The following is a 144,179-nucleotide window of genomic DNA, read 5'->3' on the forward strand; positions in this document are numbered from 1 at the left end:
CTGTAATTTTATTTGAGTAACAATGCGTTTCATTTGGTCTAGACACCGTTCACGCATCTCCGGTCCCTGTCTTCCATGCTGCAAATCACATCTGTCGGTCTCAGAGGCTGTATTCAGTCCCAGTCTGGTGTTCAGCTGTGTTCACTGGGAAGCCGGTCAACTGAGCTTCACTAGTTACATCAGGTGTGCTTGAGATAGAACACCTCAAATACCTGGACTGTTGACGGTGACGTTTCATTGCATGTTAGAAATATGGCTAAGTCAAGAGAATTGTCCAAAACTTTCAGAGAAGAGATCACTGCCTTGCACAAACAAGGAAAAGGATACAAAAAGATAGCAAAGGCACTGAATGTTCCTAGAGATACAGTTGGAAGCATAGTTTGCAAGTTTAAAGTTAAAGGAACAGTGGCTACACTACCTGGACGTGGCAGAAAGAGGAAGCTATCAACGGCTGCCACCAGAGTCCTGAGGAGGCAGGTGGTCAAAAACCCTCGACTGACTGCAAAAGACCTGCAGCAAGAGTTGGTGGCAGCAGGCACTGAGGTTTCAGTTTCCACAGTAAGGCGCATACTAAACACTGAAGGGCTCCATGCCCGAACTCCAAGATGTACACCACTACTGACCCAAAAGCACAAGAAAAGTCTGCTCCAATTTGCTCAAAACTATATAAATAAGCCAAAGAGGTTTTGGGATTCTGTTCTGTGGAGCGATGAAACAAAACTGGCACTTTTCGGGACTATGAATCAGCGGTATGTCTGGAGGAGGAAGAATGAAGCATACGCTGAAAAGAACACACTGCCTACACTGAGGCATGGCGGTGGCTCAGTGATGCTCTGGGGCTGCTTTGCTTCCTCTGGCACTGGAAACCTGCAGCGTGTCGAGGGCAAGATGGATTCAATCAAGTATCAGGAAATCCTGGGAGAAAATGTCATGCCATCTGTGAGGAAGCTGAAGTTTGGGCGTCATTGGACCTTCCAACAGGACAATGATTCCAAGCATACCTCAAAGTCCACCAAGGCTTGGTTTCAGAAGAAATCCTGGAAGATACTAGAGTGGCCATCACAGTTGCCTGACTTGAACCCCATTGAAAATCTCTGGTGGGATTTGAAAAAGGCGGTTGCAATAAACCTTATTTGCAGTGGGGGTTGAATAATTTTGATTGCAACTGTAACTCCAAGGCTTACTGAGCTGCTTGCTTACAGCATTTAGTCACTATAGCCAAACATAGCTAGTTCAGTGTAGTAAGCAGCAGTAAGTGTTTTTGCTGCCCCCTATAGTTTTTGGATCTACCTTCGAATTCTGGGCCATTTCTTACAAATTACACCTATTAAGTCTTTTCTGTGTCTTAGCCACATGTGGGAAACAATCTCAGTCCTGCATTTTACAAACCCACAAACAATCCTGACCACCTCTCTTTAACTTCTACGTAGTACAAGAATGTAGCACCCTGTGGGCAGAAAAAACACAGCCAGTGATCATATTCCATGCTGCAATTATGTTTCCTCTAAAAGCTATTAGTCAAAACCATGTGGTATATAAACATCATTTCAGTAGATGGGGTTTAACTGTGACCCAAAGCAACTTTTTAGGCTTCAAATCTATTTTTTATCCACTTATGTGCGTAAGTACATAATTATGTACAAGGCTGTGAGCTCTGCCAAAACACTTGAGAGTTCACATCAGTACTGTGGCTGAGGAGCAGGACTGAAGCAGCTGCTGCTGCCGCTGTACACAAAGTACATCACATCCTCCAGAATGCTGTTCTATACATTACAGATGTGGAAGAAGGCATCAACACATTTCTTGTATAGTCAGCCATCTGTATATCATTGAATATAAAGAGGGATATAATGATACTGGCTTCCTGCCAGCTTTAACACCTGAGTAACTCTTCTCATGTGTGCAGGCTGCTTACATGATTTGAGAATTCAAAATATGATGATGCCATATTCCCACATCTGTAATGCTGACTCGGCAGGCCTTTATCTTTTCAGATCTTTCAGTAAGAAGGTTTTCTAGCTGTCAAACAGCCTGATGTTTATGGAGGGGAGAAGTAATCTGTCACAGAGGAGATAACAAAACCATATGTGCATATTTTAAAAAAACGGGGGCGAAAAATACTATTTATGAGCTGAGAAAGAAAACATGTGTATGATGTATCATTGATGCCCTATGGTGCCAATATAATCATCCTGCTGGTTATTAAAGTCCCAGCAATATTGAACCATTTATAATGAAGGAAACTTGGGGAACCAGTGATAAATAAAGAATGTATGCAAATGTTTTGGATTTATAGTCTTCATTCTGTTTCCTGCTGTCCGTTGTGTGGTGCTGAAACATTGCACAAAACATTTGCATACTCACTTATGTCACAACAGCAGATAAGTCCAACAGGAATCAACTTAGTCAAACATGTTTCTGTCTCAACAATGATAGAATTAATGTAAATTAGATGTTACGTGAGATATAATAAGGCATAGTAAACTGCACAGAAGAATGGAGCGGCATGGGTCCAACTCTTCAATGCCGATAATACAATTTTATAAATGAAATGAAAAAGAAAGGCAGGCACATGTGCAGCACATTTTCATCATTCACTTTGACTTCCCGCACCAGAAAAGAAAATGTTGGTCTCACAATGACCCAGTAAAAAAAAAAAACAAGAATGAGATTCATCATTTTCAAATGGAAATGGAGTAAAATCTACATTTATCTGGATGTGATCATTGAGAGTCCCTTTTGATGCTTAGTGATACAACATTTAGGCTACATGTATTTTTTCATTCAATAGACATGATGAGTTAGATGTTCCACACATTAAAAAGTTACCAAAAAGATATGTTAGGCGTATGAAATAGTTGAAGTTCATCAGGTAAGTTAAAAGAACCCACAGGCGTATGCAGGACACAAACAGCTGCCTGCTGAGTGAAAGTGCTTGTTCCCAACCCCATACTTCTCCTTGTGCAGGCTTTGTCGCTCTTTTACTACATTAACTTATTTCCTCCTTTGCTCCCCTCATAATGACTGGCCACTGGCAACTACAGGTCTCCACTATTTTTTTTAATGGAATATTAAAGATATAATACGCCAGAATTCTGAATTTGAATGTTTTAAAAAAAACTACTAGACATGGGTTTTATCTTTTGTCTAGTTGTGTACTTACAGTATCAAAATGTTTCCAACAAGTTTACCAGGTTAACAGTGCATTTAATTTGGTCGCCTCTAAGTTGCTTTAAGTTTAAAACATTAGCTCTTTGGTGAGCATTTGTGCATATTGGACATTGGTTTTTGCAATGGTGGTTGTTTAAAGATGTGTCCAGCACCAGCTAAATGTTTGACCACAGGACTCATTTGTTTATATTCAACTTACTCATATGAGTGTTTATTTGCTCCCCAAAAAGCAGATTATTTTACTGTACATTAGTCGTAAGCTAACAAGCAGCAACACACCCCCAAGTTGTGTGAATGTCTATGTGTTGGGATTCAGTGAGCCTCTCACTTAGCTCAGCACTCAGCAGAGACTCTGGTTCTCTCTCTTCTTTTTCCCCTCTCCTCTCTGTAACATTACGTCATGTTGTAAAGTACATTTCCCCTCCAGCTCCAGTCAAAAGTCAACATTACAGAACATAAACACCCGACAATGGAGGTCACCTCTGCAGATCACTGCCGCAGTCAGGTTGATAAACAGGAGTGAAGATTAATACACTTCTTAATCCCCAAAGTTAAAAAGTAATCTCTGAGCTCTCCTCCCATCCGTAAGAGGCTCCAGATCAGAGCAGTACCTGATGTGACTCTGGGTGTTTATTCCTCCAGAAGGTCTGGCTCTGCACCAGCTCTCTCCTCCTGAGCTGGAGGCTCTGAGGGGCTAAGCATTGGCTCTGCCGCCTTGCTCTACCTGGCCCTCACGACACATCAGTTGACTTGTGATTTTTGTTTTGATCGAGACTGTTTATTACTATTTTTAAGGGGGCAAAAATGGGATTCTGAAAAGTAATGGAGACATGTAACCCATGTCCTGAGTGGAAATCAGGCCCTTGATCTCAACATTGATGCTTTCACTGTCAGTAAAACTGTGTTTACTTGACTGCAAATCAGCCCATAAATCAGTCAGCAGAACAGTTTAGGTATCCTTGGTGCTCAAAGCAGAAACCTCAGCCTTGATATGGTCACAGAGACTCGTGATTTATTTAAAGCTGCAATCCATAACTTTTCCATGTTCAAAACACTGCAGAGATGATGAAGCATCGAGTCACATTGTGTGTTGCACTCTTCCTCTTGCACCAACTTTTTCACAAACCAAGAAGCATACTTCATTGACCTAACAGAGCCTTCTCAGCAGCCAAACCGTATGTAAAAAAAAAAAAAGGTACTCATTGTGGATAATAAATTTACACACACTACAAATATCTACAGAGAATATCAATACAGGCTTAAATAGAAGTTAGACAGCAAATATTTGGCACGCTGCTGAATGCTTCCCCCCAGGAAAATCAAGCAGCTTGTTGCCTCCGGTTGTTCGACAGCTTTACACCAGGAAGTCGATGCTGAGAGCTGTAATCTAAATTGTTGACCATTTAGTTTTGGGAATTATCCCAGTTGGCATCACTCAAGTATTATTTCTGCAGCGAAACCCCAGATATCTCCGGCTCTGATCAATGCCTACTGTGCATTCAATCATAAGCATGCGTCCATTCCACTCACGGCACAAAGCAATTACAAATGGCTGCAAGTGAATTGAAAGAGGGAAGAGCTGTAGTGGCGGCTGTTGCAAATGGATTCACTTTTAAGCTCAAATTAATGGACCCCGTGGCTCAATAGAAATTATGTTTTGGAATGTATTTTCATAATAACCTCCCATGAGCTGAATACAGAGATGTCGTTTTTTGGCAGGAATTGCTGGTAGCCTATAGGCCTTTAAGACCAGAGGGATAATACAAAGGAAGTTAAGGATCAAAATTTCTGAAGCACCACAGTCAGACTGACAAGTAGGAATGGGAGGAGTACAGAATTATGCTGAATAGAGCTGAAAGAAGTTGTATTTTTGAATAATTTTAGTGAATTTGGTGTAAAAGAAAACTTTCAAGAAATAGTCTTTTGTTTGATGGCATGACCAGTTGAATATATTTTTCTTTCAAGATAGTAATGTGTTCTTGTGATCTTGGCAATCGTAGACAATTTAAAGGGGCAATACATAAGACATGGGCAGGATCTTAGTTTAAAACATTCAAAAAATGAATTAAAAGTGATAGTCTGATAGCCCTCGCAGTTTCAGCTGTGAGATGTAAAAGCAGCCAGTTCACTACTTAGTCTAATAAGTCAGCAAAATAAATTCACAAAATGTCAAGAGAGGAGATATTTATAGACCTATTTTCCTACTAGGGTTAGGGTTAGCCTACCCCTGAGCTAAAACAAGCTTAACTGCCTTGTTAACTCATTGTAAAATATACTTAAGACGAGACACACATTTCTCTCTTTCTCCTCTGCTGCTTCATGCTTCTCCTTCCCCGCCTGCTGTGTCTTCAGAACCCCCGGAGTCATAGCCCTGGTCAGTCCCAGGCTGGTGTCCAGCCGTGCTCACTGGGGGGCAGCTGAGCCCTGTTGACTGTGGAGACTCCTCCCATCATCCGAGGGTGCAGTGCAGGCCGACTCCCGTCAGCTAATAGAGACACTTAGCTCATAGCTAACTGAGCTACTTGCTAACATCAGTTATTGGTTTAGCGATAAATATAAAAAAAAGAGGAGATTTTTACTGTATAAAAGTATTTTCTGACATGTGTACGGCATTGTTTTAGCAGAAAAAATGTATAATTAAAACATTAAAATCCTCAAAAATGGCACCCACTGGCACTATTTTTGATTTCACAAGTTTAATTGTTGGACACACTTGTGAATACTGGACCAGGATTGGCTTTCATACTATCTGTGATGTCACAAATCATGCTCATAGACCTACAGTGATGAACAAAAGGCAGCCAGCTGTCGGCTATTGACAAAATATTAAAACATAAGTGTCCTTACTTATCAATCACTGATTGTGTAGTGGGGAAGCACTTAATCTGAGCTGACAAGCTGACTCATTCACTGCTGAAAGGTCATTTGCTGTCACTTGGATCAGATCCTGTCACAGAGGCATTAGGGACTTAGGGTAGAAGGTGAGTGGGCTCAGTGCGCTCTGAGGCTGGGGACAGACATCTGTGTAGTCTCATCAGTGTAGAGATTGGGCACACCTCAAAAGAACCAGCCAGCTTTGAGAACCCATTTTCTTTATGGTGCCTTCCTTTGAAAGAAAACTCTCCCCTTTTCTAATACCGAAGCTGAGGTTATCTCATTATCACTGCAATGCTTGGCCTAACTGTAGCCTATACCATGCAATATATTTGGTATAATAATGCTTATGGTTTTTTTGTGGGTACAGGCTGTTCGTGAACACAGGAGAACTGATAGGAAAGGTCAATATCTGTCATAAACACTGAATCATTAAAGTAATCGCTCTGTAATGGTCAGTTGTACCAAATACAACATACAAACCACATACCACATACAAACATAAACATAAACCAATGATACAGACTTCAATAATTCGATGAACCACAAAGCGCGTGCTATGGTCATCACTTTTTAATGTCTTCTGGAAACCTCCCTGTCCCTTTTGTCCTTTCTGTATTTGGTTGAATTCCTGTTTTTACAACATATTTTCTGAATGCTGCCCATGTGTTGTCAAAAAGATATTTTCTGGATTTGTTTCATCCATTTGCATGTGTTTTCTTAAGTTGCAGCGTGACAACTCTCAGGGCAACCATGGAAAAGAGACTAGAACATAATGAATACAAAGTATCTAGTGCAGAGGAAGGATGAGGCTGACGATTGAATAGGCTGAGAAGAGAGTCACGGCCAGTTACTGTGAACCTGTTCCTCTCTGGGGAAGAATATTAAAATACAGCAGGACAAATATTAATATACAGAAGTCTAAAATATGAATACACTGCATCGCAAATATGAATAAATAACAATCTAAATATTAATATACCGATCCCAGATGGGCTTTGAAGGGCAGACTGTATTCCTTTTTGAGCTCGATTTTTGTTCCAAAATAAATTCCTCTGTGTAATTATATGAAATTGTTTTAGAGCAACATATCTCTCTATTTTGGCTCTATATTTCTACATTTATCGCATGCAGGAAATTCAGACCTGGCACTGACATCTGATCTGAGTGATCCGATCACAAGTAGACAAATTCTACTGTCACTTCACATCCGGCATTAACATGCATCTGAGTGACCACTTGTGATTGGATATCACTTCCCCGTTCAACAAGCGAATAAACGTGTACATCACTTAGACAAATGCACATAATGTTTTTCACACAAAGAAAGAAAAAATGTTATGTCTAAATTTGCCGAATAAACAGGAAGACCCAAATAATTAAGAAACAGTGTTTCACAATATTTATATAGTTCAACAACTCACTAAATTAAGTGATTTTTTTAGGGAGTCTGGGGACTTTTCTTAGTGTGGCTGTGTTGTGTGTTTTTGTGCTTTTCTGTTCTCAGAGGTGCTCTGCAGAGGCTGGGCGTGGCTTCCTGCTGGCTGGAGCTCCCCACTCTCACACACCTGCAGCGCATCTGATCATCAGCGCCAGTTTAAATACCCTGATCTTCTCTCTGTAGTAGCAAAATTTGTCATTTGCATTTAACCACGGATATTGTTGTTACCTTGCATTAACTTGGGCTGTTTCATTTCACGTATTGACCTATGACCTCGAGGTTTATTACACCTTTTAGCACTGTGAATTATGACCTGGAATTATGAAGTGTGAACTGTTTGACTTACTTTTGAACAGTGACCTCGCTGATTTATGGGAAAGTGTTCGTGCACAATAGTACTTTGTGTTTGTCGGGCATTTTGGGTACATCCAAGGCCGTCTGGCCATCTGGATATTGTTTGAGAAATCACCCTTTCTCAAGGTATCTCTGAGTGTGCTATAAACTGTAACTTTGTCTGTGACTCTTGGTCAGTCTCTGCCAGGGTTTGCTTGGTGGATGAGGCTGGCCTTTCAGCAGAAATTGGTTAACTATGTTTACTTTTTGCTTGTACCATTTTATTAAATTACACAAAGACAGCCTTGTGTGAATCATCTATTATTTGTTCACTTCTAAATAAGAATTTCCACCACAAACTTGGCGACGAGGGTGGGATTGGATGTGTGACCCGGACTCCGTCGAATGGCAGAGGTCGACCTACAAAGAGATTCCTCCCTGCGGGTGAGAGGCTGTCCTTGTACAGAGCCCTGGTTTCTGCTCCAATCCTGGATTTGGGAAAAAGAACTTACACGGTGAGAAGTGAATATATAATTGTCAGATAAGGTATTTCAAGGAGTTTGCAGAGTTCATCGGAGTATTCTTTGCAGTGGCATGTGTCTGAGGAGTTGTGGTGGATCCGCCCTAACAAGTGGACCACGATTTCTGTGTGATACAAGAAAGACAGGTAATTAGAGAAATGGGTAAAAGTCAGAGAAAAGTTGCATCTGATGCAGGCGCAGGTCCAAAAATCCTTCCGCCATTATTAAAATTTACGACAAAGATCCAACATGTATGACACAATTTGATGAGTGGGTAAACTTGGGGTTCCCAGCAGTGGGAAGTTTTAGCAAGTTTTAATCAACTGGACCAGCTGAAGACATGTTTAAAAGTAAAAGAACAGATGAGTGCAAAGCAGCATGCAGCCATGTCCAGAAAACTAGGAAAAAAATTTGAACCTTTAAGGCTGACTTGAGAGCATACAGTACGTGGAGAGAAGAAGTAGAGTTGAGAGAGAGAAAAAGAGTGAGGTTAGAAAATCAAGCTCGGGAAAAGGAAAATAAGAAACAAATTGAAGAATTACAAAATAAGGAAAAGAACAGGGATAGTCAGACACAAAATATACAAAATACACAAGAAAAAACTAACACATTGTGTCCCTCTTTCACCGAGGTACGCAAATCACGGAACTCATTCTGGCTGGACCCTGATCTGGCTCCGGTCCTCCTCCTCCACATGCTCCTGTCCACCCTGATCATGAAGGAACAGCAGCACAGGCAGAAGACCGGACCGCTGATGGAAGCTCACCACCACCACCACCATCGATACCTGATGTCAGACCAAAATAAAACCCAAGCAGCCCTCAAAGACCTTGCATGCCTCACAGCAGCATTTGATCTCAACTGTGGTCTGGTTTGGGAAAACATGGCAGCCTTTTGAAATTGCAGGACATTTCCAGACATTGCTGCCAGTGAGAGAAGAAGCTGTATTACATGGAAAAAAGCATTCCTACAGACTATACTTGAGTATGCTGAACATGCAGAGGATCAAGTAACTGATCAGGATAGAGGCGGTAACAACAGCAGAGGACGCAGCAGAGAAAGAGGTCAAGGCAGAAGTGCTCCAGGTGGTCCAAGACTGAGAGCAGGAAGTGCTCTAGTTCGGAAAACAGTTGAGCTCATTCTTATGTTGGAAGTTTCACACACCATGGTGAGTCAACAAGTGGCTGTTGACCTGGCTGTCTTGTCTGAGGTGCCGCCTGAATTATGGTCACAACGTAAATATGATGTTGGCCTGATGAAAGACACACCTCTGATCACACCTCTGATAATCCACCCAAAGTCTGATTTCCGTCCATTTATGAGACAATACCTGCTTAAGAGAGAAGCAGGTCAAAGGTATTCAACAGATTTTTGAATCACTGCTGCAGGCTGAAGTCATCAATCGGTCCTCAGTCATCAATGTGTTCTTTTCTGTTCCAGTACACAAAGACAGCCAGTACTGGTTCGCGTTTCAATATAACAGAAAAGGATACACTTGGACTCGCTGCCCACAAGTCTATTGTGAGTCTCCAGGTGTATTCCACAGCGGGTTGTGAGACAATTTGCAAAATTTACATCTCCCGAGTGGCTCAGTGTTGTTACAATACGTGGATGACCTTTTGATCTGCGGCCCGTCACGAGAAGCATGCAAATCTGACACCATCGTGTTGCTAAAAAATGTAGCTCACAATGAACACAAAGCTAGCTTATCTAAACTGCATTTTGCTCAAACACGTGTAACATATCTGGGACATGCGATCACAGCAGAAGGCAAATCCCTCTCCCCCAAATGCATACAGGCCATACAGTCTGTTTCAAAACCTACCACTAAGAAACAAATTATGGGTTTTTCAGGAATGACGTCATATTGCAGCTGTGGCTCAGGGGTAGAGCCAGCGTCTTGTTATCGGAAGGTCGCTGATTCGAATCCCCTGGTCTGCATGTCGAAGTGTCCTTGGGCAAGATACTGAACCCCAAACTGCTCCTGATGTGCTGATTGGCACCTTGCATGGCAGCCATCGCCATCAGTGTATGAATTACTGAAAGTCGCTTTGGACAAAAGCGTCTGCTAAATGCCCTAAATATAAATGTATATATAATGTTTACTAGACAAATTAGTCATTCTTACACATATATTCACTTATACCTGGAGTTGTCTACTGAAACTGCTACACATAACGGTGATATGTTGTGGTTTCTTTCTTGTGACAAATGTACTTATTGTAAGTCGCTTTGGACAAAAGCATCTGCTAAATGCCCTAAATGTAAATGTTAAATATTGCAGACAATGGATCCCAAATTATTCAGAAAGAGAGGCACCCCTCTCTTCCATGATTCATGGTAAAAATCTCTGTGCACATCACAGACTGAACTGGACTGACGGGACAGAGACAGCCTTTACTGACTTAAAGGGCTCTCTGCAGACTGCTCCCACTTTTGGACAGCCAAAACCTGAGTTTGTTGATCAAAAAGACCACACTCTTTACTCGCTGCCAGATTATTTTGTCCCTCAGATGTGGTACACGGCCTCCTCGTTTATGCTTTCCTCAGTGAAACTCATCTCTTTGTGCTGCTGTTTGTTACCTTGTTAACTTTGTCGCTCCTCGATCTCTCCGGTGATCGACTAGCTACCAGCTTCCAGCTTCCTGGCTGCCCTACCACCCAGCCTCCAGCACCTCCGCAACCTGCCTGCACTCAACTGCGGATCCTCAGTGTTATGACCTCCTGAGCCTCTACTTCTACCTCACACCACTGTGGGTCTCCACCGCCTCATCAACCGAGCAACCAGCATTTCCACTAGCCCAAGCCTCAATGTTTCATCTGCCAGAGCCTGAGCCTCAGCGTTTCAACCTGCCAGAGCCCGAGTCTCACCATGCCAGCCGAGCCACCTGATCCCGAGCCAGAGCATCTTCCACTACCTGCCTACTCAGCTTTGACAATAAATTCCTTTAACTACCTCCCTGTCTTGGTGTCCGCTTTTGGGTCCAATAAAATTATCTGGTTCAAACCATAACAAATGTTTTACTGTAATTGTAAAATTCATAAATTGAGTGTAAATGGTGAAATCAGTTGAAGCAGTGTGTTCAAACAGCTGCTACATGTTGGCAGGTAAGACGTGCTTTAGACACTCTTTAAAAGGAAACAATTTAATGCAGAATTTGTATGTAGCTGTTTTGCAAAGTTTTTTCAAGTTTCTCAATACTGCCAGATTTGTGCGTACACACTGCTAAAAGAATGTGGTCACTCACATGCAGCCCAGACAACCTCTGAATGTGGCCTGAGTGGTTGGATCTCAAATGTGTCCTCAATACATCTTGGGAGTGTTCACACGTGTACTTAGAGCTGTCCACTACTCACGCTTGTTGATACCAACCCTTAATAATGCTGTTACTACACTGAGAAGCAACTGTATTTGTCAAACAGAGAGCTCATTCTTTAATAACCTTACTTTCAGGACAGAGTATATTGTTTTGATTTCTAAAAGTACTTACTCTCTCCATAATGCATCATCTTTCGTATTCTTATGAAATTTTCCCCTGTAGCTCCACACATGAAGCTATGAATGTGGTGATTAAAAAAAGAAGAGCCAATATGTCATTGTCCTTTTGACACATTACAAAACACCCAGATTAAGTTGCTGCATGGGAACACAAAAACAGAGTGGTTCAGTGATTCTTTCAAAACAACATGTGCCACCCCAACCTTTTTCCTCCGTGACAGTGAAAAACAAAAACCTACGCAGTGATAGATCCAGCTCCAGCAGGAACAATATGCCAAGTTCTTTTCCTTGAGATGACTTCCAGACTTGTCAGCTAAGTCAACACAGGGTGTCTTTAATTATCTCACCATGAAGAAAACACCTCAAAGTTCACATTCAGACTTGGATTGATCTTGGCATTCATCTGCCAGAATAGTGAGATACAGACTACACCTGCAGTAACACCTTGATCTTCTGAATTAGTCATCAAACTTCACCCACTCGCTCTGTATTCTACCCTTATTTGTAGCACTAAGTGAGAACTCCTTCAGCCAAGGCTTCACTGGCAGCAGAGCTGAAGGATCAGTCAGTTTAATTTCTGACCATACAAAACTTTGATTTTTTTGAAAACTAATGACGGAATTTTATTTAACTTTCTCTAGATGTTCAAAGCCTCCACAAAATAAATGCTCCTGTTTCAAGTGGTTCCCTTAGTTTTTCTTCGCCTTCACCATCTAGTTGCTGTGATATGTGCTTGACACATTAATGCTCCACAGAAGATGAACCTTTTCCTTTTTGAGCACTCAGAGATAGACAAGATGTCTGCATACAACATAAATTATTAATAAAGGCAGTTTGACATGAAATTTGCTGCATGTTCCAAGGGGGATTTTTATTGACCCCATCAACTTTCCACAAGCAACAACTTCCGGACAAATTAGACATTTTTAGATCCTCATCAGAAAAAACGACCATATAGGTCAACTGTGAAAGCAGCTTGTTAGGAGCAATACGTATATTTCTTGTTAGAAAAATGGGCATAGTCATTAATATGGCAGCACAGGAGGAAGTGAGAGCAAGAAAGTCTGTATGGGGAGGAGATCAAGACGATTGAGTCAAACAAGCACAAGACTTTCATCCAGGGGATTGCTGTTCATGTCCAGAAACTATAGTAAATGGTGAGGGTGCAATATGTAATAATTCATACTCAAAACATTGTAATATAGGGAGCAGCATATAACCAGAGTAACCACTAACTGCTATCTGTAGCTGCTGTTAGCTAGTTAGCACAGTTAGCCATGTTGCTAGCAGTCTGGACTTTGAGCCTGGAGCACCAGCAGAGTGTTGGTGTTCAGGTGTTGAGGTTGTTTTGGGAGTCACAGGCAATCGACCTATTCAGTCATTTAGGTATGAGGATGTGTTGGTTCAACATAAGCAGACAACATCAGTATACCGAGTAAACAGTAATGTGTCATAGTTTTTCCTTTATCTAAAAAGATTAGCAGGTTGAGGACAGTAAAATGTGATAATCATAATAGGAAATGTTGAGCAAGACCTGAAGAAAGTATTCACTTTATGTCAATGATTTTACCATATAAAAAAAAATACCTAAAAAGAAAACCTTGTTCAACCTTATTCAAATATTCAACTTTCCTTGAACCTTAGTTATAATGGAAGTCAATTAGAAATCCCTTCAAACCCACTAATTTTCAAACTCTTCCCTGTGACAAACATTCACATAGAAACTCCATTACAACCTTGGAACATTGACAAAGATTACATTCAGACTTTTAACACTGTCACAGTTCAAAAATGTATCATTTTTTAGCCATTTTCACATTGTTGTATTGGTGTGTGTATGGGTCAGAATGTTAACAGCCAGAGTGGAGAGAAGCTCCAAAAAAATCTGAAAACCTTGTATTCAAACCACTCCCATTCCCACAATGTTCATTCCACCTACATAATTTAAACATCAGCTTGTAGGAAAATTTATGCTGGTCGCAGCCATGTGGGTCTGGAAGCAACCAACACCAACACTTTTGGCTTGGTGGGCTGAGCAGTGACAGGAGTGTCAACCAACTGCTGCATTAAGTGCCATTAAACTGAAAGGAAAAATATCCTCTCACTATTCTATCCCATCAGCTGCTTTTTGGCACAAATTCAAGCCAGCATTGTAGTATGGCTCATAGCTTATAGTTTATGTTGAATCCTTCATTCTCACCCAAATATTATGACTCTTAATACCCATCAGACAGAACTGCAAATAAATTAAAAACACCAATTCAGTTTGGAGTTAGCGTTGTCAACAAACCTTAAAATATTCCACATTTTTTCATATATACTTGGCATTATTTAAAGGTTTTACAGCCAGCAATGCACATTTGGCATCAGCTTTGTATGTTCTTGCCTTCTCTAGCATCAACATAATATTTAATTCATCCACATTTCTTTTTCATTTATTTAACCTTTGTTTAACTATGAAGTCCTCTAACAATGAAATATCGTAACAATGCAATGCAGCACTCAAAAGGAAAACGCTTTTCAAAATTACATTGACTTACTTTTTTGATCAACTAAATTAATCAAATAACTACTACTACTGGGCTACTGTAGAAACAGGACAGAGGAGGACCTGCTCCTCATTCTTGGGTAACAAACGCAAGGATTTTACGTTTTAGGTGATCATACACTAATGCAAACATAATTATGACTATTATATGACACATCTTCCCTTATATTCTACACACTGGACCTTTAATACAGAAAACACTGCAGTGACTACAAGGAGACATGCAGTGATTCCCTAATTGACATTTAACTAACACCACAATTGTTAAAGCAACATTAACATGTAACGTCTAAGGACAGAGAATGTCGTTCACTGTACAGATTGTAAAGCCCACTGAGGCAATGTGATTGTGATTTTGGGCTATATAAATAAAATTGATTTGATTTGAATTGATTTGAACGTGAAACTTTTAATAACAGCTTCTTGCCTGATCCCAGTCCCCTGTGTCAAAGTTCTGCACTTTATATCGCAATTACGTTTCCCATCACAGCATAATTGAAGAAACACATTTGTACTTAATAGACAAGTTTGAAGTGACATGGTTGCCAAATTGACATTCCTTTTGCCATAACCTGCTGACAAAGTGACATAAAAGGAAAAACAACAATGACATACTCAAAAGGCAGATTACAGAAAGCATGGTCAAAACTGTACCAGCAAGTTGAGATATATGCTGAGATTTAACTTCTATCAGTGATAGACACGTCATCGATGGCAATAAGAAAATAGTTTGAACTTATGTTTGATTATTCATTAATGCAAACCAACTTGATAGCACATAGCGATTACACCCTGGCTTATAAACAGTAATCATAGTTAATCATATCTCTTCAAAGTGGAGCGTGCTACCAGTGACACACAAACAGCCAGTCACTGACAGTGTTAGGGGTAACACGTTACAAAGTAATCTGGTGGAGTACTCAAATTACTTCTTTGTTGTAACGAGTAACGTACAGATGCAGGCTGCCTCAATTTTCCCCTCCAAACCAAAGGCCTTTTAGCTGCCACCCGACTGCCGGCTGGTTCCCAGTCAATTGCTAACCACTGCAAGTCCCCCCCTCCTCCTGGGGGTTTGCCTAGATTCCACTGTAAACACGCCCATTCATTTAATTGCAGAAATCAAAATTTTCAATATTTTTCAACTCATACAATGTGGGAAATACACTCAATTTTTTTTTCTTTTTATAACTTAAATTTTATTGAGTTTTCACATGCAAATCGGCAAAACAATACAAAACAAAATACTGATTAAAGTAACAGTAGTGATAATAATAACGCTAACAGACTGTCTGGAGATGTTCTGCCATTCGGTCCACTGTTCCATTTAGCATTTGTTCAGTTGGTGTCATGTCTCATATAAATGTTCCATTTTTCCCAGTTCTTTTCAAATACATTCTCTTTGAGTCTCAACAGATATGTCAATTTTTCCATAGCAAGGATTTCCTGGACAATTTCCAACCACTGTTCCTGTTTTGGAGCATTTATATTAAGCCAGTTTCTTGTGACCGCTTTCTTACTTGCTGCAAGTAATACTTTAGTCAGGTACAGATCTTCTTTCATTACTGCCTTGTCAATATTCCCAAGATACATCACTAGACAGGTATTGGGGATTTTGTATCCCAGGACATTTTTTACAACAGAGTTAACATTTTGCCAATATATCCTCATTTTTGTACAGTTCCAGAAGATATGTGCATGATCTGCCTCCACACTCCCACATAGTCTCCAACAGTCTTGTTGTATAGCGAGTTGCCTAGATTTTATCTTTGGTGATTTTTAGTTCTGCTTCCCATTTTGCTTTTATATAAAGTGTTGATTCCCCCCTGCTCTCACCCAAAGTTCGATAGAAAGCAGAGATGGGCCGAAACCCCTTCTGTTTATATGAATCCATAATAACTCCAATCACCTTATTTATAGTTTCATTTGACCTTATCTCTTTTGTGAAGTAATCTCGCAACTGCATGTATCTATAGAAGTCTTTGTTTTCGAGGCCGTACTTTATCTTTAGATCATGGAAACTTAGAAATTCTCCGCCCTCTGAAACTGTACATATTGCTGTCTCACCTTTTAGTACCCATTCTTTGAATGCTGGATCAGATGTCCATGGCTTAAACTTTGAGTCATATGCGAACCACCTCAAAGTGCATAGATCCCTCTTAAGTTTATATTTTCTTACTACAGCGCTCCATATTTCTAGTGTGAATGCTACTATTGTGTTCATAGCGTGTCTCAAAGCATCTGTCAGGTGTTTATCCCCCACCAATATCTGGGTTTGATAGCCCTGTACTTCCCTTTCCATTTTTTTTCCATTTAGATTTATAGTCAGGTCTACACCAACAGGCCAGATGTCTAAGTTGAGCTGCATAGAAATATTCTGTAAGATTAGGCAAAGCCATCCCCCCCTTGCTTTTAGGCAGTTGAAGTGTCGTAAATTTTATTCTTGGTTTTTTACTGTTAATGAATCTAGAAATCATCTTGTCCCAGGCTATACATTTATTTTGGGGGATATTAATTGGAAGAGCTTGGAATAAGTATAACAATTTTGGTAGAATATTCATTTTGATTGTCTCTATTCTAGCACTAAAGTCCAACGGAAGGGTAGACCACCTTTCAATATCTTTTTGGATGCTTTTTTCAATTTCACTATAATTGTTTACAAACAAGTCAGGAAGTGTTTTACTCAGAGTTACACCAAGATACTTCATTGTTTTAGAGTTCCATTTCAGATTATATGCATCTCTTATTTGTCGAGATGGAGAATAATTTAAGGAGAGAATTTGTGTTTTTGATATATTCAGTTTATACCCTGAATAGTATTCATACGTTTCCAGGAGAGACATTAGATGTGGGAAACATATATCTGGTTGTTCAAGAAAAATAATGACATCATCCGCGAAAAGGCCAATGATATGTTCTGTCCCCCCTACATTGACACCCTGCAGTTCCTCACTCTGCCTTATTGCCTGTGCTAAAGGCTCGACATATAAAGCAAAAAGGGTGGGAGACAGACAACAACCTTGTCTTGTCCCCCTCTTCAACTGAATCGTATTGGACAAGCTTCCGTTTACTCTGATCTTGGCTGTGGGCTCTTGATAAATAGTTTTAATACATTGGATTACCTTTTCATTGAAGCCATATCACTTTAGTGCCTCATACAAGAATAACCAACTAACACTATCGAATGCCTTTTCGGCATCCAGACTAACCAGAATTGTACTTGTACCACTTTTTTGAACGTTGTCTAGAATATGGAGGGTTCTTCTAATATTATCATGTGTTTGGCGTCCTTTAATAAAACCGGTTTGATCTTCATCAATCAAGTCTGGTATGAGGACCTCAAGTCTTTTGCAAATAATTGATGTAAATAGTTTATAGTCTACATTTAAAAGTGAAATCGGCCTATAATGTTTACAGTCTTCTTTATCTTTGCCTTCTTTAGGTAAAACAGTAATAATTACTTCCTTCCACGATGGGGGGCCCCACCCTCGTTAAGAGTCCAGTTAAAACAGGGCAGAAGCAAAGGTGTTAGCTCCTTCTGGAAGGCCTTGTACCATTCCCAAGGATACCCATTGCTACCTGGTGATTTACTATCCTTTAACCTACTAATTGCAATTTCTAGCTCCTTAACTGTAAATTGCGACATAATATTGTCATTCTGTGTCTCACCAATAGATGGCAGGTCAACTGTTTCAAGAAATCTTCTTATTGTTTCTTTATCAGCTGATAATGGTTTAGAATAAAGTTTCTTGTAGTATTCTTCAAAAATTATTTCTATTTCCTCTGGTTTGTGTGATAATTGATTGGTTTGAGGGTTCCTTATTTTGTGAATTGTGTTAATAGCCTGCTGTTTCCGCAGGCGTCTAGCTAAGAGTCTTGTTGCTTTTGGGCCTGATTCATAGTAGGTCTGCTTTACAAGTCTTGCCCTCTTTTCTATATCTGTCCTGAGTATCTCGTTTATCTCTTCCCTTACCTTCTTTATTTGTTGTAATATTGACTGATTTTCTGTATTTTATGTTTCTTTTCCAACTCTTGCAGTTTTTCTACTTTGTGTTTATATATAGCTAGCTGAGCCTTTTTTTGTGATGTTGTCAAAGCGATTAGTTTCCCCCGAATAACTGCCTTCATACCGTCCCACAGTATTGCAGGGTTTACTTCCCCATTATCATTCTCTTCTTTATACCTTTTTATTTCTTCTCTTATCTGTTCCACATTTGCCTTATTATTCAAGATGCCCACATTTAGCCTCCATACAGTATTTATTTTCCTATTATTCAGGTGTATTGTCAAGCTGATCCCACTGTGATTTGAAATATCTGCCGCCCCGATTTTACACTCTGTGACCCTGTGAATTTCACTTGTATTAATTAGAAATTAGTCAATTCTGGAGTAGACAGAATGAGGTACTGAATAGTATGTATAGTCCCTTTCTAGTGGGTGAAGTTCTCTCCACACATCGATTAGTCCCATTTCCCGGACTGATGTATTAATAAACTTGGTTAGATGCTTCTTGCTTCTTTTTGGGTTTGTTGTATCCAGGTTACAGTTCATGACCACATTATAGTCTCCTCCACATATCAAAATACCTTCAGTTTCTATAGCAATAGTATCAAACAGAGTTTTGAAAAAACATTTAGTACTCTCTGGGGGGGCGTATACATTGATCATTGTCACCATTCTGTTTTCTAGCTTTCCTTTAATTAATACAAATCTCCCTTCATTGTCCCTAACTTCTTTAAGACATTCAAATTGAACTGCATTTGTGATAAGGATAGCCACTCCCCTCTTTTTGCTAGGTTTGTAAGTACTGTAGAATGTATTCCTGAAACCAAAGCGTTTTAGCTTTTCATGTTCTTGTTGGGGCAGGTGGGTTTCTTGTAAAAAAAGTACTTGAGCCTTTCTCACAGCTGGTTTCATTAAGGGGCCAAGAAAATTTCACATACCGTGACAAAGTAAAGAATAAAAATTAGTTGGGGGGAATCCGCTTGAACTCCTGTAGTCTTTCCTTCGCGTGGCGCGCAATGTCTTCTGTGCTCCTCTCTCCGGCTCGTTGCCAAGTCGGGGCCCGAATAAGCTGCTCAATCTCCTGGTTCGGATCGACGGCGTTGCTGCCTGGTATCTCCACTGAGTGACCTCTCTTCCTCAGCTCCTGAGCTGCGTCTTGTGCGCTCTCGTAGGTACGTGTTCCCGAGTCCCAGTGAATGCGCATCTTGTCCAGCAGAGTCTGGAAACAAATTCCTTTCTCTTTCAGGAGCCTCTTTATCCCTGTGTAAGCCTTGCGCTTCCAAATGACCTCTGTGGCATAGTCATGGTCAAACGACAGGCGTCGCCCTTCAATCATTATTTTCTTTCCCCAGGCTTTTTTCAGTACTGCTTCTTTGCTATTAAACTCCAGAAAATGTACCACTATAGACCTGGGTAGCTCATTCCGCTCTGGTTTATGGGCTAAACCTCTGTAGGCACGCTGAATCTGCAAGCCAGTGTCCGATGTCAGTGCAAGTTCATTTTTCAGAAGTTGCTCCACAAAGTCAGGCACCGAGTTGCCTTCTTTCCCTTCGGGTACGCCATAAATGCGAATGTTATTCCGCCTTGACCGTCCCTCCATATCTGTCAACTTTTCCTGCATAGTTTCCTGTCTTTCCATAGACTTAATGAGTGCCTCCTTCAAAGCCATGTTAGCCGACTCGGTCTCGTTGATCCGTGCTTCTGCTTCATTCAGCCTGGTTTCGTGGGCCTGGATCCGAGCAGAGTTAGCAGAAAGTTTTAGGTAGATTTCCTGTTTGAGATCTTTGAGTTCATTTTTCATATCTTCCTTAAGTTCTTTTTTGAGAGTGTGTAGGTCCGCTTTATGCTCAGTCCTGAAGTCACGTATTTCCTTACTGATGCTTTGAAGCACTGAGCACATGTTTTCCACAGAGTTGTCGTTGGCGTGCTGAGCGTCGTCCATCTCCGGTGTATTCTTCCTTTCTTGTGTGTCACGTTTCGTTCGACTTCTAGTTGTTACTCCCCTATTCATTCCAAAGTAAAATTGCTATGAATTGCTCGACAGTTGATGAATTTAGGGGGGCTAATTCTAATTTGCTATCGGGAGCTCAAGCTCATGTAGTCATCTTGTCGTCTTGCTCCACCGGAAGTCCAATCTACACTCAAATTTTTAATATTTTTCAACTCATAATGTGGGAAATACACTCAAAATTTTTAATATTTTTCAACTCATATAATGTGGGAAATACACTCAAAATGTTCAATATTCTTCAACTCATAATCTGGGGGACATGCACTCAAAATTAATTCTAAACTGAAACACTGATGTCGGCCCACTATACAATTATAATCAGCTAATAATGTTAGAAAACATGAAAGTGACACCACAGTGACAATTTAACATTTTTTTTTATTCAACACAATGTGCTTTTTAAAAAACATGAATCAAAAGGAGCTCAGTCAAAACAAAGTGCTTGTCATAAATTAAAGCAAAAGGAAAAGGAAACGACTCCAGCAAAACAGAATGTGTTTTAAAGTACATTAAGTGTTAATAGTTCCATATTCTGATAGTGGTCATTGCTACAGAGGGTAGATTCAGTATTTTGGGTCTCCATCTCACATTATTCAGTAAACATTATGATAAAGACTCACAAAGGATTCATGATAAAATTCAATAAGATTCTAAGTATTATCCATCCTCAACAGCATTGACAACTATTAGAATGTGGAGCCATTTAACACTGTTTAAAAACGTTTTGGCACTTACTGTACCTTGAAGGCTGCAACTCACTTTTTTAAAATAAAACATTCAAATAAAGTACTGGTTTCTACTGTGCCGTACTTCAACTGGCAACATCAAGGTAGTGCATCAAGGTAGGCATTAGGCAACAGAACATTAAACATGCATAGTGCATTAATTGAACAGTCGTTTTCCAGAAGTTATTCAGTGCATAAACTTGGGCTAGGCAATATGTCAATGTTGTGATATTTATGTATTAGCAATCAATGTATTAAATCTCAGGTAGAAGAGGCAAACAGTGTCACATCTTGAATCTGAGGTAGAAGAGGCAAATGATTGCATTTGTAAAGAGGGGGAAAAAAACAAAAAACGTCCTCGATACTCAGCTCAACAAATAGTCCATTCTGAGTGATTCACTCATTGAACAAATCTTTCTTCAGCGTCAGTAGACGCCCTTTCAGTGGTTTGTTGTCCTCAAGACACATCACGACTTTTTGGATAAATGTGAATGTAAGCTCGAGATTCTTTGGGTACTGTAGGTCTAGTGCATATACGTACCCAAAGAGCAGGAGAAATGAGTCAGCCAGATTTGTGGGACCACTCACAAGTATTTCATCCTCCACGACAATACAGATGCTCTCAGGGCTGAAGAGGGCCGCATCAGTAGTGTCATCCGTGACGACTGTCAGGAGAGCCACCGGAGTGTCAGTGAGGTCTGGACCATCTGCTGACTACAAAACACAAATAATACAATAATGTGTTCAGCCCCTCAAGGATACAAATCATGCTAATGATGTCTAGACATTACTGTCACTTAGCACTTTGTACTTAGACTGCAACTAAGCTACATGTTTAAACTATTTTCTTTACATATGCTTATATCTTATGTTAGTTTCACACCTATCTGTTAGCATACTTTTTGTTTAGTGGAATGCTTTATACTTACCTTTTCATTTATGTAATTTCTACATGTCAGTTTGCAGAATAACAACTCAAGTAAACTTCATAAACAGGTCCTGGGGGGTATTCCAGAAAGGAGGTTCAACAAACTCTGAGCCTAACCCTGAACTCTGAGTTGACTTACCCTGTGAAGTGAAACTCTGAATTTTCAGTTCCAGAACAGCTGATCTGAGTTAGGTAAGTCGACTCTGAGTATGTTAACTCTGAGTTGAGCTCGTGCCTGACGACTAGTAAAAAGCCACCATCAATGGAGCCCCGTTACTGTGATTCACCATGGCAACAGGGGAGAAAACAGGAAGCAGCAGGACCATTGTTCATGTTTGCTCATCGTCGCCTTGTTTTACAGTTTTTAGCCTCCGTTTTCAAGGTACATAAACAAAATGGTGAGGACTTCCAGTTCACAGCATGTTAAGGGATGAATAAGAAGTTTAGTAACAGATTCTTGCTTTTTGTGTTATCAGCACAGCCAGGTTTAGACAGTTTGATCGGAGTTTAGAGAGCACGCAGCGGCTCTGCCTCTTGAGATCTGTCTGTGCTCTTTGTGTCTGTGGACGCACGCTGACAAAATGTAGAACAGAAATCTGTGTTGATTCAACAGCCCTGCAGCTGCCAGATGAGTGTGGGGGGCTGGGAGACCTGTTGGGATGGCCAGTGCCCATTAAGCAAGAACAAAAAGATGCACTGTAATGCTAATTTTGTGTTTGGCCTCTCTCACCTCCCAAGATATGCAGATGATGTTTGTCAACACATTGTTATAAACTAATTGCATCTCTTTTATCATCCGTCACTGCGTGAGGAAAAAATTAAACAGCGCAATGACAATCGTTTCTGCTGAAGATGTGTTTAAAATAACTGTAACACACCTGTCACCTGAGCGTAATAGTTCAAGCGTCTTATAACCACCCACACCCAGTGAAATATTCAAACCAAATACTTTAAACACAAATATGATCATGGACCGATATTTAAAGATTGTGTACCATATCATGAGGTCATCAATATTATGCTTCAACTTTTTGTTTTTCAACAGTACTGCATGGAAGTGAATGTAATATGGCCTGGGAATTAATGATTTAACAGGGAGAAGAAAACTGCGTGTACTGAACTTATCTTCAGTGGTACCGGGAAAAACTATTAGTAGTATATATATATAGTATAAGAGTCGAAAAAGTTTTTTTTTTTTCTTGTTTGTTATTGCAGTTGTAAGAACAAACAAGAGAAATGCAATTTCTGATGCTGTTAGATTACTGTTAGATCACACCGTCAGGTGCGTGCGGAAATCCCAGAGCAAATTGTTTTGTGCCACAGTGAAAATGTCTTTTGTGGAAGGCTAAATGCCCGAAAATATGAATCGAAGCAGAATATTTCGTACAACTTTTGGACTTTTCAACACTCTGAAGTTACTTCACCTGAGGTTTGCAGATATCTAGTAGCCTACCTAAATCTTTTTCAGTAGTTATGTTAGTTATAACAACCTTGAGCTAGCTAAGCATTTGTGTGTTTATATGTGCTGTATTTATTCTTTTTTGGAAATCCCACGATCTCTGGAGCATTCAAGGCGGACTCAACAGGGACGAGATATCATCATCGCTTCACCGGAAATTGCTCTAAGATGCCGTCAATATTTGCGGAATAATGGAAAAATGTGCAAATGTTTTTGTCTTTATTTTTATTTGCATAAGATTGCTTCTGACTCGTGTAATCCGAACTTTTCTAATAATTTCAGAGCACTTGAAAAGTCCAAAAGTCAAAATATATTGAAAAAAGATCGAAATAATAATTTCCAAAATCCACAACATGTTTTTACCTAATGAAATATTCTGCTTGTTGGCGTTCTGCCTTTCAAAAATACAAACACATACATACTGTACATACAAAACAAAGTGTCCAGAGTTCAACACAATACCACCTTTTAGGAATTTAGCAGGAAATAACCAAAATAGAAGCTCAGTGTCAGGGTGAGGTTGTATTTTAGGACCCAAATGCAGACACACACGCAGGAGGCAGGATAAGGGGAAACAAAGGGCAAGCTTTAATTAACAAAGCTGAATACAAATAATGAGGAAAACAGAACTAAAATGCGTCACGAGGACAAAAACAAAGTAGCAACCAAAAGCTAAAACAAAGTGTAAACAAAAGCAAAGTACAAATCAAAAGAGAAACTAAACACCAAAACTACAAACATACCAAAACGGGAGACATGAGGAATCACTGGAGGAAACACTGGGGAAGTAGCTGGTGGAGAACACAGGGTGACATCACGGGGAAACACGGATGAATACAGAGGAAGACGGACACAGACGGACACAGGCTAACACACGCTAACACGGAGAAAGTCGGGAATGGGAAATCACAGCACATCACGGAGGGAAAACAAAACAAACTCACGAAGACAAGAGGGAGGACAAAGACTAAATAGCGACAACACTAATGAGGGGATGAGAAACAGGTGGAGTGAGGAAGGACACGGACAGGTGAGGGAATTAACAGAAAAACACACAGGAGGAACTGACAAGCAGGATGCGACACACAAGGGTAAAACTTCAAAGTAAAACAGGAAACAGAAACAAACAGACACTGAACCATGACATTCAGTCAGTTCAGTTTAGTTTAGCTTCCAGCTCTCACTCCGAGTAAGACATCTTCACAAACAAATGCATGAACAATCTCTGGCAATGTGTCGGATTGGTTCTCTTTTCTTCCACCCGAGTAAACCACTGTCCCAAAAAGTATGATGCTGTTGGACTTAAAACTCCAGTGCCGGGTCTGGCCACGGCAGTTTGTCTTCGTGCACACAGGTAGCTCTGGTGATCTGATCTGGTCCTGCCAAGGTCCGAGGTTGTGAGGAGACCTGAACGGCCGATTAGATGTAGCTCTGGTATTTTCTCCTACCGTCTGCGGACTGAAGACTGGGCCAGGGATAGGCCACGGACACTGTTGGACCGACTCAGCCTCTTCCACAGTGATACGGTATGTTGCCATTTTGTTTCTGGTTGTCACCATTTTTAAAGGAAGTGACAGATTACTCCGCCGGATTCACAATCTCATTGGCAGAACTAGGGAGGTGCAAATTAAATGTTTATATTCATGGTAAAACAATTTTTATGGCAGATCGCCACAAAATGAAACTATATTTGGACTGAATAAATAATTTAACTACTTAAACTGTCTTCAGAACGGTCTCACCCTTTCAATCAAACTTCTTACCTCTCATCGATGATGAATTACCTTGATTGATACTTAAAAAGCCCTTCCCGCATATTAACAGCCAACAATATTCTGTTTCAAGAGAACTGAGTCTAATTAACAAAGTGAGAAGTTCTCATGGGGCATGAGGAGGTTCCTTCACCATCACCAGGTTTGACATGTTAGAATAAGCTTTGAAGAAAACACAGGGAGGTGTTTCAGAGAACTGGGGCTATACAGAAAACAGTAACCTACAATGGTGTTGCAGGCTCTTTCATCAACATTTATTCCACATGTAAGATTTTAATTATAGCTCAAAATATTAGTATTAATATGGCATTAATTAAGATTATTATGCAGATGATTGTTAGTTTCTCCACCAGCAAGATGACCTCATAGTCAGTGCAATAACACAGTGAAACTCCTTCCCGATCAGGTAAGAATGGGTCTATTAACACACATATTAATTCATAGCAAAATCAGAATGCGTTCTGTGACCAAACTGAAAAATGTACAGAACCCACAAACAACGACTGTATGGACGAACATTTGTTTACTACAAGACGTGACAACTACATAATCTAAACTATAACTAAGACATTACACAAAGACCAGGTGTAAATGGAGGTGTAAATGGAGCTATGTTCAGCAACACAATAGGACATGAATGGAGGAACCTTAAAACAGATTGCGCTTGCATCGTTCAAAGCTGAGAGTACTGAAAGTAACCCAAAAGATTGTAAGTTAGGGTTTTGGACTTAGTGTTTTCTTATCCTAGCCTACTCTTGTTTAACCTGTAAACCATCAACCGTATTTTTTAACCCTTGTATGCCTGATGAGGCTGCAGGGGAAGGAGGATTAAGATGGAGGAGGCGTTGAGGTGATTCTCCAGTCAGCCTTTGCTGGTGTAGGGTCCTGCTCGCTCTCACTCTCTCTCCATTTCATGCACACTTTGGAAAGTTGTGCAGGCTGTCTTTAGTTTCTTCATTCCTGACTTTGTGGAGTCAGATATCAAAGGTGCAGCAGGCCTCTGGTGCACCATGCATACTGTCGTTGCAAGCATGCAGCTAAAGTCCAGGTGGGGGAATACCTTAAATCCTCTTAAATCATTACCAATGTCTGTTAAGAGGTTGAGGTTTATACATTTGACGAGGTGGCACTCTCAACTTTTAAATGATACCAAATATCACAAACATGAATTAATACAATATCGCATATTCAGAAATGGGTGAGGTGGAATTGATGACAGTTTATCAGATAGGCCGGTTCTGTCCTGTAATAAACTGTCCTGCCATTTAGAGTTTTGGGTCCTTTTGATGTCCTGCAGCTGGTGTCCTGGTGTGTTGAGAGCCATTTCATGACTCTCAGAGAGGGGTGCTGAAGGGGTCCTGTCACATGTAAATTAAAGCAGTATTGATAATCCTACACACAGTAACATGAAGGAGTTAAGGAAATTATAGCAGGGTGAATAACTTTTTTACTCTCACTTCAAACATTTAACACTAAGCCTTTAATGGTTTCCACTCCAAGACAAAGTTTTTTGAGTGCACGGAAGGGCATCCTGCGTATACTAATTTCTTGTCTAAATATAAAAAGGATGCAATTGAGGGCAGCACTCAGTGAAACAGTGCAGTCAGGGTGACAGCGTAACCCTCGTGTGAATCTTAGCTTGAGCAGCTCAAGGAAAAATAGAAAACCCATTACAAAGACAACTGTGGAATATTCCTCAGGCAATTTGCAGCATTCAGGAGTGAGAAATGAAAGCATTCATGCTCAGAATTAGATCGACTGTATTAATTAATTTATATACGTGTAACAAAAAAATCACACTATCACAACACAATGCATAATCTACACAATTTAAATGAAGCTGATTTTCGCAGCCTTGGCAGGAAACCCACAGCAGCTACAGAGAGAGAGTTTTTTTGTTTATCTATGAACCCCACATCTTTACCCCCTTCTCCTCGAGCCCATTGATTAGCATGATTAAGTCTCATCAGCCCAAATCAACCACCCCCACCCCCTACCCCCCCAAATGAGCGGGAAGAAGCTCATCAGACATCACTAATCAAGTACAGCTTGATGCCAGTTTTCAGCCAATCACGCGTAGCCTCTGGCGCTGCAAATAAATAAAGCTGATTTGATCAGTCTAAATTTTTAATCAGACGTTTGAACTGCAGCAGTTATTTTCTCAGTTGTGCTGCTCTTTGTTTTGCTGAGCTGAGGTCAAGAGGAGGTCAGGGTGACTTTGGCTGGGAAAACAACGTTGTCACTGTACACTCCTCCCCAGCTATTGGTTTGTTTCCTCACTATAATTTGCTGCATGTTTTATTAAACTATGAACCTGCTCTGCAAGTGCAAAATGGAAGAAAAAAAAAAAAAAAAGGATAGTATTAAAGCACAGTGTATGCATTTCACTATAACTGCAGGTGTGGTTGACTATAAGGACTGTTTCACCAATTGAGACAATATATCTTCTTGTTATAACAGCCGCCATGTTAGATTAAATCATCTGGGAATCATAAATGTCTGAACAAAACATTTGTTCCAACCTATTAATCAATTAGTCATAGTTAGGTGTCCTTGTCGAGAATGCTTTCTGGATAATAGGCCAATTCAAATAAGATATCAACTCCTTATTTTAAGGGCTCCCAGTCCGGAGATCATTATAATCTGAACAAGGGTTGAAACCAGGGAGTATTTACAGTAATTTCAAACAGCTTTGAGTCATATCTATGAATATCTGACATTAAGCGGTAAGTCACATTTCTTTTTCTGCCATGGATACCATCAGCATAATGCTTCCCAGATGTTACATCATTTATGTTACACCATAAATGAAGTGAGATATTTCGGTTGTATCATGTGATAATGCTGACACCAGACATGTGATGTGCGTGGCATTCAAAATACGGCATAAAACTCCATGTTCTGATGGTATTAAAGTGGTCCCGATCCAGAGATAATATATGCTCCTGATATGGCATTTATGGCATATGGCTGCGTCCCTCTGGGTGTGTGGATCTCAGTCTGTGGATCAGGCAGGACGGGTCATAAAAAGTATCATCCTGATCAATAACAGGTGGGATGAGATGGGAGAAATACGTCCTTAATGAGGAAAATATTAATGACATTACCTCCAGCGATCCTCCAGCAGCAGAAACCATTTGTGTATCTCTACATTAACATCGCATTTGCGCACGAGGAACAGCTAATAAACTTCATTGATTATTTAAAACTCCTGACTCAGCGACAGCATCAGTTCGTATTTCATGTTAATTAATGTAGAGAGGTCACACACAGTCCACATTCATACAGTAAAATAGTTTGGAGTGAAGCAGCTGTCCTGATAAATCCTGACATCCTGTCCAAACATATTTATTTTACAAGATAGCCGGGTCGCACTTTATTTTACAGTACATTAATAAGACGTAACAGGCCGTACTTTGTATCAAATTAGACAAAAACAATACGCTAATAAGACGTAACAAGCCGTACTTTGTATCAAATTACACAAAAACCATACGCTAATAAGACGTAACAGGCCGTACTTTGTATCAAATTACACAAAAACCATACGCTAATAAGACGTAACAAGCCGTACTTTGTATCAAATTACACAAAAACAATACGCTAATAAGACGTAACAAGCCATACTTTGTATGAAATTAGACAAAAACGATATGCTAATAAGACGTAACAAGCCGTACTTTGTATCAAATTACACAAAAAACATACGCTAATAAGACATAACAAGCCGTACTTTGTATCAAATTAGACAAAAACAATACACTAATAAGATGTAACAAGACGTACTTTGTCTCAAATTAGACAAAAACAATACGCTAATAAGACGTAACAAGACGTACTTTGTATCAAATTAGACAAAAACAATACGCTAATAAGACGTAACAAGATGTACTTTGTATCAAATTAGACGACTAGAAATAATGTAATGTTAATTACAGTAAACAAGAAAAGTTAAACTGTAATTAGACACCATATAGCCTACCCAAATTATGCTGTAATCAGAAACCGCATATACAATCTTATTGCTTAAAATATAGGCTACTATACTGAGACACTATTATACCAAATTATACTGTAATTACAAACCAAATCGGAGATTCTAATACAGTTTGACACCATTTTACAAGATCTTAGTCTAATAATAAATCACACACAATGCCATATCAGATCCAAAATATGCTAGTTAGACGCTATTCTACCCTCACTACCAAATTATGCATTTAATGCTACCAACATCGGCCTATAGCTTAATTAGACGAATGTACTGCCATATCATATTAAGTCATAAAGTCAAACCACATCGGTTCACATCTGGTCGCTACTACACACGTCCCTGGTAACCTGGATGTTCTCCGGAGTCTTGTGGAGTTTGTAGGTGGCTTCCTTGACCCTCTACTCCCATAGTTAAGACATCAGACCATTTAAAGCCATGTCACTATCCAACCCCAGTAACATTAGACCAGCTATTGAAGCTGCCAGGACATTGCATCTTTATTTCCCACTTAGACACTTATTACAGTCTTATTAGACTTACTTAGAGGATAATTTGTGGCACATTACAACAGAACTGTACTGTAAAATAAAGTGAACTCCTTCTCACTGTTAGACCCTTATTAGACTTTCTTAGAGGGTCGCTTTTCTGACCCTTGTGGACGGCCTCCAGTGCTCCAGACGATGCGTCACTGTGGCCCTCTCTTCACACAGGGGCCTCCACAGCTGTTTGTAGCCGAGCTCCAGCTCAAACACACGCTGCTCGTGAGGAGCTGATGGTCACTCTCTGGAAGTCCTTCTCTGGAGGTTTGCTGAGCTATCGAAGCTTTCAGAAAAACAACGTTATCTCCTAAATTTATGAACAGATGTCAGTCAAATAACTGAACTGCTCAGTGACGTTCACTGAACAGCTAACCAGTGTAGCATCCCCGGCTGAACGATGGTCATACTCTCTAACACATGGTCCAAAGTGTTATTGCAGGAACCCTGTACACTTGAACACACCTTAAGAGCTATGAAAAAAGTATAAAAAATAAAGGTAATTATCTTCCTTCATGACCTTATTGCATCATAAATTCACTAAAAATAAAATTATGTATTTTTGTATTTAGCTGCTTCAATCACTGTCACATTCACGGAAAAATCACATTTTAATCTGCTTTAACTTAAATGACAACCTCTATTAGAGAGCTGTATGTATTGTTTTTAACTTAAAATAAAACTTTTAACCAGTACATTTGTATTAAATATGAACCTTTAACATTATATATTAAAGCCAATACAAACCACATAAAATGTGTTTCTTTATATTAATAAACATAGAAATGAAATGACCAGCCTCATCTCCGTTCTTCTGACCCAACAGGATAGCTGAGCTAATGCTAATTAGCGTTCCCGCTAGCTCAAACAAGCTATATCAAACTGTACAAAACCATAAAAGTTACCGCGATCTGAACTAAACATTGAACATATCATGAAACCATATGACAACAAACCTTTTGACCTTTATCAGCCAGGTGCGAAGTAAACAAAATGTGTTGGCTTGTCTAATTTAATACAAAGTACAGCTTGTTACGTCTTATTAGCGTATTGTTTTTGTCTAATTTGATACAAAGTACAGCCTGTTACGTCTTATTAGCGTATTGTTTTTGTCTAATTTGATACAAAGTACGACTTGTTATGTCTTATTGGTGTATTGTTTTTGCCTAATTTGATACAAAGTACGGCCTGTTACGTCTTATTAATGTACTGTAAAATAAAGTGCGACCGATAAAAGTATTATTATTTTTCCTTTGGAGAGTTTATAACTACAGCTTTTAGTTTTCCTGCTTAAATGTGTCACGATATTTGTTACAGTACATGACTGTGTTCATGGAAAATAACTGAAAGCAGCCTCTCAAATCATAAAATATGAGCGTATGCACAGTGTGAACCTGAGTAGGAGCATCATACAATCCGAATAGTGCGTCCTTTAAATAGCAGGAAACAGACTGCGCCTTTGACTTTAGACCAATCTAATCAGACCTAATCTGGGTAAACCTCAATCCAGATTCATTTAACATTTAATCAATAAAATGGTGTCAGTTAACATTTCTGTAAAACACTCATATGTTTAAATTGTTCCGTGTCATACGGTGTCATATCACCTTCACCTTCCTCTTGCGAAGTGGATAGACCTAACCAGACCATAATCACAGCGATGTCACAACATTATAACTGAAAATTGAACCTAAAGAAAAGTAAAGTTGCAACATATCAGAAAGAACTTTTTTGTTTAGAATCACAATTCTTTTGTGGACTGGAGCACCCGTGTTACTTCCTGTGTCCCTTGAAACTACTACATCATCGGGTTAAAGGAGATTTTGAAAAGTCACAGTGCTACACAATTTCCCCTCAGGGTTCAATAAAGTTAATCTTGCCCTTAACCTCAATGATGACGAACAGTCAACCCCATAAATGCTACAGAAATAGAGACCACTGACATTTACCCTGACGTGTCCATCCCATTTGATGGCCATTTCACACCAACTCTATAGCTTTTTAATTTTCTGGATCCTGTCCAACCTCCATGCTGGCATTGTGGACAGTGTAGCAGAGAAAAACCCATCAGAACAAATGAGTGGGAGAGAAAAATAGCATTAGAGGATGGATTGATCTCTATCTGCAACATTTGCCTGCAACCCTGGCTTAAGTATTGTGAGAATTTTTGGCAAAGCATTCCCTCGTGCTTTCATTCATATTCAAACGGCTGTTGGTGTTTTCCATATAAAGCCCCTTGAAGTTGAGCTCTTTTAAGTGCCACATTAAAGAAATTATACGCAGGCGGCCTCTGAAAAACTGGCGCTGTTCATCTTTACTATTTCTCTCTCAGATATTAAAATCCTGCTATTGAATTTACCCTCCTCAGCTCCTTCCTCGGCCTTCAGTGTTTGCTATTATTCCATCTGTTTGGAAGGCAGAGAGCAAAAATATTCCATTATGTCCTCTGTTGTATCTGTTTCATGTGTGTGCTCTGCCAGCAGGTTATGAATACAAATTCAGGGCTACATGCTATTTAAGTCTCATGACGGAACCAGAGGTAATATCTATTTCTCTCTGTGAGAACAATCGTAGAAAACATCTTTATGATTTGGCGCCCAGAGTATGTCTAGCACTTGACCTTTCCTTTCCATCACACAGCTTTATGAGATGCCATCCTGGGTTGCCGCAATTTGAGCAGGTAAACGAGGCAAAGCTGAACAAAGTGACCAAGTGATATGGAGATGAGACGTGGTTGGCTGTCCCCACGGGCCGGGGTGAGATTGAAGGCTTGCCTTTGGGAATGCATTTTAAATCTTGATGTATTTTCTCCACTCTTTCTTTCTGCCTGCAGCATTGATCTGCAAGCAAGACCTAAATCAACCCACGCAAATGAACTGAACAATGACTGACGTTTAGCAAAGCGCTGTTGGCTCCTATCCGGCTGTTTATCACCCTGCAGGTCAAACTCGACTAGAGCCCATATCATCTACATTCATATCACAACTCTGAGGCCATTTCTATCTATAATAGGACCTTTTAGTGTCTCAAACCTGCTCAGGTTTTTTAACGAAAGAAAAAAACAAATAGAAGATAAAGAATGAAATGGAAAAAGCTCATATTCAGCTTGGTTTTAAAACTATGAGGGGCAATGTTTTATACACAAAGATGCACATATTAAATGAACCTTTTTAATTTCTTCTACTTCTAATCTTTTTGTGCTGTAATTCTTGTTATTTGTATGTAATTGCTTTTATGTGATGTTGCTTTTGTTCCTTTCTGTATTTATCCATATTATAATTTTTTTTTGTCCTTTGTTTTCTTCTTGTTTGGCCTTTATTCTGTAACATCGTCTTCCTGAGTTTCCTGCTTTTGCTTTGCCGGTCAAAGCACTTTGTATACTGAAAAAGCATTTTTGGAATACAGGTGAGAAGGCTGTAAAGCCAGTGACTGCAGCAAGTGAATGTAAACATTTGTAATTGTGACACCACTGGATATTTTTTAGGACACCTTGGCGCAATATCCAGCTGTGTTCTTGGTGACCAAAGCAGGTATTTTAAATAAAAACATGCTCTCCTTCTCATCCTGACCAAGTGGTTTTTGTGTCTAAACCTAACCAGAGCATAAGCACAGCATTGTCACAATATTAAATTGAAAATTGAAACTAAAGAAATGTATAGTTGCAACCATAAAGAGAAGTAAGGTGTCAACGCAAAAACACATTGCCAATATTTATTCTGTTGCTGCTCCTCGTCAGGAAAGGTGGTTAGTAACAGCTGGCCTCCACAGCTTCAGGTCCTCTGTCTTCTTTGCAGCAGCTTACAAAGTTTTCTCTAGACCTGTTTCAGAGGACAAATTGTTCAGAAAGAAATAGAAAAAAGTTATAAAAACAGCCAAACAAAACTATCAACAGCCATGCCATAAAATCTACCTTTATTATTTACTCAAGCTTATAATGTTCAGTTTTTCTTCACCAGCTACATAATTTTCCTGTCTAAAATAAGCACCACACACTCCTCTGTTCTTTGTCACCACAAAATGCACCCAGGCAAGAAATCTAGTGCTTTTCTTGTAAGGTGAACCGCTTGACGTCCTGTTAGGCTGGAGTTTGTGCAACCTGCAAATAGTCAATCATCATGTGAGGAAAATGATGAAATACATGTAAAGTTAAAAAAAAAAAAAAAAAACTCCGTTGGGTCACAAGAGTCCAGAGAACAGGCCAGAAGAGCCTGGATTCTGCTCCAACACATTACCAAAACTTACTTCTTCACAGTCTATAAAGGTCAGGAGAAGTGCTCAAAGAGATCCACCAAAGATGTGCAGAGTCAGTTGAAAAAGAGTTTAATGTGCTCTCACAGACAGCAACACCAACAAACTGAACTGAAGCTCTCAGGGCTCCTGGTTTTATGCTGTCTCCACCTCTTTTCTTTAAAACCTTTCTCTGAGATGTGTTTTTAATGGTTTATGACTAATCCTGGGATCTCAGGGGTTTTCCTACCTGTGGCATGCCTGACTCCATTATTTCCGGGCCTTTCCACAGGCCTTTTTAAAAACATGTTTAAGACCTCTCACACAAATACATATGATCCTTAATGTTGTTCTTTTACGCACATTTAATTTAACTTTAGTCACACAGGATATATAATTTAGATTTCCCTTGATTAAACTGAATTTGAACAACTCATTAAATTGCAACTGCTCTGACTTACTAGCATATACTACCTCAAATTTAGCCAAGGTAGAGTGAAGGAAATCTACTCCCTCCCTTACTTAACTTAATCTGAGTCCATTGCTGGAAACACCCACTCCCCCGAATTTCAGCCCCTATGACCTGAACAACTTATAAAATCCTGCATTAACTTTCCAAATCATTATTTCTGGGAAATATATAAATTAGGTAGAAAATTCAACCTGTCAAGTTGCCCTTGAAACCACACTTGATGACAGGTGAATGCATGCCCCGAATAACCTGCTAAGAGGCCTAATTAACCAACTATTAACTATAATATATTCATAAAAATGTGACACGTGCATTTCAACAAACAAAATACATCAGAAGTTAATCAAATAATTCACAAACCAACTGAGACACCATGTATACGAGGACCTTTGGGTCCCCTGGGAGTGTAGAGTCTAGCTGAGTCAGTAGCAGCTTCTATCCGAAGTGTTTTTAATTACATAGATACATTGCTAGTCTGATCACTGGACCCGAGAGGAAGTATGTGTACGTGTGCGTGTGTGTGTGTGTGTGTGTGGGAGTTTAGGTTTCACACAAGCTTCCCTCCAGTAAATCTGTCACTGAGATTTTTAAGGTGTGAAAGTGCCTCATCTTTTTATGACTCCAACAACTAAGAGCAGAGTGTGATGGTTAGAAACACACCCCGCTTTACCTTAATGATCCCTCATGATACAGGCAATTATTTCACGCACAGTAAACCATTTATCTCTCCTGCATTTTAAAAAGCTCAAAATAAATTTGTCTGTCAGAAGACTGTGGTTTCATTACCACACTGAAACAAATCTCCTTTTTTTCACACCTGTATAGTGACTAATGGACAAAAATTTGCCTGTAACCCCCACTCCAGTCAATAGGCATTCAGAACATCAGGCTTTTTTCCTCTTGTAATGGGACTTTCAAATAAATCATTCATAGCGCCAAGCTAAATTAAATGCAATAACTTTTCAATGGTTCCTTTTAACCTGCTGTGCAGATGGAGTGGGCCATTCCATTGCTACGGTGCATTTACGGAGCAAAATGTAGCTATAAATGACTTCCACGCGATACAGCCTTTTTTAGTTAATGATTTTCAGTTACGGTTTTGGGAAAATTGAGCCGGGAAAAAGACAGAGCTCTGAGGGGTTTTCAGCTGCCAGATGTAAAGACGAGGGATGTGCACTATTACAGGTGTGTTATCACAAAGGAAATCTCTCTCTTTTATATGTCTATCCACTCCATTTCCTTTCAGAGCTGTCGTCTGTATACCTCTCGCTGGCAAATGGAACAGCTGCATTATGATGGCCAGTTTCCAACACTGATGTAATTCACTGCTCCATCCTGCCGCAAACACTGTTGTTTTGTTGTCCTCAGGCCTGACAAGAGTAAATGTTCATTTTTGGCTTGTTTGCATCCCGATGTTACAGTGCTAAAAAGAAGGTTGTCATCTTTGTTTGCACACCCCACCAGTCCAATGAGAGCAGCTGAGCAGGCTGCTTCGAGCCAGGAGCTGTGGTACGTCAGGTCAATTTTTATTTACACAGCACCAATTCACAAGAGTTATCTCTCAACAACTTTTAATTGGAGCAGGTCAGACCATACTCTTTAATTATTGTATTTACAGAGACCCAACATTCCTGCATGAGCAAGCACTTGGCGACACTGGTGAGAAAAGAAAATGCCTCAGTGGTTAGTTAGTGGTTGAAGCTGTAATGGTCATTCAGTTGTTAAAAGACCATACCCCTGTTTTAGTAAGCACATTTAGATAGCATGTACTGAGCGCTACACAACCAGCATGTAAAGCCTGCTTTCTCAACCTTTCATGCACCAGCTGATCACCATTAATCTTCTATGCTGAGAAAATCAAATTTACATCAATATCAATATATATTTCTTCAGCAAATGATGTGCAGTTTTATACATGTTCAAAATAACCCATATGTCATGGCATAATCACTGTAGTGAAGTGATAATGTATTCAGTGATGCAGATCATTATGCAGTGCTTGGTAAAATCGCCAGTAGCACAACTCTGAATTTGAAATCGTGTTGATTTACAAATTCTGATTAAGCTGTAGTTAATCTAATCTACCTCTCTCTATGACAGACATGGCAACCCCAACACCAGAATCAGTATTGAAAATGTACATTTTTGCAAACCACGGAAACTTAACACTCTTTATGTTGCAAACACTGTGCTCGTGGTCTGGTTAGGTTGGACACAAAAAACACAGGGTTTGGAAAACATCAAGTTTCGGCTTACCTTGTTCTGTCGCCACAAACATGACTGAAGTGTCCCGATGTCTCTTTAAAAATACCTGGTTGTCGGCTGCAAATTGACGTGTCTTTGAAATATTCTTTTCGTTGCCACTGGCACGGATGGAAAATGTCAAGATGTCCTGTTATCATAATATCCAGTGGTTTCAGGCTTACAAACATTGAAATGCTGTATTGATCGCTGGTCTCTCGTTTCCTTGCCAAATTGTAGAAATGTCAATATAATACCACTGTACCTTGACGCATCTGTTGTTTGCAGGAACGTAAAATGGGAACATTTTATTGGGCTGTAAGTTTACATTAAGCACATTGTAAATGCTGAAATAATACTACTACATTTTCTGTAGAAATATGCAGAATATCAGCATACTTTGTCCTTTCATGATTACGGTCTTTGAACTAGGTTTTGATGCAGGGTCTCCCTATAGGGCAGGACAACAAGACTGAGAGAAATAAAGCAGGGGCTGTGGCAATTCAATGGTGCAAATTCTCTCACAAATTTCCAGGGGTCCCCAGAGGTTTGGGCCAAACTCTCACCCCTGTCCTCTACCTTTGTTCAGTGGGAATGTAAAGTAAAGTCAAGTTAATTCATAGAGCACATTTAAAAACAACAAATACAACAACAAACACTGTTATGGTCCTATGATCAAATGTAAAAAGACAATAAGAAGTATACATGTTTTCAGAAACCCATTCTTATTTAACCAGTTAATACCCTGTTGCAAAGCAGCCTAGGCTGAACATATTTGCTGATATTCTAGAAAACGTGACCATTATGACCAATTTTAATAGATTCAAAACTTGAAACCTTGGAAGATGACCCAAGGCCCTCGAGCTGAAGAAAAGTATAAGCTTCTATTCATAAAACCCAGCCAATGAATAGGTGCAATCTGCCTACACCATCACTTAATGACAGGGATCCCATGAAAGACTATCAACACAGTTCATTAATGTCCTTGTATAGTCATCTACAGCAGCAACCTGCAAGTGGTTAGAAGGCTTCTGTCTATTATGTAGCTTGAATGTGCCTGTTGCGTGAAAGCAAAAATGTTATATCTTTTAAAGTAAAACATCGCAAAATAAAGTAGTTACGCAACAACTGTAAACATTATTTTCATTGCTTGTCTCATTGTATGTGAGTGTGTATGATTATTTGTAATACACTTATTTATACTGATGATGGTACTTTTGCTTGAGATGCTCTAAAATGGTAACCATTGCATTCAGGTTAGCATGGTAACATGACATCAGAAACTTTGGGTTGGGCCCCATGTCCACAGCATTCACATTATTATTCATTAAACTAGTCGTCATTAAGTTAAAATGAAAGTTCCCCCTTGAACATTTGCCTGGTCCCACACTTCAATAATCTGCCTAATCTCCATTTTGTTTACGTCTGCTTCCCTATTAGATCACGTGAGAGGGATCATGTGAAGTGGTGCATTGCTCTCTCTAATACGGTTATCTTATATGTAGTGAGTGATGTGCCATTATTTTAAAATCGTGTAGTGTGTGCATGTTTAAGATAAGAAAAAAGCCAGTTTATGGGAGAAAATCTGCCGGACACGGAATGAGCTGTTAGCTTGATGTTAGCTGTGTAGTCTACTCTCTGTTTACATAGTGTTAAGTTTGCCTTGTGAGGCAGATGGATTCATGAGGTCACATGACCATGCATTCTCGCAAATCCATCCTGCCAGGTCAAACTGTGCACTTGTGGCTGAACACATTGGCGTTGAACCAATCAGTATCAGATGAGTAACTACTGGCAGCTACGGGCAATGTTTAGGTGTGATGACCAGCTGAGGAAGCAGCTGTTCCTTTGAAAAAAATGACAGCTCCTTAAGTGGTTAGCATAGCTGCTATAGCATCAGTTCTATCAGAACTGGAGAGTTTACGCCATTGAAAGAACAGCAAAGAACGCCACTGAAGGCTTTTTTTTCTATGGACAAGATGTTTTTTTTCTCAGTAAGAGTTTGATTTACCAACAGGCTCCACTGGTGGGAATGCTCTCTTACTGTTGATCTGATTGGTTGAAGTTAGCCTGTGATAGATGATGATAGACCTGTTGTTCGTCCAATCACCTGACAAGGTTTGATAGTGCCTGCCGTTTTTCAGACAGTTTTTAGTGGCTCCTTTCTGGCTGAGTCTGTGTAACAAACCATCTAGCGACGTCAGGTTAGTGTAAAGGTAGCCACCGAGCTAATGTCAATCAAGACCAACATACATTTTTTTCATCCCAGTGAGTCCTACCACTGCTTTTCAGTCATGATGACTGCATTTCATTTAGGTGAGCTAGTTCCAGGGATCTGGTTTTGTTCATGCTGACATGGCGTACTGGTACACTTAGCAGAATGGAGCCATGGTTAACGTTAGTGGACACACCTGTACTTTTCCTGCTTTGACATGTCAATGTCTTCTGTGAAATATCAGACCTGGTCAAATATTGTATTTTAGATTATCCTTGTCTTTAATAAGCATATAAAATGATCAAACTTTTGACCAACACTTTGGTTCAGGACATCTCAAAATAAATAACAACCACATGCCAATGGGTTTTGTTGTGTACCTTCATGATCCACAGAGGTTAAACGCGAATGTTTTTGATGACACTTGATCTTTTGCTCCTTTTTTCCTCGCTTACCTCAAGGTCTATGCCAAAGGCATCAAAATCTATAGTGCAGATTTAGAAAGAACATAAATGTTCTTCTGAAAATGAGCCCTTTCATTGTTGGACAGTAAATTAATGTTTCTTATGTGCCAACTTCCTAAAAGAATTTCAGCTTTGTACACAAGCCATGTCATGGTATATTTGGCAAATTGTAATGGCACATTGCATCATCAGTGTTGTTTCAAGTGTTTGTCCAACACCTTTGCATTGTGAGTGTAGTTTATATTACAGCCTCTAGGAGCCACTAGTGAACCTTTGACTTTTTGCATTATCTTCTTGTCATGACTCCTTTGAAACTTTAGTTTGAGATATAAGAGACACTTATTTTCTCTATCGTTTCCCTCTGACTGTATTGCCTTCCTTTCCAGTGTCCAACGACCCCCTTCTGTCTTTCCTATAATCTGTGCTCTGGCTGTGATGCAGTGCCTGTACATGTCTACAATGTGACTACTCCAAGAATGGCCTCAGAACAAATTAGTGTTATCTGCACAATAAGGAAAAAGTTCAGTGTGTGACACACAAATTACCCCATATGTTGTTAAGTGGTAGCAGGTAACTACTGTATGTTATTTGCATTGCTCTCTGCTGTGAGGGGAAAGCTGTGAGTGTGTGAGGGACACGCTATGATTTCAAAGGTTAATGCATGGCAGAAATAGAACATGAGTGGGTTTGATAATCACAGGCAAACAATAGACCGGTGATGCAGCATGTCAGCTCAAAGATGCAACTGTGTGTGTATGTGTGTGAAAGACTGGGGAACAATTTGTTCAGACAAATGCCTTTGTGGGTTTGATTTGAAGGAGGGATGTGGACAAATATTAACTCTAAGGATGTTAACGCATGTGGAATTAATAATGTAGCGTGATAATGTTTAGCTAGCATTCAGTGTAGTACAGTACAGTATCAAAGATCTTCAGTGTATACACATATGATAGTATTTCTCTGAGAAATGGCTGAGTTGCACACAATGAACCTGAGATCCTGTCTGAGATTTTCCTTTCTCTCTGAGCAGGTCAAAAATCACCCAGACTTTGAATTCAGTCGTATTACCACAGTTCCAAGGCATATTGTAGTATTAATGATTTTTTAATAGATTTTAATTGCTTCTCAGATCGATGTTGGCGTCCATATGTTTTTATACACTTCAAAGATCAATTAGTTGGCTCTTGAAACTTGAGTTGTACAATCCATCATAGTGAACATCGAGTCAGCAAAATTTATGATAATGATAAAATTACATTATCATTGTGTTGTAAAGTTAGAAAAGTCCAGTTAAAGTGGAGATTTTGAAGTTTAAAAAGACTTCCAGTTGATTTTGATGCTGTACAGAAATGAATGGAAAACAAATTGCCAGATAGTCATCCATGATGTAGGCCTACTACTTATATGAAACTGCAAATATGTTAAAATAACGCCACTGGTATCACATTTTCTAGTTACAGCAATCAGCAACACTTTTTTTTTTAGAAAGTCCTTTCATAGATACTTAAAACAACATTATGTAGAAATTGTCAGTGCCATAAATACAAATCCCAGTTGTCAGATGTAATGCAGGTGCTAACTACAAACAAAAACCATTACATCATAACAATGTGATGTGTTGAGAACTTGTATGCTGAAGTAAACATGTATGTAATGCTGTGATCCTCCCCTCTCACTGAAGTTACATAGTGCAGAAACAAGTGACTGAGACACCATTCACCCTGTTACAACACACTGTACCATCAACATAATCCTGAAGCTGCTATTATAAGGTTAAAAAAGTTACGTAATGTTGCTTTAAAGCTCAAGGGGAATCACATTTTGTATATTGTTATAGAAAAAACTTTTACGATAATTTTTTTTCAATTGTATGTACTGTGCTGATGCTCTGGTTAGGTTTAGGCATAAACACTACTAGGTTAGGGTTAGGAAAACATCATGTTTTGGCTTCGTATACTTGTTTTGTTCGCCACAAACGCGGCTGGAAATTGTCCTGATGTTGCCTTAAAAACATCTGGTTTTCAGCTGCTTGATGTCTCGTTAAAAAATATCCAGAGGTTTCACCCTTACAAATGTTGAAATGCTGTATCGATCTCTGGTCTCTCGCTTGGCAGCCTTCTTTCCTCACTAAATTGTAGAAATGTTGATATGATACAAAGGTACTAGGATGTATTTGTGGTTTGCAGAAATGTAAATATCACCAATTTATTCTGGTGACTGGGTTGTAAGTTTACATCAAGTTTAGTGTAAATGCAATACAATCTATCCACAGATTTTTTTTGTGTGTCGTTTATTCTGTAGTAATTTAATCAAACACACTTTTCATGGAGGAATATGCAGGATGTCAGCACACTTTGTCTCATAAATTAAAGGATAGAGGGTTGCTTGTTGCTTTTAAAATCACTGGTATGGTATATAACATAGTTGAGGAGAGATCTGCTCAACATACATTTTTCACTTTGTTTCCAAATACTTTCATAAAATAAAAATGAATAAAATGTTCATTTGTTATGTAAAACTTTTTTCTTAATTTCTGTCACGTGGAGTTCAGAGATGAGAATCTGACGCCGGCCATTATTCTGTGTGTGTGTGTGTGTGTGTGTGTGTGCGTCTTTGATCTCCTTCATATAGGACCGGCTCTAACTCGCAGTATGTGGTCGATCCTCTGCTACATGAGCCACTGAAGATGCTACAGGCCACCAAACCTCTGCATAAATCAGCTTCTGTGTGTGTGTGTGTGTGTGTGTGTGTGTGTGTGTGTGTGTGCCTGCAAATCTGTGCACGCTCTATTATCTTATCTTCTTCAAGTACCCCTTTGAGTTGGGTTCAGTCTTCACGCCATCCTCTCGTTTGCCATGCATTATGCACTCTTCCTCTACATATATTTATTTATTACTGTGTCTTTCAAGATCAAAATGAATGGCAAATAGGCTCCAGCGAGATAGATCTTGCAGCAGAAGTGCGAGTCAGCTGAGGTCGAGAGACAGGAGGTGTGTCTGAATGGGGGGGATCGTTCAGATCAGGGTAGATTTTGTAGCTGCTTGTCAGAGGCTCCACAGGTCATCAGGTGAGCCAGGTCTGACAGTGAGAGAGGCAGACTCAGACACACACAGAGAAAGAGGTGTTATGGAATTCATTAGATGTTTTTTACTCCATTCAACCAGCTCCTTTTCCACTCTCAGCGCTCTCCCCTGCTGGTTTCTCTTCTCTTCACACGGAGAGCTGGATGCTGCAAACCGTACTTACATACATGGTTACATTCTACAGCATATATCTACAGTACCTCCAGGCAAACAGGCGAACGCCCGGGGCCCAAAACAGCTAAATGCTCCCACAAGGTCCCTCTAAAGAGTTCAGCAAGTTGGAAGCAAACTGCTAAACTCCCAAAGGTAACATCTGTTTCTTCTCCACAAGATGATTCAGCTGCTAATTCTGCTGCTAAAGTACAACCTGTTAATGTTCCAGGACAAATATAACACCTTTATGCAAGTGCCATTTCTAAAAGTAGTCATGGTGACAACACTACTGAGAAACATCCGCAGGTTGTGTTGAGAAGAATACAAGCAGCCGAGAAATAGCACTTTGATCAACAGCAACCGCCTCAATGGTCAAGGTAAGTCAAGTAACTGCTTCTCTCGTCGATAGTGCTGGATGATATACCGTGCATGTTTATGGATTTAACAAGGTGCCTTCATCCTGTCATCATAACTCAGCACACAGTCTTCCACTTAACAACTAGAGATACACTCCAAAAACCTTAGTAGCACATCCATTTTACATTTCAGAACTCACTAACACAAGAGCAAGCTAAATTTTAAAAGTATCCAAGAGAAAAAATCCCACCTCCTCCCCTCAGGCCTCCTCCCAGGACCACATGAACATGCACTGCCCGATTATACCGTCAGCGACTTCCCCTAAGCTCTCGCTGGCCAGCAGATGTTTCAGTGGGCTAGTACGCTCCGTTCACTGAGCTGTGTTAGGTTTTTAGCCTAACAAGTGCATAAATAAACGACTCACAGTCATGTAAATGCATGAAAAATAGCCAAAAAGGCTACCTGACTCGACAGTTACTCCTTACCGCTGTAGTTGTGTGTTGCGTGCTAATGTTAGCTGCGAGTGTGTTGCTGTTGCAGCAGCTCTTTTATTGGGCTCAGGGGTTATATGCTCGGTGCCACATGGTTATTGGCTGTGTACTGTGAGCACAGCGCATTGTCATCACTAACCATATCCAATGAATTACATTATCATAATGAACGTAAACAACAACATGTTAGTCATGTTAGTACTCACCGCTGTCAAGCTAGTATGTGAGTATTGGAACATTTTGGCTGCACTCTGCCATTCTTGTGTCATTAGCTTGCTAACAGCTGTGGAATACATCTGCCTAGCCCTGTGTAGATGATCATCATGTGTAAGGAGCAGGCAGGCAGGTATGTAGTCAAACAGACAATTAGTCAGTCCAATCTTTTCAAACAGTTCAAATATTATGACATAACATGACTTTTGGACTGTTGTCGACGTTGTCTACTCAGGTTTTGGCACAACAACTTCTTGGTCAGGTTTAGGAAAAGATGGGTTTAAAATATCTATGTTCAGTCTCATAGCTTATTTAACGTAAGTTAACGTATTGTAACATAAGTGATGTAAGTACGTTACTCGCATAGCATAAGTTACATCATTTATGTACGTTAACTTACTTATGCAACATAACTTAAAATGAAATCACTTTTGATTCTCGATCACAAACCCCAAGTCCACTGACCCATCCAACCACCCTCTGAGTTGGATTTTTCTCGCTTTTTATACTACTGCCCTAGAAGGAAATTTTAAGAAGTGACACTAGAGGGGTACCTACAGCATCAAACTTAAAGGCGCAGGGCCACTGATGTATTGAGGTGTTGGGAATGAGAATTGTCTGCATGTTTATGTCGGAGTAGGAAAGTGAGATAAGACAATATAATTCAAAGACAAAATAAATAAAATTAAACAGTATAATTACATTACGGTATGTTATTTTTGCTGTGAGTCAGTTCAGATTCTGTGGTACTCTGTATTTATATAATTGTATCCTGTTCTCTGCACTGAGAACAGCCTACTGTGAGTTACTGAGCACCAACATAGACCATACAATTGTTCTAAATTGCCCTCGAGAGCCAAATGCAACCCAATTGAAACAAAGTGCACTGTATATACAGACCGGTGAGTATAAGCTCATTAGCTGGCCCAGATTTATTGTAAACCTACTTTTTTCCATAACAGTAGTCACGTTGTGAGCATGTGACCACCAGGTCCACATAAACAAATGAGCGATATGTGACACAAATTAAAGTATGGTCAACTAATACAAGCCACTGTACCTGCTATTTCACAGCAGCGCTCTTTTAAAATCAGAATGGGTTAATGGCCTAGAAAAGCAACAAAGATTTATTGTATTTCTGATGTAATACATGTTATGTCTCTGGTGTAATAAATCATTATGGAAAACAAAGTGGTTCTGCTGCTCTCTAAACACGGCTGTCCTGGGAACAGCCCTCGTTGTTACAACTGTGTATCTGTTAACTCTGAAGTGGTCTCCTGTAGGCCACAGTTTGTGCGCATATCTTGGGTCCAGAGGGTGATGGTTGGTGTGGAGACCTTTGTTAAGTACTATAAAGATCACTGCACACCAAACACCTAGTAAACTTAAGGAAAACCATGGCTGTACTCCAATCTCCCAAGGCAAGCTTACATATGCATCAAATGACTGTCAATAAACTGGCAAGCACTTGAGGACCCAGAATCAGGAAACAGTGGCAAAGCAGTCAGCTTGCCAAACAAATCCAAAAGCGGAGCAGGCACACAATCAAAACCCCAAAAACTGTCTGGCATCATTGACAGGATGGTAGGAAAAAACAGAGCTGGATGTCTGGGAGGCCCAGAATCTAGCCAGTGTGTGCTGCTGCTACTCTATCACTTATAATGGGAAGGTGTGCAGGCAGGTAATGCTCATGAGGCTAGAAGATGGCAAGAGCTGAGGAAGACTGCTGGGCAGTGAGGGAATAACAAAAAAAATATATATATCATTTTTTTTAGATGAGACAGGTTGGGTTGATGGCAGAAAAGACACAATATAACTAAGATGTTGACAGTTCTTGAACATTTAAGGCCTTTGGTACCAACCCAATTGCCAGACTAAATATTGGCAATGTATGTTTCTGCAAACCGAAGACATGTTGCAACTTTACATTTCTTAAAGCAACATTAAGTTCCTTTTTTTAACCTTATAATAGCAGCTTCAGAATCATGTTGATGGTACAGTGTCTTGTAACAGGATGAATGGTGTCTCTGTCACTTGTTTCTACACTATGTAACTTGTAAGTCTCAAACAATGATTTGAACGATCCAATTTCAATCCATCTCGTCTTTTTGGATTTACTTACACTTGGAATTTCTTATATCTGTCCATCCCAAAATGCATGAATTGATTGAAGGTGGTCCTAGTTAGGCTTCAGAAAATTGGATCCATGACAGTATACAAAGAGGCAATCAAAAATCATATAGAGATACTAATAGTGCAACAGCCTCAACAAAAATCCCCTCAGCAGCTTAAATACGGAACTCAGATGTCAGTTCGGCACATGTTTGTGATTTGTAAGAAACATTTTGTTGATTTGTTGGAAAGCAGGTCTCATGCAGTTTCCTAGAAATAATCTCAGAGTTACCAGCTGTCATATTGTGATTTCTCTTTGTATCCAAAGGCATGTTGTTTGAATGCTCACAGGATGTGTTTATACCTGAGTGTCAGAATCCCTCAGAAGGCTGATGTATGGCTTTGTGAATGTCACAACACAATTTAAAAAGAAAAAGCCAAAACCTCACAAGAATGACTTGGGGAGAATAGTGTGACTGTCAGCCCCTCCTGTGCTATGAACAGATACAACAGCTGAGGCATCTCAGTTGCAGCGATATAGCAGCTAACCTACTCTCAGCAGGGATTAATGAGGCTGCTTTGTTTCCTTGCTGCGCAGCCTGCCCTCTTACACCCTGCTGTGATCACACAGTGGCTTCCAAATGCTACGGCATACAGAGGAACATGCAATCCATGAGACACTCTTCAGCATATTGCACTAACACATGACATGCCATGAGTCTGAGACTCATGCAGGCTGCAGAAATGCATGAAAGCCTGTTTTTTGTTTGAATTGTCATTTCGTGAGAACAGGAGTCGTAATCTGCCCTCAGCAGAACCCACACTTGCTTCGCCGTCATCTATAAATGAAACCATAGGAAGCCACATTTGATGCAGCGGGGCACGCAGTATCAAATGGAGGAACAGCCTGAAGCAAACTCGCACAAATTATGAAATCTGAATAAATTGCAAGAGAAAGAACGATTTTGCTCAAATTAACCTTTGAGGCACAAATTGATCTTTTCACACTCCTTCATGCCATTCTAATTCAAGCTCAGATCAGTATTCTGGCTAAATTTAAGGCTCGCTCCACTCTTTATATGTGCTATTGAAAAGAACAACTGTACTGAATATGATGGTAATGGTTAATGTCATTAAGAGGACTTGTAGCTGTAGTATACATATTTGAGAGTGAGTGTGTCAGGGATCATCCAGTGCAACAGTGTGGCTTAAATCTAAAGGGTTTATCTCCTGTATGGAGACGATGTCTGGACGTGTCAGACTCAGACATGCATGTAGAAGCTGCACTAATCAATATTGTTTTATAGACTAAATGAACAATGTGTGATATGAACGAGGTTACTTGCGGTGATAAATCTACATAGAATTACCACTATTTTGCAGTTCCCCTCAGCTCCATGGAGTGTTTTAGCCCTTTTCAGCTCATTGTTAGGATTTTTATGACAACTTCATTGAATTGGTTCAGTCTTAACTCTTTCATTAATCCCATTTCTAGCAGCAGGAATCAGCTGTTTTTAAGATAAACCAAGCAGCAGACAGACACAGTTATAGAGCTTCTCCACACACACATGCAAGGAGGAAGTGTGTGGCTGCAAACACTTCCTCCCTGCAGAATTATTGAAGAATAGTTGCTAATAAAGCACCGCTACTTCGGTGGTGAAAGGTTTCGTTCCTTGTAAATTCTTCACAATAAAAGGAATGCCTTATTTGGTTATTTAAATGTTTTTATTATGAAGCAGCAAAAATCTAGAAATGTCAGGTTTTCACCGAGAGTCAATATACATTTATATATAAATATTTTGACATTTCTACCAAATTGCATGGCATTCCACATCACTCTGTTAAACTGTTAAACCAACAGATGGATGGCTGTCCAGCACTGCTATCTCTGGAGTTATTAAGTAACATAGGTATAAATCAAATTACAGATAAATGTCATGTACATTCTGTCCAGTTAGTTTTTCATGGCTTTAGAACAAATTAAAATTATAAAATGACACATTCAATCAACATTCTATAATGTTTATGGTAACAATTTTACTAAATGTCAGATTTAAATGTGAACTTAATCAATCACTGTAGATGTGGCGATTAGGGACTGTGCAGTCTTTTCAAACAATATTGAACCAGCAGAGCTTCCGTTTAACACAACACCAATGGTTATCTGGGAGAATTGTATTGATCGAGCCCTACTCAAACACAGTTTGACTAGATCTGTTATTTCTTTATAGGTAATGTCTCCTTGCTGTCACAGCTGATTTTTCTTATTATGCCTAATGAATACCTTCTCTCTACATACAGTATCACATACAGTCTGTCTGGAGTTCAGTCAGAGACACTCATGTCATTGACCGCTGGTAGCAGCAACAAGTATTGTGCTGGTGCTGTGATGTTAATAGTCCTATTGATAGTTTTATGTTTTATGTAGATTTATACATATTTATATAACATTAGCAATGTTAATGTTAGCTAGCTAGCATTAGCAATGTTAGGTAGTGCAACAAACTGGCAAGGGGGAAGATGATTCGAACAACAGCAGTGTTGTGACATGAATGCAATGGAAGGGGGAGATGGAATGCCACATTTAGTGGCTGAATGTTATCAATAACACCTTAAAGAAAACATAATGTACATGAATATCTTCAGCAGGGGATTACTGTGGTTACAAATTAAAAACTGCTGTTATGTCATAGATGAAAAAGCAGAGGTAATGCCATGAAGCAGCACTGCACACACATCCACTGTGTTACAGGCTGTAAGCACTAGGCAGTATGAACAAATTCAAACTTTATTATCTTGCATGATAAGATAAGATAAGATAACTCCATGGTGCACATTTGATGCTCCGTTACTGGTTGGTGGTAACAGTGAAAATAGCTTCAGCATTTGGAGCTCAAGATGTTCCACTGGGTCATTTAAATAAAAGTAAAACCAAAGAACAATATCTATGTTTCAGAACTCTGAGGTCAACATTATTCTTTAAATCCATTGTTTTAATGTAATGGTCTCCTCATCCCCCACTCTGGTGGCCTTGGTAGTCCTTGCTCGTTGTGATTGCTATGGATGCAGATAATGTTTGAGCAGAAAGGTAATACATACAGTTGGCGTTGCGTCACAGTTGGGGGCGGGGCATTTCAAGGGGGAAAACAATCCTTTCCCCCTCGCCCGGAGCACTGTAAGTGCGCGGATTTAAAATTTTGATATTAATGCTAAACGAACATGTCATACATTGAGTCATTGCAGCCCATTGACAGGGATAGATACGTTAAAAAAATAACTTTAATAGGACCGGATTCTTGTCCGTATCTTATTAAAGAGTGGACGAATGATCCGACTAAATGGCCTGAAGTTTCATTCCCTGATATCTTCTGCTACCTGGTTGAATCACCCGGTAAGAGGAAAAATCACTTTAACTGATGAATTAAACCTCACATAATTTCTATGTCTGAAAAGGAAATTAGCACGTTTCAGTGAATTTGTTCACCACACAATGGTTGTTATTGCACAATAGCCATCATGAGCTGCATATACATATTGGTTATTGACGACTCAGTATATCACGCAGGGATTTACACACACAGCAGCCTAAAAAACTATCGGTCCCTGGAGGCACACAGCTTTTTTACAAGTGGCTTTGTTGGAGTTGCGCTTCATCACAAATTACCTTCCTCGGATACCTACTTGTTCCGATGTGATGTAAAGCCATCCTGGAGGGTGACAGAGAAGCCGCACCAGACGTGGGTCGCAGTTAAGGGAGAGGGTACTATCGTCGCTGCCCACTGCAACTGCATGGCAGGGTACGTTTGTGAATGTGTTGCCACCGGGTTCTTCTCCTAGGCTCTGTGCTTCGGTTTGGCAAAATATAAAACTTTAGATTAGGATTTTTTATCTTATTTGTTGTACAAAAGGGCACGCAGCAGCTCCTGGGCATTGTGGAAACCGGTTTGTTTTCCCCCTCGGCGCGAACCGGATGTGACGTTTTGTGGCCGTTCCCTTGCTTGCCGACTGTATCTATACCTACCACGTTTTGATTCTTCTTGACAATTAAAGTAAAATTTTAATGTAAGCCTTTGTTAGCCTTTAGCAAGCGATTGAGCATTTACTACACTTGTATTGATCACACTGCACTTAAAGAAATCTAATGAGCAGAAGTCTTGTCAGGTAAGTTATTTTCTTGTGGGAACAAGTTAATTATCCGTTGCACACAAATTCAAACATGAAACACAAATAAACACTGTAAAGTTCGGGTTTTTCCCACCAGATGAACAAACAAACATATAAGTAAATAACAAGAAACTATAAGTAGATTCTACATCCTGTACCTGCATATGATTTCTATCACTACATCAAAGGTACTATGTAGATTTGTGTTTCGGTAAGCCATTACTCCACTTTTAAGTGTTTTTTAAAATGATAGTCACAAGGTTTTAGTTGGTCCGTGGTCACAGTAATCCCGCCCCCAGCCCCTGATATATGCACTTCTTTGAGACCAGAAGTCTTGGCGCTGGACTTTAATCGAGCAGGTTTGAAACACTCTCTGAACACAACAGCAGTGAAGTTGAGACAAACAGAGGCAGGAGCTCTGCCTGGGTACTGTGATTATACTCAGTCTAACTGTCATAGTCAGCACTCTGCAGGAAGATCAGAGTGGCAGGCAGGCAGTGATGGTGCGTTTCCGGAGTCTTGTTTGAGTGCGATCTGGTCCTAGACAATGCTAGAGTGCCGACCTCATGGGAGGTGAGGAGAAGCTGTTGAGAGGTGACAGGCTGGAGCTGGGGGACAATGGCTGACACAATCAAATAAATTATTCATAAAAAAAAAGAATAATAATGTAATGGCTGAAATAGCTTTGCTATATCCCTGGCTGAAAAGCATTGCCCTTTGTAGTTGAAAGTTAAAGTCTGTTTCATGTGTTCACAGCCAGGATCACTGGTGTGGTCAGAAGTGTGCTTTGCTGCAGCTGTAACCACACCCAACAGTGATGTCACTGTACTGACACACCCTGAAGTCTGATTCTACATCACTGCAGTGACATTAAAGTAAACCACGAGGAGTCAGCAGAAAAGTATTTTTCAAGTATTTTTTTCTAAGATTAACCTCTTTTTTATAAAAATGTCCAATTTGGCTTTTATTTACCTTAAATTGTGTTGTGTGTTATAAAATAAAAAAATACAATGGCTTTCATTTCCTCAGTCCCTCAAAACTAAGTGATGTTGTCCCACAGTAAATGGCATTGAATTGTTATCTATTAAAATAATTCTATTTTCTGAAAAGAAAAGCGAGCTTCTCTCAGCCTCCTCTTGTCCTTTAACATAAGGAGAAGAGTTGCAATTATTTGTACTCATAATAGAAGCTATAATCAACATGCAGTTGAAGATTACTTTTCAGATTTAATTTCCATGTTAGCATTCACATTTTCCCCACAATAGGTAAACTAATTAGTCTGTCTGTTATTACTGACCCTGAGATCACCTCACCAGGTGTGAAGAGTTTTCCAATTTCCTCAAACTAAGTCTTATCATAATGAATATAACATGCCTGGTGCAACGATGAATACTTTCTAATCAACCTTGTTTTACCTCTTGAGTTCATTCTGGGTGATTTTGCTTTCACTAATGATAATGTGCTTGTCAAAGTACTGCATTACCCAGTCAGCCTATAACCCCATCACCACTATCTATAGCTAGATAGTAACCCAGCTGCTACTCTGTTTGCTAGTAGAAAATAATAAAAAATAAAATGCGATCCAATTATTTTTCTTTGGAGCCTTTATTGCTTAACACGAGTTGACCTGACATTTTCATCAGGTGAAATTGAAATTTTGTAGTGAAGGGATTGGGACACTTGTTGGTTTTGAATTTGAATGTTAAAAATGAAAACATGATTGAATAAACAAATTTAAAACATGTTTTTTTTTTTAGACCAAAAGTTTAAATATATTCAATGAATAAAACTATAATTTATTATAGGGAACATTATTTGGATTTCCTTTTGATTTGTATTGTTATTCTGAGGTGCAGTAATGTTTCAATATTAGTAACTGAAGATTTTTAATATTATATATTAGTAATTCATTTATTAGTAAAAATGAGTAATTCTAATAATAGCAATAATTATTGTTAGCAATTATAAATCAATTATATTTAGCACAAATATATCAATATTAATATAACTAAATATATTACAGTACAATATAAAATACAGTAGAAATGACCAACATACGCAATGAGCCAAAAATACAGTAAAATATTGTTGCTCTATTTACTGTAAATTCCATTACAGTAAAATTAGAGTAGTTCATTGTTAATAGAAATACAGAAGTTTGCTGGCAGTAACTTACTGTAAACATACAAGGAAGTTGTTTACTGTAGATGTGGCGTGTTGATCCGACCAACAGACAGAAATCAAACTCCTAACCCTTGTTTGGTCAAGCTCCAACCAACAGCATCATTCTTCTGGACTCTCCCTGTCTAGTAAATAGCCAGAGTTGATGTTTTCTTTAAAACTGTTTGTAATTGGTAGGCATTCCTCTGATAAATACATACAAAGATATCAGTGAGTTTCAGAAATTGTATTACTTACTTGGTAATTAAGTCTGACATTGCCAGTGTAACATTATGTCATTTAAGAAACACTGTTGTATTTTTGGGAAATGTAGTTTGAAATTTTCTCAAGCTTTCCAATTTGCATCATTATTACTGGCAATAGACAACTTTTTTTGCTACTACTTTAAGTAATATTAAACTTATTGCACAGCGTTACAGCTGTAGAAAAATGGCACCATCCATGTAGAGATTGGTTCCCTATATACATTCGCTTTCACTCTGCTATTCGACCAGCCCAGTGGCTGGATTCTTCTCTTCATACATTTTGCCATGAAACCGTAGACCTGCCTACGCTCTTCTCTGTTCTACACTCTTTATTTTATATTAACACAGGTGCACTGAATTTCTTTCAGGAATTCACATGAATCCTTTTCTCTATGATGACTCCTAATTTTACTCTGATATATACTGTATCTTTCAACTAATGACTAAATTCACAAAAAAATATGATCTGTGCTGAGTGAGATTAATGGTTGATTCTAATTCATTATGTCATCCAGTGGTGTTTGGATGGGATGATCCATTAGGGCCTCTCCTTTCAGTTGATTAAATTCCTGTGCCCTCAGGATCCTGAGGTTTAAAGAACATTGTATTTCTCTCTTGACTCTACATCACCAAAGTACTGCAGTAATGTCTGCACTCACCAGTACTGTAGCATTATGCAACAAATCCCAGAATGCCATCATTTCCAGGACCGTCACATTTTTTGAAAACTACGAGAATCATGTCTGTAATTACTTTTGGATGTTAATATTTGACTTTAGTGGGGAAAAAAACAGGTGTTCTAATTCAAATAAATACATAATTAAATAAAGGTTGTGGATTTGGACGAGCATTTGTTGAATTTAATGCTTGCAATCTTCAGCTAAATGATTGACAGCTCAGGGCAACAGACTCACATTAGCTGCTATGAATAGAGAGAGCTGTGATACAGTGAACGTAGCCAAATTCATAAAATATTTTACTTGATGTAGCCTATTTGATACTTAGTTGTCATGTTGTGCAGTATCACACATGTATGCTAATTTTATTCCTTATGATACAATGTCACTTTCACATTTTTCAACTGGACTTGGTGGCATGCATATCCCCATAAGTACAGATTAATGTCTTATATAAAGTTACATGAGATTCACTGCCACAAGATGACTAGACTAGAGCACCAGAATCTCAGTCATCCAGATATAATGTTAGCAGTTAATGTTTCTGCAAACGACAGATATATCCAAGGTTGACATTTGTACCGTGATGTTTTCCTAACCCTAACTAAGTGGTTTTGGTGCCTAAACCAAACCAGACCCTAACCCTAGCCTAGTGTTGTGATGAGAGAGAAATATAAAAATTTAACCTAAATAAACGTAAATGGTAAAATGGTAAATGGTCTGTACTTATATAGCACCTTTCTAGTCTTAACGACCACTCACAACACAAGTCGGCATTCAACCATCCACACACAGTCATACACTGGTGGCAGAGGCTACCATGCAAGGTGCCGCCTGCTCACCAGGAGCAATAACCATTCATAAGAACTCACACTCATATAGCACACTTCATTCAAACAAGGCAAACAACAACAACAACAAAAAGAAAAACTCACCACGAAATAAACCCTTAATCCATGCAGGATCTTAGGAGTTTTTTTGTAAATTGGGCAGTTAATAATCGTTTTGCCTTGCGGTCAGGTGTAATTTTGAGCTTGGGCTATGGAGGGAGTTGGAGCTTCAGAAGTTGGAGGTGGAAGCAGAAACTGCCATTAAGATGCGCCAGCTGGAGCTGCAGATGGCCACGGTCTGTTCTCCTGTCGGTGCCCGCTCTTTTTCTGATTCCTCCACAGTTGACATGAGTAAAAATATTTCTCTGCCTGTGACGTGAGTGCAATGGTAAGACATTGAAATGGGGTTTGTGCCCTCACCTCTCCATGTTATTCATATGCATTCTAAACCGATAACTGGCTTATTTCTGGTAGTTGTTCATGCTTGTTTTCTCATCAATGGAGTTGATTTCATTATGGAGAATGACCTTGCTGGTGGTACTGTTTTTCCTGTTCCAGAGGTTGTTGATGTTCCCATTCCTGAGTCTGAGCATGATGACCTAGCTAAACGCCATCCAGGAGTGTTCGTAGCTAATGTTCTGCGTGAGTACAGGCTCTTAGGCAGACCCAAAATGTTGATTTATGTGACTTACTATTTGCTTTTGTCCTGGCTGAGGATAGGTTGCCCCCTGCGATTCAGTGGTTTGTCTGCGGGAGCTGGTAACTCCTTTTCAGACTCCTTGGGTAGACTGTCTGCAGCTGACCCATGAAGCTCTCTTATGAAACTGGTAAGAGCTGGGATGAGGGGGTTCCTTTTGTTTTGTTTGCTATCAGAGACGCTAAACAAGAGTCACTTGGTTTCAGTCTGGCTGAGTTGGTGTTTGGACACAATGTGCAGATCTCTGTTTAAGTTGTTAATGGAGAAGTTTATGTCTGAGTCCTCAAAGACTAATGTCTTGGATTTTGTCACCCAGTGCAGAGAGCGATGCGTCGTGCCGCCCTGGCGGAGGAAGCCCTCTCTTCCTCTCAAAGTTGTATGAAGATCCAGTTCGATAAAAGAGCAGTGGAGCAACAGTTTCACCCTGGTGATGAGGCATTACTTTTGTTGCCAATGCCTGGTGCTGCTCTTAGCGCATGTTTTTTCTAGTCCCATGTGTTAAAAGTGTCAGTGTCAGCCACACACCTGAATGCAGACAAAAGACGTGGTAGTGCTATGTTAACATGCTTAAGCCATACCATTCCAGAGATGCTGCTCAGGGGAAGCAGGAAACAGCTCCAGAGACTGTAGCCCCTGAGGGGAGGTTCTTTTTGTTGGTTTGTGTAGGTTCACTAGGGTGATGATGGTTTGGAGGAGCGCAGCGACAGCGAGCAGTGTGTCTCACTCCAAATTTTTGTCAAACATTGAATCACATCTGTCCTACCTGCTTGATGAGCAGCATAGCAATGTAGTTAGCTTACTCCTCTCTCACCACTCATCGTTCAGTGATGTGCCCTCACTAATGTGTTGTACCATGGCATAGACATTGGCTCTGCTGATTCCATTAAGCAAAGGGAGATCATGAAAAAGGAGGTACAGTATCTGTTAGAAAATGGTTTAGCCAGGCCTAGTCAAAGCCCTTGGAGCTCCCCATATTTGTTTGCTCCAAAAGCTGATGGCACACCACGTTTTTGTGCAGACTTTCGTAAGGTTAATTCTTTTACCGTCCCTGACTCATCCCCGTATGGAGGACTGCATGGACAGCATTGGTCCCACCACTGTCAACACAAAGTTAGACTTACTGAAAGGGCACTGCCAGGTCCCACTAAAACCCAGAGCGTCTGATATCTCCTTTTTTAGGACTACTTTTGTGTTTTGCGTCGCAATATGTTTTGAGTCCCTCTCCCCTAGTTTTCCGTTGCTCCTGTTGGGGTTACTCATTCTCTGAGGCCATTCTTCACTGTCAGTATCTCTGGGACCATTAGAGCAAACAAGTAAGATTTATGCTGCTGCCAGGCTGCCCTGCCACTGCTCCACCACATGAGTCCAGAGACACTGTAGCTACGACAACCAAACCGCCACATTAACTCCGCACTGCTAGCTGTTCTTTTCAAACCAGCCGCGAGAAAACCAGAAGCAAAACCCATTAACACCAGACATACCATTAGGGAATAGCACGCTAGCTAATTATTGTCTCTTTTGTGGTGTGATTAAACAGTAATTTCAAATTCAAATATGCTGCACGTGTTCCACCTACACAGGCCATTTTTTACAGCATGTGCCACTTGAAACTGGTAGGCCACACACCAGTATCGCCTCCTAATGCCATGCAAATTCAATGTATACTTTTTTCTGTCTTTATTAAAAATGTTACCACAACATAGCGCCGTAAATAAAGTACTGTGTATGTTTCTGTCGTCCATTCTGTTGTTGGAATATATATACATTTAGGTAGCATAGATATGTGTGATGCTTTTGACATGGTAAAGTAATTTCATAGCTATATCTTCGATGATTAAGTACTCAAAGTTAGTTAATTGTTAGCCTAGCCACCGTAGCCAGCCTGACCAATCGTTTGCAGAAATGAAGAGCCAACCAAATAATACTTGTAATGTGAGATCGGGCCCTACTAAAAAATCTAACCTGTCCCCAAAAACTAATACATCATATAAAACTATTGCACATTATTTACCATGTTCACCATAAATACTTTGAATGAACTGGCAGCTATCATGGCATAAGCTTTTTGATACAGGAATATATATATGACTGGCATAGACGTCAGGGTATTACTATGATCTATCTTTGAATAGTCTGAAATAACTATGTGTACATGTAGGCTATTGATTACACCTAAATTACTTTCACTGTAAATTCCAACATCAATGTTAATCTACAGACGCAGGTTCCATATGTTCAGGAGGCAGCACTATACATTTAGACATTTGGTAACTTCCTATTCACAATAGACATCCAGCGGGCCTTTCCTCTCTACCTAACAAGCCCAGGGACACTCTGACAGTAAAGAGCTGCTCTCGATGTGAGTGACCCTGACAGGAGCAGCAGAAGATCGGGGAAGAGGCCAATGAGGTTGGTGTGTTTGAGCCATAATAATGCGGCTCAGAAAGAATGGAAGGGAAAAATATTGCAAGTTAATGCAAAACATATTGCGGGGTAATGCAAAGTAGTCATAAAAATATTCTCTCCATTATCCTTAGGGGTCTCCGTAGTAACATATTCAGTTTGTTAAGGAAACATTTTTCCAATCTTGCAGTCACCAAAATCAAAGCAAACTTTCACAAGTTTGACCGTGGGATCACTTGTGTTTATTTGCCCAAGCCTAACAGCCAGAAAACTGTACTTTAGCCGTCAGTTACGGGCAATGGCAGATACCAAGGTACCAAGACATTTTTAATGTAATAAAATAATCTGTAGCATGCCATGGTAAAAGATGAACAAAAGACCCTGTGTCTCAAAATGTTAAATTTACAATATAACTGTCTGTGGCCTTGAAGTAGTTCCACAGGCTGTTCTCTTTTGAAGGAATTTGAAGGAATTTACTTTTCTGGAAAGAGGAAAAGGAGAAAATCCGTGTACCCTTCGTTCTTTCGTTTTTTCGTTTCAAAACCAAATTAAAAAAACGGAAAAACAAGTTTGTTTTTCTGTTTTTCTCTTTTAAACCCAGAACGAAAAAACAGGAAAAACAGAATAACACAAAACCACATTTTGTGCCTGTTATTCTGTTTTAAAACAAAAACAGAATAACGTGAAAATTAAGTTTTTGATTTTTATTGTTTTGTTATTTTGATATTCTGAAAATTCGGGGAATGCTGGGAGATTTTTGCGGAGTCAGAGGCATAGGAAGTGAGCCAGAACGTGGTCTGAAAATAGAGCGTCTCTGCAATGGCAAGCTGTGTCTTTTTCGGGGGGAGTTGCCGGCTCAGCCTAAAGGCTGAATACTGATCATATTTACTGATTAAAACACGTAATACTGAACAGTTACAAGGAGGAAAACAACAGAGGCGAAATAAAAAAGACGAGGAGGGAAGGTCCGATTCGTTACCTAGCAACCAGAAGATTCTTTGTAGCAACTTAACGTCTGCTACACTAACAGAAGACAACACAACACATTTCTATTTCAAAATAAAAGCATTTGTTATTGTAACCTATTACTATCTATTGTCAGAGAAAAATATTTACAACAATATGCAGGCTAATGTTTTCATACTATCACATTTATTTTTACCTGTATAGGCGTGCGTGCGAGCGAGCGAGAGAAAGAGAGAAAGAAAGGAGACACCGGGTGTTTACCAGCAAAAACTGAACGGTTAGAAATGAAAAGAGGTAAATCACAGAATACAGAATATGTCCAGGAGACTCCTCAGGACATGAGGGAGGAAGGATCAGATGGTGGCTCAGGTAGCGATGAGGAAAATATATATGGCTGCACATCTGTCAGCTGCACTGTAAGCAGGTGTAGCCTACACCATGCAGACATTTCTCAAACTTTATTTTGTAGGCTCAGGACAGACTAGATCATGATTGTATTGGATATAATAGGGTAGCCTAACCTAATAAATCTCTCGGCTGCTGTCCAGTCCGGTAATAACGGGTCTGTGGTGTGTATGCTACGTCATCGCCAGGTAGAACAACTGTAGGTAGATCATTATGGAGCATTGCGAGGCACCTTTGCGCTGCAGGACATCTCTGATCTCCGAGTGTCTTCCCACTCTCAAAAAGTTCGCAGATTAGATCTGCATAAGGCTGTAGTGCGGCCATTCTACTTGGAGAGTCTGCGATTTCAACTTTCCCGCTCACTTCCTATGCCTCTGACTCCGCAAAAATCTCCCAGCATTCCCCGAATTTTCAGAATATCAAAATAACAAAACAATAAAAATCAAAAACTTAATTTTCACGTTATTCTGTTTTTGTTTTAAAACAGAATAACAGGAACAAAATGTGGTTTTGTGTTATTCTGTTTTTCCTGTTTTTTCGTTCTGGGTTTAAAAGAGAAAAACAGAAAAACAAACTTGTTTTTCCGTTTTTTTAATTTGGTTTTGAAACGAAAAAACGAAAGAACGAAGGGTACAGAAAAACAACAAGGAGCATTTTAGTTTTTCATTTTCATCATTCTTACATGGTCATAAATAAGGAGGCTTTGGACCATAATTGTTTGGTTACCACAATAAATAAAATCAAAGATGTGGGGTTTAATGGGTTTTTAGTTCAGGTCTTGAAACCACAGACCATGTATACTTGATATATCACACAAAGCTGTATGTCTGAGTTTTCTTTTGAAAAATAAGAAGACCAATTGAAAAGAAGACCTTCACAAATGAGAGCCAAAGAACAGGTGTGCACAATGTATAATATAAACAGTGCTGATGTATATACTGCTGCCTTGGAAAAAACTGCTATTCATTAACTGCACTCAATGCTCAGGGTTATTACATGTTTTTTTTATTTTTTTTATTTCATGAAGTCACTCTGACATTTCTAGAAACCACTGACCAAGAAAAAATACATAGAAAGTAGTAAAAGCTAGTTGAACAAAGGCAGTAACTTAAGACTTTTAGGCCTTAGACTTCAGACTTTTATTCATCCCACATCGGGGAAATTCACTTGTGACAGTAGCAGGTAGACAGACATACAATAAGTACAAGGGACATTAAACAAGTAGACTTAAAAAAGGATTTATATAAGAGAAAGAAAATATAAATATGTAAAAAAAAAAAAAAAATGGTATTATTGCACAGGATAATTGCACAAGATGGCTGAGGTAAAAGTGGTAAGTAGTGCAAGATAAGTAGGTGCTTATGTTGCTACAGTAAAGGTCCCATATTATGAAAAACACGTTTTCTCTGGTCTCTACATATATAAACTGGTCCTCCCTGAGCCTACCAACTCCCAGAATGAGGAAAGCAAACGAGTGCTGCATGGGCTCTGCAGCCCACCCACTGGTAAAACGGGGCTCCTCTGCGCGAAAACACTCCCCCCTCTCCCTGGAGATATCCGAGAGGGGGGCGTTCATCCCCGAGGTGAAGTTCGGTGTGTCCAGCGGTAAGATAACAGTGTTTCGCAATGTCGTCGCTCAGAGCTAGACACGCAAATTGCTCTGTTGTTGGTTGTAAAAATCAACATAAGTGCCTATATTCTGTCCCAGCTACAGAAGAACAGAAGAGACAGTGGTTGCGTTTCATTTTTAACGACAACGTGCTGGCTATGGTTCCTGTAAGTCTGTTTGTGTGTGCTAAGTTCAAAAAAGCCAAAGTCGACTTTATTGTCAAAACTGCAATATGTACAAGACATACAGAGAATTGAAATTGTGTTTCCCTCTATCCAGACAGAAATAAGAAATATAAGAATATAAAATAAAATAGAAATATAGATCTAAAAATAAAAATAAAATATGTACAGCTAAGAGACATTCGGGAATATAAAGTCCGGAGATATAAATAGTGTGGAATAGGTATGTCAGTATTGGGATTGGATATAAATATAGATATAAATATGGCAGGTTGATATAAATATGACAGTATAAAATGGTCTAAACTGGTCTATGACAATGAAATTGTAAACATTCTTACACAGTGCAAATAGATTTTAAAGTGTTTTTGAGTTGTAAAAGTGGCTGGTGCCATTGGGGGGTCAACAATGTCCATAGTTAGTGGGGGCAGCGGGCGGAGAAGGAAGGGGGGGCAGCGCTGGGAGGGAGTTCAGCATCCTGATGGCCTGGTGAATGAAACTGTCTCTCAGTCTGCTGGTTCTCGCTCGGAGGCTCCTCATCCTCCTCCCGGAAGGCAGGAGACTGAAGAGTTGGTGGTTGGGGTGGGTGGGGTCGCCCGCAATGCTGAGTGCTTTTCGGGCCAGACGTGTGCTGTAAATGTCCTGGAGGGAGGGGAGGGAGGCACCGATGATCCTCTCAGCTGCTCTCACTATGCGCTGCAGGGTCTTCTTGCAGGATGCAGTGCAGCTGCCGTACCACACAGTGATGCAGCTGGTCAGGATGCTCTCGGTGGTTCCACGGTAGAAGGTTGTCATGATGTGGACTGGTGCTCTGGCTCTTCTCAGTCTGCGGAGGAAGTAGAGGCGCTGCTGAGCTTTCCTGGCCAGTGATGCGGTGTTCCTGCTCCAGGAGAGGTCCTCAGAGAGGTGCACACCCAGGAACCTGGTGCTGCTCACTCTCTCCACAGCAGCTCCATTGATAGTCAGTGGAGGGTGCTGGGTGGAGGCTCTCCGGAAGTCGACAACAATCTCCTTCGTCTTCTCCACGTTCAGAGAGAGATTGTTGTCTCTGCACCACTTGGCCAGTTGGCTCACCTCATCCCTGTAGTTTGACTCATTGTTGTTGTTGATGAGCCCCAACACAGTCGTGTCATCCGCAAACTTGACGAAGAGGTTGGTGTTGTGTGTTGGTGTGCAGTCATGGGTCAGCAGGGTGAACAGTAAGGGGCTGAGCACGCATCCTTGGGGAGCCCCTGTGTTCAGCACGATGGTGCTGGATGCGCTGCTGCCGACCCGGACTGCCTGTGGTCTTCCTGTCAGGAAGTCCAGCAACCAGTATGCTGTGTGTGCTAACCACTTCACATCGGACTGCATCAGTAACGAGGGTCAGTACAAAGCTGGCTTTGCCTCGATACTGACCCTCGTAAAAGGATCAGTCCCAACCATACGGGACCCAGCAGCTGCACCCGAGCCACAGGTAAGTGTCGCCACGTTCTGATAGTATTTACAGTTGCCTACGAGTATGGTGAAGTCAGCTTGAAATTGGCTAACTAGTTAGCTCCGCCTCGGTCCGCTATGCAACAGCGTTTGAAGCGAGTTTAATGTTAATAATATTACGAGGGAGCTTGGTAACTAAGTAACATATTCAGACACACTGACCATTCTGAAATGTCCTGCTGCAGCTGCAGAGTCTGTATTTTTCTGAGCCTCTCCTTCTGGGTCCAATTCTGGGTCAAACTGGTGTGGTTGAACGACAGCATCTCGGCGAGCCATAGCGATACATCCATGTAAACATTAGCGCACGCTACCGCTAGCATAAGCAGCATCCTCTTCCTGAGAGGGGCGTGTAGCAGGCAAGGCAGGTGCTGACAGACGGAGCTCATTAGCATTAAAGGTGCAGGCACAGAAACAGCCTGCTCTCAGTAGAGCTCACTTGAGCGACTTTTAGACAGCTGAAATTCAGGACCACGGATGGGTTTGGGGCAATACATTTCAAATACAGTGTTGTTGGACCTCTGACAGCTGTGTGAAATTGATGAAAAACAGTATAATATGGGACCTTTAAGGGTATTGGTGTTGAACAGTCTGACAGCAGTTGGAATGAATGACCTGTGGTAGCATTCCTTTTTACACTGTGGGTGAAGCAGTCTGTTGCTGAAGGAGCCCCCACAATCTCATGTAGGGGGTGAGAGGGGTTGTCCATAATTGATGTCTTGATGGCTTGGCTAACATCCTCCTCTCACCCACCTCCTCAATGGAGTCCAGAGGACAGTCCAAGACTGAGCCAGCCCTTTTGTCCAGCTTATTGAGTCTCTTCCTGTCCCTCTCTGAGCTTCCACAGCCCCAGCAGATCACAGCGTAGAAGATAGCCGATGCTACCACAGAGTCATCAAAAGTTTTTAACAGTGTCCTGCACACACCAAAGGACCTCAGTCTCCTCAGCAGATAGAGACGACTTTGGCCCTTCTTGTACAGGACATCTGTGTTGTGTGTCCAGTCCAGTTTGTTGTTTATGTGAACACCCAGGTATCTGTACTCCTCCATGATCTCAAAGTCCAAACCCTGGATGTTCACCGGTGTGGTTTTAGGAGCCTTCCTCCTGAAATCGATCACCACCTCCTTTGTCTTGCTGGCATTGATGCGCAGGTGGTTCAGTTCACACCAGGTGACAAAGTTGGTGATGACCTTGCTATACTCCAGATCGTTCCCCTCTGCCACACGTGCAACGATGGCTGTGTCGTCGGAGAACTTCTGGAGGTGGCAGCTTTCCGTGTTGTAACTGAAGTTGGATGTGTAGAGTGTGCAGAGGAAGGGAGAGAGCACTGTACCCTGTGGAGCTCCTGTGCTGCAGAGTACAACATCAGACACACAGTCGCAGAGCCTCACATACTGCGGTCTGTTTGTGAGGTAGTCGGTGGTCCATACAGCCAGGTGGCAGTCGACTCCAGCTCCTTCCAGCTTCCCCCTGAGCAGTGATGGTTGGATTGTGTTGAAAGCACTGGAGAAGTCAAAAAACATGACTCACAGTGCTCCCGGTGCTCTCCAGGTGTGAAAGTGACCTGTGCAGCAGGTAGATGACAGCATCTTCCACACCAATGCCAGGTCGATAAGCACACTGCAGGGGGTCCATCTCACCGTTCACCAAGTGTCGAAGGTGGGTGAGAACGATCCTCTCCATGGTCTTCATAAGGTGAGAGGTCAAAGCCACTGGCCTGAAGTGGTTGGGCACGCACAATGTTTTCCACAGGAGTGGAACTCTCTCCAGACTGAGGCTGAGGTTGAAAATGTGCAGGAGTACTCCACAGAGCTGATCTGCACAGTCCTTCAGCAGTCTGGAGTTGATGCCATCAGGGCCAGTAGCATGAATTGACTCCTGTTGAGAGAGGTTGGGGGTGGGGTGTATGGATCGTTCAGGCAGGGAGTTGAGGGGGGTGCCGTGGTGTGGGGGTGTCAGAGGTGAGGGGGGGGGGGGGGGGGGGGGGGGGGGGTGACAGCACAGTTAGGTCTGAGCTCTGGTGAGTGGGGGAGGGAGAAGTGGCACAGTCAAATCTGTTAAAAAAACAGATTCAACTCGTTTGCCCAGTCCTGGTCTCCAGATTCAGGGCCCGTCCCGCTGTCCTTTGTGTGGCCAGAGATGGTTTTCAGGCCTCTCCAGACCTCTCTGGCGTTGCTCCCCTTGAGGCGCTTCTCCAGCTTCCTCCTGTAGCTGTCTTTGCCTCTCCTTATCCCCCTTTTCAGCTCCTTCTGCTTTTTTTTTTGTTTTTTTGGTTAGGGAAATTACTTTTTCTCTAACCAAGGGAAAAAGTAATTTGCCAACTCCCGTCTGAAGTTCATATGACGTGACTATCACCCAGCTACAGTATGGAGAAAGTATGCAGATCCTTGACTGAAGTAAAATTATAAATACTAACACCACATTGAAAGATACTAAAAATAAAAGTTCTGCACTGAAAATGGTAATTAAGTGCAATTAAAGTGTAATTTAAGTATTGAGTAAAAGTACTCGATGCAGAAAAATGTCCTGTGACTTATACTATTATATTAAATCATCACAACAATGTCAACAATGTTTTTCTAAATTTAACCAAGTATTTTTCTTGCCTAAACCTAACCAAACTGTAATAATACAACAAAAGCTATGTATCTGCCTGTCGCTGCTATGCTGCAACCGTCATGTTGTTTTGGGAATTGCTGGCAATCGACCTATTCAGAAGTTAAGGTATGAGGATGTGTTTGATATTTCCCTCTGAAATGTAGTGGGGTAGACAGAGTAAAACACAATACAATCTCAAATGTGTACTTGCAGTAATTGAGTAAATGTATTTCCTTTATGAAATTTTGAGATAAAACAGCTTTAGTTTTATTTGACTTGGCATATGGCGCATCACATCAGAATGAGTTTAAGTCCAAGAATGACTTGCGTACACAATGACTTTGTAAGTTTATTAACTGTTCTCGTGTTCAAGTTTCACATCAGATTTTGAGGCGAGTTGATCTGTTAGTTATACCCTACAGCTTTAATGATTTCTATTTTCTGTTCAACTTTTATCCATTTTGGCTTCTTTATGTTAACTACCCAGAACAGTGTCTCTGAATCATGGTTGGGAAACCTCAGACTTTAAAGGATAAGTTCACACAAAAATTCAATCATCAGTCTATCCACTCACCCCCATATTAATACGTCGGCTGAAGTTTTGTAGCCCACAAACATTTCTGGAGCTTCACAGAAAAAACAGTGTTGCAGCATCCTCCTGCAGATAATGACTTAAGTTTCATTTTTTACTTGACTCTTTTTTTTTAACATGGCATAAACGATACTGGCAGACATGAGGAAGACATGAATCCCAGCCTTCTCATTCCTCATCTATCAGAAACTTGTGATGTACTTTCTCTTTAAACCAGTCTTTTCTATGCTTAACTCCCCAAGGGAGGATCTCTGGTATGTCTGCATTTTATAGAGGTCTTACTCTCTATACATTAGTGTTTATCCACAGGATCAACAGCAGAACTCTCTGAAATGTTAAAGCAAACATCTGTTTGTTGCATGACTTGTGTGTCATCCCTGCATTTTCTCCTGCACTTTAAAGTAAGACCCTGCACATCCTGGAGAACTTCCCACTTCTGTTCCCAATATGTGATGCTGTGCTGTACATAAACATATGTTTTATTCAGGAGGTTAAATTTCTATATTTTTAGGCTCCACAGTGTAGTCTCCTGGGTATTATATCCAGGTTCTCTAGAAGCTGCATTTATGACTACATTTTAACCCTGACCGATTCCTTTTCTTCCTGACTGAACTAATGGCTACGACTACAACTACCAACCTCCCCAGGGTGACTGTGTCCTTCCAGCTTTCCTGTTCTACCTTGGCTGCTTAGTATATCTGAGCCTCTTCCTCTCATACGCCCCATCTGCTGCTTTCCCATGGTACCTTTGGTCCAAAGTAAGCAACCACAGGGTGTTTAACCACAAGGTCAGGGCTAGAGGGCTGCAGGGGGATCTGGAACCCCCGGGACACAACACAAATGTTGTTGATGCTGGAAACTGTTTTAACTATTTACAAAGGGGGAGGTGATAAATATCGTCTCACAGTCTTTATTCCTTCAAATACATGACAAAGTGAGGTCATGAATTCAGTTGCATACATTTCCTACATTTTCATCTCTTGGTTGGTGGTGTTCTTTGAGGGTGCAGCCCCCTTAGTTGGGTCACAACTGGAACTAACTGTACAGACAAATACAGTATATTTGAATCTGACCCATTCAGTTCAAAGGATGCAAAGACAGGATATTAATTGTAAGCTCAGTAAGTCATGGTGTTGATGGCACAAAAAGATGCACTGGCCGGTAGCTCCTTCAAATTAAGCTCCATTTTGTTTTTTTAACTGTGATTTTTTTGGACTTAATCACTGAAACAAGTATTGCCTGTGACAGAAATACATTCATCAGCATTGAAGAAGAAAGCAGATTGGATTTGGATTAAGCGCAGCGGACTTTGAGACCATTACGGCCCACTGCATATTTTGACCATCCAACCTGACCAGCCGGACCGCACCAGGGAGGAGAGGAGAGAGAGTTGGGATAGGAGCCATGCTAATCCATCTTGGTTTAAGGCTGCTCCTGGCTAATGTCTAGTCGCAGGGAAAATTAAATGGACAAATGCGACTCAGGCTGGACAAGTAACAGGAAATCAGAGACTGTTCTTCCCCACATCTTTACAGTGACCTGTCTCCACCACAACATCCTGGATCAAGCTGTTGCAGGTGGACTCTGTTCCGTGCTGACAAAGGGCAGGACACCAGTGGGACGAGGTGAAGTGGACTGTACATCATTGATGCTTGCTGCTCAAACACAGTCAAAGTTGATGGACAGTGTTTACCTGATGTCCAACTTTAAATGTTAAGCTGCTGACCATATAAATATATTAAAACCAAATTATTTCCTGGGTGTCTACGTGCTTATGTAGCCTTATTAACTGTTTACATGTTCTATGTTTAACTTTAATTCTGTTTTACAACCCTGTGTGTTGTAATGACTAAAGAAATATGACCTTGAACCTTTAGAATGTAAGTGTCAATCAAAACTATTTTTATTTATTTATTCTTATATTTATATTTATATTTATTTATTCTCAGACAAGAGGAAGAAGTCCAATTAACCAACAGCTAGCCTGTAAGGCTGTGAGTGTATCTCTGCAACTACAAGGTCTATTTGAATAACCAAGGTAAAGGGAAGACTTGAGATATATGTTCAGATGTGTAAGTAATCTGAACATATATATAAGTAAGTATATATGTCACTGGGTCTGAGTAAATATCTGCTCGGGCTTAACAGGTTAAACTAATTGTGTCGCAAAACCAGAACAGCTGTCATTAAGTGGGGCTGTGGGTATTCATAGCACTCATACCCCGAATTCATCAAATGTATAAATGCAATTTTATCATTTCTCTTTGTAATTACAACATGGCTCCAAAGACATTCACAGTTTAAATGCATCAGACAGTCAAGACAGCAAGTAGAAATAAATAAGCAAAGGAGATTAGCAGATAGGAGATGGCAGCATGCTTATCAGTTGAAAGGAGCAGACTGATACAGTGTTAAAATGTATAATTCTCTAAATCCTCCTTCCTCTCTCTGAAATGGGTACAGAGTTTTCTAACTGGTAGGAGTGTTGAGGAAGGCCTTTCACACTGGAGACTACACTCAGTGCATATTCTGCTCTGTAATGGACCCATTCATACGAGGCAGCTGTCACAGGTTAAACTCTGGTTGTCACAGTTAGCAGAGACTCCAGTCACTTCACTGACTTCTCTGTCCCTCAAGCCATATGCAGTGTTTTTCTTTCTTTCTTTCGTCCCTCTACCTGTTTTTTTTTTTTGATAGAAAGGACAGTCCACTGAAACAAGTCAGAGTCCTACCTGTGAAGCCTGGTCCCACCAAATGGCACATGATTAACTGGGCAATGTCTCAAGTGATTTTGATTTTGTGATAACACACATTTTATAACTATATATGCGTTAGTCTACATACATGTCATTTAACGTTGTCCACTTTTAGCTTTTCATATGTCATTGTACATGCAAATGTGAGAAAACAATGTCAGGTGACGTAGTATAAAATCTGCATCTGGAGGTGGATGGATGAGTCAAGCACAGGACTTGAGTTCCATGTGAAACCAATGTTGACTCATTTGAACTTCATGGTTCAAGGTCAATTTCTTTGTCATCCTACGACACCGTGTTGTATGATGAAAAGCAAGTTGTGGTCCCTTTATGTTACACAAGAAACATTACTTTTTATGGTGGAGTGTTGAGGATGAGTTCAGGAGTCTCAGTCCGATGAAACAAGCTGCTCTGTAGTCTGGCGGATACTTCTGTATCTTTTGTCAAATGGCACCAGGGTGAACAGACCGGCTGGGGTGGGTGCTGTCTTTTAGTATCCTTTGGGCTCTGTGCAGACATCTCACTTCACCAGTATCACTGACACTGTAGATGGGTACCAATGATGTTTGGTTAGGTTTAGGAAAACATTGTGGTTTGGGTTAAAATAAGTTACAAACAGATACATTGTGTATGTAACTTCAGTTACGTTATGTACTTAAATAAGTATTGACTTGAGGTTACACGCTGGATGTGAACAGCGGTCTGCTGAGTAAGAGTCCAGTGCTTGTTAACTCAACCGTCCATCCCAGACCATCCCAGACCTCCTCCCTATGGCAGATTTTATTGCTCTTTCTACTGTTTCGCCTGACTTCTACCATTGCTGCCGTAATAATTACGACGGCCACTAGAGGTCGCTGCCTAATAAGCAACATAAATATGGGACGTGGTATGCTGCTTTCACAGTCAACGTTTATGGTTGTTTTCCTTTCCAAAACGGGCTGATTTATACACAGCTTCCATTTCAGTCATCATGTACCGTTGCTTCAGTTGACAACAGGAAAGTGGATTGCTTGTGTCACATCACTTACATCCTCATGATAAAATGTCAAATCAGTGGAGATAACAGGCGGCATTTCAGTAAAGTTTGCAGACTATTTTATAGGTCTATAAAATCTGTGACCTGCCTAAGAGCACAATGCAGCAGTAGACAAAGTAAAAGTGATAGAAGCTTTTATTGGAATGAGTTTTAAATAAAGCAGCCCCATGTCCACCTTTCCTGCCAGCTTGAGAAACATTTACACTATTGAAATTTGAAGGGCTGAGTCAAAGAGACCTGTTGCTCTGCTGCTGTTATCTAACTGTGTTTCAGTTAAAAGCATCAAATCCACACGGTATGGAGTAATAAGGTGATTAACTAAAAATGACTTGTTGGAAGGGGATCTGATATTAAGCAGAGCTTTGTAGTATTAATGGAAGTCCCCAGAGCACTCTGACATTGACATTTAACAGATAACAGGTTAGTTAGATTTGGAGCCTGGGTTGAGTGCACCTCTCTCAGTACTATTAACCATCGGAACGGGAACAGAGAAAGCTGCAGGCACACTGGGGCCCAGCTCGTTCTGGGAACAGTCATGTGGCCATTATCGCTGCAGGAGGTACGGCACACATCAATAAGGGCTCAATGTAGGATCTACACGCGTGTTGTGATTAGTGGGGTTAACTGGACATGCTGTGCTTTTGACAGAGTGGGAGATAATGTACGGTTGTGATGCTGGCCAGAGCGAAGAGGTCAAGGGCAGGGATTGGGGTGGATGATGTATCCTTGCAGTAAAGGCATGTGTCACAGCTGGCCAGGGGCTTACAGCCAACGCTGGAGGTGGATGCCAGGGGGGAGATTCAGAGAACAAAATGGAGTGTTGGTGGAGAAGAGGGCAAGGAGCCAGGAGTACATTTGGTGGCAGTGTTGAGCAGTTCCAGGAGCATTTTTGGTGATTTGGGGAGCCCAGGCAAACACAGGCATGAGGCCTCCATTGTGCCTTATTATCACATTTATTGTAATTGAGAATGTTAGTATTAGCAAGACCAGAGGAAGTACTCAAATGTTTTATTTGGAGACTCTTGCATTCAAAATTTCACTTTGGTAAAATTTTAAAATGTACTTTTGCTTAGTTAAAGTCTTTTAACCTCATTTTAACTGCTTCATACAGCTGACTAGATCTAACTGTAATAGAGCATGATATTTTATTCGTTTATCATATTTTTTGTGTAAATCAGAATATGAGTCAGGATAAATAAAAAGGATGTTTGGCTTGATGGCTACAGGTTTTTAGTATTTAATCAGAGTTTGTGTTAGACTTGTTTGTGACAGACAGGGTCAAAATAATTCCATCATAATCTTTTCTTTTTCATCATTTTCATTTTGTAATGGTAGAGACAAAATGGGTACTTGCTTATTGAGCACAGCATTGAGTACCCCAGCATAATCAGATACATCAACATTACTTTACATTTAGAATGTAAATTATCAGTCTGACAACTTACTTTTAAGATTAAAAAGGTGCATTTCCCATGTACTTTTGTTTATATGTTTCTATTTCAATTGTGAGAACGAATAAGTAAAGCAGAGCATATAAATATATAGTATAAATGTCAGCCAGGTAACTGCTGTATTTCATCATAAAGAAGGCAGTTTGCCAAATTGCTGCTCTTCATTAGTTGAAATAAGTGCATCAAAGTTTTGAGTCAGCAGCTTTTCCTGCACTCACATAATCATTCTGAATATAAAAATAATTATAGGCAAAATACTATTAAATCACAAACAAATGCAGATATAATGAAATGCAAGTTTATACAAAAGTCAGTAAGGCTTTCAGACTCAGTAGGAAATGCAGGTCATGTGGTGACCCTGGACCCAGAAGCCTTTTTGCTGGACAACTCAATTGTGGACAACTCAAGTGACAGAGCTGTGAAGCTTATATCCTGATCACCACATATTAAAAATGACTAATTGAATTAGTACAATTTCAGTCATATTTTAAACCAAAAGGAGTCAAAAATCACAACTCTGTCTGAAAGACAATCCTATGGGTTTCTTCACTTCTTCTCAATCACCTGTTGTGTATTATGGATCTCCTTTTGTCTTTAATATGTTAACCATGTGTCTTTTTTTTGTTTGGTCATATTTCAGGCTTCCATTATAGTGTCAGTATTGACAAAGCATCACCCAGCTAGACTGATGTGTCAACCAGTGGCAGAGAAAGGTTGCATATGGACGGATCATTCTTAACACTGGAACTGACTGACAGAGCGGCTGACAGCTGCCTCTGATGTATGGACACCCCACTACCCCTGTTACTGAAGCTGACACACTTCCCAAAGCTTTTTCCTCTATAAAGAGCAAGATTGATCGCAAGCATTCAGATTTTCTCTCTTCAGTTGTCTATTTGTGTGCACATATGTGTGCATGGCGTTACCTCTTTTAGCCTGTGCATTGTATAAATATGGAAACTAATATTGCTAACAATCCTTGGATTGTATCTAATTAAAGTTGGGACATACAGATGGTGATACTGGTCCATCTGCCTGTCCAACATTGTGGCTAAGACATCGGTGTAACATCCACTATAGACAACTTCATTTCTTGAAGTTCTGTTTTTACCCAATCCAGTGGTTTAACTCGTGTTTTATGTTCTAACCTCTGGTCCATTTGATTAGTCCACCACCTCAGTGTTTACCATCGGCTCACGGATCCTCTCATCTTACATTCATTTGATGGCACACTCCACCCAGCTGATGCAATACCAGGGTATGCGAGGATAATATTCAAGTGGACCCACTCTCATGCTGTGACTCACAGACAGTGACTAGAGAATAACACCACACATGATGTCAGGTTTTAAGGGTAACTCCACCAGTTTTACGCATTAAAGTGTGTTTACAGATGTTGGGGAGTACGACTGCATATGTGAAAAAAAGTAGTATAAAGCCTTTTGTTGCTCCAGAGGAAGCTGCATGTAATCTAATAAATTGCCTCCAGTGATGTCACTCAGTGGCTAAGTTGCATTGTGGGTAATGCAACGTAACTTAACAGTGTTATAGGAGAGTAAAGCTGGACCAGTGGACTGATTTTCAAAACCTGGTATCTACATTGCCCACAATGCAATTTAGCCCCCGAGTGACATAACTGGAGGAAACTTAGTAATTTATTACATTAGATGCAGCTTCCTCTGGAGCCACAAAAGGCTTTATACTACTCCCCAAGACCTGGGGACAAAAAGAAAATGTCTTTTTTGGCCCCCAAGGTCCAAAATATATGAATACCCTTATACTTGATATTGTACTTTAGTAGTCCGAAATCCAAATGAAATTTTTTTATTAAACAAATGATGTTATTAACTCGAAAAGAACTTCAGGCTTTTGCGGCCCCTTTGGGTGTTCACGAGCACTTCATGCAGTTTTTGGTAACACTTTCTATGAAGGCCATGTCTATAAGCACATTCATTAGACATCATAATCCATTTATAACTTGCTTTTCAACACTCTTTATACATGGATGTTTGCAATCTTGCATTATAAGGTTTATTAAGTATAATAAGTGCTGAACATCATTTATTATAAGTTTAGAATTCATTTATTCATTCATTTTTATTCATTTAAAAATACCACAGCTTTAGTCAATTATAAAGACACATAGAGAACTCTTGTAACATATCATAACAAATTATACATTCTAAGTTTCTGAAATGGAATAATGTCAAATAGATTTCAATAATGTGCTCAAGCATGAATTTCTGAGCTTTAGTAACAGCACTACATGAGGTTATTGGCAATTGTATGATATTATATAACTACAACACAATAATGATGACTCATGAGCAGTTTACTGGCTGCAAATAAAGTGGGAGCGGGGGCTGTTAAGGTTAAGTATCGCGGGGAGTGAAAGGTTAAGATATGGGTAATGAGAGGGATGAATGTAAACACATTCTGGAACATTTTTTGATTACTTAGCATTTGAATAGTCCAAACAACACTTCATCAATAGAGAAAAGATATATTAAATTATAAAACCACAAACAAAAGATACACAAGAGGCATAGTGAATAAATAATGTTTACAGTAAGGCTGTTGGTATAATTATAGCAGACACTTCAATTAAGTGGTTGAGTAAAGTCTTATCCTCCTAATCCAAGCAAATAATACAAATATATTAAATTATGTGATCACACACAATATGCACACAGGGGGCATGCTGAATAAAAACACATTTATAATAATAATAACAATAATAATAATAATAATAATAATAATAATTGGGCAATAATTTCAAATGCAAATCATTGTAATGATAAAAATGATTGGATGGCAACAACTGTACAGAAATTAGGGGGTGGGACGATGAATGAAGGCAGGTTAAAAGCTATCCCAATCTTTCATTAAAGCTCGTTTACGTTGTAGGGTGGATCAGCTGTTTTTGCCCTCCAGACTAGTGATAAGAATTCAGAGTGAGTCAGATCGTTTGGCTCAGCTCAGCATAAAGAATTGGCTCTTTTCCTCCCAAACAGCTCTTCATTTAGAGCCACTTCTGGCTTTTACAATTCAGACAAATTTAGCAATATTTTGACCTCTGATGGGTATGTGTACACATAAATCACTCAAGTTATTCAATGTTATACTAGGACACACCCACACAGAGTTTAAAAGCATACCAACTCCTCTCCAGTTAGTTAGAACTGAAGAAGCCTCTTGGGTGAGAGGTGCAACGTCCAGTTGCCTAAGATACAGCACCTAGATTTACCATGATCTGGATGACTGAGAACCTTCATTAACACGTTATACTAAACCATATAATTTCCAGAATATAACAATTCTACATTATATTTGGTATGAAAACCTTGACTAATGATAAAACATCAAACACATTTATGTGTATTGAACGTTTTATTGATATTGAACATGAGATGATCTTAACCTAACAGTGGAAAATTGTCCATGGAGTAAGGTGTATGAAAATGTTTAATAAGTAAGGAACAATGCACAACGAGGTTTCGCTTTCAAGGAGTCCATTCTTTCCTTATTATGGACAATTGAAGGCGATTATCACACTTATACCATGGTCACTGTCTAAAGAAAAGAAAAATAAGAATATTAATTTATATTTTCATGCATTCTGGGATCCGTCTTCCTGGCAACACCTGAGTGTTCGACTAATAGCTTGAATAATCACTACAATTCAGTTCTTATGGAATGGAAACGTTGTTCACTACCCCAGTAAATCAGACAGACTTTAGATGCGACTTGGTAACGGGAGATATGTCCGCTCAGCTCATTGGCTAACATTAGGCTAGCAAGACTCAATAATATTGACAGATTGAAGTCAGAAGTCAGATTGAATATAATCTGATGGTATGTTCAAAAGCAAGACCAGCTAGCCAGCCATGTTGATGTTCCCAAATGATGTTCTATAAATTGTTATTGTTTTTTTGTTTTGTTTTTAGTGTGCGGAAATTAAAAATTAAATCCTGTGGTGTTCAGAGGACGATGCACTAAAAGCCTACATTCAGTGTTATAAGTAAGATACTCATTTTAGATACAGGCTATAGTGCATTCATTTGGAACAGCAAACAGACAGTTTAACTGAAACTTCTTAATAGTTCCATAGGTGTCCATTAATCAGGTATGTGACACCCTGCAGCAAATCAGAAATGAGTGGTCACCCAGACCATGGCTTCTATTTTCAGGGTCTTGCTTGTCATAATGATGACCAGTTTGTGACAACGTCGACACAGGAGCCCCATAGCCAGATTGCCTATTGATGAAGAAGAGGGAATGTTTATCTGGCTCTTGAATCTGTTTATCAAAACTAGTATGAACCAATATATATTTTCTATTTGCTATTATCAGATGGTTCCGCTATTTCCTGTGTCTGTTGGAAATTGTGCTTGGGAATTGACGTGTCAAAAGAATGGTCCACTGGACTCTCCCCTGCCCCTGAAGAGGTTCCTGACTTCAGCCTTAATCTCTCTGAGAAACTGTTATGTACGTCTACCCTCTGGGATGGAGTGCAGTGACGAGGACCTTTGTGGCTTCCCTCACATCCTGGGGCTAAATTTAATTTGATCGATGACGTATGTTTGGTATGAAGGAGAACATGTCGGTCTGTATCCCAAGAATCGAGACAACCTTACGTTTAGGAGTAAATGTGTAAAAACGGAGGGGTAGGGCTAAATGCTATGGGCAAGGGGTGAATTGGGATTTTTTTTTTATATATATATATACCCTTTTTCAGTCCTCTGCCCAATTTAGTCCTTTCTGCAGCCACAGCGATTGCAGCCTAACCCGATTAATCTACAATTACAAATGAAGGTTTATCCAGTTTCTTCTCCTATGTTTTGTCTGTACAGCTCTGTGTATCTGTGTGTGGATTTCATGCGTGTATGTGTGACTGCGCTTGGAGTGATGCATATTCATCCGTGCATTGCAGATTCTGGCAGGTGAGAGGAGAAAAGGAAGATGGAGAGACAGAACTGGGCCAGTGTGTGGCAGAGCTCCCCGCAGCCTCAGAGTGCTGAATGTCTGAGGAGGGACTGGAGGCCTCTGGGCAAAAATACTGACATCACCAGCTCGGCTTCCTCGTGTCTGGCAAGACAACCCCATGTAAATATTACATCCACACTCACAAATATGGCTGCACTCACACACTGTGAGTCTGAGGAAAGCTTTTAACTGCTGTGACGTTGTTGTAGCCTGAACTATCACTGTCACTTACTCATCATTAAAGGCAAACAAGCACCAGTGTGGAACAGAACAGAACAATCTCATACTGAGATTGACTGATTTTTTTGGTTTCTCCAGCACATTTGATTTTTAATGGAACAGAGAATGCTGACTTTAAAAGACAAATGCCGCCATACTATCTGGTCTTATGTCCATACTTTTAGCCATCATGGTGATTTGTTAAAGTATTTGCTGAGATGTGAGAGAGTGGCAAACTTTCTCAAAAGTAGTCAGACAAGACAACAAGCTGTATACGCTCAGACAGGTTGTAAACAAACATATTTGGAAGAGAAAAGTGAATGATAAAATGATTCCCCAAACTGTCCATTGCAAACATTCTTCATAGTTAACAGACTGGCTAAACTTTAACCTACTGCACTACACAGTTTTCCTGTGCAGTGAGGGATTAATAGCAACATTATGTGTGCACTCACTTGAAAAACATATTAGGTTAATTCTGCGGTCACTAACCTTGACTGAGGCACTGGCTCAGATCTGGAGTTGGTCCCTGGGCGCTGTACAATGGCTGCTGACTGCTCCTCAGGGAAAGGTCGAATGTAGAGAATACATTTCACTACATTGTACTGAGTATGATTTTATGTGATATAGATTTTTCTGTCTTTATTTCTTCTTCGTTCTGTTTGACCTACAAAGGAAACGGTGGAGATAATCTGGCTAAACTGTTGGTGTGTTTACAGTTGTTTTTTTTTTTTTTTTACTATGTTCTGCAAAATAGGAGTGTGACATGTTATTATAAGTGATAGGAATGATGGTCAAAGTTTTTCAAAAGGACAGACTCAAATGTACTTATTTTTTCTTTCTTTAAAGGATACATTCTCCAAAAAACAGTCACTATCTCCTCCCCCATGCCAATCGAAAGTTGAGTGAAATTTCCTGTCCACAAAACATTTCTGATTCAGCCTATGCCGGCAGAGCCAGCTCAGAGAGCCCCTGCAGAAAAACTTAAACCTTACTCAACTTTTGGTAAATTGCATCATAACATCATGCAGCAAGATGCTGTGTTGCCCAATCAAATACCCGTGAGGCCACATTACTGGTAGATTACTTTTTAATGTGAAGGTTGTAAAGTTAATGTTAACATGGTTGTTAAATTTTGCCTTCCAGTCTTTTTTTTAACACTCAGCCAGTAGGCCAGTCTTTGCATTACAGTGCAACAATATATTGAGTCATGTGGTGAATGCTATTTAATAAAGCCAAAAATGACATATTACAAATTGGCCTCAAAGGGCATCGATGCTGCACAGTGTGGAAAGAGCACAGAGACATCACTACATTGCAGTAGAAGTCAGGATGCTGTTCACTCTTAAAAGGTCCAGCCACCCACACTGTTGACCCTTAATAGGTGTAGAGGTGTTGGTTGACAGATTTCAACACTATGGCTTTTAGTGGGAGCACCAGTGCCTCGTGATGGCTCACTGTAAATGATGTTTCAGTGGCTTTTTCTTGGGAAAGGCACTGCATGTCTGGAATGATCAAATCCTGAATACATAACATATCAGCCCAACACACACCATTTGTCAGCTTCAGATACACAGAGTAAATCCTGCTGGTGTTATCAAAATTCCCATCGGTAAAATACCACTAAAGAAATTCAATTGTGTACCTGCACTTACCTGTTATTACACATACATCTTCCCTTTAGCAATAGCACTTTACAAAATGTATGTGGCGTGTGGCCTACCCATACTGCACCATTGCTCTTTCTGTCTCTGTGGCTGGCTTGTTCAGTCACACATGGCCACATATCTAATTTCACATTACAAGTAACAGCACAGAAAATTCAATTTGTTTTTGTTTCCCTGCCATTTAGTGCAATTTCCATAAAATGAGAGTGGCTGACATCCAAAATCAATGGCTGTTTCCAAACCCCCAAGACTAATGGGGTAGATAGCAAAAACCGCAAGTTAATTGTTCAGGAATGTCCTTGAAAATTGTGTGTCAGCCCCTCTCTCTCTCTCTCTCCCTTAACCCTCTCTCTTCTATTTATACTGTGCTCTTGCTGCTTCTTGAGGAATAATTTCATGCAGGCTTTGTAATGACATGGATTTGGAATTTTAGCAGTCATGCTTAGCCGAGCCCAAACTTGAACCAGGGTATTCCAATATTCATAATTCACAGAATCTGCATTGCAATTTATAAGACTTGTCTCCGACAAAGAAGCAATATGACGGTCTGCCTATGGACTTGCCATGTGTGGAGACCACGAAAAACTTCTCTGTCAAGACTGCAGCCAAAGAAAACTGATGGAGAATAGTGTTGTCACTTAAAGGTAAATCTGTAGAAAAGCTGTCAAGAATAAGTGCATGCACTGCCCCTTTTGTACTCTTTGGCTGATGTGAGGATTGTGAAAAAGCATGCACAGCTTCCATTCAACAAACTAGGCTTTGTCAGTGTTCAATTAATTTTTGTCAGTGGCTGAACTGAGGAGGAACTCTGCCCTCTATTGATCTATCAAGCAACGTTCCTACCTACCATCTGCATAATGGCACATACACTGAACAAAAATATAAACGCAACACTTTTGTTTTTGCTCCCATTTTTCATGAGCTGAACTCAAAGATCTAAAACATTTTCTATATACACAAAAGACCATTTATCTCAAATATTGTACACTAATCTGTCTAAATCTGTGTTAGTGAGCACTTCTCCTTTGCTGAGATAATCCATCCCACCTCACAGATGTGGCCACTCTAAAATGTTCAGTTTTATCACACAGCACAATGCCACAGATGTCCGAAGTTTTGACGGAGGGTGCAATTGGCATACTGACTGCAGGAATGTCCACCAGAGCTGTTGCCCGTGAATTGAATGTTGATTTCTCACAACCGCAGACCACGTGTAACCACACCAGCCCAGGACCTCCACATCCAGCATATTCACCTCCAAGATCGTCTGAGACCAGCCAACCGGACAGCTGCTGCAACAATCGGTTTGCATAGCCAAAGAATTTCTGCACAAACTGTCAGAAACCGTCTCAGGGAAGCTCATTTGCATGCTCGTCCTCATCGGGGTCTCGACCTGACTGCAGTTCGTCGTCGTAACCGACTTGAGTGGGCAAATGCTCACATTCGATGGCGTCTGGCACGTTGGAGAGGTGTTCTCTTCACGGATGAATCCCGGTCTTCACTGTTCAGGGCAGATGGCAGACAGCGTGTGGTGTCGTGTGGGTGAATGGTTTGCTGATGTCAGCGTTGTGGATCGATTGGCCCATGGTGGCGGTGGGGTTATGGTATGGGCAGGCGTATGTTATGGACAACGTACACAGGTGCATTTTATTGATGGCATTGTGAATGCACAGAGATACCGTGACGAGATCCTGAGGCCCATTGTTGTGCCATTCATCCACGACCATCACCTCATGTTGCAGCGTGGTAATGCACGGCCCCATGTTGCAAGGATCTGTACACAATTCCTGGAAGCTGAAAACATCCCAGTTCTTGCATGGCCAGCATACTCACCGGACATGTCACCCATTGAACATGTTTGGGATGCTCTGGATCGGCGTATACGACAGCGTGTTCCAGTTCCTGCCAACATCCGGCAACTTCGCACAGCCATTGAAGAGGAGTGGACCAACATTCCACAGGCCACAATCAACAACCTGATCAACTCTATGCGAAGGAGATGTGTTGCACTGTGTGAGGCAAATGGTGGTCACACCAGATACTGACTGTTTTTTTGATAAAGCAAAACTGCACATTTCAGAGTGGCCTTTTGTTGTGGCCAGCCTAAGGCACACCGGTGCAATATTCATGCTGTCTAATCAGCATCTTGATATGCCACACCTGTGAGGTGGGATGGATTATCTCGGCAAAGGAGAAGTGCTCACTAACACAGATTTAGACATATTTGTGAACAATATTTGAGCGAAATGGTCTTTTGTGTATATAGAAAATGTTTTAGATCTTTGAGTTCAGCTCATGAAAAATGGGAGCAAAAACAAAAGTGTTGCGTTTATATTTTTGTTCAGTGTATATTTATTCCCAACAGTTGGGTACAAGATGTTCAATTTGGTACGTGTCTTTCTTTAGTTCATTATGTCCTGTGAATCAAATAATTACTGTCCAATAAGCTTAATACAGTCTAATTAGGTATCCATCAAAATGTGTGGCTTTTGCACAAAAGAAATACTCTTGGAGAGCTTTGGCAGAGGGACAGGTATGGTCTGTGATCTACAAAGTGCTTGTTGTGGTAGTCCATTGATAATGATGATGATGGTGATGATGATGGTGTGCAGTAGTTATGGGTGTTTATCAGCTCTAGCTCTGATTGGCTGTGATGAAAACACGACACCTGGGTGGACACGCTAATTTTCGCTGCTCGTCAGGCGTGATGCTATGACGCATGTTGGAGTTAAGGACACTGGTTTGTTAACACCATCCCTTTCCGTTCAAGCCGTGCTCTAACATCATTCATTTGCACCTCGAAAGACGGACTGAAGTAAAAGATTGCATGCATATAAATAAAATATATAAATATTGCATGCATTTGTGAAACTGGGGGGAAAAAAAGTTTTGGCAGGAGAAAAATGTATTTCTCCATGCACACTAAACACAAGATACATCTGTGTGTTAGCAGGTTATGTAACATTACTGTTATGTCTCTCTTTTGGCAAGGAATGTGTTATAATAGGTGCTAATCTGCTGTCCATGTCACTGGTGGAATACCAATACCAAGATCAAGCAGTAACATTTAATGGCCTCATTGTGATGCATTAGCCTTTTCATGTTTCATCATAGTTTATGGTTATAATGGTTATTGTTAGTTACAGTGCGTAGAGTACATTACTTTTGTGTTTTCTTATGTCCAAAGTGCAATTATAATACCAACAGTAGTAGTTACCAGCTCCCTGCTGTAATGTGAAGAGTTAGGACCTATAAGCAGCACACAAGAAACCAGGAATAGTCGATGGAGGATTTATTGACTTGACTTGGCAGGAATGGAGCAAGGTGAGAAAAATTACAGAAATGTCTTTCAACAAGGTCTCTGATGGATCTGCAGATATGGCAGGCAGAATCAGACAGGATATTTGCTTGGTGCGCAGAGCAGTTAGTCCAAAAACACTTGTAGTCTGGAATAACAAGGGTTACAAACATCAGACAGAAGCAGGCGGACAACAAGCTCGTGAAGGCAACAGGTAAAAATGCACACGGCGTCCGCACCACAGCAAGCAAGGCAACACGGTGAGAGTCTCCGTTCCGCAGGAAATCACAGTGAGACAGAATAAAAATAACTCTGCAGCGTAGCTGGGAAGAGTTTACACTGGGTAGCCACAGGCAAAACAATATCCAAAAAAGAAGCGGAAAATATCAAAGCCAGGGACAGAAGGCAGGTGAGTTTACCAGGGATCAGACGAGATGAGTTGGTCAGAGGCAGGCAGGGTTGGCAGCGGGAAAACAGTCCGGAGAGAAGTGCTGGAGAGTTTTGCATGGATGACAAAGAACAATCGGGCAATGAGTGTCTGTGAGGCTGGGGTATATATACCGGGTTGATTGGTGATGAGGAGCAGCTGAGAGGACAGGTGAATGGAGTTGGCTGATTAGGTGACAATGGTTGGTGACAGGGCAGGCAGAAATGAGCAGGTGGCCAGCTATGCCAAACTGTGACACCTGCAGGGGGAACGTACTGTTGGGACCTCAGCACATGGTCCTAACAGTAGAGAGGCCTGCATATAAACCAAAGCCTAACTTGTGGCCTCTATGCACTAACAAAGCCTGTAAACAAAGAGAATATTGCGCCCTCTGTCATTGTCCAGTAGTAACACCTGGTTCCTACAGTTCCCCAGATTTGAAGCTCCCTTCTCCCATTGGCTGAGAGCACACCTGGATGCACCTTTGATTCCAGTGCCACAACCTGATGCAGGGAGAGTTTAAAGAACAGCCGCTGCCACAACTCACCACAGTCCCATGGCTACGTGTTGCTGGAAGCATCATCTTTCACCACGGCAGCGCTTACTACAAGAGAGCAACCGAACTTTTGGGTTTTACCTTCACCTAGGCCGCAGTCTTTGACCAAATACGTCCCCGATCAAGAGGAGACACTGCACAACCAAGCCTCTAATCCCTGCAGAAGGAGTTCAGCCCCGTTTTCTTGGCCCACGTTGACTCTGCTCTTCCCTCCACTATAATGCCAACAGCCACCGTCAGCCTGCTAGCAGGATGCTGCTGCGGCCAATGCCATTCATCCACGCCGAGGAAACCAGCTAGATTAACGAGGCGGATGGTCTCGAAAGACACTTCTTTCACAATGTTAGCTTATGGGAACAAGTTTTTTTTGGGCTGCAGTGCATCCATGACGATTTAAATACACCGTCTGTAAAACGGTGGATATATTTTTTGGAGCGTCACAACCTCCGCCAAATGACTCGTTTTTACTGTCATAATTTGAGCCACTCGGTCCAATAACATTTGGAAAGTCTAGAAGAGCTGCACAATTAAATTATTTTAGCCAAAACTAAATTGGAAGTTAGCCAGCTCAGTTGGCGGAAGTCTCTAGTGCGCTCGTTTCAAATGCACATCCAGGCATGTCATATGTCTGCAGATGACAATAACCAATGAGAGTGTGTTACATTGGCTAATTTGCATTGTTTTACCTCGTTTTACCAGTTCAAGGACCAAAGTGTCAAGGCAAGGCTAAATGGAGAGGCTAAAAGGAGAAGCTAAATGACTAAGCACATGGAATAGCTAATGGCAAAAGGAAAAGCAGCGGGTAAATGGAAATGCAGATAGAAAAGGAAATTGCCCTTTTAAATGCCAGATTAAAAGCTGTTTTCTTCATTTGATTTTTGAATCCAGCTAATTTATTTGTCTTTTTAAACTGCATTTTCAATCAGATTTTTAAATTCCATTATTTATTTATGAGTCCGTTAATACATTTTTAAATGATGTACTTACTGACTGTTAAACGTTGTTTTTGTGAATCCTTTTTTTAACTTGAACTATTTATTGATGGATTAATATTTCATTTGTAAATTCTATTTATAATTCCTCTTTTCATTGCCCATCAAAATATCAAATAATGAATTACTTTGCATTTTAGTCTATTTATTAATAGATTCATAAATTAATTTGTAAACTAATCTATTAATGCCTGTATTTGTTGTACAATTAGTTAAATGCTTTATAACTATTTCTGTGACACGTGTGGTCCTCCATAGTCAACAGTCAGTCACGTCCGCCTGTCTTTCTGTCTACCAAAACAGTATCGCTTGAGAGAAACATTGTGCCACATTGCTTCAGCTCATATTGGATCACAGCCATGTCCCAGTTTTTCTGATGTTTTTGGAACACGATAGGGATTCATCGCAGTTTGTTACTGCATAACATAACTTTTTCAGTGACTAATATGGACGCACTATCTCAATCATGTAAACACTTCTGTTGAAGTGAATCAGGACAACTGTTTTTCAACTGAAATCAAAATGTCCTTCAGGGTTGCATTAAAATTTTCATAATCTTTATATCTTTAATCTTCATAATAAAAAGGATAAAGATAAGTCACGGAAACAGTTTCATTGCCGTTACTTTCAATTTGTTCTGTTCCTGGCCAACATGAAATCCATCAGTTTAAGGGAGGTTCTAAATCACAGCTCACGCTGTGGGTGGTCTGCCTTTTCCCAATTAATAACAGCAGGAGGAAAACAACAGGTTCTTTAGAAGGAAGCATCAGTAGTGGAAAAACATATCTTCATCTTTGTCATCATCATAGGGGAGAAGTGATTCTGTTTGTTTTTCTTATTTTACTCTCTTTGATGAGATTTCTGAGGCCATGTTAACACAAAAACAGTCAATTTTGAAAATTAACATTGTCCTCTATGTTTTAGCCTCTCCTCCCAATGCAAATAGTTTTAAGTCACACGCAGCACCAACTATCACTGATTTCGATAAAACTGGATCCTTAAAGTAACCTGTTACTGGTGTTAACTCTGCTATCCGTTTCTGCTGAGAGCATCGCTGAGGAGTGTTGATGTTTATGCTACTATCACAGCAGCACTGAACCACCGGGAGGAGGAGGTTTTCAGCCCAGAGCCAGATGAGTGGGCAACAGAAGCTGCAGCAACTTCTACGGACATCGTGGCAGAGGTGACGAGACCAAAGAGGACATTGACTGAGGAAGAAAGTAACACAATAAGACACAGTGAACAAACAAGAGACGAGAAAATCTCAGACTGACTTTGTCACTGGTGAGACCTCCATGAAACAAAAGGCTGCAGATGGATGCCAGAGGCAAACCATGCGTACACGAAAAATTTAGTTATACCACTCATTTCCAAATGTATGAAAATCCACTGAGGGTGAGAATGTGCGTACTGGTACACATATGTAAAAGGTACAGTGTGTACTATATCAAGTATTTAGCACCATCTAGCAGTGAGGTTCTAGATTGCAACACTCCCTCGCTCACCCCTCCCTTTCCGAAGACGCTGGCGAAGCTCCAGAAGCTACGGTGGCCCTCACGGACAAGAAACTAATTTTCTAAATATGGACTCATTCACAACAGCATTGAGTATTTCTACTAATTCAAGTGATGAAGTGAAGATGTATTTAGTTATTTAGTCTATGAAATTATAGGTCATAACTAAATAATTAGGATCATACAAAGAAATTATGATTAAATATTCACAGAATTTATTAACACGGTGACGAGCAGACTTCTCCTCAGTTTATCCGTCACACTAAGTCATTACTTTGTCTGTATGACTGACTCGCTCCATGTGTTGTCTCACTGCAACAGACAAGGAATACATCTAAATAAATCTTGCTAACGCTACGTTACCACCAGCTCTCTGCGAGGCACAAACTGAGGCTACAGTGTGCTAATATTTACCGTTATACGTGGCGGCATTTCTTTTCAGTGAAACTAATGTACTGCTAATGTATATTGTACATTATGTAGGTTTTGTAGCATTAGCAGCGGGGGGAAATATATACTATGGTCGGTTGTAATCGTTAACGTTACTCTGAGCAGGAAGCAGGACACTTCAGCGTCAGTCTGCAAACATTTCTCGATCAGAGATTTCCATCTGGGATGTTTATTCTTGTCCTGATCTCGTTTAGCGTCTTGGAGTTTTTATTTCTTGGGAAACGATTCACGCTCCTGTGATTTTCCTTGTACAAAATAAGTATGATCATCCAACCTTTATCAGATCGTGGTTTCAAACTTCTCTCAGTACCTCTCAGTATCTCGCTTGAAATCAGACCTTTTTTTTAAGTCCCTGTCTCTGAACTCACAGCGCTTCTGTCACTTCCTGCCTTTCCACCTGCTCAATTTTGTTGCTGATGTCAGAACTTAAGCCCCCAAACAATACTCTTTTTCATCTGTCAGTTTGAACAATCATTACTTCAAGTTCACGGTCCATAAAATGACACTTCCTGTTCTTCAGCTGCTTCTTTGCTTCTAACATTTCTCCTCAACACTAGACTAATCCTGGCCCTTTATATGCAAACCAGGTAATTGTTGGTGTGTTTAAAGCCATTTTATGGTGAATTGTGGGGATGGTCAGACGGCTCATGCACGTGCATGAAATTTCAGGATGATTGAGCTGTATGAGGAGAAGATGTGTGGGAACAGACGTTCGTGAGGTTTTATAAATCTGACTAAAAGACTGCATATGCATGTTTCCTGTTTTGTGTGTACACAGATTTCTACACCTCAATATACACAGAGTTTTAGACATTTGGCCCCAGGCTGTTACTGTTACAACAAAAATATTATCTTGCTCTGATTTTATGATTTGAGAGGCTTTTTTCAGTTATTTTAAACATTTCCATGAACACAGTCATGTCCCTGTAACAAATATCATGGCACATTTAATCAGTAAAACTAAAAGCTGTAGTTATAAACTCTCCAAAGGAAACAAGTCAGGAGTTTTAAATAATCAGTGAAGTTTATCAGCTGTTCCTCGTGCACAAATGCGATGTTAATGTAGAGATACACAAATGGTTTCTGCTGCTGGAGGACCGCTGCAGGTAATGTCATTAATATTTTCCTCATTAAAGGAACTTGGGGCAGGATTTGTGAAAAAATAAACATGCATTTTAAGTTTTTTAATGCTAATGGGTGATGAAGCGTTCAAAACCAAAAAGAATGAGCCCACCCACGTATCTCTCCATTGCCTTGAACAGGCTGTGTGCTGCATAAAGTACTGCAATTCGGTGTCCGAATTTCCCGCGCAGTCCTGCGGACGTGACCTCAGATGACGCTGAATGCACGTCCTTGGATACGGGAAGAAGACAAGCGCGGTGGACCGAAGCTAATGTTTGGGTAGTAATGGATTCTGCTACGGCCAGCAAATGACCCACCACCACACAAAGCAGCATGTCGTGAGTCGAAACAAAATTACGACCAAAGCCGAGCTGGCACCCGAATAAACATCGGATACGCGTTCGACTCATGGAGGCAGCTTCAACTTGAATTGGGACTGAAAACAGATGCTGACATGGCTCATTTCCTAGTAACCAGGTAAGAAAACATTACAGGTCATGTTTAGAGCTTGATTTGAAAATCATATGAGATCACGGAGGACTCGGAGTGACCTAACGTGCAAAGTAGCGTTAGCTGCAAACATGTAACTAGTCCACCGCTGTGTAACACTGAATAGTTACAGACTGCACATTTTCCACGGTCCTTTAGTCTGAAACCGAATAGTTAGAAATATGTCCCTTTATATATGGGACCGAAAGCCCAACCTGTTATCCGGGAGGTGACGTTAGCAGCTGGCTGTAGCCACAGGCTAACGGTTTGTTTGTGTCTGTGTAGCAACATTAGCCGCTTACACACAGCAATCCCGTATCAGAGACGATATTTCTGTCCCCCAGTATGCCGTCTTTGCTTTCGCCTGTGCCTTTCAGACTGTAACGGTAAATCGCCGTGCTTGTGTGTCGCTACACACAGCGAGCCGGCTTCCCGGCTGCTTCGTGTGTGTAGGGGATAAGGCATCAGCTGCACTACTGTGAAGGGTTCATGCGCGCTCCCGCACCGGCTTGGCTGATGGCTGCAGTTACCCTAACGGCCGCAACGGCCGTCGTGTCACTATTGAGTCTTATTTCTTGATCCTGCCCCAAGTTCCTTTAAGGACGTATTTCTCCCCTCTCATCCCACCTGTTATTGATCAGGATGATACTTTTTATGACCCGTCCTTCCTGATCCACAGACTGAGATCAGCACACCTAGAGGGACGCAGCAGCGCTCCTCCTCCTCCTCAGTTAAATATCAGTGTATTTTTCCATATGCAGTCAAACAGAGTTGTTGAATGGACAGATGATTGTGAAATGGCGGGGCAGAGGGTCCAGCAGCCGAGGATCACATCTTGTCCCTCAGTGAAGACGAGTGCTACTGTTTAAATGCTCCAGGTCCTGGTGCACCTTGCTCTTAAAGGGAATGGGAGACGACACTCTGATTGGTTTGATTTATTTTCCGCCCACACACACCCATGACTAAGTCAGAGTCTAAATACCACCTCTTTGTGCCATGCACTGCAATTTGCACCCAGATTATCTGCCGTTTAACTAGCAAAATGGACTTGAACACGCCCTAAACGCACTAGCACAATGCGCTTTAGACCAAGCACTATAGACTAAAGCTAAATAGGGCCCCAGCTGTCATTGTCTCCAGTTCAGGTTATGTTAGCTTGGCATGCTGTGAGTGTTCTGAGCTGTGAGCAGTGCCTGTGCAAAAAGTGACTCCTGCACAGCCAAATTGCAATTTGACAAAAAAACATACCAATTTTTACATAATGTTGCATTAAAGAGCCATAGAGCAGGTTATATCCTGCATGACATTATCTTCAATAGACTGCACTAAAAATGGATGTAAGGGCTGTTCTTCAGACTAATATAGATATAGATTGAAAAAACAGATTGTAGAGGGTTGGGAAGCTTTGATTGTCTGTAATCTACATATAAATTAATCCTTGCCAAAAAATATTTATTGTAGTTAGTGAATCAATATATAGATAAAGCACACAAATACAGAATTATCTCTCAATTCCCCAAATGTATCAACTCAGGTGTGTGCACAGACTCACGCAATCTTGTCAAACATCAATGTTTCTGTTTGGAAAGACTCAAAAGTCAAAAAGAAAGCTCCTGTGACATCTGATACATTACAATACAAGGCAGAGTGTAGTGTGAGAGCAGCAGTATTTGGGCACAAACACTGTGAACAGATTGCTGTACACATGCTATTGATTGAACTCTGCAGGGCTCCAGTAGCTCATTGCCTGCAGAGCCAGACGGAGCTTCCCTGCCTTTCATTCTCTATTGTCATCAGACTGCCCAGCTCATCTCTCCCGTATGGAAAAACATGCTGAGAATGCAGGAAAATTAACAAGCTGGGCTATCTCAGTAATCGAAACAGATCATTCCTTTGATGACAGACAAAGTGAGATTGGACACAGAGACAGGAGGAAAAGATAATCTTCAATTCTTTCCCTGTAGAATCCACAGGGACTGACACTACATGAGCAGATATCTGTCAAATCACTTATTATTTATATTTTAGCTGGATGTATTTCTCTGTTGTGTTCTGTTGTACAGACGCACAGATTTTACGATCTGATAAATCTGATCCTTAAAGTGGGTCTATGCTACATTTTTGTATTAACAATGACTCAAAGGACCAATAAGATGTGAATGTGTCTCTTGTAGTAACCAATACAGCTTCATATGAATGTGACTTTCAGCTCATTGTTTTAGTTTATAACTTCTGCTTTAGTCTCAGAGTGTTTTCTTCTGCCACATCAGGTAGCTGTTTTAAGTGAAAAATCTCTAAAAACCAACTGTATGCTACCTCTGCAGCACCAAAAGGCAGACAAAGTTATCAACTAGCTGGTGTACCTAGAAGAGCATTTAGCAGCTATCGAGCCAGATATAGTCGTGGTCAAAAGTTTACATACACCTATAAAGAACATGTATAGCATGGCACTTTGGAAAGGCCACTCCAAAACTTCAATTCTAGCCTGATTTAATCATTCCTTTACCACTTTTGATGTGTGTTTGGGATCATTGTCCTGTTGGAACACCCAACTGCACCCAAGAGCCAATCTTCTGCTGATGATTTTAGGTTTTCATGAAGAATTTGGAGATAATCCTCCTTCTTCATTATTCCATTTACTTTCTTTAGAACAGCAGATCCACTGACAGCAAAGCAGCCCACAGCATAACACTACCAGCACCATGCTTGACAGTAGGTTTGGTGTTCTTCTTAAAGGCCTCACCTTCTCTCCTCCAAACATATTGCTGCTCATTGTGGCCAAACAACTGTTTTTGTTTCATGTGACCACAGAGTTTTCCTCCAGAAGGTTTTTTCTTTGTCCATGTGATCAGCAGCAGACTTCAGTTGAGCTTTCAGGTGCTGTGTCTGGATCAAGAGCTTCTTTCAACACGGCAGCCTCTCAGCTCATGTTGATGTAAAACACACTTGACTGTGGACTCTGACACCTGTCTTCCAGCAGCTTCTAATTCATTGCAGACTTGTCTTTTGGTGTTTTTTGGTTGACTCTTGACCATCCTGACCAGTTTTCTCTCAGCAGCAGGTGATAGTTTGTGTTTTCTTCCTGATCGTAGCAGTGACACAACTGTGCCATGCACGTTATACTTACAAACAGCTGTTTGTACAGTTGATGGGACCTGTAACTGGTTTGAAATGGCTCCAAGTGACTTTCCTGACTTGTTCAAATCAGTGATGGGCTCTTTCAGATCAATGCTGACCTCTTTAGACTTCCCCATTGTAGCGTTTGTGGCTGAGTCTCATGGCTGTATCAAACAAGCTCTATTAAAATGGGCCCACCAGCTGTTATCAATCAGAATCACTCAGAAGAAGTTAAGAGGCCATGCTACAAAGAACATTTGATTCACACAACTTTCTATAACCATCAGAATTGATCGTATAAGTTGTTCATTATTGAACCAAACTTCATGAATGTTTTTTCTGACAAAGTAGTTTGTGTTCCTCTCATTCATCACAGAAAACTGAGAGCTGTAGAAATCATTGGAACTGAAGACTGCCATGATGAACATGTTCTTTATGAGTGGATGTAAGCTTTTGACCCTGACTGTATGTTACTCCAGAGATAGGAGGCTAAAAATGAGCTGACAGTGAATATTGGACTTTGATCCATCAGGTGGACACTGTAGCGGACACAGCTCAGCACACGTTACAAGTTACATTCAACAACAAGGTAGACAGTTTGTTTTCAAACGAACCGATTACTCTCCACTTAACATGCCACAAACCTCTCAGTAAGATGCCATCCAGACCAAATAGCTGGCCCACTCAGAAGGAAGGATGAGCTTAACACCTCAAACTGATTTACAATAGAGGCCTGGTGAGTTTCCTGGTGCCAAAAGGACATTGACATAGGACATACATGGGGTCTTCTAAGTTATCCACCAAAGCCAATAACACTGGAGGGATATTTTTGCCATCAACCCGCTGAGAGATAGATCCACGCCTCCGCCAATAAGCTGCTTCTAGTAGATAAGTCTGCTGGCCGAAATCGCCACAGAGAAGAGACCCGGTAGGACCCTTCGACTAAACCACACGTCACCTCCGGGACAACACCACCCACAGTCTGCCGTGAAGGGGTTCTGTCCACCGCATCCAGTGCTGTGGGTCCCAACCGAGCTCTGAACTCCGGCTTTCACAGCTCAGAGTAGGCACGAACCATCTTCTGAAACTGCTCATGACTGGATTGATGTCAAAATAATTTAATAATAATAATCATATTAACAGTAGTTCAACCTCCAAATTCTGCATCTTCCTTCAGTTTTAGTTACTAGAATCCATATTAAACAGATTATTTCTTCCATCATCCTCCATCCACCATTCAATTCACTATCACCATTTTGATCACTTGTATACGGTAAATATTCATGTCTGATAATCGTTTCATTTAAGTCATTGAATTAGTATTTTATCAGTTAAATACTTTCCTTTAGACTCAGTCGTTCTGTGTATTACTTTGGAGTGGAGAATGGAGATCAATTCAATTGAGAAGTCACATTTTTGGGATATTTGACTGAAAAGGTAATAAATTATTGGTTTGATTTGATTTGATTTTAATTCTTCAGAGTTGGTGCCCCTAAAACGAGTGCAAAATCATTGAGATTCCACTACAACACAGATGTGGTTCCAAATGAATGCTACTTTTGTTCCAGTCTGCTGGAACAGGCAAATGTTTGCTCACAAGGGCAGCATATCAACTTACATGATGCAAGATCTTTGCACTGAAATTTGAAGGCTGATTTTTGATCAAACAAATGTTTTCAGTTTTATGCAATATGATAATGGATTGTTATTATAAAGTTACATTCATTATTGATTTGTTAACCAACTTCAACTCATCACTGTACAAGCAGCAGACCTCAGCCAGTGCCTGCATTCACACAGTTCTGGTCAAAGTTCATCAAGTCCTGCAGCCATAAAAGATACACAAACGTTAATGAAAAAGGCCAGCAGACCAGCTTGTCCTGCAGTGAAACTTCAATGCAGCACAGTTTCTTTCTGGAAGCACAATGAGGAAACTCTCTTGTGGCCTGAACAGTCACCACTATCTGACTGATTTGGTGTCATTACAGCAATTGATCACACGTTGCTTTAGGTTTGAGATCACTGAAGTAGATTATTCTCAGCTGACCTGCCTGATGGACCTCAAGCTGCTGGTGAGTGCAGCATGCTGTCACCGTTCATTGCATACTGCAATTGGTACTGTCCATGCATCATATTATGTTAATAGAGTGTTTAAAGGACTCCTCATTGCAGTTTTGTTGTAGTGGACAAGGAGCACACTTCCTGGGACTGTGTTTTAGCATAATGTCAATAAAACAAGCGCTATACTTCCTGTTAAAACACACATCTCCTTTATTGCTGTACTGTAGGATTAAATGTAAAAAGATACTGAGTTTCAGAAGAAAAAGACATAATTACAATTATTTAAGAGTAAAGGAAAAGTAGGAAAGATGACATGGTATTAACATGTTATCTTCAAAATGAAAATAACCCCGAAATCTACAGGAAGAATGATCATTAACAATATCATTCTCACCTCTTAAGGTTGCAGAATTCAGTGAATTTGCGGGTTTTCTGCCACTGTTTACTCCAGGTGCAGGTTAATTGGAGACTCCCAGCATCTGGCCACACTGAACATGTAATTTATGCAGTCAGTTCACAGGGCGGATGTGTCACAGAATCTGTCTTCATACTGGCTACACCTGCAGCACACGTATGACATATGGATGTGTGAGTCACAGGGAAAAGAAGACAGTGAACATTCGCTTTGTGATTGTGTGGGATTGTGTTGGCACAGCGCTGTGAAACTTCAACTTTTTCACTAAGTTTGTGTAATAAGGGCGAGCTAACATCCACAGACTACAGCAGACTATGTAATGGATAAAGTTACTGAGCAACCGCAAGCCGGCAATAGAAAAATAAATCCCAACAGGACATTAAAAACCAAATTATAGAAACTCTCAAAACCAAACTTTAATTAAAAAATAATAATAATGATAAGGACAAGGATTTTGACTCTGGTTTTACATTGCTCTGCATCCTGTAGCATCCTTCACCGTCCTACAGACACACTGTCGTTCCTTAAATCCAATCTGACAATGTGATGAAAGCGTGTCAGCATTATTAAATCACCATTTATTTGAAAGCGTTTGTTGTAGTCTTCTGTATAAACATGTATTTTTATATCAAAGTTTTTTTTAGAACAAAGAGGCTGTCGGCTTGTGTTTGTTTGGAAAATATATTTAATACATTTTCATATTCACAACATCCCTCTGTCTGTCTCTCACACATGGCATGTTTGTCTTAACTCTTTTATTAAAGTTTTGACTAAAACAAACTATATCTAACCCTAACGTGCAGCCAGCACCAGTTCTATAGTGCTGTGCCAGTACAGCAAGACAGTTGGCTCTCTGCTCAGGTTGCCAGATATTTATCTGTAGTGTCAACTGTATTCTTTCCAGGAAATTTGTACTGTTTCTGCAACAACTGAAACCCCCTGATAAATGTGCTACAGTGTGACAGCAGCCCAAAAAACTTAACTCAAAACTTATACGGAGGAAAATGCAGACATATTGCAAACGTGGCAACTGTGACAATGCTACTAGAGGCCACAGTGGTCCAAGGTCAATTCCTTACCAGCTTGCGCCTCAAATTTATTCTCCAGTGTATATTTAGAATTTTTCATTCAAATTCAAGGAGAAATTTGCAATATGTGGCCAGAATTAAAGTTTGAAAAATTCAAAAACTCAACAGAATGGGAGAAAAACACAATGTTGAGATTATGTCAAACATGTTTATGTACTGTGTTGAACACTGGAGCTGGACTTTGAAGCCAATGGCCAAACCATGTAATTACATCGTCACATGACGCACACGCTCCCAAAATGACTTTTTTCCATAAGCTTGCATTGTGAAAAAAAGCAACTTTAAAAGGGTGACTATGTCACAAACCCCATGAAATAAATGAATGAATTTGAAGTCAAACTTTTCTTGGTTTCATATGCCGCTGAGCAGCTTTCATAGAAATGAACAAGGTCCCACCTCCAATGCTGTATCCAGAATTTCCCCTATACATCCATGGTAGAGAGGTCCAATTAATTTAGCATACTAACCAGCTAGCTCCACCCCGTCATATCTCAAAATCCGACTTTGTACTGCAGCCGGGATAGTCCCAGGTAATTCCAGCTGAGAGATGTATAAGCAGTGAGTTTTCTACTCAGTGTAATAAGCAAACAAAATAACCTAACAAAAAGTTATTTGATGTTTTTACACTTATTTTCCTTACCAAATAGAAAAATACAACTGTACACCTTATAATTTCATGTCTCTTTCTTTTACCAAGGTAAAATGAAGAAGCTTAATCGCTTCGTTAAACTCGTCATCAAACTCGACAAGAACAACATAAAACTCACCAAAACAGTCTTTTCACAATCACCCCTGGTTTAACTGAAACAAATCCTCAATTCACAGAGTAAGGCATGAAAATATTCTGGCTCTATGCAGTGTTTTTGCCAGCTGCTGATGCTTGACTCTCTGTCACTCCTCTGTAGCTTCATGACTCCCCTGTTCTTGCCTGCTGTGTCATTTGTCCCTGCACTAATAGCAAAATTGACACATATACCGCGTGGAATGATGGCACTTGGGCGGTCCACTCCTGTTTTCCAGATCTGAGCCATATGGCCTGGTTGTGACTCAGATCTGGCAAACAAGAGCACCCAAGTCCAAGCCCAAGGAGTCATAGTCCTGGTGAGAGCTGTAAATCACCTCTGTACTGTATCCTATACTGCTGCCCCCTACATTTTTGGAGCTGCCTTCGAATTCTGAACATTACTTACAAATTACACCTTTAGACTAACTAGCCTTACTAGCCTAAATCTACAATCCTGCTCGTAAAAGCTACTTCAAACACACACTGCTAAAGAATATCTTGTGTGCCAACTTTTCAAAGATGAGTCCAGCTGTCTATCTTCTCACGTTCTGTCTGTCAAGGAATAGAGACATCTTTCCTTCTTCTTTTACTTCTTTCCATCTGACTCTGGCTTCTGCCCAAACCTCAGTCTCCACCTATTCTTCAAACACACAAACCAATCGTTCTGCCCATCTTACCCTCTTATAGACACCACCCTGCTCTACACCTCCTCTATCCCTGTACATCCCTTCATCAATTTTCTTTCTTCCCGTCGCCCTTCACCTTCCTACATCCCCCAGGTTTTATCTGCTCAACTGAAAGTGTTTTGTAAAGACAGTAGTCCATAGTTCAGCTGCATTGTGTGGACAAAGTTTGATTCATTACAGTCATCCTTCCTAAAAAAAGAACCTCTTCTACTGAGGGGGCTGATGTTTCTGACAGTGCTCAAGAGGGTCTGATTTTATTCCCTGGGCCAACTTCAGAATGTCCTTCAGTGTACTTTCCCCTTCACCAAGTCTGACCTACATATCTCCTGGTGTTCCTGTTTTCCCCAAGAATATGTTGGTAAAAGGCGTTTCTCATTCAACACACAGGCGAAGAATAAAAGTGTCTTTTTCCCTCCTTCCTATTTTTAGTTGTAGTTAATTAAGCTACACTTCCTCCTGCATGGGTTTTGATGCAGAGACAGCACAGCCTTTTACATCAAAGGTGTTTGTTGTTGCGTGATTGTACAGACCACCGTGGGAGAAAAAAAGCCTTGTTTTGTACAGAAAAGTGAAGAAATGAATTTGTTGTATTCTTTCTTTCTTGAAAGTTCTTATTGAGTCAGAGTCTTTGAGCTGTGAGAGGACATTATGAGGTTTAGTTGTACAATTTGCATTAACATTTTCTCTTTTTGTCAAAGTGAAGTCTCAGAAAAGTGACTCTTTGAAGATTGAAATGCCTACACTTGTATTTGATAATGTTATTCATTCATGGCTGATGTATCAGCAACAGTGCCACTTTGACATAACAAGAAGTGTTGTGGACAACCTTCACCTCTCCTCCCTGTCGATGGTCATATATTTCCTTTTTGTTCACATTTGCTGCACTCAATAGGAGAATTGCTTTCTCACTCAGGCACAGATGTGATGCATTCTGTCGCTGACAAGTGTCATTTTAGCACTTAGAATTAACTCAGAAAAGCTTTAAGAGTTTGCCTATGTTTGTCCTACATAGTGGTGCTTTAAATTTCCACCTTAATGGATGCACACTGGCTTGCTTCTCCTCCGAGTTTTCTCTCTCCTTTCTGCTTTCTATCTAACAGCAACATTATCTGCTTTCTTGATCAACAGTCAGTTTTATAAAATTGCCCAAAAAACACACCTGCGTTTAAGATTTTTTCACCTGTGATTCCGTTGCCATAACAGCAGGGGAGCCCACATGTGAAGGAAGCTTGTGGTTAATTACAGATGCTTCTCCTTTCATATGGCCGTGGCGGTAAAAGGGGGTCTGCACTTGATAACTGTAGACACTTGGTGGCAGCAGAGGGAATGAATCCTGATGATGACAGTAAAATCCTATTGACAGGATTTTACTTTATACCCCATTTGACCACAATGTGCTCCGCAATGGCAGAGTGGCGCTGTCTGTATTTCGGCTGGTTGACTCCACAGGAAGCGGATGTATGTAGCCTAACACTGTTAATATGACTGCTACGGCTGATATTTAACTTTCACAGCTCTCCTGTGAACTAAGTTAAATTAACTAAAGATGTGTAACATTAAGTTACTGTTTGTCCTTACATAAGCCTATAAGTGAAACATACAGTCTGAGGTATATGTTTACACCCAGAAGGCAGTGTGGAGATCGCTGTTAATTAGCTGTGGCAGAGTGCGGTACACCCAGATTAACTTGTGATATAACTTTAACCAGTGGTGCTGGTATACGGCATATAACTACTTAGTTTTCAGTCGGCATTGTGTATAACCACTTCCTAATCCCCTCTGATGCGCATCTTTGTTATATTGTTTGAGGGAACTATAGGTAACTGCATACTTGTGGATGCAACCATCACTAATGCTAATGAGTCACATTAGCATTCAGGGATTTAAGCTGTTATTTTTCTGATTTTGACAATCTAACCTGTGACAACAACATGACGTAACGTTATGGGCTGATGGAATGTGAATACTGTAGAGTGCAGAGTCAGGCTACATTGTAAATACAGATAAGATCCCTTGTATTCAGCAGTATGCATGATTTTAGTAGTTAGTAAACCTATAGAAAAGAATACCTTTTGATATATTAGAATGAATCATTCTTTGGGATAATTTGGGATACTGTGATTTGGAAACAATACTGTGATCGTTGCCATATATTATTGTGAATTTCTTTATTTTTTATTTCTGTCATTATTATCGTAACTAACTGATGAAAAAACTACTAAGAGGTCATTTGAATGTGAAGAAGTAGGCCCTACATGTTTTGTAAAAACAATATTAAGGTCATCAATATCAATATTATCCATTAATATTCATTGTCCTAAGATGCTGACACAATTGCGCAGTACGATCTTGGGGCTGCCGTTTACATTATTATTGTTATAGCCTAGCTATTGATCTTGGTGTGGACTGCCCTGTACAGTCGCTTGTCCGCAGATCACAGCACCAGAGGTTTGATCCCTAACCCTCCAAACGTAGCCTACTTTATTCAGTGCCTTGTTAGATTAGTCAGCTGCGCACACAGTTATTATTACTGTTTTTGTCTGTATTTTCACGTCTCTACTGTACCTGCTATTCAAGCTCACCACAGAGGAATGGGTTTTTTTAAAAAGATAACAAAACACCAAATTTGTAGTGTTACAAGGGCTCTTGCTCTCAATGTGACAATGCACCTTGTGGGGGCTGGAAGACCTGTTGGACAATGGCCCATTAAGTGAACAAAAAGGTCCACTCTAATGCTGATTAGGTATGTAGTCACAGTAGCCCTCCTAGCCTGGCCCTGCTGCTGCTGTCTGCTACACACACACAGAACGTGAAGGAATAAAACATGTCATTTTATTATCCCTGTCCCGGGAAATGGATGGAAACTGGCAGGCCCGCCCAAGAAAATCTGTATGCACAGCAGCCTAACTTTTTTAGAATGAGCTGTCTAAAATGTCTGGAATCATGTTTTGGTCATCCGATACTGTAACAATATCCTAAATGATGAAAGTTTGATGACCAAAACCAGGTATTTAATATAACTGATAGTAAATGAAAACAGAATGGGACTCAATCAATCATTATGAACCTTTGAATTCAATTATTACAATTAAAGAAATGAAGCTGTGAGCTACTCTGGTAGCTCAACTGGTAGGGTGTTTGCCCCATTAACTGAGGTTGTTGCTGGAGATTTGATTCCACCCTTTGGCTTTTGCTGTGTGGAGTAAAATTGGGGTGTAAAGGGTAGACATCTAGACTGAGTCCAGAAGACGTCAATCAAACTTCAGTCTCGCAACACAAGAAGATGTCCTTTGGAGTCTAAAACAGTCACAAAAACTTTCATTCTGGCTACTCAGTGAAGGTCTTTTTAACATTCAACAATTGACAAAGACGTTTAATTCACATCCTTTGAATATATTTTGTCACTGGGAAAAGTCTGTGTTCTGCGGCTAATGTCGCTTGTTAATAATATATGATTCTATCATTATGAGTTTGTTAATATTGATGCATAAATGCGTAAGCAGCATTTTAATTAAGCTTAGCGGAAGTTCAATTTAGGAAGAATATCTAAATGCTTCCTATATTTATTATCTCTTTCTTTCCCTTTCTCTCTCTGTCTCTCTTTATTCTTTCAGCTCAATCAGCTGAGTGCATCCAGTCTTTCTGTTAAACCAATCAATTTGCTTCACGCTCTGTGAGCCAATCATATTCTTGCTGTCAAACTTCAAAATTGTTCCTTTCTTTGCTATTGTCATTATCATTTCCGTCAGATCAAATAGAGCTACCTTCAGATTATGGCCATATCTTACAAATTACACCTTGAAGTAGGCAAGCAGAACACAGTTTGCAATAGTCAGGAACTGAGTAGAACAACATTTATGCACATCTAAGGCAACAGCGTACAAAAGGTCCAGTAAGGTGAATGGTTCAAACTTTTAGAGCATTTCCTCAAACTCAGCCCAGTCCAAAGGGAGAAATGTTTTCCAACAACACTGACCGCATGCAGAAACCTGCTGCCTGCTGTGCAGTGGCCACAACACTTTGCTCTGTAGTGAATATGAGTGTACATACATAAGCAAGAGAGCAAGCATAATGCAGACAAGAACATTTTTACATTCTTTTATTTAGTCAGTCCCAATTTTTTTATAACCAGTCATTCAAATGGTCTTCACAAAGATAAAAGACAGTTATGAGTATGAAACAAAATTTGGTTCACATTCAAAGACACAGAGTTTAAAAGCCTGAAACTCCTTCATGACCAGTTGTCTACGATACAGCACTTAGAATTACCATGACCTGGATGACTGAGAACCTTCATCAACAGTAGACAGAAATGTTGCTGAAAGTTGCCACTGCTTTGGCTGTAGTGGTCTGTGTTACCAGGGGAAAGATGGTCTGTAAGCCCACCAGCCAGGCTGTTAGCCTGCTGGCTAGCTAGCTACCCCCGCAGGCACTTGTGGAGCTACTCAACTCCAACAACTTGGGAGCATAGTTGTGTTTGGACATCAGTTTTCACAAAACGTCCCATATTTGAAATCTTCACAATTGAATTCTTGCCTAAAATATTCTCAGAAGTGAAGTTAGAGATGATATAGCATATGCTGGAACTGTCTTCCTCACAGCCTGCCATCAGACAGTCTGAAGAGATGTAATGTTTCTGGGCCAGCTGAGTATCTGCAGTAAGCTGACGGAGTATACTCTTCTTCTTGCTAATGTCGTATACATCCAGGAATTTTTTCATACACCAAATCCATATACTGTACTACATAATTTAAACACACCACATACTTAATTTAACATCATAATTATTTGAACAGTACATTAGTACGCAATTCAGAACGCAACCCAAGTTTCCAAAAGCCCCTAGATCTCAAATTGATTTGAAAAACCTAATTTACACCCTTTTTAAAGCCCAAATCTTCACTTTAGCTGCCAATAGTGTCTGTAGTGGGTGCATAATAAGGTCGTTTAAAATCAATTTTAGATCTCAGGGCTTCTAGAGACTTGGATTAGGCTGGACGAGCTGTGTGGAGCAAATTTGGTGTTTTTTTTTCTTTTTTCCTCAGCTACTTCAGTTGTTTAGGAGAATGCTGTTTTGCTGTGAAGCTCCAGAAATGTTTTGTGGACTACGAAACGTCACCTGACTTTCCATCAGCATGGGGGGGGGGGGGGGGTGGGGGGGACTAATGATTGAATTTTTATTTTTGGGTGAACTGTCCCTTTAAGGTGCTGTAAAATGATGAACACTCAGATCTTTTCTTGCTTTAATGGAAACCCATTCAGCCCTGTGTTGGGTCACACTGCTTGCACAAGTGTTTATGTTGGCATCACCAACTGTCATAAAAACGATATTACATGGAGTATATGACCCTCTAAATTTCTCTCTTTTCTGCTTCACCTTTTGCAGTTTCACAACAAAACAAATATCTGTGATCAAATGGATTCTGGCCTGACTTTTTCCTCCACATGCCCATCCAGAGAACCAATAAATGCCTAAAGCCTTTCGAACACAGCAGCAGTAAACATGTCGTGCACCACTGATGATGCAGCCCCCCTTTGACCTGTAATTGCAGTCCCCCCCCCTCCCTTGGGTGAATCAGTGTAATGTTGGATTTGGCTCACTATTGCATCTCTGAGCTTGTCTCTATGCATTTTAGTCAGCAGGCGCAAATGAAATAGAACATGTTTGAATACCTTGGAAACAGATTATATGCTGCTGTACGTTTCAACGCACTTAAATTAAAAGTGACCACTTCATTTGCAGGAGGCTTTTTAATCACCTGAAGAAGTTGATGCAACATGACATGATTAAACTCTGACATCAAATCTGCCTTAAGACTATCAAATGCTGATGACTACAGAGAAGAGTTAAGCTTCGGTGCTGCAAGGCGGTCTTACACTAATGTCCAGGGGGATCAGTAAAGGCCGTCTGGAAGCTTCATTAGACATGAACTGCAATGATGTTACGTGTTTCAGTGCCTCGACTGGAGCTCTGGCTGCCTCAACCTCCAACAGGTTATTTAGTGCATCCCCAAGAGACTTGCATGAGGAATCAAAGAGGATCAAGGAGCTAAATCCTCACACATAGTACATTCCTCCTCCTCACACAGTTGCAGTATCTTTACAAGGCATTCAACATATGTAGCTGAGAATGTGACTGAGCCCCCGGATCTGATTCTGTGCCCAGAGCAGTCAGTGACAGTTTCTGCTCTGACGCATCAGGACTGTTGATGTCAACTTGGTGTGGGCCTCTGGATGTGGCTAGTGAGGCCAGAGTCCTCTTGGGTCCAATGGAAAAGTGACTATATAGGTCAACTGTGAAAGCAGCTTATTACAACCCATGTTTCTGTTTCTTGTTGGGTGGCGACCTCTTGTGGCCGTATTAATTATTACGGCAGCAAAGGAGGAAGTCATGTGAACTAGTTTAAAGACAAAGCCAACATAGGGAAAAGGTGTGATGAATGGTCAGGTTAAACAAGCACAGGACTTCCACCCAGGAGACCGCTGTTCATGTCCAGTGTGAAAGCGAAAGTCAAACAGAGGTATGTTTGTAACTGAAGTTACAGAAGTAAAGTAGTTATTTAAGGCCAAGCCTTAAATACATTTTCCTCAATATAACCAGGTAGTTTTCTTACCTAAACCTCAGAAAACTGTGAGGGTACAATGAAAGTCTGGTACTCCTGTCACTGGTTTGGAAGCGGTAATGTTTTTAAGTTTTAAGTTTAAGTAAGTTTATAAGGACTTCCCTCATCACTCTCTGACGTGACAGGCAGCCAAATGAAACAGACCGTTACCTTTAGTGTAATTACAGATTTCTCTGGGTTTGAACATTGTTGGAAATATTTGGGATAATGCAAGTACACAACTAAATAGGATATGTAACAAAGGTCAGGTCATTTTTTTCTCAACATCTTTCAACAAGTGTTTCATAATATATCTTTGTATAACTGGCCCTGCTGCTCAGAGACATGTATGTATTGGGTGTCTACTCAAGTTAGCTTGCTAACATGCTAGCCCTGGCCCGTCCACTTTGTACACTTCGTACCACAAGAGGTCTGACAGTTTGATAGCCCCCGTAGTTTCAGCTGGGAAAAATGTAAAAGCAGTGAGCTGGCTGAGTCCAATGAACAAAATAAACTCACAAAATGTTAAGAAATGAAATGCAAATACCCATTTTTAATTTTATTTTGAGATTTAAGTCATTATAAGTTAAACAAGTGCTCTCCTCCATGTGGAAAAAACATGACTCCTACGACAGGCCTGGATCACTCATGAATTTTCTTTGTGCCTGAGAGAAAATTCTAAATAAATCTCTGGTACATCCCACTTGAGTAGAAAGCGGCCAAAATTAGTGTTCTCTGACAACCCTATCAGTATACATTTCAGACTAATTGATGCCCCCTTTACATGCGGAAGTACATCCGTCCATCTCGAACGATATGAACGTAACAGCTCACATACTTCCATCTGTCCTTTATGTTGGCATGGGTGTTAAGCACTACATCCTAGAAGGCAGCTAAGAATCAAGACTTCAGTACAACGACAAACATGGCGTCGGTGGAGGTTAAAGAACAGGAAAAAAGAGGAGGCAGCATTGTAGACAGCAGTGGACTGTGAGGCCATTAAATACATTGGGACATTTAAAATTTCCGATGAACATCATTTCCAGGTATCCGTCACTGCTTAAACTTCTTGGTTGTGTCCTATGCTCATCTTGCTTCAACAATGGTACTGCTCTGTTTCATCCACATCTGTAAGATTTCCGAAAACACATATGGAATAAATAAACTCAATGAATGGACAGAGGGCTCTGTCTGTATCCGTATAGGTAATAAACGCTGACCAGAAACAAGCCTTTACTTTGGGTAATCAATAGACTTCATCAACAGGTAGAAAGTATTGTTCTTCTAATGGAAACTTAAGCCTAGCCTCTTACTGTGGTCTCATGTTTTTACTACATCTTCCTCAATCTCATAGATTTCAAATATGCCTAGAAGAAACAATCTATTTGCAGCATAAATGTGTGCAGACCTTTCTCCTTTTCACCCTATAGTGTTATTAGTGTCAGAAAAAGAGCTCTGTAAGTACTTTACTATAATTTGCTCTATTATTGGGTTATTACTACTACTCTCACCAGTGTATGGCATCATCTCATTGTAGTGATTAAAAAAAAAATGACTGATGAAAAAAAAAACTGTGGAGATGATTAATTTTAGCACATCCATGCAACAATTCCCTCAGGATAGCTTATGTTTGTACTGTAGATTTGCTGTAACTGTACAATTTTTTGTTGTACTACATTTTTGACAAGACTGCTGTTGCAATTTCTTGTTTGAGTCATCAACATACTATATATGTCTGTATACAATGTGTCTGGGGACATATTTGCCAGACAAGCTGTGTGGTGTTCAACATTAATCACTTCCCTGCTGAGAAAGACTGCTAAACGCCTGTGATACGATGCACCTGCCCGACACTGTTGCCAGGTTTTATCCCATGGCCAGTGAGACACAGACATGCATCTGTAAAATAAAACCTCTGTATCCAAATGCCTGATGTGCACTTCACCGCAGGGCATTCCATTTTTTTGATGACCTTTGTTGTCACCTTTTTAAAGCTGTGGCACAATTTTGCAGGCATTATGTAAATGAGAAGCTTCCCTGTAGTGAGGACAAACATAGCTCACGGAAACCTTTGTGTTCCACTACTAAGTGAGGCAACCCATCAAAGCAAATCAGGTCTCCCACCGTGTGTTTGACTTGCAGTGGAGCGGTGTGGAGAGAATGCTGCTTTAGATGTGATATGTGATATAAAGAAGCAGTTGTATTTCTGATTTCTGTGACGTAGCTGTGCACTGATTCAGGTTAAGTTGGGGAACAATGGCTGGGTACAAGCACAGTTTGATGCTTGAAGCACAAGAGACTCTGTCTGGCAGATGTTGACAGATGTTTATCACCCTTATTGCTCCTGATCCGACTCATACGCAGGTGGAGGACATCCTTGGTTTAAGCTGCACTGACAGTGAAGTAGTCTCTGAAGCTGCTGGTATTATGCTGTTTATTTGATAGAGAAGCATTTTGTAGGTTTGTACCCTTCTATCTTAAGTGATGCTCCATGCAACATCTGTCATTTGAGCCGCATGCTGACAAGGATGAAAAGGTAGCTGTAAAGTAACTGCAAGCACCTGCTAGCACAAAGGGCACAGAGGCTTTGCATCATGACAGAAATGGAATGGAACAAAATGTCAGCAGAAGGATGGTTCGGTACCTTCTAATAATTTCTGCCTGTGATAATTATGGTAACTCCCACAGTAGTGAAACCATTCATATGATGATTCTTCCCACAAGGTGGCTTCTCTCCTGTGGTGATGACACGTCGACGTGAGGAAAAGATTCAGCCCACAGACAGCAAGTTTCCACCTGTCAGTGTGACATTTCTGCCTATGGAGTTAATTTTTACACCTGTGTTGACGTTTCTACCTTCACCAACTGCATTTTAAAAATCAACTTGAAATACTCTACAGTGGCATTTGTTGTGACGGTGGCGTTTAAACCTGCAGTAATAATGTTTCTGTTGACATTTCTGTCCACAAACTTGATGTTCCCATCTGCAGAAGAAACATTTCTACTTCCAGAGTTGATGTTTTATTTGTGGTGGTGGTTTTTCGGTCTTTCTGTCAGCAGTGATGATATGTCTTCAGACTGTCATCATGTTTTCTAGCTGTATCCTTCTACCTGCCGTATTTCTCCATTTATGGCAGATCATTTCTCTTGGACCTGGAGCTAGAAAAAGTTAGGTTTAAGTGTTAATACCTGAATGTAATTATACTCCTGAAAGAACTGTGTTATACTGATTTTTGACATGACCATCAAATTAAACGACTCTTTGTTGAAAGGGTCACTGAGTGCCAAAATCACATCAAAAGAATTAGTTCTGATCTCTGAAGATCTATGGAGGTTTTGTTTCTTTTTGCTTTGTCTAACTCAACACAATGCATGGTTGGATCTAAGTTGCACCTCTTAACCTCTGTAGCAGCTAAATACAACCCATATTGCCATTTGTTGTTACCTCTAGAGGCTGTGGTAATAACTATAGCGGAAGTCAGGCAAAGAAGGAGGGGTAGACAGTCAGGTTAAACAAGCACAGGACTTTAATCCAGGAGACCAGTGTTTGTGTCCAGTGTAAAACCAAAAGTCGATGGTAATTAAGTAATGTCACTTACATAATGTAACTTAAGTGACGTACGTAACATTGGTATATTCGCAACTATATTTACATAAGTAATGTAGTGATTTTAAGCCAAACCACAATACTTTCCTAAACCTACCTAAGTAGCATTAGACCGTACGACACAGGTCAGTTATGCCTGTCACTGCTACAATGCAACAGTCATGTTGTCTTGGGAATGGTGATATATGACACTATGGGTCTCATAGCAATGGACCTATTCAGTTGTTAAGGTGTGAGAAAAAGCAAAAAAGCTAAAAAAAAAAAAAAAACAACCTTTTGACTCCTTCCTGCCCAGTGCCAAATGGCAGACAAAACAATGTTATGGAGTTCTTGGTTGGTTGTTGAACATAGCTGAACGCTTAACAAGCTGAAATCAAATATATATTTCTGGTGGAAACCAAAGTAGAGCTAAAAGAATAAAGAATTCTGAATTTAACATGATGACCAAAAATACAGCAACAATTCTATGCTAATATTGCTTTGTCCTCTAAATGTGAATAGTAATTCAGGAAATGTAATTTGGATGTATTGATATACTGTTGGTCAATTTTTCAGTTGGAGTCTGAAAAAAAGACTTCAGAGATATTTAACTATAACAATTCATGGTGCACAGAGGATGAAGCCCAAAAATCTGATTGATCCTGACTTTTCATCTAGCGCCACCATCAGGTCAAAATTCTAACTTGTCCAGTATCTTGGTTTATGACCAAATACCAACACAATTAATGACATTCCCGTCAGCCTCAGCTTTACTTTGTGTTTACTGCAAATGAAAAAAAATGCTAGCATGGGAGCATAAAGATTAGAATGTTAACATGGAGTTGTGAGCATATTAGCATGCTGATGTTAGGACATACCTCAAGGCACTGCTGTGCCTAAATACAGCTTCGCAGAGTGGCTGCAGACTTGTTTGTTAATATGTTAGCCATAGCCACTCCAGGTCAGTAATTTGAATCCAGTACTTCGGCTTTTTAGTGGAAATGTAAGTATTTACATTGGGTCAAGTACTAGTACTTCAGAATTGAACTTATAATTGCCATAGGCCTACTTAAACAAATGTATGTACATTAACACTCGTCATTGCATTTCCACCTGGCTGACTCTGGTTGATTCAGTCTTATCCCAGGAGTCACTGTTTGCTCTTGTACTTTGTGTTAACATGCAAGATAAGCTGTCCAGATACGGATGGATTTCAGCAGTAGGTATAAATGGGGTCATGTTGACAGGAGCAATATTGTCTGGGAAAGATTGAAGCTGTTTAGCATATACACACTGTCACTCTCGATATCTGTTAGCATATCAATTCTTTGGACTTGTCAGTGAAAAGGCTTCTTTGGTTTGTTGTCTCTAACAACAGCTGGAAATCATTCATTCACCCTGGTAATGAACAACAGCAGGTTGAGAAGCTCTCGTGCTGAACCAACTTTTCAATGTCAGGGCCTTGGAGGTAATAACGTGCCAGCAGAGACAATTTTTTATAACTGTTAGTAAATGTTAGTACACACACTAGCGCATACACATACACATACAAACACAAGCATACATACAATACGAATAATCCAAAACACAAGATAGTGAAACCTGCAATGGCTTGAGGGCAGTGGAAACACATCGTGAACACACCATTGATATAACATCAGTTGTTTGCAAATCGGGAAATGTTATTGTTGATTTAAATTTGTGTCCACCTTAAGTCCAGTATTCTTTCTCCATCAGCCCTGCTCTTCGTCTCCACCACATCCTGAGGGAAATAAATTAAAAGATAATAAAATAAAAAATATTAAAATATAAAAACCACAGACAGCAATTCTGTAAAAACTGTTCTATGTCAAAATTGTAAATGGGATAATAAATAATCGAGTTCATGTGACAGAATTTGTCCAGTTGGTATATTGCGAGTTCAAGTCATCACGAATCACACACAAAAGAATGAAAAGGGTCATCCCACCCCAGAACTTTTTCCAGATCATGTCATTAATTTTCTTGAAGAAATTCATTTTGAAAGGTTGAGAGGTTTTTTGAAGTTTGGTCCTCTGAGCTAAGTTTCAGATTTTTAGTGATTCTTTTATGTGTATTCTGAGCCTCACCAATCACTTATTTTTCACTGGATTGGGTTGAAATTTGTCCTGAGCATCCAGGAGACCCACAACATGTATTCATTTAAATAGTTGTTGCTGAATGGTTACAGTAATCAAATAAATAACAGGAAGTCAGAACAAAAAATCTGTCATTTTCAAAAATTCATATCTCCACTAGTGTTGCAGCCAAATTTGGGTTCTGTGTAGTGTTAATGTAGTTCTGTTATATCTAGCAGTCATTTGGCGCTGCATAAAAAATATGGCAGTGAAAAAAATCAGCTGTGAGATTTGATTTTTGTTCTTGTTTTCATTTTTGTATATTTATTAATTCCGTGTGTGACATTTTTTGTCTCACTTTGTTTCTATTTTAGGCTCTGTTGCTATTGTGGGTTGTGTTTCTTGTCTAATGTGCGTGGGTTTTTTTGTTTCAACTTCTTTTCTAATCTTCATGTTTAGCCTGTATTACCTGTATTAGAATTTTTTGTTGCTCCTGTGCTTGTTGAGACCTGCGGAACATCAGCGACCGCTCTGTGGAAGCTAACAGGGATCCTGATAAAGAAATAAATTAAGACGGTCATGTCATTCATATTGTTCTAAAGCTTTTTGCTTCATTAACATGTAAGCTTTGGAAAACAATTGATTGTATTTCCTTTCTTGGCGAAGTACATAAACAAGTGTTGGATTCTCTGCTTTCACACTGAAACACAATCCCTACCAAATATTAGGTCTATCAGCTGACACACACACTTCCACAAACGCACCCACACACAAGAACATCAAGGTCCAGCGATGGAAGAGAAGGAAAGTCATTTCTGTCTGGTAAATATGAAATCTTGAATGTGTCACTCTGTTTTGACAGCCGTCCTGTACCTAGCATTTGCCGCCGTTGTTTACATTACTCCTGTCTATCCTCTGTGACACACCAGCCTGAGTGAGACAGGGGACATCATTTACATAATGTGTCATCTCATCTCAGCACTAAGACCGTCATCGCAAATCTGGCAATCTGCATTTTATGAGATCCACTCCCCTGGCTCCAGCAGGCCAACATGCTGGGAGGTTCCCTGACGCAGAAGAACACACACTACTGTACAACACAGTGGCTCAACACAGTGGTTCCCCAGCAAGAACACAAAGCATCAGCTTCATTTTTTGCTTTGTCAACTGGTGCATTTAGGTGAGTGGAGGAGGTGTATCAAACGATGAATTTAATTCAGTTCTAGCAAGCAAAGTCTCTCCCGCAAACCCTATCAAGGACGGGGAGATGGTGCTGTATCGAATATGCCTTTATAACTGTCCTGTGTTGTAATAAGAAAAAAGTATCAATATCTGTGATATTGTCCTTGTATTTCTTGGTATCCAATCCAAACCATTTTTCTGTTATCGACCACCCCCAGCAGAAACAGTTTAACTGTGGGCTGTATCCAGAGTTTGAATTATACAGCTGTATTTTCCAATTGCGCACCTCTACGAAACATTTCACATGCATGTGCATACATGGACATTCAGGGCAGTGCGGACAACTGCAAGATTACAAAAAATATTGTCAACAAATAAACAGTTAATACTGTCAGAAGAAGCAGGGCGACGCAGGTAACGACACACCCCTACAATAATAAAACACCACATGGACAAAAATACAAAAAATCTGTTAAACTTATTTTTTTTTAACAGATTTCTTTCACAGATCAATATAACAGCTGTTTGCATCTGCACCTGCTGTCTCTCAGTATCTCTCTGTGGTTCACTGCCCCGAAAATGGAATTAGGGTCGAAAGTTCATTTGACCATGAAAAGCAAGCAGGATAATGGAATGGTTCGTCTGTTCACGGATGTCATCAGCTCCGGGAACACACCGGACATGCCGTGCAATGCATCGACACGTCAGTTCTGGAGCGAGCAGCAGCCTTGCCGTTCACACCAGATGCACAGTTCTCCAGGCCAATCAACAAGCGATTCTGCTCAACTGCACTTTTCTGATCACACTTGAAGCTGGTCTTTGTAATGAACTAATGAATTATGACGTTATTATTGTGACGTTAAAAGGGCAATGTTTGGAGCTCCCCCTAAATGTCTCAAAGTAGGCTTTCAGGGGAGCTGAGATTAACTAGCTATAATGCTACCTACTTTGAAGTTGAAGCTGAATTTTTTATGAGTCTTTTCATACTGTGTGTTTGTGTGCATTCACACGCGTTGAATTAGGTGATAGTTTGAAGTGAAGTGAAAGAGCATTTTGTCTTTCTTTCTTTTGGAGGACTGAAGGATAATGGATGTATTGATTGTAGCTACAGCTGGAATATCACCAGTCTACAGATTTGAGGTAATAAGATGTGAATTGACAGACTAAATAATACTCCCGATATCATTCTTGTAACGGGATGGTTGCATATGATTGTTGATTTGTTGTATTTCCTTTGATAGCCCTCAGTTGTAAGTGAAGCTGACACATATCACAGCATCTGGAAGGCTAGTGACTCAAAATCTGTTTTGTCTGATTTGAGGTGAAGAACTGGTCACAGCAAGTGTAACTTTCCTAACTTTTACCAACACATTCGACACAAATCTGCAGTTTCAAAAGTACATGATGAAAATACGCAGTAAGTAACAGTAAGTTTAATGACAACGGCACGTTGAGCTGATTCCTCCAAATCACAGGAGCTGCTCTGGCTGCTTAATAAATTGAAACACAAACATTACTATTTGAATTCAAACACAACTCTTAAACATGTTTATTAATATTAGCCATGTTGTGTATTGTCGCGCATGCGTTGTACATAAATCACATACATCAGGATTGAGAACATATCACGTATTTAAATGTACCCACAACCCTTTCTGTGGTTTTGGTTATGTTTAAATTATGACTTTATTACAACTGGGTTACACAGTGTTGTGTTATTACAGTCACAGAGTGCTCTACACTGCAGAGGTTTCATATTACAAATAACATTAAAAAAAAAGACATAATAACATAAAACACTCCACTCTGTCAGTGGTAAAAAGTATTCAGATCATGTACTTCCCTGTAGCAAAAGCTGAAATACCTCAATGTAAAAATAATCTCCAATTCAGTATTGCAGTTTGCTTTGGCTCCTTTTTAAGTTCCACTCACAAGTTTCTCAAAAAATAAATCTTTCTTCTTCAGGCTCTTGTACAGAATGGTGATTAGGCAAGTTTATTTGTATAGCACAATTCAGACACAAGGCAACTCAAAGTGCTTTACAGGGGCATAAAAATGACATTAAAAACTGCATTTAAAATACATTAAAACAAAACATTAAAACAAGTTAAGAAATAGGAAAGTAGGCTTAAAATAGAATAGGTGTAAAAGAGACAAGAATAGAAAATAAAAGTCACAGTGTAGTTCAAAGCCTTAAAATTGCTTCAGTGAAAAGCAGCAGCAAACAGAAAGGTCTTCAGCCTTGATTTAAAAGAGGTGAGGGTTGGAGCAGACCTGCAGTTTTCTGGGAGCTTGTTCCAGATATGTGGAGCATAATAACTGAACGCTGCTTGTCCATTAGTCTGGATGGTTCGCAACGTGGCAGCAGATCAGAAATGTATTTTGGCCCGAAACCATTCAGTGTTTTATAAACCAAAAAATGTATTTTAAAATTACTTAGACTTTTCCTTGGTTCGTGTTGATCCATATCAGTCTACCATCAATAGCAAGCTTTGTCTTTTTCTCCTTTCACAATCCAACTTAAGGTAGCATCTGCAAATAATGCAAATCAGGCTCTACCTCACCTTCGCTAACTACTACGACCACCACTAACACTATAAAACTATCCTACTACTGTAAAACTCCCAATATATGCAGTATACTGTATATATGTATTTAATTTATTTCAAGTGTCGAGGTGTCTGCAGCCAGCTGATGCCAGTGCCGCTAATTTTAGATATGGGCTATAGAACACTTTATTTAGAACAGTAAACAGGCAGTTTCACTCGAACTACTTGAGGAGTTCCAGAGATGTCTGTATATAAAAATGTATTTCATACCTTCCTATATATATACTGTATAAAATGTAAAGAAGAAGAAGAAGAGTTTTTATCTTTAGCCTGTATTGCATGTTCTTGTTTCGTTGATTTTTGTTGGTCCTGTGCTTGTGGAGAAAAGTATTTAAAGGCAGGGATGATTGACAAAATGTGTCACATCATTTGTAGAGAGATAGCTTGGATCTGCAAATCCACAGCAGTGCTCTTGACCGTGATTTTATCTCTGTGGTTCTCCTCTGTCGCGCCAGCTGGCTGTGTCCACAAGTGAAGACGTTTCTTTGGAAAAGTAAACAGACTTTGGTGTGTGGAAGTTCAGTTACGCTAACAAAGGGCTAGCTAAATTATTAAAGTCCACAGCATTAGATGGACTGCTTTTATTTTACAACACTAATCAAATGAGTCCATTCACTCACTGATAGCAGAGGCTGTCATGCAAGGTGCTGACCTGCTCATCAGGAGCAATTTGGGGTTCAGCATCTTGCCAAAGAATACTTTGACATACAGCCGGAGGATCTGGGGATCAAACTATCAACCTTCTGATTACTGGACGACCTGCTCAACGCCTGAGCCTGGTAACATTAATGTTAGCTCCATTAGCAATGACGTTAGCAACTCTTTTATCTGTACTTTTTACCGTTTTCTGGGCGGTCATATCTAATCCAGATTCCTCTGCTCCTCCGGCACATCTGTGTCGAGGAGAGGAGCTCTTCCACTAATGCATGTTAGATTGTAGCACATATAAATGAGCTAAAACAAATAAAATAAAAAAATGGCATAAGGCAGTACTTCTTAACTTTCCTCAAGGTTGGCAGGTCTGTACCATGGTGGCCTAGCCAGGTTAAGAGAAAGCTTTGTTCGTGATACGGAGAACTCCCCACTCCCTAACCCACTGATATGGCTTCGTTGTACAGCCCTCAGCTTCCGTCCTCAGGCTGTGAGACTCCTTAAGTCATTCTCAACACTCCTATGATTGATCCAACCCAGGTAAGTCAAAATCTGACCTAGTGATGGGCATTTAGAATAACTATTATAACTTTATAGAAATAGTCAATGTAGGTCATATAGAGGCCTCTGTATTAAAAATGAGACTGTTTCTTAACCAGTTATAAGTTCCTTGTAGTACGTTTAAGCTAAATAAATAAAATGTGTTCTGTGTTTTACAGCAGCAGGTAGATGGTTGATTCAAAATAACCTTGACATTGATGCTCTAGCTTACAGGTGTTAACTGGCTGATTCTGGAAGGGAATGGGCAAATGACTGCTGACAACATCACCGTCTTGAAAAAAGTATGGTGGCCCTGAGGGTCAAAACAAAACCACATTACAGAAAACACATTACTCTCGTAATTACTTGCTCATTTATGATCTTACTTATTTTTTGATATTGAACTATATATTGCACTCTACAGGCTCCATGTATGACAGCCAGTATGGTGAGTTAATCAGTGAGCGAGTATGTGTGTCTCAGCTGCCAGTCGAGGTGGTTCTGACAGCTGGTAAAGGTTCCCATGGGGCTCTTACTCTGAAGGTATGTCATGTCTGTCCAGGCATGACAGGCTGACCTCAGGACAGACCCAGGATACGCTTAAGGGACTACATTTGGTCCGGGAGCACTTCTCAGTCTTTGGGAGGAATTCTTAAATGTTGAGTTGAAGAACATTTGAGCTGATCTCTTGGTGCTGTTGCCGCTTTGGCTCTAATCGGAATGAAATGGATGGATATGTCACGATTGGCTTTAGAGTGCACATATGCTGATTGGTTCACCTGTAAATGCACTGCTAAGTCAGACTGATATGCTAGTTACAGCACGTTAAAAAAGGGGATAATGTGATGGAAGATAAAACGGATGATTCCGTATGGAGGATGTAGTTAAAGTTTACAGCATTCAGTGGGAAGTGTGTGCGTCTCTCCAGGCGCTGCTGTGTTTTTCTCTGTCTGACACTGACATTGTGCACTGCAGTTTTAAGCACAGACCTCGGAGCGCCCAGGGCAGCGCCCCAAAACACAAGACATATAGCTTTGAGGAGTCACACGGCTGCCGCCAACCAAGCATTCCAAATAACAGAAGAAGCCTCAGATGTGTTCGCAAACAGATTTCATGTCAACACAGCCACACACACTCTAAACCAGATGAATAACAGCTGATCCATACTGTTAAGCTGCAAATCTCCAAACTGTTTCATGACATTTCCTCAAGCAGTTGTGATGTAATTAGGTTTGTTTGCAATGCACATATGGTGGCATACCATGTGTGAATAATGAACATTCCAAGCTACTGCATGAATTCTGCATCTAGCTGCACAGTTGTTCGAGGGGAGGCTTCATTAGAGCTGATGTTTTGATAATGTTACTTCTTCAGGGATTTACAATATTCACAACCTCAGTAACATATGATAATATTAGTTAGCAGCGCCCTGGTTCCCTCGACAAAAAGCCTGCAGAGTTTTTAGATTAAATACAAGTTTATGATACTTACACGTTTTGTTCAGCAAGATAAAAGTCAAAATGAACACCACTTTAAATATTTTTGAAGCGTAAATGCAGTTGGCACAAATATGAAGCCGACATTAGGCTATAAACAATTGCATGACTTCGCCAAGCTTCCTACAACACTATGGTACACACACACTTTGTGTAATTATAAATAATAAATGAATAAATAATATAAACTGATCAATCTACAAGTTGGAAAGTTACAGATGGAATAGTTTGCTGCTGAGTGCAAGTGATTGGATGAGTGTCCATTAAATGCCTCTAACAACTTCTGCAGTCTTTAGCCACCTGTTAGCGGCTACATTCTACGACACATAAATGCTTAAAAGATCACGGGGGTATTTACTGACAAATTTTATGAGTAAAAACAAGCAAACATGAAAATGTCAATAAACTTCACACTTTAATTTTCAGCAGATTTAAGTCATCTTACCAAAAAACTATTGAAGAAAACCCATTGACTTTGAGACAAGAGAACCAGGAGCGCAGAAATGCTAACTTGTTTCCAGGACTCACTCCAATTCATCAGATACGACAGCTTAGTCAGTGGCCTTAAGCTTCAAACTAGCCACTTTACCTACCGCTCTGGCCTCAGCTTTGATGAATAGTTTAACACTATGACATATTATGACTTTTGAACTTATTCATTTTGTCAAATGGTTGTGGTTTGGTTATGTTTAGGCAAAAAAACCCAAAAGTTTCAGGAACAGATCATGCTTTGAGTAAAAACAACTAAGTTCTTTCTCTTAAGTTATGTGATGTAAGTGATGTCATTGATGAACATTAACATAATTTAAAAAAACAAATCACCCTTGATTCCTTTTCACAAACAGGAAGCAAACTCCAGTCTCTATATGACCAATCCAACCACCCAGCCAGACCCCGACTCGTACTTTTCTCTCACTTTATACTGCTGTAATAGAGGGGTGCTTCAACAAGTGATGCTAGAGGGGTACCTTCAGTGTCAAACTTTGAAGCATAGGGCCACTGACGAGGCTGCTGTGTTTGACTCACTGGGAGTGAGGACAGGCTGCTGTATGAGGTCGGACACTGGTGCATGTGCCGAATTGCTCAAACCCATGAAGATTATCAAACAAAACATGTCACCTAAAAATTAATCTTGCATTTTTCTTCTTTTTTTCCCATTCTGGAGGAAGCACTTCCCCTACAATGTTAACTCCCTCTCTTGTTTTCGAGATGGGCATATGCTTCCTCGAATGCGTAATCACTCACCATCTGCTTGATTTCACCTACCAGTGAGGAGCATCAAGGAGGGCATGACGTACGAGCTAAGGTGCCTGACCAACCAGTGGGAGTCACTAGAGGACCGACGAGAACATGATCCCCCACTGGCTTCCCTCTTGACAGTTCTGTTTGTTGGGGTGTCGAGCTAGAAGCCCTCTGTGTTGAATGTTAAAAACACGCTGACAGAAGTAGAAATGGGAGCGGTATAAACATTAAAAGACTCTGTAGCTTTGACAGATGTTAAACTCCAGCAGTACAACAACAGGGAGGCCTTTGAACTTGAGAAACTCTCCTTCAGAACTCTTGCGTTCAATTTTTAAAACATGATACAATGACAAATAGTTCACTTGTAACACCGAGGACCCCCTCAGGAGATCAAACCCAAATGTTGTTATCCACACTATGAAATGTTTTTTCATGTTGGAATGTAGAAGCAACACGTTAAATGGGACGGACAATGAACTTGCAGCAGGTGCTCGATTGGTGCAACATGCTGTAACTTCCATGCACACAAATCACTGAAATAACATTAAAGCCGAATGAAGGCTTGACAACACATGAAACATTAGCCAGGTAGCCACACATCAAAACACACCATCACCTAAATCAGTCTCTCCCAAAGTGTGGGCCACGCCTCCCTGGTGGTCCGAGGAGGCACTGCAGGTGGGCCGTGAACGTTACTGTATGTACAATAGCTAGAAAACTGATTTTTGATTTTGTGATTTTGTTTGAAATTACCATACTCTATTTATGATTACACATTTATATTATATATATTATTTATAAAAAGTCATCAAAACAAGGGAGTTCAATTACTTGTTATTCTTCATTTATCTGACCTTTTTTTTTAATCAGCTGTTGTGTCTAAGTCTGTTTCCGATCGATACGTTTGCCATCTACTAATATGACCTGACAGGAGGACAACATTATGTGACTGGGAAACTACCGGAAATGGATACCGGAACATATCTTATATGCTGTCAATGACAGGGAATTTTAACTGCATATGTTGAAAGATGTTACTGTTACATGTGTGTTGATGGATTATTAATTTGCGTTGCATTGCCTTAGGCATACTGTATGTACACAGAATTGTTCTGTTTATCAAATGAAATACATTTTAGGAAAATAGGCCTACTTGATGTTAGCCTCGTGTGTTGATCGGAGTTGTGATTTACTTTCCATTGCTGGTATGAAATGGCTAACTCGACTGATAACCTATGAAACTGTGAGGGGAGAGATGAAGGTGTGGTCTGCCAATGTACCACTATATTAACTGCGCTGAGAGCTTTCAAGTCTGGCACCAGTGATGGAATGACCCTTCCTTCTTTTATAGCTTCCTTGGTTGTGCAGTAATTGCCTGTACTATCCAGCAGCAGCTCGGAGCATATTTGACTAGACTTATAGTTGAGTCTGATATGAACCTGATTGGCCAGGTCAGGAACTGATCTGAGCTGTAGGAAATGGATTGGTTACAAAGCTGAGCTTTGCAGGACCCGAGTGGATATGCAAAACTGGAATCGTACAGAAGACAAAATCTTCCCATTATGCAAATGTGTTTTCAATAAGATCTATTTTTCTTGTAGCTGCATACGTGTTGATTCAATATGCATACATTTAAACATAAAAGCACAATACGATGCACATTATTATGTTTTGCAATTTGTGTGCATTTACTGTGTCATAATGAATTTCCATGGCATATTAAAATCAATCACAACACACAGGAAACATAGTTAAGAGCATTTCAGCGCTGTCAGCAATGAGCAGCATAGACCTGCCAATGCTAAATACAAAACACCGTCATTAGTTTTCATGAGGAGCTCAAGGGAGGGTTTACGTTCTGTGATAGAGACGCATTTTTTTACTTTGGCATTTTAAATCTTCTATACATTCGGGCATACAAGGTGAGCACTGTTAACTGTGCACATTCCACACACTGCTGTAACATACACCACCTGCCACATTCTGAAGAACAACGCTGCAGAAACACAAATGAACCTAACCATGACAAACTTCTTTACACCTTTTTGGTGGATCAAAAATATGAATCTGGTGTCATGAGTGAAATATGCACAGAAGCTCTCAGTCCAAACACTGGACTGTTCATCAAGTCATTTGATGTGTGAATCTCAAGATCAAAAATTCCACTGTGGGCCAGTCACAGGAGCATCATGGGCCCTTTTAAACATCTGCATTGTCAATGAGGAGGGATTTTACTAGTAAGCAGACCTCCCTCCTCCCTCTTGATGAGTCCACTCATGACTCCATCTATGCTGTTTCCACACTACTAGTTACACAAAAACAAATAAATCCATCCCCAGGGCCTCAAACAAAGTGATGATTACATTGTGGCTTTGACATTTGAGGCAGCCTCTTGCCAAGTCAGCCCAAAACTCATTGCTCACCCTGTTCATTACCTCCCATAATGACCCTATTCAGAGACAGCGGGGCCCGGCCTCGGCCCAGGGACCCGGCAATAATCCCCTGCATTAATTAGATGACCCCCGGAGATGGCTGCTGCTGCATTGGTGTGCACAATGACAGGCTCTCTGGTTATTGTTTATTGCTGGCTGTAAAGTGTCCAGCATGGGGAGAGATGCGGGAGATCGGGGGGGGAGGAGAGGAAGTGGGCGGGGGTGGTACTGGCTGGTGGCCAGTCAGGCCAGAGTGAACATCAGTGATGTAGAAACATCTCTTCTGTCAACCAGAGTGTTGCTTTCTGAAGTTGTGGCAGTTTAGCGCTTTAAATAAAGTACTTCCTCACATTTTATAGGAAAAAAATGTCTAATTTCGGCTTTAGAGCATGACTTATGCAGGTTCTTGCAGCATGACTTCATTATTAACTCGGGCTTTGCTGACTCAACACACACTGAATGTGAAGCTTGATATTCGTGATCTGCGTTAAGTAAACTTGCAATGTTGTGACCCAAATTGAATGATCACCAGACTCTGCAGAGCGTTTTGGCATCCTGCAGCTCACTCTCCATTCCGCATGCAGGCAGCTACTGTCTTTTCAGGGCAAACGGGGCCAAAGTGGAGAAAAAAACTAGAAACAGCTCCAAATGAATGCTAATGTTGCTCCACGTTTTGCCAGTGTGTGAAGAGGCAACAGTTTGCTATCACCTTTGCTCGGAACTTATTTTGCAAATCAGGAGGTCTCAGAACAATGGAGAGGGAGCTCTTCTGGCGACTCGGGGAGAGAGAAAAAGTCATTGAACTCATCAAAATCCACAGTGCCTGGAGCACTTTGGACCGAGTCTGGGTGCTAGCTGTTAAGACTTAACAAGACTTAAACTCTCTTCACAAACAGAGCATTATTTATTCACATTCACTATCAGAGCATTCAAAATCTCTCAAAAAACAACAGGGGAAGCACGTAGAGACAGTGGTGGGTTCTATTTACAACCACGAAAAGCAGCAGGCTAAGAAACTGAACTAAGTAACATGTTCTGTCTGTCTTTAGACCATCTCTGCTCCATTTTAAAACGTTAGACACAGCCGCATCTACACATGCATCCCCCTGAACTAATCATACTCATTTCACCATTTCACAGCACAAATGCCCTCTTGCTTGTGGGGCATAAAGTGAAATATTTAGACAAGCATTAAACGAAAACATGTACAAAACATACTAAAGACATCACTGTTTGACCTGATCTCTCTCTTTCTCTCTCTAAAATGACCCATATTCATGCCCTATGTATGGATTTATTCAATATTCTATGTATCCATTCAATAGCTTGCTTTTGATTACCAAAACACATTATTTGTATTTTTCTGTTCTTACCTAATGTTTAAACACAGGTTTTGTATTTCTACAACAATTTTACACACATGGAACTTTGGATATTTGGAAATGTTTGTACTTAGGAGCATATTCGCTGCAGAAAACTATTCAGCTGCCACACATTTCACAAATCAACATCTGATGCATGTAAGTCTGATTGCCAGCCTTACAGTGTGTAAACCAGCTACACTTTTTCAGTGTGTGTGTGTATGTGTGTGTGTGTGTGTGTGTGTGTGTGTGTGTGTGTGTGTGTGTGTGTGTGTGTGTGACCATGGCAAAGTGTGGTCCTGGAGACACCTTGAACAACAACTTACACAGAAGCAATTTTTTCAGTATTTTGCCAGGTGTTCATACAGCTGTCTTTTTGTCGATCACAAACGCGTGATGCAGTCAGGAAAATTTACAGGTTGTTTAGTTTTAGTTAGTTAGACACCAATAAGGGGCTTTTTGCCTTATGAATACTCATGTAATCATGCTGTCTTGGTATTATATGTTTTGATAAGGTCAGAAAAACAGAAAGATATGTTTTATGTAGAAAAGTAGTAAGGTGGAAACAAACTCGGCTTGTACATTTGATAGGCGTGGACAGAATACCCTTTAAGTGATGCTATTACACTAAATAAGGAAATGTTTGGTAAATGACCTGCATTTTAAAAGCACTTCACAATACACCTCTCATTAACACACACAAACAGACGGCAGCCAGCTGTCATGCAGTGTGTTGGTCTGACCATTGGTGGGGTTAGTCAGGGTTCAGTGTGTTGCTCAACATCTGTGTCAGCCCAAAATATCACAAATCAAAATCTGATCCTTTTTACTGTACTCTGTATTTGTCCGCCTCAGCCACCGGACAAAACCAAAACCATGGGAGTTTGTATGTTACCATGATAGATTGATTGTCAAAGCATACTGCAATACACTGTCTGTGGCTATCTGGGATATATAATAAACATATATACAGAAAAATGTTACATTAATGTACTAATTTTTAAATTGTAGGAGCTACATCGTGTAAAACACTGGTGTGGTCGTTAAAGAAAAGAAAGAAAAGGCAAAGAAAGATAAATGGATCATAGCTGTTGGGCTTCCATAAAAATAAAACTGGACAGATATGAAAAAGGCACATAGTGTATAAATCTGATTATTTGTGTTACTGGCCCTGAGACCAGGATTTAGAACCATCTCTTATACCTCACACATCCTTGAAGAAAGGAACATGAGAGTGTAGAAAATGGTAATTGGCCTCATTGACCAGCTTTAGTTGAACAAAGTGCCTGAGGAGAAAGCGGATGGAAGATTTGTAAAACACGCAACACCCTTTTATTTTTGTGCACACCCTTAAGCAAAGAATGCCAAATGTTTGTAGAAAAAGTTCAAACACATTTTAGATTTCAATGTGATAATACACTATGTGAATGCGGCTGAATAAAGCCCATTCTGTAAAAAAATGTGCTGCTCTAGACAGATTTGCCTTTTAAAAATCGATGCACAGTCGATTAGGGGGTTAGAGACCTCATCGCCAATATGACTTATATATGGTAATCTTTAGTATTTAGAAATAAAGCAGCTCACAAGGAAGCAATGAAATGACTGTTAAACATGTTTATTTTTTGTCCTCTGTGGGGGACAGTGGAGTCTGAGACCTTTAAGTCCTGTTGTACTGTCAAGAAGACGTCCTCAGCTTTCTAGTGACGTAACACACATCTTACGGCAGCGAGGAAGTGATCAAATTTACAGTGATATACTCTATGTTCTTCATAAGGATGCTGTTTTGCAATATGAGAGTCTCTATGCCATATTAAAATTATAGACGTGTGTAATCAAAACACACATTTTAATCTGTGTTCTTTGTGGCGGACAGTGGCAGTGCTTCTTCTCATTTTTAACCATTGTCCACACTTCAGGTGACAGCGCTCTGAGAGAGACAGGACAGATTGTATTGAAAATTATTGAGGGAGAGTCAGACATTGAGCTGTCAGGAGAATATTTTCCAAAAGAGAAGAGGAGGTCTGTTGAGCCACAGTCCAACAAGAAGGTGAAAAGGTATGGCATGGTGATTCCCAAAAATAATGGAGGCAGCAAATTCTTCTTCCAGGTGCAGGAGAGGAGAGTGCAGTGGGAAGACTTTTTGTGAAGCGTAACATGTTTCTTTGTGTCTCAAAGAGCAAGAACTACTTCCAAAGGTACCGTTCATGACATTTATTTTCATTTTCATTTTCATTCATATCATGTCATGTTTTGACTCTGGGATTTTGTTAATATGACAAAATGTGCACAACAAGGGACATGATATAAATGTAATATATATTATGGATCGTTTTGAAGGTCAAGTAACCCCTGCTCTTACAGTGGCAAGCTCACATACATTAGTCAATTATAACTGACCACATGATTAAATGTTCCACTGACTTCATCATGTTGAGAATATAATGCAGCCAAAACATCTGTTTTGAATGATTAAAGAGCTCATATTATGCTTATTGGGTTTTTGCCTTTCCTTTGTGTTATGAAGCATTGTTGTGCGTGTAAAAGGTCTGCAAAGTGAAAAAGTCCACACCAAAGGGAGTTACTCTCTCCACAGAAAACACTGCTCCTGCACTGTCTGAATCGCCTGGTTTAGAGTCGAGCATTTACTTCCGTAACTTATGTGCATCACTATGTAACAGGTGTTATATACATACATATTTCTATATATTTATACTCCAGTCAGTCAGCAGACATAAAGTTGCTACTGTGATGTAGAGAAATTGCAAAGTTAGACTTTAAATTTGAAATAAACCACTCACAACGTCCTGCTCCAGTTTTGGTTTGCGAAGGTGGTTCGGTTTGTTCTGCCTGTGTTTCAGTATCAGAAACGGGCTCCAACATGTACAGCTGTACTGCAGCCACGGTTACCAGCTGTGGTGGCGTTATTTTAGATCACACTACCTTGTTCGGCATGAGCCGCCCTACTTTGCCTCTGATTGGCTACATCCTGCCCTTTAAGTAATGTGCATGTGCAACTCTCACCAAAGATTGAACAGAGGTGAGAGGTCTCACTCGTTTTTTGGAAATTAAAGTATGTAAACCTATTCTACTAGGACCCCCAAATAAAAGTATGAACCTTAAAATTAGTGTAACCTAACCTCTTTAAGTCAAACTTTTTAAGTAATAACTTTTACCTCTTTAGCTGTTCAACGTTTTTCTGCCTTTTCATTGTTACTAGTTAATGTTAGTGAGCTATAAACTGGGGAGAAATACCTACATCTTTTAAGGCGGTCCTGAAATGTCAACATGACATCTTTGACAATTCGGTTTTGTTTTTTTTGTTTTGTTTTTATTTTGTAAGTTGTTTTTTTTTGGCTCTCTTGCGTGACAGATGCTTTGGATTTTGGATTATGCAAACTCTGACTACGGTCAAGGAATATGGCATTTGTCCTCAGATTTCCAAAACTTCTTTCCTTCTACTGTTTTCACCCACAGGTCACAAGTAACATGACACATGGTATTCAATCTAGTAGTGCCAATAATGCAAACCAAGACCACACAAAGTTAGCTCTTGGTCAGAAATAAATCCAAGAACAATTCCATAGTGATACAAATCAAATGAGTGTGTCTATGTGGGATATGCATCATGATAACTGGCAACCCAACCTAGAGATGGAGATCAGCACACACAAACAACAATTTGTTTAATTTAAGACTAATTTAAATATTACTTTCAGATCCTTGTATTTATTCTGTTGCTCTGTGGTGTATGTGGTGGCAGATGAGGTGTTATGGCCATTTGCTGATAATCTACCTCTTTTTCACAACCTGATGTTGGCAGGTATGCATATGTTTGCCAGATATTTCCGCGGTTTACAGGCAAAGCATCACTCATAAGAAACAGTTAAAGCAAGCTTTTCTACTTCACTAGTTGCCCTGCAAACTATCCACCATCATATTAAATCCAGGGCTCTGACCAGATCACTACACGCTAACAGCTAATTATGCGCTCTAAGCTGACAGTGAGGTTTATGTCCTGAGATAATGAACAGTTTACACCTATTACTTTGGTGAGTTGTGAAGGTGATGTCACTGCAATGTTGGCAATTACCTCTTTTGTATTGCAGAAATTCAGTTACAGCTTCAACAAAAACATTAGTCTTTCAAATCTCATGATTTATCACCTGGAGCCTGAAATGAAAACTCATTAAAGGCATTGTTCACAGTCTCCGTTATAACATGCAACAAAAAAAACAATAACAAAAAAAAAACAAGTAATCAAGGTTAAAGCTAAGGCCATTCCATTCTGGAGATTAAAAAGGGAAAACTAAACGTCTTCCTTGCGTGCACACCTGATGTAATTATGTTTTGTTTCTGTGTTCATATTTGAATCATAGCTGCATTTACAAAGTATTCACACCTTCATGCAACATTACAAGTGCTTCATTTACTTCTCATTAGCGATCATCAGACTGAAACACAGAGATTCACAGAGCCGCTCATGAACACACACACACACCTGCTACTCCGCGGTCCTCATAATTCACTACTTGTGCTATCCATCAGTGCATTATCATGATAGGTGGCAAAGACTCATTGAAGCATTAATATGAAGCAGTGGTCTTGCGAACCACTCAATGACATTTGGTGGTGCGTCCTGACATAATTGGATGTACTCAGAAATCCCTCTTCACAGGCTAATAAAGCACAGAACAGATTTTTGACACATTTTATGATTATATTAAGTGGAAAAAAATGCTTTATGGTGGCACCGCAGCACAGGCTAAAGCCATTAATTGTTCAAGGTTTCACCTTGCTGAAATGAAGTAGTGCAGGGTTTAATAGGCCCGGATCTGCAAATGTTACAGCAGCATAAAATTGGAACGTAATTATTTTGGCCCAATTAAAATATGACGGAATTATTCTGTTGAAATTAGGCAGTGATATTTGAGAGCCTGGAGAGGTGTGTGGCTCTATTCAGATCTGGTTTTATTCAGGGCAGAGGAGTATAATATATATGGCTGAACTAAAACCAAGGTGTGTGGTTGGATTCAACTCATGGCTTTTTTGTTCACCCCCACCTGTTTACATAAAACACTGTGCTAGGGAACAAAGGTAGGGCAGGTGTGGTTATTAGCATTTCATAATTACTAATAGTAATTATTAATATTTATAATACAATTATAAATTCAATCAATTAAACGGGGCATCACCCTGGAATCAGGGAAAACAGAAAACAGTCTCAAAAAAGGGTTCACTTTAAATGTAAATGTTAATTAGATATTTCATATTAAAGGGACAGTGAAGGAAATTAATCCGAGCACCGACCATCACAACTAGTGTGTGTGTGTAAGAGAGACAAAGAGTGAAACACAGCCGAGATGGCCGATGCGATGTTTTGGAAGATGAAATCACGGAGTGTTCAAGATGGCAGATGTGGGCACATCACGCCAAAGGTTGGTCAGTGGAGGTGACGGCGCGAGGCTTGAACAGACAATGGAGGAACAGTGTCTTTCGACCTAACATGTGCCTTTAGTCACAGTGTGGTTTGGACAGAGCTGGACTCTGATGTTCTGAATTTGGTGTAGGTGCTACCACAACATGTGTCTGATTTTATAGCGGGGTTGTTAACAATTACTTCTCAACAAGCTGCTCATGAGACTATGTCTGAGCGTTTACCAGAACGTATGTGTGTGTGTGTGTGTGTGTGTGTGTATGTGTGGGTTAGTAGAGAGAGAGAGAGAAAGAGGGCTAGTGCTCGGAGCGCAGCGAGGAGGGAGAAACTCGCCTTCCGATCACTCAGCGGCCGGTGAACGAACTCAAGCTTGGATCATCTTCTGCCGGTCCTTGTTCCTTGATAGAAATGCAGCTTATTGTACGTTCACACAGCGGCAAAGCTAACACTTTAGCTCTACAGAGTGTAGAGGCACAAATTAGTTTGTGATGACCATAAAGTTTTACAGTGTAAAACCAGCAGTAAAAAGGACTCAGTGGTCCACAAACTCACAAACACATGTAGCTAAAAAGCATACAATACACGCTATAGATCTCTAGTATCTGCCCAGACGCTAAATAAGCCTCAGTTGTGACCGCACTCATGGGTGTTAGCATGTGTCCGTCTGCCTCCTCAATCCAGCTTGCTTTCTCGGCATGGATGAACGCCATTGGCCAACTGCAGCGTCCTGCAGCTGGCGGGCTGACGGTGGCTGTTCTTGGTGTTGTAGCGGAGGAAACAGCAGAGTCGACGTGGGCGGAGAAAACGGGGCAGGGCGGGCCAATTTCTGAGGCCCGCCCTTTCACTCTGTTGTGCAGCGTCTACATGGTCTACATGCAGGCTGCTGTATTGTTAGAACCATGTGGTGAGGGTCCCAACAACAGGAAGAATGTCAGACTAAAAATGATAATTTTCTCCCATTTCTCTTTTAATAATAAGCCAAGTACATTTTTATTATTATTATTATTATTATTATTATTATTTTGTTTGGCCTTTGTATGGCTTTATTGATAGGACAGCTTCAGAGAGATGACAGGAAACAGAGTAGGAGAGGGGGGGATGACTTGCAGCAAAGGGCCCAGGCTGGACTCGAACCCCGGGCCGCTGCAGCGAGGTCAAAGCCTCTGCACATGGGATGCACAACTGAGCTAATGGGCACCCCAAAAGCCAAGTACATTTGAAAAAACTATTTATTTGTCTATTTGTACTGCTCCTTTCATAGATACTGAGTTCAAGGTCAGTGTGCCACTGAATGAAAAAGGAAATGGACAATGGCTAAGTTGTATTGTGGGTAATGTAGCTGCCAGGATTTGAAAAGGAAGAAGAATTTGTGGAAAATAAAGGTGATATCATTTTGATCAATTCTTTTTAAACGGCCCATAATGAGTCCAACAGTGTGGACTGCTTTACAAAACCTGCCGCCTACATTTCCCACAATACAACTTAGCCACTGGATGACATCACTGGAGGCAGTTTATCAGATTATGGGCATCTTCCTCTGGAGCCACCAAAGGCTTTATACGACTTTGTTCACATATGCAGTAGTACTCCACAAGACCTGTGAAAACACTTTAATGTGTAAAATAGTTGGAGTTAGCCTTTAAGATTTCTGCTTTACATAATTGAATCTAACGTTAACTAACTCACAACCCACAATTCCAAACCAGAGAGCTAACAGAGAAGTTTTTTAAATTGCTGCTGGCGAACATTGTGGGCATGCAGGTTACTTCACATCCTTGACTCCTTATGTCCTTGATCCGTGTCAGACTGCCTGACAAAGCTGCTACAGAGCTTCTGAAAGCACTCATTGTAACAGTGACAACAATTTATGCCCTCCTACCTTTTTCAATCCTACTGTCCAATTTTGTCCATTTCCTTTTTACAATAATTCATGTGCATACTGACCTTGAACTCAGTATTTACGAAAGGACCGTTTACAAAGAAACAGAACAGAGACATCACCTTTATTTTCCACAAATTCTTCTTCCTTTTCAAATCCTGGCACATTACCCACAATACAACTTAGCCACTGAGTGACATCACTGGAGGACTGTGGACCTATTGAGCCACAAAATGCCTTATACTACTTGTTTCACATAGACAGTAGTACAACCTAAGACCTGTAAATACACTTTAACGCAGGAAATTGGGTACCCTTTGATGCAAAAAAAAAAAAAAAAAGGCTGGTGAAGTAAAGAGCGACAAAGTCTGTTTCAGAAGGTCAGGGTGCACAGTTGGATAAAACAAGCACAGGACTTTCATCCAGGAGACCGCTGCTCATGTATCGTGTTAAACCATAGGCCAATGTGAGTAATTTGAACTTAAGTTAACTTATGTCATGTATATAGTATAACCTAAGTTACATATGTAATGTGTGTAGGTACATACGTTACATATGTAACAGTCTCATTTTAACCCAAACTACAATGTCTTCCTACACCTAACCAAATGAGGAGCATGCATAGGGCAAAGATCTGGTACACTGCAACGGCCTTGTTGTTTTGGGAACAGTGATATGCGTCATTTTGGAAGTCATATTCAGCCAGTTAGGTGTGATGATGTGTTTGATTATGTACAAACATTTCTAAAATAGACCCACTAAACTGAATCCAAAGGCAGTAGTAGTAGTAGTTTTGTTTTTTATGGACATTTTTGTTTTATGGCCAACACGCACAGCTGCGCGTGTGAACTTCTGTAACATTCATGTGAGACTGGCTTGACAGCCATTTATTTATTTAATGTCCTATAAATCTGACACTAAATAAATAATTACAACTTTAGAGATTTTAGATGTTCACAATAAATGACACATGAAAATAAATGCATAATGGGTGTGTCAGTTGTTACTCTATTTGAACCAACTGTCTGCCGTGAACTTCAAACTGTTTCAAAGCTCGTACTGTGTAAGTCTTCAGTCTGCTGGTGACACAGCTCAAAAGAGTTTTCTGCAGTGGCATGACAGAAACACAACAATGCTCTACATTCACCTCTATTTAAACTCTCTCAAAAGCTCCCACTTCTGTTTACTTTTCATTCAGCACATGAACTTACAGTCAGACACTTCACTGACATCAGAGCCCCCCTGCAGCTCACCTGTCTGCGTGTCTCTGTACTGCTCCAACTGCTGCTGGCAGGATTTGCCAGATAAAATGACTAATCAGTTGGAAAACTGTGGCTAATTAACCTCATGCTGTATATGATGTCAACACTATAATGACCCACTCACACGCAAAAAGGACTTGATGTACTAATTCACGTTTAGGGGAGTATTTTTGCCTGATATACAGTAGTTGTTTGATGAAATGACATGTATGAGCACTGAATAACCTGAAATTGACATACGTGACATACGTTGACTGATCACAAGAGAATAACTCCTTTTAAAAAGTACTCTTCTAGCTTTATCAATGCTCAGGAAACATTCACAGAAAAAGTGTCTCAAACATGTCAAATATTAGCAGCACTTTCGGTCGATGGGACAGAAACTAAATGTGTCACCACTTTTTCAGATTTCCCTGTCCTGCCCATACATTCATTAGAATTGCTAACTATTGTTAAAAATGTGTTTTCTCTGCCCCCAAGTGGCCAAAAATCAGTCAGTGCTGGTTTGAATTTACTTCACTACCTTTGCTTAAATCCCCCAAAAATACCAAGAACCTCTATGATCTCAAACAGTCCAGCCGACAGAATAAGATGTTGGTATTTTATGTTTCTGCAAACCATCAATTTTGGATGTGGATGAATTTGTTACATTTCATATGTATCATTTTCAAATTATATGTTTTTGAGCTGACTTTCATGTTGAGAGAAGGTGGTGTGGTTCAGTATTTGTCAGCATGAGACCACTGGATTTGGACATCATTTTCGTATTTTAGATACATGGGTCAGGAGGGTCTGGCACAGTGTAGAGCACGTCCTCTTTTTGCATTCTACAGACAGTATATGATGGAAATAGTCTAGCCTGCTCGAAGGTGTAGAGCAGGATCCCTCAACAATCAGGAGGGGCGTCTCCTCCTCCTTCTTATGCTCAGACTTTGGGACAGTGTCATTATCCAGGTTTTGGTTTAATTGATGAAATGAGATTTCTCAAACTTCACCAGGTTGTCCAACCATACATAGATCATACTCATCACGGTATCCATGTCCAGAAGAGTAACTGTGAATCGTACTGCTTAAAGCCATCATCACCGACTTCAATCTGAGCTTGGGGCTTGAAGAAGTCGTCCTGATATACCCAGCATGTTCTCACTCCCAACTTGTCAGATACAACAGCTTGGTCAGTGGCCTTAAGCTTCAAATTATGATGGTTGACAGGTCACATGATACATTATAAATTTTGGATGGTTATAAACGTTGTCAAAAGGTTATGGTTTGGTTAGGTTAAGGCACAAAAACAACTTGGTGGGTTAAAATAGCTTCCTTCAGTCATGTAACCTCCGTACTACACAACTTACACAAGTTATGTCATTTATGTACATTAACTTACGTAACGTAACATAACGTAATTTAAAAACAAATCACTCTTGACTTTTGGTCACAAACGCAATGTGAACCCCATCTACCCCCTAACTGAATTGGTCTTGCTGTTTATACTACCGCACTAAAGGGGCACTTCAAGAAGTGACACTATTGGCATAACTGACCAGGCTGCTGCATTTGATGCTTTTGGAGTGACAATGGACTAGATGTACCACACAGCAGTTGGGCAGGTTCTTGATCAGTTTGTCAGTGAGACTGGTTTTCCATGCATTTTCCAGCCGTGTTAGTGGCAACGAAACCTGATATTTTTGACAAGATGTTGACACAATTTGCCGGCCAAAAACACTGGGTATTTTTAATCCAATAATCAATATTTAATGACGTTAGGACAGTTTCCAGCTGTGTCTGAGGGACATAACCAGGCAGTTGGTGAAAATCTGATATTTTCCTGATCCTATTCAAATGTTTTTGTGCCTAAACCTAACCAGACCATCAGCACAGCGCTGTCACAACTGTAATTGGAAATTGAATATAAAGAAATGGATTTTTTTTTACAAAAGTTATGAAATTTCTTTTTCAAATTTTGCAAAGAACTTTGCCAGTTATACAATAATGCAATCAAGATCTCAGCATTGGCAGTGAATAAAAGACCATTTTCTTCCTTTAAGTGTTTTGGTGTAATGTTGTCAAATTTCAGACTCAGAGTCATTTCCAGAGTTATCAAACTGTTTCCATCCTTTAGCTGCTGTTTTGATATAAATGTATTATTGTATTGTTGAAGCTTTGTTCATTCTAGTATGTGTCGGCGCCATCGATCATTAGAAGAACCAGTGCTGGACATTGCTTTCACAGCTGGAGGGTCAGACCTGGGATCATCCTTGTTAGAGGCTGAAAGATAAACTGGTGGGTGATTATTTTAGGAAGCTTTAAGTCAAATCGGGGAGGACTTGCACCGTTAACTTGAGTACATAACGCCACATTCATCTGCCACAGTATGAGGAACAGACACCTCAGGCCTACCTTATCTGAAAACGACTTTCATAGATCCAGCCTTTTAGCACCAATGGCACATGGCCATCAGGATAACAATGATCAATTCAGCAGCCTAACCCGATGCTGCTGGAGATGGCTTATTGATGTCCTCACATCGTGTGTAGCAGAGATGGTGCTGCTGGTGATTTAATGACAGATTGACTCGCAGGTTGAGGCTGGATCCTTCCAGAATGCTAAGTGGTGCAGTTAACCTTTTCACGGCTGAGTTTGACTTTTTTTTTCTCTTACATGCACAAAGTTCTTAAAATAAATCTCAAAGTTCCAGTGGCATTCATCATTAATGAAACAAAGCACTTCCCAGGGAGCATGGCAAAAGGACAGAATGGCTGCAAATGATTCAGAAGAGACAGTCACTTACAGTAATTGCAGCATGAAGAAATTAACAGACACTGGACAGGAATATCTCATGTAATTTACAGCTGGGCAGGTTGTTATTTTCTTAACTGCAATATTCTGTCATTGTCCTCCGCTGTTTTAAGGTGAGTCACTGGCTGGTGTCATGAATCATCCCTGCGTGCCCACACACACACATATGCACTCATCAGCCTTGGATGTTGAAGTTCCAGGGCCAGTTGTTTTAAAGTCAGTGCTGTGCTCTGTGCGCTTATTATCATGCCATCTTAGCAGGCTGTCCTCCCTCTAGTTTTGCCAGCATTCAATCAGAAAGCAAGGTCCCAATCTGCAATCTTGCAGGGCATAATTACCATGGCCGCTGTAACAATCAGTTCCAGATACAGTGGCTGAGAGAATGTCGGACTGTGTCAGTGTGTGGAGGTGTGCGCTGATCAGTAATAAGGAGAGAATGCTGCTTCTTGACTTCACTCCTTTTTTTAACACACAATGATCGGTTTATTTTAAAAGTGACGCCACAACTTTTAGAGAACCATACCAGCGTTTTTGCACCTTGTAGCAAACCTTGTATTTATTAATAAATAATTACGGCACATATTACATACTGTATACTGCTATTTTTCACAGTATGTTTTACATTAATAATTGTTTTCCATTACTTTCCAAACAATGACAATTAACTGGCACAATCTTAGCTTATTTTCTCACATGTGGTTCTGTATATTTAATTCAGTTTATTTCCCCCTTTGACAAAGGGGAAAAATCAGTCACTTGCCTTTTAACGAACCAACTGGAGTAAACAGGAAGTCATATGGGCTGACAGATTACTCATTGACTGGACAGTTGACAGCTACATGGACCAACCTGTGGAAATCACAGCAAGTCCTCAGAATTTAACAACAAAATGTGTTAAAATTTAAAAAACTTAGTTAAACTTAGTTAGGTCTAGGGATTGATCATAGTTTGTGTTCAAATCAAGTCCCCAATAACAGAGATAAAGGGATCCCTTTCTTGACTATACATGATCAGCAGATGGATTTCGTAGTTTTGAAGCTTTTGAATTATTTCTAAAATCACATAATCTCAAATCCTGTTGGTCTATTTTGCTTGCACATGAACGACCTGCAGACACCCACAGAAAAAGTCCACAGTGAAAGAGTGAGATCAGATTTCAAACGATCAATTTGATATTCAGTCTAAATCAAATTTCTAGAGCTGTGTTTCAGTGTGTTCACTCAGATCGGATGTCAGACTGTCCTGCTGGTTGTGTTTGTGTGAGTACAACAGCGTGGGAAAAGTGACTTCTTGGAGGCCAAATGCCTTTGTTTAGACAGTGTAAATGTGTGAACGGCGCTAACTGAAAGTTTAATGCTACAGGATGTAAAGAAGAACATTTTTTTTAAAGAAGAAGAATAAAGATGAGTAATGTGATTAATAAAATTTAGAGCCTAAATGTCTTTTTTTCATTTGATCAGAGATAAGCATTATATTGAAGGGCAAATCAACTCAGAAGCAATATTTAATATTTCAAGCCTTGTATGAATGTTTTTTAATTATTAAATGTTTAATAAAATGAATTGTATTGAATTTTATGTTTTTTTGTTAATTTACAGGTTACCCCTGTATTTTTAAATACAGGACTGTAAAAAATAGACTGAATTTACATGTAAATTGTTTTGTTTTTTTAAAAAAAGAAAAACCTGTAACTGTGATAACTGTAAAATGTCCATTGTTTTACTAAGAATATTTTTATTCCACATGATAATACTGTTTTATTTGATTGAAAAATATTAATTCAAGGTTAATACTGTAATTGCATTCCGTACATTAACTTAAAGCCACACCAGTGTGTCAATTCATACAGCACGCCGGCGCTGCAGAACCAAAAGAGGCGCGACATGATGACGTTGAAATCCGTGTTTTTTTCCAACATGTTTCCCCTGGTGTCCAGCTGTTAATCTAAACATGTACCCTCTGACTGTTTATAATCATATGGATGCAGTTATAATGTGTTGTGATTGAGATCCTGACCCACCATGCATCATGGAGAGTGACAAAGTTATGTTTTTTGCTCTAAATGACATAATTACATAATCACCATCAGTAAACAGCGGTCTGGCTCTCACTCTCCGGGAGGGATGCTGTTTTCTGGGGTAAAGTTCAGGAGGGCTGACAGTTGCATTGATTTTTTTCAATAAAAATGTTCAAGTTGCCAGAGACAGCAACTACAACAACACAATAGTGATCACCGCCATTCCATTGCGCGAGCCGTCTGGCTCTGCTGCCGGGGACAGAGGCTGTTTTTCAGGCAGAAATATGATGAAGAGTTGTAGGACAGACGTATGACGCATCCACATTACTTTTTGTTTGGTCCTGAAACATTTCTTTGTGAGTTGAAGTGTGGGACATTTCTCTTTTATTGAAGTGAAGGATCTGTTTAGCTGTCAGACTGTGAACACCATCAGACCTACACACTCCTATTCCACGCTGCCGGCTTTTCAATTCACACAGACACTGTCTCGCCTCTGCGGCTCTGATACTACCTCCACTGGAGGATCAGAGCGAGAGCAAAACTGTCCCCCCATTCAGCTCTGTAACTTTCACACAGGCTGCTAGGTGGAGAATCGGCGCATGAATCCCACATTGAAAGGGCAGTGTGAATGGGGCTAAAGATGTAGTTAGTCTTAATGTGCCAGTTCAAAATGACTTGCGACTGCTCATAAAACAATCCTCCTCAAACTAAATCTCTCAAATCAAGGTCACAAAATGGTTTTAAATCACTGTACATTTAATAGTTCACTATTATGTAAAAGGGAATTTACTGAAGTTATGAAAAACCTTATTGGACTGTACCAATATCAGAGAGAGATAGATAGATAGAGAGAGACAGAGAGAGAGAGAGAGAGAGAGAGGCGCTTTAAAATGGATTGAAGAGGGTGAGAAAAATTATTAGATTATAGAAAAACAAACGCAGGAATTTGATATCAAAATTAAAGATAGAAAACTGTGTAACAGAGGATTACACTGTGATTTCAAAGTCAATTATTCCCTACTTTTTCATTCTGTGATATATATATATATATATATATATATATATATATATATATATATATATATATATTTTTTTTACAGCAGTTTTAAAAAATAGAAAACTACATTCAACATGTACAGTTTTTTTAGATATTGAATTAATTGTATTAAGTGAAAACAGAAATAACTTTATATATTATTCAATATATTTTTCTTCAAGACCATGATGATCCTGGCACAGACATACATACATACAGAAAGGGAACACATTTGCTGCCAGTGTTTTGCATAAACGTTTGCTCCGAGGTTAGAATCATTTTTGAACAGGCACACTTGCAGTAGCCTACTCTGACTGAAAAGACTGCATGTGCAGAACGGATCTGGCAGCCGTCACGCATCTGGTACTGGCATGCCCCTTCTGTAAAAGAGTACATGTTAATTGGTAGCCTGTAATGGGACATTAACTGGTCTTTTACTTCTACAGTCCACCACCTCCACACCCACTTTCCACCTCACTACACAAGGAATAAGCCTTTCTATGTGCTACAGCATATGGTGCAGTTTTTGAAAAGGGGTCAGTCATGTAGTCATGGAGGATCTGGTACTTGGTTTATGGTATTTTGCTGTATTGTATAACTGTTTGTTTTTATTGCTGGGTCTACATTTTCTTGTATGCTTGTATTGTCTCTTGTGTATTTGTTGTTGAGTTTTGTGGATTTTAAAGGCTCATCTAGGGATGGGCATTGCAAATTAGCTTACGCTATAAATGCTGTGTTGTGTGGCATCAGTTTATGCAACATACTTGTCCCTACACAAATAACATTTAATAAAAGCATGTAATTACTGTGTTTAAAAATGTGCTACTTTGGCTATAATGCACCATCCTCTCTCTCAGTCTGTCATCACCACTCTGTGGTCTTCCTCAATGTCCCGCCCACAACACTCTGATTGGTTTGATGTCACAAGTAATAGACTATCAACTCGTAACAATGTGAGTCTGCAAGGTAATGAGTAACTAAAGTTATCAAATAAATGTAGAGGAGTAGAAATATAAAGTAGCAGAAAATGGTAATGCTCAACTTAAGTACCTCATAATTGTACTTAAGTACAATACTTTAGTAATAATACTAATAATCATTATCATATTGATATCAGTCCAGAAAAAAACATTGTACGTTTATATGTATATGTGATGTTCATGATCAAGGATGAAGTCCTTTAAGTCCTGACGAGAAGAACTCCTCCTACTGACATTCTCAGACCAGAGCTTGCTGTGAGAAAAAGTGTGAATCCCTGATATCTGAGTTAGTAATGATGGGGAGTGTCCTTTCTACTGACTGTGAAGGCTTTTACATTAAAGAGAATCTCGCCTGCAGTGCATCTTTAACTTTTTTGCCTGAGCCACTGAATCCTTAGCTTTAATGGACAGCAGGGGAGACACTGAGCCCAGCCTGTACTGCCGACAGTCCTTCATCTGTTTATCTGAAGCTGTGATAGATGGGCTGTGGAAATTTCCTCCCCCTTGTGTAGCTGCAATCAGTCTACCCATCACTACTGATAACGCAGTGTGCCAAAAACACAGCCTCACAATGGCAGCAGGTCCTCACAACAAACTGGGTTAATGATGCAGGAGGACTGCCTGTCACCCTCTGGACTCACACAGGTCCAGCCTTGTGCTTGTCTGTCTATCACTTGATTTCGGTTCTCTGCCCTGCTACTCTGCAGCTGGCCTGATAGAATCAAACATTCAAGCCTGGTTACAATAGAGGAACTCTGCTAACTCGTTCCAGGGGCATGGACACATCTGCTTTTTTTGGCTCATACAGTTACATACCAGTACTCGAAACATTATAAAGGATGTGAAGCGCAGAACTTCCCTACAGGCTGCTGATTGGTTTTGATATACGATATATACCATAGTTTTCACAGTCACTAGATGTACACTTAACTTAACACCCATGAGAGACTTTGGGGCGACATGTTAGACAGTGCACTCCACCACAGTCATCAAAACACTAAATGAAGGAACCTTTCGACAGAACGGTGTTGATTCCTTCAACATTGATCCCAGACTTAGAATATCTGTGACATATTGAATCTATATTTTAAATTGTAACATGCGATTTGGGCAGACAGCACTGCACTGAATGCTCTAAAGTTTTGATGTTTACAACACAACCTATTCACACAAATTCCAGGTGTTTTTGTGTTTTTTTTGTTTGTTTGTTTGGTCCAAACATGATCTTACTGCGTAGATTGTTTCTTTTGTTCTTTTTTCTACAAAATTCTCATTCCACATCGCCATATACAGTAGCTTGGTCAGTGTCCCATGAAGCTCAACCTCTAGCTTCGGTTTTGCACCTGAATGGCTCCAGAGTCAAGTTAGCAATAAAACATTGCACAAATCAAAACTCATCATTACTTTGAAACTGTTATTGACGTTGAAGTTCAGTCATGAAAGTTACTGTATGTTGGGTTAGGGTTAGGGCAGGTCCATCCACATGTGCAATTATGTAAGTTGTAAGTGATGCTTAAAAAACATTTACTAAGACTTTATGAATCTGTTACAAGCACTTAATGAGACAAGGCTGTGAAAAATCACCCTGTCTGGTGTTTATTCTCCTCCAGCAGGACATTTGCTTTTTCTTTTGTTCATCAGGACGTTGCCTTCATTTGACATATTTGACCTCAGACCTTCAGTAAGAGAGCTGTAGGGCATATGGACCAAAATGAATTTAGTTAGAACTTATTAACATTTACAACTGCAGACTTAATGAATATAAAGAACTCTTTACTGATATCAGTTTCTGTTGGCCTTTAGACGTGAAAAACCTGAAAGCATTCAGGAATGACTTCCTACTCTTTACAACTGCAGACTTTAAGTTCCCATGAGGTCAGAATCAATGTTTAAATGTTTTATTACACAGTACTTTTCATTAATGTTAAAAGTGTTTAATTACATATGTCTTGGTCTTCGTATATCTCACCTATATGCCACTATCAGGCCAAACAGTCGTTTTGCTGTTTGTTTGTTTTGGGGTTGTTTTTTTTTACCTCTATTTAGCATTTTCAAATAACAATCAACCATTATCATTGTTAAATATGCCCCATAGTGTTTCTAAGTAACATACATAAACAAGAAAATACAACTATGTAACAACAAATACATAAAAAACAACAATAAAAAAGTTGATTATGTTAAATTTATCTAAAGAAGGGACAATGCACATTAATTAACATGAGCACCAGAGTCTATGGTGTAACAAGTAAAATTACACAACCACCAGTACAGACCATGACAGCAATCCCTGTCACGTTGATTACATATGATAACACAACACATCGAGAACAATTTATCACATAGCATGTAAGCACAAACAAAGCACATGAGCACATTAAAACAAAAACATTTGAATACAGGCAAGAGCACCAAGAGCATGCCAAGAAAAATGTTATACATAAGAAAAATATCTGTGAATTTGATCATGTTTTCCCAGTTTAAAAAGTCATATTTAGTTAAAATTTTATGAATTTGACTTTTTATCCAATGTTTTCCGGGTTTTGTTTATAAAGTGTCATTACTGATCTTAATGTGGTCCTACCTGTCTGTGTCCAGCTGGTAAAGAGAATAGTTCATGTGTGAAAGAATCATGGCTTTGATGTACAACTTTGAGGCCTCTGTAGTTAAGTTATTCCTGATGTGTCTGAAATTTGCCAAATTCAATTTGATTCTGTTCACAACTTTTCTTAACTTGTGTTTTGAATGTGAATTGTGGAACTATAATTATTCCCAAATATTTAAACTCGTGCACCACTGAGAGTCTGCTCCCTTCCACTTTAACATCTGGGTCTGGATTTCTATTTGTAGACCTGGAGAAAAAACATACATACTGTTTTATTAACACTGAGGTGCAGACACGAGTTTGTTAACTAATTTGAGATACTGACCATTGAAATTGATAGCTCTTCTACGACTTGCCTCTTGTTTTTCATGTGTAGATATATGACAGTGTCATCAGCATACATCTGACAGGTAACAATAGACGGGCAGACTTCAGGTATGTCATCACTATACAAACTAAATAACAGAGGACCCACAATTTAACCTTGAAGTACAACCACATGATTGTCAAAAATTTGTGAAGTTTTTTATGATCCACACAAACACATTGTTTTCTATCTGTTAGGTATCCATTTAATAACATCAGGTGGAAAATTAAACTTTGATGAAGTGGTAATTAAAGCCTCATGATTAACCAAATCAAAAGCTTTCTTTAAATCAAGAAAAACCACCCCAACCACTCCTCCCTTATCCAATTTAGCCTTAATATTTTCCAAATGAAAACAATTAGCAGTTTCCGTGGAATGATGTTTTCAAACCCCGAATTGCATAGGATGCAATGAGAAGGACGCAGCATTCAAATGAGCTGTTATCTGTTCAGAGATCCGTTTTTCTGCTATTTTTGATATATATATCTATATATATTTGATATAGTTTATAGTTATATAGTTTTCATGGGCGTAGGTTTCTATATAGATGGTCGTGACATGTCACAACCAATGTTCGAGGATTGCAAAATAGTCACTACCAATATTTGTCTGCTGCTGAGCCAGTAGTAACGTTAGTGAGTGGTAGTAGTGAGCATCTTCCAAACTGTGTCCGCTACTTGAAATGGATAAGAGGAAGAAACAGCTGAGAAACAGCGATTAAAAAGTTGAAGTCTCTGGAGGTGGAGGCTGCTAAATGTGCGAAGTTGACGGAGCTTTTTGGTGCCGGGACCAGTGACAGCGACCCGCCAGCAGCCACAGGTGCTGCTGCGCCGGGAGACGAGGGAGGAGGACCTGACGATGATGAGCGAGTGGAGGCAGACAGGGTCAGTAACGTCAGCCTGGGGCTGGCTCGGCTAAATGTTTGAGACACGTCCAAAACAAAGTAAAAAAAACGTTTTTACATTGAATGTGATGCGACCTCACTAACTGCATACTGATGAACGCAGCTGCCGCTAATGCTAACGCAGCTGCCGCTAATGCTAACGTAGCTGCCGCTAATGCTAACGTAGCTCCTCAGGGACTGAAGTCGTTATTTTCTAACTTTGACAATCTAACATGTGGCAGCACATCAGCCCAGAGTTAAAGGGCTGTGACTGTTGGTAGTTGTGGTTGATTTTGTTCAAATACGCCGAATTGTGATATTATGGGTTATTATTGTTCAGATGATTTAGCTAAGCTAGCTAACAGATGCTAACGTCAGCGGTCTCTTGTTGCCATAGCAACAGTAAACATTCACGTGGCCTGATGAGCTGTAAACAGAGATACAAAACACAAGTAAACCTATAGCAAATAATAAATTTAATTTGCAATATTTACCATTGAATTTATTGTAATCTTTCAATTCATTTATTGTTTACTGAGGTGATAACTATCTAATAGGTATAATTTGTGTGTAAATGTGTTACTTTTACTGTAGTTTTCAAATGGCTGTGTATAGTGTTAGTGTATAGTCTTGAGCATTTTCAGGTCACAAAGATCTGGCTTTTTTGCATTGGGAAACACTAGTAAAGTGTCCTAATGAAAACACGACAAAGCCATTTGACTACCTTGTTCATAAATGATGGTGTCAGGACTTTTTTTTATGACACACACACTTTCATTGATAGGAATACTTGGTTTTGAGGAATGACCTCTATTTTGAGCATGTGACATGCTTTTGCAGGTTATCAACAAGGTTTTGCAGTTTGTACTAATTGTTTTGAGAAATGCACCAACTGTTGTGCAAATGTAAGTAATGATGTGAGAAAAACTCCACCCCGTCTCTGGTTTTGGGTTCTTCCCGTTAGTCTCGTCCCACCCCTGGTCATAACATAACTTCTGTTGTGATTTGACACTATAATGAACAAAGATTGATTGGTTGATTGCTATAGCTGTCAGTTTTAGTCCTTGAGTTCATAGCTACGTGCTTTATTTGTTAACTGCTATCAAGGAATATGACTCTCCTTTGTAGTATGTGTGAGAAAGGACGCCACGAGATTTGTGGACTTCTTCGTGGTGTCCGCTGATAATATAGTGGGCTGGTCTGGACAGAAAATGCCAGAGCTGAATTTTTGTCCCAGTCCACCCCTGGTAATGTCACTACCAAAGCTGAGACCAAACCTACGCCCTTGATAGTTTTCCAGGAACTTCGCAACTTTCGCAACAACTCAGCCTCTTTGTTTGGCACAAAAACACTAAACTTTAACATATGATATTCAAAAACTCTAAGGTATTTTAGAGTTTGTGACTACCTGGAAAAGTATCAAAAAATGGTATTGTCTCATCCTGCACTCTGGCATATATAATAATATTGTTTCCAATAAACGGTTTCCTAGTTTTTATGACGCCGCTGTGGATGATTAAGAAAAGAATGTTGTCAGAGTTTATGGATAACATGCATCACAGATTACTGTACAAAAACATTTTATGGAGGAAATAAAATAGAAGCAGTACTACACAGCCTCCAATAATGACATAGGCCAGTTCCAGTACGGACTTATACCCTTAGCTTTGTTGCTAAAGTGATCGCTTACTGCTGCTAAATGTAGCTGTTGCTAACTAGTTAGCTTGATTAGCAGTCCTATTGCTGACTCAGCCACGGGTACCAGGAGCCGAACTCTACAAAAAAAACCACCTCGGTACTTACTCGAATATTCAGTGCTAATGGCTACTGTAATCCCCATTTAGTATCCACAGCAAGTCTCTCCCCAGCTTCCAGTTTTAACAGGTAACTATTCCAAAACAAATAGCACTCAGTGTGACAGGGGATAGAGCGGGTCGTCCAGTAATCGAAAGATCGCTGGTTCGATTCCCCACCTGCATGTCGAAGTATCCTTGAGCAAGATACTGAACCCCATTTTGCATGCCAGCCTCTGCCATCAGTGTATGAATGTGTGTGTGTGAATGGGTGATTGTGATAGTTGCTGTAAAACGCTTTGAGCTGTCAGTAGAAAAGAGAAGTCCATTTACTAGCCGTTTCAATGGAACTTTAATGGTTCGTTAGAAAATTAAAAAACTCATGGGCCTTTAATGACTTTAATGACCATCACCAGCCTGACAGAATTATTCTGTAATCCAAAAGTTGTTTTCGTTAATGGATTATGATCTATAAAACATTAGTAAATGATTTATTAATCATGAATAAAGTCATGAGTTACACTTTATATAGCAAACCATTTATAACAGGCACCTTATTAAAGATGCAATGCGTAAGAATCGGCCACCTGTGAAATTTTATTTGCAAACCAAATATGGGGGCAGCATATCACCAGTGTAATTGCTAACTGCTGCTAATTGCGGCTGCCGTTAGCAAGTTAGCTCAGCTCCATATTATTTCATTGAACACACAGAGTGCTGCCGTGTGCCACAGGCTTTGGGTTTACAGCATGAAATTGTCAAAAATACAGTGGGCCTGCTGAATCAACCATGGTGAGGAAGGTAATTAGCATTAACGAAGAAATTGTGTCATGATTTTCATGCTGCTATTAATTACCTCATCACATTCGTTGGCTGGGAGAAACATAATGCTCGAACGTGTCCCCCGAACTTTGCTGAAGAGATTATTTGTCATCATGGGTTGTAATTATACCTGGGGCTCAGCACATTCAAATGGATTTGCTGCGGAGCTGATAGCATAAATGTTTGATGAGATGTTTTCATTGATGTGTGACTGGCTTTGCATTATAGTCAGAGAGAGGCTTCCAGGTCTCACTCATCACTGATAGTGTTTGCCTCAATCATTGTTGATAAGATCAAGGACTGGGGGAGAAGGCTTTTCACAATATACTGATTCCACACAAATATCTCATTTGTCAAAGGTCAGCTGTGTGAGAGGAGCTGAGAGCAATTACCGTCTAAAACCCTGCATTCAATCAAACGGGCCTCATTAATGTGCAGCCCTATTAGAAAACAGTGTGTCCCTCTGAGTCTTCAGATTTGTCTCAAGTCAGTGTCATTCATACAGGACTGATCACAAATTTCCTTTTGTTCGACACGCAACACTCTTTATACTTAGGGCCTTTATTTGGATAAGACTGAGTCAAAGCATTTTAATATTAATATATAGTGAAAGCTCAGGAAGCAGAACAGAGAACCAATCGCGCTTCAAGAATAAACAGACATGAAGTGTGGTATATCCAGAGTCAACAGCAGAAGTTAATCTACAATATAGGACATTGGGACAAATGTAAGAACCACTCATGTGTAGATTTTTGAGTTGCTCATACATACGGCCTTCACTGATTTTTTTGTATTTAATCTCTTATTAATTCTCTCATAGACATGAGTGAAAGTCATGAGTGGTCGAGTAGTCTGAGCAAAACACTTCAGTTTAACCCTTGTGTTTTGTGATGAGGTCAAAGTCGTAATATAATAAGCTGATAAAACAATGTTAAGTCTGTTGTTATGCAACACATCCTCATACCTAATCAGCTGAATGAGTTGATTGCCAGTGACTCCCAAAATGACCATTGCAGCAAAGCAGTGACAGGCGCACTAGACCTTCATTGTACACTTGTTGTTTGGTAAGGTTTAGGGAAGTCATGGTTTGGCTGAAAATAACTACCTTACTCCTGTAACTGAAGTCACTAACATACCTGGGTTACCTAAGTAATTTCAGTTATGATATTTATGCATCGATAATTAACTACGTTAGTGCATAAAAATTACTAACTGTTGACTTTCGCTCTCACACTAGACATGAACAGCTGTCTTCTTGGTGAAAGTCCTGTCCTTTACCCAAGTGTCCATCCCTGATGTCCTCCCTATGCAGACTTTGCACTCTTCATACTACTTTGCCTGACTTCCTCCTTTGCAGCCATAGTAATTACTACAGCCACTAGCGATTGCCGCCCAACAAGAAACAGAAATAAATAGATGAATGGGTTAATAATCTGCTAATAAGCTCAACCTCTATGGTAATTTTTCTGATGAGGACCAAGCCAGAAAATAAGGGTTCAGAATTACAATAGCTCACCCTGAGTGAATTCGGATTAAAAGAAATGTACCAAAATCAACTAAAATAAACATAAGTTAGTGATGCAAGTGTTGGGAATGGATGGTAGGGCAGGTGTGGTTATTAGAAATTAATAACTATTGAAAATAATTATTAAAATTAATAAAATAAAACATAATTTTCAAATCGTTAAAATGGGGCACCACCCTGAAAATCAGGGACCAATAACCAAACCAAAATTAGTCTCATAAGAAGGGTTCACTTTAAATGTAAATATTTGTAAAATATTTACAATTAAAAGAACAGTGAAGGAAATGAATCCGAGCACTGACCATCACAACCAGTAAATGCTACAAAACATATGCACAAAATAATCACAGAAAACTGCTATGTACAATATAATAGACTTTATTATTGTTAGCAAATTGATTAAATCAATAATACTTTCAATAAACAAAATAAATTATTCAACCAAAGCAGTTAAACAATGAAACTAAACTAAGACAAACTCAAGCACAAATAACAAACAAGCATGTGTGTGTGGGTGTGTGTGTGTGTGTGTGTGTGTGTCAGAGACAAAGTAAGAGGAGCCAAGATGGTGGTTGTATTCAAAAAAACAAGATGGCGGAGAGCCAAAATGGCGGTCACGCTCCCTTGGAGAGTGACGTCACGGAGTGTTCCGTTGAAAGGACTACAAAAACTCACGTTCGTTCGACTTCAAAAATGGCCAAAACGTGACTTGGAGAAGTCGCGCGTGGATACGAATTCAAAAATGACAATGATTTTGCTAAATCATATGTCTAGAATTCCAAAAATGGTGGACGTGAATACGTCACCTAAGGCTAGTCAAATGAACGAACGCGCGAGATTTGAACAACGGCAATGGTTACACCACCGTTGGCCTCGTGCACACTTTGATTGCACACGAGATGAATTCATAGGGAAAGTGACCTACAGTTCCACAAAAGGTGGCCGTGCTACCACGAGGCGTCCGTCTCTAAAATCATAAAAGGGAGATATCACGAGACACACATATTTTATGTTATAGCGAGGTCATCAACCATAAGGTCGCTCATAAGATTATGTGTGTGTGTGCGCGTAACCCCTATTATGTGTGTACATGTACATGTGGGTTAGTTAAAGAGAGAGAGAGAAAGAGAGAGGAAGACAAAGGGCTAACGCCCTTAGTGGTGGCTAAGCTAACACTCCCGCTCCACGGCGTGGAGGGGCTCAAATCAGCTCGTGATGAGCGAAAAGGGAAAGCAAACAACATGTTTTACAACGTAAAACAAACAGCAATAAAAAGAGGGACACGGCGGTCCACAAAACTCACAAAGAACAGACAATGTAGCTCACAAGTATACAATACACGCTAACTTATAGTATCTGCCCAGACACTAATTAAGCCTCACTTGTAGTCGTGTCTTCCTTAATCCAGCTCGCTTCCTCAGCGTGGATTAAAGGCGGTTGCAGCGTCCTGCGTTGGCTGTTAAAACAGCGTAGTCGGCAGGCAATAAGGAAGCGGGCAAAAGCGGGCTTTTTCTGAGGAAAAATAAAAATATCCTCCTTCTGCAGGCAGATAAAGAGACTGGTTGCACAGCATCTTTTCTGGATCCGGAGCGTGTTTGGTGAACACGGCGCAGTTTTGGCTCGTCTGGCGAGATGAAAGACTGCGGCCTAGGTGGGAAAAAATCCAGACATCTGTAGGCTCCCTTCTGAGTAATAGTTGCATAGGCGAAAGCTGATGCTTCCAGCAACATGTAACTCTGGGACTGCGTTGAAATGGGTCTGCCGCTGTATTTATCTCCTCCAGCCGCGGCGGAAACTGACGCATTCAGGTGCACTCACAGACAATAGGAGATGGGATTTTTCAACCTGGGGGGGCTGTGACAAGCAGGCGCCACCTACTGGACATTAGGGTCATTGCACTTTCCTTTGTTTAGCAGGCTTTGTTAGTGCGAGGAGGCCGCATTTAAGCAATAAGCTACACGCGGGCCGATCCGACATCAGAACCATGTGGACGGTCCCAACACAAGACAAAACAAATGAGAGACCTGAGAGACATACAAAGGACAGTATGTGGAACCAAAAATACAGGACATGACCAATAAACAAATAAGCAGATGCTAATAGCACATTGCATTGTATGTTGAAGGGCAGCCGTGTGTGTGTGTGTGTGTGTGTGTGTGTGTGTGAAACGCAAGACAGAGAAAAACAAGCACATTAAAGCACAAAAGACAAATACACAAAGAAAAAACGAAGAGGAGTGTGTTCACAGCATTGATCACGGAACAAACACTAGTGAATATGGTGAGACACGGGTGCAATGAAGCGTCCTTTAAAGTAAAGTACAGGTCTTGATTGTTGTGTCCTCAGAGAAATTGAGAGAGGGAGAAAGAAGAGATAAGTAGACTGTTTGTTTGTGGTGTGTGTGTGTGTGTGTGTGTGCGTGCATCTGATGTGATGACAGAGGGAGAGAGAGAGAACAAGAGTGCATTGAGAGAGAGGGAAGGGGAGAGGGAGTTCAGAAGAGCCAGGGGGTTACGTCCTTGTTTCTGTTCAACTGTCCATCTATGCATTATTTTTCCACAGAGATTACTGCTTTTATTCCTTCTTGCGTCATTTGTTTCCTGATTGGGGGAAGCTGTCTAAGTCTTTGCATAATTTCTTTTGGGTATTGATCACTGAGTTCAACGTCCATTCCTTTATGCTGCCTGCCCCATCGTTGAACCTCGTCTTTCTGTTTGAAAAGCCTGAATTTGGTGATGATTGGATGTGGACGGGTGTTGTTGTTGTTTCAGTCCCAAACGGTGTGCGTGGTGGAAAGTGCTGATGTTGGTGGTTGTGTCCAGAGAGCTTGTTTTCGATGGAAATGAGGATATCGCTTACCTCTGTACAACATGGTGGTTTCGGAGATGTGGATAGTGAAGGGATTCCTGAACTGGAGAGCGAATCCGGTCGGGGTGTCTTGTTGCTTCGGAGTGAAGTTGGTTTTGCCTGTTTAAGTCCTAGTTCGTGATGCAGTGTGTTGAAG

Source organism: Pagrus major, chromosome 19, assembly GCF_040436345.1.
Source record: "Pagrus major chromosome 19, Pma_NU_1.0".
Taxonomy (NCBI): Eukaryota; Metazoa; Chordata; class Actinopteri; order Spariformes; family Sparidae; genus Pagrus; species Pagrus major.